The sequence below is a fragment of the Ochotona curzoniae genome, unplaced genomic scaffold, assembly GCF_017591425.1.
Source record: "Ochotona curzoniae isolate NIBS_2020 unplaced genomic scaffold, NIBS_Ocur_1.0 scaffold_3208, whole genome shotgun sequence".
In the NCBI taxonomy this organism is placed as follows: domain Eukaryota; kingdom Metazoa; phylum Chordata; class Mammalia; order Lagomorpha; family Ochotonidae; genus Ochotona; species Ochotona curzoniae.
This window is the reverse complement of record NW_024467106.1, coordinates 61096223-61239090: the sequence shown is the minus strand read 5'-3', so window position 1 is coordinate 61239090 and position 142868 is coordinate 61096223. Positions and strand designations below refer to the sequence as shown.

At 53.6% G+C, this 142868-nt stretch overlaps 1 protein-coding gene across 1 annotated transcript; it reads right to left on the bottom strand.

Annotated features, from left to right (window-relative positions):
* Positions 1 to 26093: 26093 nt before the first annotated feature.
* WNK2 (WNK lysine deficient protein kinase 2) lies at positions 26094 to 132537 on the bottom strand. Its single transcript, XM_040963625.1, has 29 exons — positions 131736 to 132537; positions 98907 to 99079; positions 97823 to 98043; positions 91164 to 91321; positions 87959 to 88047; positions 84342 to 84561; positions 76342 to 76633; positions 74041 to 74237; positions 72513 to 72665; positions 71765 to 71956; positions 70694 to 71254; positions 68583 to 68876; positions 68070 to 68119; positions 67148 to 67316; positions 66943 to 67059; positions 61706 to 61876; positions 61570 to 61615; positions 60959 to 61078; positions 47427 to 48280; positions 47119 to 47194; positions 46272 to 46363; positions 45504 to 46174; positions 43193 to 43407; positions 42107 to 42277; positions 41247 to 41345; positions 35082 to 35126; positions 33432 to 33691; positions 28555 to 28666; positions 26094 to 26289 (listed from the first exon to the last, which is right to left on the bottom strand). Exons 1-29 carry the CDS (start codon positions 132435 to 132437, stop codon positions 26264 to 26266), a joined length of 6546 nt encoding a protein of 2181 aa, XP_040819559.1. The 5' UTR covers positions 132438 to 132537; the 3' UTR covers positions 26094 to 26263.
* Positions 132538 to 142868: the final 10331 nt, after the last annotated feature.

The following is a 142868-nucleotide window of genomic DNA, read 5'->3' as shown; positions in this document are numbered from 1 at the left end:
AAGAGAGAGAGAGAGAGAGAAACAGATGGGATAAGGGCCTAAGAACTTGGCTTCTTACTTCAGGGGAACTAGAGAGAGATGCCTGGGAGAGCAGGGTGGAGTGGGCAGGACCAACTGCACAAAGGCATTCTTGTCCCTATCACAGCTGTAGGGAGGGCAGGGGACATGTGTGGTGTGGCTACAGAGGAGAGAAGGATCTGAGTGGGTGTAGGATTTGGTGAGGGACAGAGAGAGGATTCCTAGACATGAGACCTCCATCGTTCACATGGAACTGATACCATGTCACCAGATTGTGAACAAGAGGACAAATGGATTCAGTCCTCAGAGCTGCTGCCGTCTGAAGCAGCTTGTGAGTCTATAGGTGTCTATGAGGGTGGCATGAGTACTTAATGCCTCAGCTTTGCCCACCTACCATGGTCCCTGCTGTGACTATGGATGGGACAAGCCAGGGACAACTCCCTGGAGGAGGTGGCCCTGAATTGCAGAACTGGGGGTGACAGGAGACCACTGCAATGCGCTGCACATCTCATAATATCTGGAAATCTCTTACAGATGTCAAGCAACATGACTATTAGATACACATGAGGTAGGAGGGAAAAAATGGATGGGGCTGGGCTTTTCTGGCAGAAGACCTGGCACAGATGCAGACACAATACGCAAACATCGTGAGGGGCTTGGAGATGCACAGAGTAAGCATGTACAGTTAGGGTTCTGGAGAGCAAAGTCAGGTGAGGGTGGCAGGACTTCAAGGCAGAGTCTGAAGTTGCCCCGCAGGTCACTGTGGTCAGTTTTTGCTCCCAGAGCTTCAGATCCTCTTGGCTGCTCAGCTTAAAATCATGGCGTCCCTCTGACATGTAGTTGCTCCTCAACCCCCATGTATATTCCAAGAGATGTCCATGGAGCCCCACACCCCACCATCCTGGTGTTAACTCCATGACTACTCAGAGTCCAGTTTGTCACAGAACTCTGTTTGTCTTCCTAAGAATCACTCATACCTGCCCTTTCCATAATCGGACCGTGCAGCCTGATCTGAGCCTTTAACCAAAGACCTGATGCATTACACGTGAAACCTAACCATGCCTGAGAGTGACACACATGGGACCAACATCGTCATCTGGAGTGTTATGCCACTGCCCAGAGTGTTAGCACCACATGCGGGCAATGGTTCACGCCCCAGTTGTCCCATTTCTGAACCAGCTCCCTGCTAATGGCCTGGGTAAAACTACAGCAGATGGCCCAAATGGTGAGACCCCTGTCACCCATCTAGGAGGCCTGGATAATGATCTAGACAATTCATGGCCACAACAGTCATCTAGGGAATGTGCAGTAGATGGAAGGTCCTCTCTTTCTCTCTGTTTTCCTCTGTCTATATATAATCTGTTTTCGAATAAGTAACCCTTCTCTATATGAAAAAAAAAAAGTCCATGCAAAAGCTAAGGCTGGGGGCTTGTCTAGCAGGACCATACCCTAGTACCTGACAGAATGATGGATCAGGAGACAGGTCACCTTAGGCAGGGCCATGACATTAGCCAGCACACAAGAGAACCAGTCCTAGGGGTAGATTCCGTGGGGGATATGTGGGCAAACCCTTTGGAAATACTAGTCCCACTGGTTAGCTCAAGAGTTGGGGCAGTGATGGACTAAACTAGGTGTGACCAAGGAGCCTGCCATCAATCACAGGTAAAGGAACCCCCAACAGTCTGGACTGGTCAGGGCAGCAGCACCCAAATGTGCATCCTGAATAGGTTGTGGGGTGGGCCGGGCTGCAACGTTCACCAGCTCATATACAGCCAAATGGAAGGCCAGACTATGCTGGACACTGGCCTAACACCCACTGGCATGTATGAGAACTGGGTCTGGGAGTGGATCAAGTAGAGGAACTTCAGAAACTCTCCTGGTGGGTCTTAGCTCCTGCTGGTGAACACATGGTCCAGACCTGGGGGTCGGACAAGCTGGGCAAAGTAGCTTCAATGGCTGCTAATGTGAGGGTCAGTAATGGAACAGGGTGGACCAGGCAGGGCCAAGCAAACCTTAGCTCACAAGCAAAAACAGAAATCAGGATGGAGCACAAGTCATGCTGAGCTAGGCTCTTACACCTACTGGTCTGTATGAGCCAGGGTAGGAGAGCTGAATGGGATGTGGGACAGACTGGACTAGTCTGCTATACATACTGGCAAGCACAGGAATTAGGGCCAGGGAGCAGGCCTAGTGGGGGTCATTGTGGGTCGCTCTGACTAGGCTGCAGCTCCCACTGGTTTATTTAAGGACCAAGTGTGTGCTGGGCAGAATCAGACTGGACTGCAATACCCATTGGTTCGTGTGGAAGACAGGTCTGGAAACAGAACCGACTCAGCAATTGCAACCACCAGCTGATTGGGGTAACAGACTGTGCCAGGCCCTGTACTTGCTAGTATGCTGGGGTCTGTGCAGTGGGTGTGAATAACACAAAGGTATGTAGAGAACAGCTCCCCTGCTTGGCAGGGCCCAGGGGAGCTTCCACATGTTTTGCAGGGCCCGCCGGATTTCTCTCTGACCACCTTGACGCAGGTTCACCCCTTTCGCATGGACACTCAACCACCCCACTAAGAATTTTGTAATCTATTGAGGCATTGTTTTCCCCTGTGAGATGGCTTTTGCAATCAACATGAGCTTGAGTTTGTGGCAGGTCTTCAGGATCTCCAACCTGGAATCTTTCTAACCAATGCAGGTACGAATAACTGAGCACGGTGGCTCCTTGGGCGAAGGGATACTCAGCGGGCTTCTTGATCCACCTCATCCTGGAAGTTTTTTTGACCCACACAGGTACATGCAGCCAGGCTGCGTGCTCCCCCTGGAAGGGCCCAGGCACCCAGGGTGCTGAACGCACTAGATGGAGCCTCTTGGTTGGCCTGGCGGCATGCCCTGGGAATCTGAGGAGTCTGGATTTACAAGTGGATGATGGGATCACACAGTTGGTATTGAGCAATGACTTGTGGTTTTACGCCCAGGTTAGGAATTACAGCTGAGGGACTCACATAGATAAGACCACTAGACGTGTAAGTAATTAGGGGCTGACACCAAATTGATTTGGAGGGGAGAACAAGAGTGAGAGAAGTAGGCATTATAGTGGAATCTGTGGGGGAAATGTGGGCTCACCCCTGTGGAACTGCAATTTCTGCTGGCTTGCCCAAGAACTGTGGATGGGAACAGGCCTGGTTGGGAGCTAAAGGCACGCTCCAGATGGGTTGAGGTCCACTAGTGAAGACAAGAGTAGGCTGGGGCCAGTAAGCTGGGTTGGACATGGCTACAGCCTCCACCGGTACAGGCATGGACTGGGTCTGAGGAGGGACAGATTGGGCTAGACACTAGTACCCACGGGAACTCCTGAGAGCGAGGTAGGGTGTAGAATGGGCTGGGCTAGGTCTTGACTCCCTCTGAACCACGTGAAAACTGTGTCTGGGCACGAACCAGGTATCACTGGGCTGCAACACCCAACAGTAAGGACCAGAATGGATGTGGGCCGGTTGAACAAGGCCATTGTTCTTGCCAGGGGAGAAGGTGGACAAAGTCAGCCTGGATCAAGGACCCACTGGTGTGTGCGAGAACTGCCACTGGGAGGAGACTCAATAGAGCAGCTTGGAAAACCCCTTCATTAGGATGCAGCCCCTGCACGTGAGTGCAAGAATCAAGACAAGGAGCAGCCCAGGACATACCAGGTTACAGCACCCACTGCATTCATGTGGGCCAGGTCTGGGGATAGTCCTGTCTGGGCCAGTTCATAACAACACTGGTAGATATGAGAACAAGGACAGGGGACAGAAGGAGCCAGATTGGGCCACAACACCAACCAGTTCACATTAGGGACCGTACAACAATCAGGCTGGGCTGGGATAGGCTGCAGCTGGAACTGGGGGCAACAGAGACCAGGCCAGAATGCACAATAAGGTTGTGGATGCTGAGGTGAGGCAAGTAGTGCAGGCCTGGGGTCAGCGGGGCAGGGAGTGTGAGTCCCAGGGGTAGGGGGTCTGACAGAGCTCAAGTAGCTCGGCTCACTTCCTGGTGCCCATCTGCATGGGGGGGCCGGGTTTGTGAGCCCTGGGGACAGAGGATCTGGTGAGGCTCTGGTTGCCCAGGCCAGACCTGGGGTTTACCTTTTAGGTTGGTGGCAGTTCATGAGCCCCAGGGGTGCAGGGCTTGGGTCGCCTGGCTCAGGTCTTTGGGCTCACTTGCAAAAATATGTCCTACTTAGTGAAAAAGGTGGAGCAGTGGAAACAGACCCTGAGAAAAAGGAGAATATGGCAGCTCATTTGGTGCTGTAATGGAAGGAGAACATAACAAACTGGACAACTACCCGTTCAAATGATGACAGCAAAAATCTCAGTGAATGGAGACTTGAGGCCGACTATGTCAGCCCGTGGCCGATGGTAGGGCTGCACCATCCTTGGACCAGTGAAACTGACAACATTTCAGAGCTATCCAAATGACTTGAGCAGAACCCTCGGAACATGCACACATGGGACCCTGGGTTGATGTGAGGTGGCAGCTCCTTATCCCTGGGTACCGTCCCATATGGGACATCTGGAGCAGACTCCAGACTCCTGACTTCTAATTGGCGCAGCTCCAGCTGTTGCGGTCACTTGGGGTGTGAATCGTCGGACAGAAGATCTTCCTCTCTGTCTCTCCTCTCTGTATTTCTGCCTTTCCAATAAAAATAAATAAATCTTTTTTAAAAAATACAATGTCTGACAGAGACTATTGTTCACTGATTACATCTAAACAACCTAAATAAACACAGGACAGTGATGTGGATTAAGGCAATCTGACTACATTTATACAGCTTATGATAATCGTATAACCACAGAATAGAAATAAAAGTAGGCATACGGAAAAAAAAAATCACTTCTACACATCATTTTTTTTAAAGATTTATTTTTATTATTATTTGATTGGAAAGGCAGATATACAGAGAGGAGAGACAGAAAGGAAGATCTTCCGTCCGATGATTCACTCCCCAAGTGAGCGCAACGGGCCGATACTATGCAGATCCGAAGCCAGGAGCCTCCTCCGGGTCTCCCACGCGGGTGCAGGGTCCCAAAGCCTTGGGCCGTCCTCGACTGCTTTCCCAGGCCACAGGCAGGGAGCTGGAAGGGAAGCGGGGCTGCCGGGATTAGAACCGGCGCCCATATGGGATCCCGGGCGTGCTAGGCGAGGACCTTAACCACTTGCGCCACCGCGCCGGGCCCTACACATCATTTTTCAGAGCAAAGAAAATAAAGTGCTTCCTAGCTCATTGTATAAAGCTAGTATCACAGTGATTCCCAAACCAGGAAAATGACAAATTAGTATGCCTTATGCAAAAATTCTGTATATGGTATTAGTAAGTAAAATTCAGCAGTGCATATAAAAAGAATTATACACCATGGGCCCGGCACATTGGTTCAATGGCTAAATCCTCACCTCGCGTGTGCCAGAATCCCATGTGGGTGATGTTTCATGTCCTGGCTGTTCCACTTCCCATCCAGCTCCCTGCTTGTGGCTGGGAGAGCAGTTGAGGACGGCCCAAAGCCTAGGGACCCTGCACCTGTGTGGGAGACCCAAAAGAAGCTCCTGGCTCCTGGCTTTGGATCAGCTCAGCTCTGACTGTTACAGCCACTTGGGGAGTGAACCAGTGGATGGAGAATCTTGCTCTTTTTCTCTGTGTATATCTGTCTTCCCAATAAAAATAAATAAATCTTTAAAAACTTCATACAAATAACCAGAGTGTTAACCAGGGTCTCAGAATAGAAGATGAAAACAGAAACACAAAACCAATTATTCATCTGAATAGTAGCAATAAGCACACGGACCTAAAAATTAAAACTCTCACAGATTTTACAGTGATTTAGAAGGAAAGTACTTTGATCTAAACCCCCCAAAATGGGGAGCTGGCAATTTGGCACAGTGGGTTAACATTTCATCTGCAATGCCAACATCCCATATGAGTGCAGGTCCTTGTCTCAGCTGTTCCATTTCTGGCCAGCTCCTGTAATGGTTTGGAGAACACAGCAGCAAAAGTCACAAGTGCTTGGGCTGTGACTACCCGCCTTCAGAGACCTGCAGGAAACTCCTGGCTCCTGGCTTCAACCTGGTCCTGTTCCAGCCATTGCAGCCATCAGAGGAATAAACCAGCAGATACAGGCTTGGTGGCTTGGCCTAGCAGCTAAAGTCCTCGCCTTGAACGCACCGGGATCCCATATGGGTGCCGGTTCTAATCCCGGCAGCTCCACTTCACATCCAGCTCCCTGCTTGTGGCCTGGGAAAGCAGTCGAGGATGGCCCAAAGCTTTTGGACCCTGCACTCGTGTGGGAGACCCAGAAGAGGTTCCTGGATCCTGGCTTCGGATTGGTATAGCATCGGCCGTTGTGCTCACTTGGGGAGTGAATCATCGGATGGAAGATCTTCCTCTCTGTCTCTCCTCCTCTCTGTATATCTGACTTTCCAATAAATAAATAAATCTTAAAAAAAAAAAACCCAGCAGATACAAGATTTTTCTTTCTGTCTCTCCTCTCTCTTTTCTTGCTTTTTAAAATGATTTGTTTACTTTTACTTGAAAGAGTTACAGAGAAAGGGAGAGACAGAGAATCTTCTCTGCTGGTTCACTCCCCAAATGGCCCCAGTGATCAGAGCTGGGTTGGTCCTAAGTCAGAATCCAGGGGCTGCTTCCAGGTCTCCCACATGGGTGCAGGGACGCAATGTGTTGGGTCATGCTCTGATGCTTTCTCAGGCCATTAGCAGGCAGCTGGGTCAGATGTGGAGCAGCTGGAACTGGAACTGGCATCTATATAGGATGCCAGCTCTGTAGGCAGAGGATTAGCCTGCATGCTACAGTGCCAGCCCTTGTAACTCTACTTTCAAATAAATAAATATTTTTCTTTAAAAAAAAATCTGCTTATTTTCCTCAAATTGATACACAGGTTTGATGTGATTACTTTAAACATATAGCTATATATATTCATAGAAATAGATGAGATTATTCTTATATATGAATGGAAATGAAGGATTTAGGATAGCAGTGATTTTGAAGTAGAAGGATGAATGGCCACCTCATTTCAGGACTTAGTAGTCTTGCTAGTGTCTAAAGAGGTATAGGCAGAGATCAATTAAACTGATACACTCAGACCCACAAAAGCATAGGCATGGGCCTAGTACTGTACCCTGGTGGCTAAAGTCCAAGCCTTGCATATACCGGGATCCCATAGAGGCGCCAGTTCATGTCACAGCTCCACTTCCCTTCCAGCTGCCTGTTTGTGTGGCTTGGGAAAGCAGCTGACCCAAGGCCTTGGAACCCTGCACCCATGTGGGAGACCCAGCAGAAGTTTCTCCTCTCTCTGCAAATCTGACTTTCCAACAAAGATAAATAAATGCTAAATGTTAAAAAGCACAAGCACATTTCAATGACTAACAGTTTTCAATCATTTATTGTGTGGTTGTTCACTGTAACAGACATACTAAAGCATTTGTATAGTCATCAGCAAAAAATTGAACCTCGGTCTAGATGAAACCCGATGTGCAAAAAGTAAGTCAACATTGACCCTGGGTTTAAATACAAAATTATAGAACTTCATATTCGGCAATTCACAGATATAACTGAACATCTCAGGCAGACTGATTTTATCAAGCAGAGAGGTTGATTGGAATTTCGAGCTCCAACATCTGGCAGGCCACAGGTTAATTCTTCCTGACAAAGTCCTGATGCGTCAAGGGAAATGGGATAGCACATGCCTATACCGAGCTCAATCCTTTTTCGGAAAACCAGCAGCATTCATCACGGGGGATCCTATCATAAAGACCACGATCAGTCAGCATTTTCTCCCAAGCACAGTGCCTGGAAACCCTGTAACTAACGTGCTGAGTGTTAAGGTTCCGGGGACTAAGCAGCTGCCTGAGCTCCGGAGTTCATATGAGAGACATACCAGAACATACGACCACAGCAGCAACACACACAACTGTCCATGAAAAATGTCATCCATAAAAAAAAAAAAAAAGAAACTGAAAAAGCAGGCAATTCAAAAATTAAATCAATCCCTTTGGTCTTGTAATAACCATATTGAAAAGCAGAAAAGCCACCTACAAAAAAGGAGAAATATTTCAAAGTGTCATATAAAGTACCTAGCACACACATGGAAGTCAGCGTTGCAACAGGAAAAGAAACGCATCCGTTAGAAAATGGGCAAATGACCAAAACAGACACTGGACCAATACGTATATACATAGATAAGAAATAAATACAGAAAAAGACGCAAACATCATGAGACATTAGGGCAATGAAAATTAACCCCACGGTGAGATACTGTACCGACAGGTGCAGGGGACCTGCTCACCTGGGGCGTGCGCCGGGGGATGTGGGGATGTGGACTCCTGGCGCGCAGCCCTAAGTGGACTGGCCAAGCCCACTGCCCTGGAGCCAGGCGTGTTGGGTTCACACGGCCAGAGCCTCACCTGGGTCAGTCGGGGAGGGTGAAGCCGTCGTCAGCCTTCTGCACCCACTGGGCTCGACCCGAAGGGCGGTCTGTGCTTCAGAGGTGCATGGTGTGGAGGCCAGGGTCGGCCCACGGCAGGGCACTGCCGCCAGCCTCCCGTGGGCCCGGCCTCCCGTGGGCCCAGGCTCCCGCGGGCCAGGCCTCCCGTGGGCCCCGCTCCTGAGACACCAGCTGCAGACACCTGGTGCGGGCCTGCCCCGGGTGGTTCCGCCCGGACCCGCCCGTCATCGAGGCCGCCTGCACGCATGCCGCATCCCTCTGCACGCTCCCTTCCCAAGGCCTGACTCCACATAGACCGCCCCGCTCTCCATCCAACTCAGTCGGCGAAGTCCCCTCCCCTGTTTCCACCTCAACCCAGTTCCTACCCGGAATCAACGCGAACCACCTGTTCAGCCACCAACCGACCTCACTCCCAGCCACGCCTGCCGGCTGCATTTCTCCGCCCAAGGCCCACACGCTGGCCCCGCCCCTGCCTAAGGCCCCGCCCCGTCGAGCCCGCCCCAGTCCTGCAGACCCAGGCCCCGCCCCCGCCCTCGGCCCGCTCTAGCTCACGACACCGAGCCCGCCCCTGTTCTCGGCCCCGCCCCCGTCCTGCAGGTTCCGCCCCTGTCCCACAGGCCCCGCCCCTGCCCTCGGCCCCGCCCCCGTGACCTCCTCCCGGCTCTTGCCCTGGGCCCGAACGGGCTCCTTGGCTGCAGCTGCTGGGTTCGCGACTTACCGTCCCGGGCAGGGCTTGTGAAGGACTCCAGGTTAAAGTGTGCCCTAGTCCTGACACTCCCGGACCCAGGGCAGGGTCTGGGGAGGCTCAGCGTTTTGGAGACTGCGACCGCCTGGGCCCTTGGGTCCTCAGGGTCAGGAGAGGGTGGCTGAAGCGCGGACAGCAACAGGAACAGACAGGAGGGAAGGCGGGTGGGCCCTTGGCTCCTCAGAGCCTCAGTATCGGGCTCCGTGCCCCATCACCGTGTCGGCTCAGCCGGACAGACTTCCCCCAACAGAGCGGGTTCAGAAACGCCAGAAAGCCAGTGCCCAGAGGTCATTCCGTGAGGAAGCCCTCACTCTCGTCGTCAGGATCGCTCGTGCCCTTTAAGACCATGGAGCCTTTCCAAGGCTTTTCCTTTCACAGGGTTCCTCCACATTGACATTCCTGACAAACTCACCCAAAAATAAGCGTAACAAGTAGATTACAGACTTATGCAAATAGTTTTTCTAAGAATATAATTGCGTTTTCCTAAGCGAAAAAAAAAATACTGAGGGGGCAAAACCCAGAAATACTCAGTGGAAATTCTGTGGGCCGACTGAAATGTTCTGTGAGGCCCAGCCCCAGCGTGACGTCATCCCGGCGGACCAGCCACGGGCGGTGGGCGGGGTCAGGGAAGCCGGTGGGCGGGGCCGGGGAGGCCGGCGGGCGGGGTCAGGGAAGCCGGTGGGCAGGACCGGGGAGGCCAGTGGGCGGGGCCGGGGAGGCCGGTGGGCGGTATCGGGGAGGCGGGCAGGTGGGGCCAGAGAGGGTTGGACCTGGAGGCCGAGGACGCGGTGGGCGGGGCCGGGGCGTCCTGTGGGAGGAGTCGAGGAAGTCGGTGGGCGGAGTTGGGAGGCGGGAGGGGAAGGCCGAGGAAGGAAGTGGGCCGGGCCAGGGAGGTGGGTGGGTGGAGTCGGGGAGGCCGGTGGGCGTGGCCGCTGATGTGCGTGGGCGGGGCGCCGCGAGAGGGCGGGGCTCCGGCTGTAGGTCCTTTCCCGCTGTCGCATAGCAGGACGTCGGCCTCCCCGAGGTGGCCTGGGTTGACCCCGTCCTACACTCCACGCAACAACGCTGGGTTGTCGAGCCGTCGCGGTCCCTTCAGCAGCTCCGTCCGCCCTCGGGGCCGAGCCCAGTGGGATCCGGAGGCTGACGACGGAGACCCCGGTGAGGCTCCGGCACCCGTGCGCCCTGCACGCCCTGCACGCCCTGCACGCCCTGCACGCCCTGCACGCCCTGCATGCCCGGCCCCAGGGGCTGTGGTCTCCGTGCGCCCACTTCAGGCTCCCAGCCAGGAATCCGCTCTTCTCCGGGAGCGCGGGCGATGCCGGCCTCCAGGTGAGCCGGCTGCGTGCACCTGTCCTCGCTCCACGGGAGCCGGGCTGTTGAGTTTTGGTGAGGACGGGAGTGATGGCCCGGGGTTCCTCCATTCCTTCACCGACCCCCACCGTGTCCTAGCGTCTCCAGTCTTGGAGCGTTGCCGCCCACCCTTCTGGGCAGGGAGTGAGAGTGGGCCCCGGGGCGAGCCGCCCTCCTCCCCACCCGTGCCTGCCCTGGAGGCCCAGGCCGAGCCAGCGAGGGGTCAGGGAGGATGAGAGGCCGTGGCCCTCAGGGTGAGTGATGCGGGGCCGCGCGGGGTTCCAGCCCAGGAGTCCCGGGTCGGAGTCCCGGGAAGCCTGCGTGTGCTGTGCAGAGCTGACAGAGGGCAAAGCAGGAGGTGGGGAGGGGGACGACTGGAGCCCGAGACCCCTGCCCTCCCCAGGGTCCTCGGAGGTGCAGGGATGGTGCGGGTCGCTTTCCTTTATTTACAGATGTAACTGTCACGTGGTTCCCTAGCACGCTCCAAGGGCCAGGACTAGTTTCCCTGCAAACTCGCCGGCTCTCGGTGTAGAGTGGATGTCTTGCCACTTACATCACCGCTGTGCATGCCTATTGGCGGGGTGTCTGTTCCACGTCATTTGTGCGTTGTCTCATTGCATTGTTTTCCTGTTGGGATATGGCCTTAAAACATTTCCTCCTATCCTTTAGATACTAGTTTTTCTTTTTCTCAACATGATAATTCCTAGAACAAAAGGGTTTTGGTTTTTTAATACCCACAATGGCTACTTAGTTTTGCTTTTGTGGTTCGTGCCCTTGGTGTAAAGCTTCGCATATTATGTGTGGTCCTGGTGTGTTTCTCATGTGTATGATCTAAAAATTACTGTTTTTTAATACTTCAAGTTTTCATTTTATTAATACTGAAAATATCATTCTTAAACTATAGTCCTTTTAAAATTGAAATCTCTTCGAATTATTCTAATACACATCTTAAATCATATATTAGTCTTGTGTACATGTTGAAAGTAAGCAGAAAACATCTGTCAACACTTGGCTGTGGCTTCTCATTCTCACTTACTAGCTTCTTCTGAAGCAATTTTCTTTTTATCATCATCATTATTATTTTGTTCAATAGTTTCATAGGCGCTGGGATTTTCTGTTCCCCTCCCTACAATCCCTCCCCTCTGGTTTACAATGGGTGTCTTTCCTAAGTCCATCCTGCTGCCATTGAAGTGTCTCCTGACGATCAGGCATGGACCATGTCGGAGGGTTCAGCATCCTGCTGCTGGGACATCTTGAGCCATTTCACTGGGAGTCCATCCTTGTTCTGTATGCTTACATACTGCTCTCTGTCTCCACCGCTGAACATACCAGCTTTCTGAAGCCATTTTCCACCCAGTTATTGAAGTCTTTCTCCACACAATAGTATCAGTCGAGCCATCAAGAATATTGGAGAATGAAGCATTTCCTGAAAGTGTCCTACACGGACGATCAGCTTGGAAGTTTTCTGTTAAGCTGTTGATACCAATTTGTGAATTTTCATGCTGGTGTTATCTCTTCTGAATTTGCTAAGAGGTACCAGTGGAGGTTTCCCACACCTTGGACTTAGATTTGTTCCTCCCAAGGGCGTGGGTGCTTTAACGATCAAGGCATCAGTGGCAGCAGTGGTCTAGCCATTTTGCCCAGGAACTACAGCTAAGCGCTGACAAGCGGCAGCGTAACCCTGACAGTCGTGCAGCCGGGGCATCTGTTGGCATTCCGTCATCTCAGTGCTGCTGCTGGGCAGATCTGGGGAGGGAGTCAGTGGATATGGGCTCTCTATGTCTCTCAAAGAAATAAATCAGTGATCTAAAAAAAAACGGAAGGGGCATGAACAAAAAATGTTTAATTTTACCATGCTTTTGCCCCTGACCTCATATGGGTGTTTAGGAGCACAAAACAAATGCCACTGAGAGAGTAGGAATTTTATCTAAAGTGTTTGCAGACAGTGAGCTGGGAAACGTTTTGACTGGAGTAAAGTCATTCTGACACGTGCGCTGATACAATCCTGGTGGCTTTACAAGGAGAACTTGGACACATGGACCTTGGGAACCCTTCCTCTTGACATAAGCTGCTTTTGTTCCTGTCGGAAATCTGCCAGCAAGAATATTCTCACCAGGGCCTGGCGCAGTAGCCAAGTGGTTAAAATCCTTGCCTTGCACATGCCGGGATCTCATATGGGCTATGGGCACTGATTCTAATCCCGGCAGCCGTCTCCCATCTAGCTCCATGCTTATGGCCTGGGAAAGCAGCGGAGGATGGCCCAAGGCCTTGGGACCCTGCACCTGCGTGGGAGACCTGGAAGAGGCTCCAGGTTCCTGGCTCTGGGTTCCTGGCTTCCGATTGGCTCAGCTCCGGCCGTTGTGGCTGCTTGGACAGTGAATCATTGAACGACAGATCAACCTCTCTGTGTGTCTGACTTTCAAATAAAAATAAATCTTAAAAAACAAACAAACCAACCAATACTCTCACCAGAGACCAAACCTTGAAGTCCACCTGGTCTCGTGAACCTCCAACAGCCAGCAGACCTCTTTCCTTTAGAACATTATGTGTCTCAGATTATTTTGTTAAAGCACCAAAAAGCTGAATAATACAGATTGATTTTTCACATCTGTACTTAAATCTTTTATCAGCTTTGAGTTAATTCTTAAAAGTAGTTTTATTTACTTATTTGAAAGAGTTACACAGATATGGAGAGAGAGAGAGAAAGAGAGAGAGAGATAGAGAGAGAGAATGCAAAAGCAAGAATGCTTCCAACTGCTGGTTCACGCCCCACATAGCTGGAGTGGCCAGGGAGGAATGGCGCTACCGCTGGGAGCCAGGAGATTCTTCAGGCCCTCCCACGTGGTGGTAAGGATCTTACCACTTGGACCATCCTGCACTGTTTGTCCAAGGCAGGGAACTGCACGTAATTCCAGTACCCACACGAAACACTGGCATCACAGGCAGTGGCTTAAGTTGCTATGCCACAACACTGGTCCCTTGGAGTTAATTTTTATTACTATTGTTTTACTGAAGGTTATATAAATGTTCTCGCAACATTTGCCAGATGATAAACAACCGTATCATAATAGAGAATGACGCCTCCTTCATTGAACCACTCTTACTTTTGTCCAAACTGCCCATTTGTTTTAGTGTGAGTATGGTTTCTCTGTTTAGTTCTTCTCTGTCTCCTGCCAAACATCACTGTAGCTATGTAGTGAGTCTTAAACTTATTCCTCTACATTCATCCAACTCAAATTGTGAATGTTAGTCATTTTTTTTATTAAAGATTTTTTTTTTTTATTGGAAAGTCAGATATACAGGGAAGAGGAGAGACAGAGAGGAAGATCTTCCATCCGATGTTTCACTCCCCAAACGGCCACAATGGCTGGAGCTGAGCCATTCTGAAGCCAGGAACCCAGAGACTCTTCTGCGTCTCCCACACGGGTGCAGGGTCCCAAGGCTTTGGACTGTCCTCGACTGCTTTCCCAGGCCACAAGCAGGGAGCTGGATGGGAAGTGGAGCTGCCAGGATTAGAACTGGCACCGATCTGTGATCCTGGCACATGTAAAGCTAGGACTGAATCCGCTATGCTGTTGTGCTGGGCCCTCAGTGAAGAATTTAATGAGAGGACCCAGTGTGATAACATAGCGGTTAAAGTCCTCCTCACCTTGAACACACCAGGATCCCATATGGGTGCCCGTTTGTATCCCAGAGGCCCTGCTTCCCATCCAGCTCCCTGGCCTGGGAAAGCAGTCGAGGATGGCCCAAAGCTTTGGGACTCTGCACCCAGAACATCTTCCTCTCTGTCTCTCCTCTTCTCTGTATATCTGACTTTGTAATAAAAATAAAATAAATCTTAAAAAAAAGAGAGAGAGAGAACATCTTTAAGTATCCTTTGAAGGGCAGGTTTGGAAGAAGCATATTCTTTTAACTTTACTGTGGAGGAATTTTATTTCAAAGACAAAGGAAAGCTTTGCTGAGTATGTTATCCTGGGATGACAATTTTTTGTTGTTGTTTTACAATCTGGAATGCCATTACATTCTTTTCTGGCCTGTAGAGTTTCCTGTGAAAGGTCTCCTGTGAGTTTAATTGGCAATACTTTATATGTCAACTGTTTTTTTTCACATGCAGATTTAAAATCTTTTCTTTATGTTTGATTGAAGAGAGCTTGATTATCATGTTGTCATGGTGAAAATGGCTTTTGGTCAGCCCTGTTGGGAGTTCTGTGTCCCTCCTGGATGTTGTTTCCCAATTTTTTCTCTAGATTAGGGAGTTTTCCCCTTATTATTTTATTGAATATACTTTAAATCCCAGTTTCTCTTTCTGTACTTTCTGGGACTCCCATAACTCTTATATTTGGCCTTTTAATATTGTCTTTCAATTCTTGAATACTTGTTTTAGCTTGATGCAGCTCTGCTTCCAGCTTTTTGTTTGTTTCCCCTGGGTGGCAGGAAATATCTTCTAATTTTAAGATTCTTTCTTCTGCCTGATTCATTCTATTTTGGAGACTCTCCACTGTACTTTTAATTTGTTCCACTGTATTCTTCATTTCTGATGTATCAGTTTTCATTTGATTCATTTCCTATGAAAGATCTTCCATCTGCTGATTAACTCCCCAAATGACTGCAACAACTGGAGCTAAGCTAATCCGAAGCCAGGAACCTGGAGTCTCTTCCGTGTCTCCCACATGGGTTGCAGGATCTCAAGTGTTTGGGCCATCCTCGACTGCTTTCCCAGGCCAAGAGCAGGTAGCTCGATGGGAAGCAGGGCCATTGGAATTAGAACCAGCACCCATCTGGGATCCCGGCACATGTATGATGAGTACTTTAGCCACTAGGCTACTTCACTGTGCCGAAGAAATGGAATTTAACTAATAATGCCACTGCTATGAGAGAGCATGAAAATAAATACTTGTGTGTTATTCCTCATCATTGACAAAACAGTTTTCTGCACACAGTGTCAGCCTCAGGTCGTTTTGCAGATACTGTTCATCAAGATTCCTAATCTCCCTGGGAAACGTACTGCTAGGAGCGTGAGCACTTTTCTTCCTTAGCCTTTTGATGTGGTGGATCACTTGATTTTCCAACAATGGACAAGCTTGCATTGAAAGAACAACTGTTCTGGGTGATGGTGTACAATTCCTGTTGTTGCATCACTAACTTCTATTGACTCACACGTGGTGTGTTCACACTTACTAGGCGTATTGGCTCGTAGTGCTGCTTTCTGTACCGTATTCCTCTGGCGTGGGGATCAGCGAGGGGGCATGCGTTTTTCCTTCCATGTGCAGGACTGAAGTTCCTGCTTCACTTCGCTCTGCTCATATCGCTTATCCTATGCTATGTCGTATTGTTTAATGCACTCTGCAAGTCTCTGTCCTTTATTGGCACATTTCGATATGTTAGACATATGGAATCAAGAATATGATGGAGTCTTCATCAGATTTTTAGCTCTAGTGTTTCCTCTTTCTTTGTTTCTGTTTTGTGTTTTTGGACTTCGTATAGCTAGTTTTAATATATTGTTTAATATATTGTGTGTTGTTCAGTGGCTGCTCTTGGTGTTACATCATATCAACAAGATTCATCTCATTTTACTGACATAGGCAATTTACTGCTGCACGTAAAACAGAAAACTTGCACCTGCTGCATTTCTCTGCCCTTACCCATTCATCTCCTGCCTGCTCTACTGAAGGTAAAGTAACAATCGGAACTCTTTCCACATTATTCATATTTAGGAACACCACAGGAAGTGTTGTGACTTTTAAACTAAGCTTAAAAACTCAACAATGTAAAGAAGGTCAATACCTTATCGGTCAATATTTTGGCCTATGATATTTTCTTTTTTTAATGAAGAAATATATGTGTGTTTATCCTCCTGCCAGGGGCTTGTCTGTTTTTGCACTTACAACTATGTGTAACTTTGGGCCTGGTGCAATGGCTCAATGGCTAACTCTTCACCTTGCAAGTGCCAGGATCCCATGTGGGTGCCAGCTGTAATCCCAGATGCTCCACTTCCCATCCAGCTCCCTGCTTGTGACCTGGGAAAGCAGTCGAAGACGGTCCAAAGCCTTGGGATCCTGCACCTGCATGGGAGACCCAGAAGAAGCTCCTGGCTTCAGATCGGCTCAGCTCTGGTCATTGTGCCACTTTGGGAGTGAACCAGTAGAGGGAAGATCTTTCTCTCCTCTTCATAAATCTGATCTGCATTTCCAATGAAATAAATATTAAAAGCAGGAAGAAAAGCTATCAGTATATGTAACTTTAATAGTGCTTTGTTTTACATATGATAGAAATGAGCACTTTGGGGTTCAGGCTCTGCTTGGTCAAATTAAAAGCCACAGCATGTTTTTCAGTGTGCTAACCTAAATTGAACAGTTTATACTGGAAAAGTTAAAACTTGAAGTAACATTTATATTGCTTGCTGACTGACTAATCCAGAACTCCACTAAGATACATGATTTTCATTTTACTGTGCTTTAAACATTTGTTTACTCATTTATTTTTCTTTGAAAGGCAGACAGAGAGAGACATTTTCTCAATGTCCTCGAGTCATGGCTGTTCCAGGTTGAAGCCAGGAACCCAGAACCCAATGCTGGTCTCCCTGGGGGTGACAGGGACCCAAGAACTTGGGCTACTAGCTGTTGCCTGTCAGGGTGTACAGCCGCAGGAAACGGGGCTGGAAGCAGACGCTGGACTCGAACCTGTCCAGTCCAGTACAGGATCTAAGTATGCTGAGAAGCGTCTTACCTGATGTGCCAAGCACCTACACCCAAGATTAATTTTTTATCCTGAAATAACTTTAGATCAATATTGAGTTGTTAGGAATTCTTGTACAGCCCTTTTTAAAAATTTATTTTTATTTGAAAGGCAGATATATAGAGAGAGGAGGAGAGACTGAGAGGAAGATCTTCCGTCTGATGATTCATTCCCCAAGTGACCACAATGGCTGGTGCTGCGTCAACCTGAAGCCAGGAGCCAGGAGCTCTTCCAGGTCTCCCATGCGGATGCAGGGTCCCAAGCCTCTGGGCTGTCCTCGGCTGCTTACCCAGGCCACAAGCAGGGACCTGGATGGGAAGTGAGGCTGCCGGGATTAGAACCAGTGTCCACATGGGATCCTGGCGCATTTTCAAAGAGAGGACTTTAGCCGCTAGGCCACGGTGGTGGGACCTTCTCCCGTTTTATTCAAAGAGATACATAAATGGCTGGCAATCCTTTAGGGAAATGCCTTCAATCAGAATGACATAAATCAAAACCTCACATTAGAAGAGCTATTAGGTTAAAAACCGAAAATCATGTGTTGGTAAGCAAGTGGGGGAATGATTTCCTCACGCAGAGCCCGTGCAGATGTTAAACGATGCAGCTGCTGCACGCTTGCCGTGGTGCTTCTTCAAACAACTTTGCATGCGATCACTGTATGACCCAGCAACGCCACTCCTAATACTTACCCGCGAAGAACCGAAAGCAGACTCCTGCACACACTTGCAGTACAGGTATGTACTTAGCAGCAGCATTTAAATTAGCCAAAGGGTAGAAACAGCCCATGTCCCCAACAGATGAACAGATACCAAAACTGTGCCTCTCCCCACTGCAGCCAGCCCTGCTGCAGGGACAGAGAGAGGTGGGCGAGGCACTAGCAACTGAATGCTGGTGCACCTGCACTGGGGGCACTCCCAGAAGTGAAGCTGAGGCTGAACTCTTTCTCTGTTCACATTTTGTGAGCTCTACAGGCTGTGGAGGCCTCACTCCTGGGAGTCCTCATCCTGTCCTATGCCCTACCTGATCTTAGGATCTGTGATGGGGGAGGCCACCTGGTCCTGGGCCCTCAGATGTTGCTAACACCACACAGATATTCAGGACAGATGTGGCTCCCTAACGCTCCATCCCACAGAGCCCATCCATCCCAGGGTGACACATCCCAGGTTCTTCCCAAATCCTACATCAACTCAAACCTTTCCATAGACAGGTCTATGTGGCCACATGACACACATCCACTTTGACTCCTCCCAGTGTCGTTACAGGCTCAAGGACACACTGCCCATTTTATCACACTCCCTGTCATCGCTCGTCAACTCCCCTGGGCCCAGAGACGAGCTCTTGGGGCCTTGATCCCAGGTTCTAGCTCCCCAGTGTCAACCTGTTACCCACTACGTGTGCACAGGCGTACTTCCATCCTGATTCCTGGGCCCTTTGCTCTGACGCAACCCTCCCTGCAATGAAATCTCTGGGGGCCTTGGGCCTCCACCGCTGCCTCCCAAGCATCCACGACAGCAGCTGGGGTAGAGAGATACAGTCACCACCTGGTGGGAATGATGGGGCTATGTCCATGACCCTTTGTCCTAACAGAGTCTGTGAGCTGGCTAGCCTGTGCTGGCTCTAGAAACAGACTCCTCTGCTCTGCTTGAGCCACTGGTGCTGGCAGATATGGGGTACAACGGGGTGACCCACGGAGAGTGGGGTGGCTTTCCAGACCTGGGGCTGTCCCTCCCTGGACCACAGAACATCATCTCATCCCTTCTCTCCTCAGGCCTAGGGTTGGGGCAGCTGTTTCGAATGCTGCATGGGGCCCCTCACCACCCATGTCCTGGTGCACACCCTGCCCACAGCCACACTGTCCCTGCTAGTCTTGGCACCAGCCCCAGGTGGGGTGAGGGATCTTGCAGGCATCCTGCCCCGCCCCTGAAGCACCTGTTCTTTATGTAGACAATACAGGAAACTTTTGGGGTAACTGAAAGTGAAGTAAGCACAATATTTTTCTCAGTAACTGACATTAAAAGAAATATTTTGTGCTGTGTACCATTCTGTATTCACAATCAAGGAAACACTACATAAAAGTTTTTAAATAAGGAAACAAATTTACCATTAACAAAACTTTTTTTTCAATCCCGAAAGTGCACTGGCTACTGAAAATAATCTCCTAAATTAACCTATGAATATTAATGCCAAATTAAGAACAATGGTACAAGATGTGAATGGTGCAGAATTAGCACGTGGGTTTCTTGTTTGGCTTTGTGTATTTTAAAATGATCAAAATTTAGGTAAATTGACTAATACATATGTCTAACACCAGTTCTTCATGGTTTTATATTTTTAAATAATTTTATACTTATTTTATATTATTGGAAAATCAGGTATACAGGAGAGACAGAGAGGAAAATGTTCCATCCAATGATTCACTCCCCAAGTGACCATAACGGCTGGTCCTGCACCGGTCTGAAGCCAGGAACCCAGACTGTTCTGGGTCTTCCATGTGGGTGCAGGATCCTGAGGCTTTGGGCCATCATGGACTGCTTTCCCAGGCCACAAACAGGGAGCTGGATGGGAAGTAGGGCTGCTGGGATTAGAACCGGTGCCAGAATGAGATCCTGGCACATGCAAGGTGGGGACTTTAGCTGCTAGGCAACCATGCTGGGCCCTCTTCATGGTTTTAAACATCTCAGTCAAATGTCAATCATAGCTATCATTAAGGACTCACTAGCCTCTGAGGGCTAGGTGTGGCTCCAGAGCCCAAGGAATGCTCAGCAGACAGGCCCTGGGCCTCAGCCTCACCAGTGCTACTCCCACGCTGCCTGGGGCTCCTGGAGTCCCTTGACATATACACAGCAGCCCCGGCCTCCCTGCTGACAATAGCTGCTGGGTGTCTGTGGCCCTGGTGTCACTTCTGGGCCCTCTGCTCATAGACACCACGAATCTGCCCCCAGGAGCTTCACCTCTCCCAGTGGGCAGGTGTGTGCTCTGGGTCTGAGCAGCTCCTGCTCCCAGCTGAGGTCCCCACCTTGCTCTCCTGGTACATTGGGCAGCGTGTGCAGCCTCAGTGGAAACTGCAGCTCTCCCAGCCGCCAGGCCCTTCCCTCCTGCAGAGCTGCTTGCTCCCTTGAGCCATTCCTGCATCCTGGCCCTTCCAACCTCTGCCTTTCTTCCCTGTGTCCCGCTGGGCTGTGTCAGCGCCCTCACCCTAGATGGACGTAGAGTGGTGAAGCTGGACCATGGCTGCTTCCTCCCTCTCTGTAACCCTGCGCCCATCCTTGTCCTTGTCCTGTATGGTCACTCTCAGGACAAGGACATGCAGGCCCCTCCGCATGGTGAGGCCCAGGTCTCAGCGGCCTCCTCCCAGCACTGCTGCTCGGACCCTTCCTGCCTTGCAGGGCCTGCCCCCACCGACCCCTTCCTGTAGTTCCTGCTCCCATCTCGTGGTTTCTGTGCTGGGATGAGGGTTCATGTCCACATGGGCCTCTGTGTTCCTGAGCCTCTTCTCCAATACTGGGAGGGGCAGCCGCCTGGAGTATGGCATCAGCATGCAGATAGGTCCGGGGGATCCGTACTCCACGTCTGTGGAGAGCCATCGGGAGGGCAGGGCAACATGGCATCAGTGTGGGCCTGTAGTCTCAGCCCCATGGGGGCACTGACGGTTCTGCGAGTCTCAGCCTGAGTTGTGTACCTGCCTCTTGACTTCTTTCCTCTTCCTCCTGCAAGTCTTCTCATCACCAGTGAAAGCCACCACGGCAGCACGCAGATAGATCATCCAGGGGATCCTGAGGGCTGCGGGCACCTGTATCGGCTTATCATACCCCACCAGCTGACACATTTGGAAAGCCAGCTGGGCCTACAGGCTGCAAAGGCTCTGCCACGTGGATTTGTTGCCCTGTGTCCCGCGGCCGCAGTGACATGCCTGGGGAGTGTGGCCAGCCTTGCTCGAGATCACATGTCCTCGGCTCTGCACCTTCAATGCTTGCTTGGATTAGTAGTTGCTGTGTTTTGTAGTTGCGCTCATCATTCGCTTTCTCTTTAGTACTCTGGTTTTAGTTTTGCCCTTCTTAACGCACCAATTACTCATTTTTACCCTCCCCTATAGCAGTGTTTCTTAGCAGAGTGCTTCCAGCCCCTCCTGTTAGAACACTGCTGTTGCATATGCAGTGTATCCGTAAGTTCGATTCCCAGGGCAGCCAGCACTCTGATACGAATAAACTTGTTAAGATTGGTCATAAAAGAATTGGCCTCCCGTACACCTTCTCCAGTGTTCTTTTATTATGGAGACCAGTATCACTTCCCTCCACTCTGAAGGTTTTTTTTAAGATTTATTATTTTTATTGGAAAGTCAGATATATAGAGAGGAGGAGAGACAGAGAGGGAGATCTTCCATCTGATGATTCACTCCCCAAGTGAGCACAACGGCCAATGCTATGCTGATCCGAAGCCAGGAGCCAGGAACTTCCTCCAGGTCTCCCACATGGGTGCAGAGTCCCAAGGCTATGGGCCATCCTCAACTGCTTTCCCAGGCCACAAACAGCAAGTGGGGCTGCCGGGATTAGAACTGGTACCCATATGGGATCCCAGTGCATTCGAGGAGAGAACTTTAGCCACTAAGCCACTGTGCTAGGCCCTGAAGGTTTTTTCAGAACACTTACTGCAGAGTAAATCTACTTAACAAAGCCCCTCGTTTCCCTTTTTGTCTTAAAAAATTCTTCATCTTGGCACCATTTTTTAAGGGTAATATTCACAGGCATAGGATTCTAAGTTGGTGATTTTTCCATTCAACATTTTAAATATCACCCAAGTTCTCTGCTTTGTCCGGTTTCTGAGGAGTGAGCTGGTTTCATTCCTGTCCTTGTTTCTCTGTGATGGTTTATTCAAGCTTCAGTCATTTTCGGAGTTCTCTGGAGGCCCACCTGGAGATGCTTTTGGTATTCGTCTCAAACTACGGAAAGTTTGGTTTGATGTCTGTCAATAATTCTGGAAAATTCCCAGCAGTTATTTCTTCTAACATTTCTCGTCTTCCTTCTCATTGTTTCCACAATGCAAGTCAGTTACCTTCTCTAATTGACCCACACTTCCCAGGAATCAGTTTTTTTCATTGAGAACCCTACGCAGACTAATTGTAGTTTGTGATCTCTGTTTATTAATGTGAAGAACTGAGTGACAAAGAAAGAGGGAGACAGAGAGAAATTCTCCACCTACTGCTTCACTCTGCAAATATCCTGTAGAGCCAGATCAGATCAAAGCCAGGAGCCAAGATGCCATCCAGGACTCCCATACGGATGGCAGAGGCCCAAGCATGGAGCCAACACCTGCTGCTTCCCAGCGTGCTCAGCGGCAGGAAGTTGCGCGCAAAGTGCAGGCAGTGTGAAGAGGGCGTGAGCATCCCAAGCAGCACCTTCACCCCTGTCTCACACTCCTGGTCCAATGTCGCTGATGTGATTGCCTGTTAACGCACCATCACCAGATACAGTCACACAGCAAGGCTCAAGTCTACTGTAAGCAATTCGGTGCTTATTGAAGTCTGTTCTTGGTTCTCCTTTGTTTTTCCAGCATTCCCGTGCGACTGAGTTGTGCAGCCGGCCTGCTGTGCTCACTGCTGACGCCTGCCCTCCGTGGCTCCTCATGCGGCTTTAGGCTTGGGCCACACTGGTACAGACTCCATCTCACGAGCCTCCGTAGGGCCCTGGAAAGGAAGCAGGTCCTTTTCTCTGTTGTTCTTTCCCGTTAATGTCTTGCCTCTTTTCCTCCCCCATCCCTCCCTCTCTCTGTACATACACTGGGTATTCACTTAGTATTTGTCCCGAAGTAAACTTTCTCTGACTTCTAGTTGGGCTTTGAAATGCACCGATATCCCGCATCTTCTGCACAGCCGTGCTTGTTCCCCTCGTGACGGGGGCTGACCTGGAGCCTCACTTGCTGCTGCACAGGAGCACTGTTGGATCAGACTGCACAGACACAAACACAGCCTTCCAAGCACGGTGCCTCGCGGAGCACATCACTCACCCCACTGTATGTCAAACCACTGTAAGTTGGGTGCTTCCTGTCTACGCATGCAAGCAGAGCCCAGGAGCACGTCCACCTTGCAGATGCATTATGAGCCAGGAATACTTCATAAGCCTTGTGAATGTCACAGGCCGTTTACATCCTGCTCCTCCAACCCCTGGCCCAGATCCCTCCACTGAAGGTCAGTGTGGCTGGACATGGGGCCTTTTCACAACTAAGTCTTTGGTCTGCCAAGCTTTGTGTCCTGTTAGGAGAGAGGCAGAACAATTACTGCTCTGGCCGCCCAGGACTCACACAGTGGGAAGGAAGCCCCCCAAACCGAGGGAAGAGGCCTCAGAATGAGACCTGCTCAATGCTGGGCACCTTGGAAGTGTGAGACACACATTTTGTTTTTCTCAAAGAAATGACCAAAGAAGTCAAGGCTGGGCCCCTAGGCTATGCCACGAGGATGTCTGTGACCAGGAAGCATGGATGTCATATGGCATAACCTCAGCTATGTGGAATCCTTGCAGATACTTAACTGCATTCCCAGGTCACAGGGCACTGACCAGCTCTTAGTAAGAACTGAAACTCTTCACTCTGCAAACAAGGCGTTTCTACATGGCAGATACCAGGTGGACAACGGCCATCTGGACCATGCAGGAGGGGGTTGGGATGCCTGAGCTGGACCCACACAACAGCTGTGGGATGCTACCAAAGCGACGCAAACTCTCCACCACCGCTGCAAGCTCCTTCTGTGCAAAGGGAGTGTGACTGCGCTGCCACGCTCCACTGTGTCCTGGCCAAGCTCTGTGATGACCACTGTTCCAGAAGGCGCCCATCCATGGGATGCTCAACATTGACTGTAATAAGTAAGTCACATGTTTGTGACCTCTCCAGGAGGGCTGAGGGCCCCACCCTAAGCAGGCGACAGGATGCAGGCGATGTGAGGCCCACCTCTGGGGAGTGGGGGGAAGGGTGCTGGAGGGGCTCGTGGAAGGTAACCCCCAAAACAAGGACATGCCTGAGGCTGAGGCTGAGGCTTACTCACAGGCCTTGAGGCTCATCTGGGAGACCCTGGGGAAAGGAGCCTGCCGGGAGCTTTTGAGCAGCTGAGCAGCGGTAGGATGCATATGTGCACAGCCCCCAAAACCAGGAAGATATAAACCAGCAGCCAGAGGATGGCGGCTGCGCGTCCACGCCTTCTGCCCCACCTACAAGAATCAACGTGACTGCTGAAAGCTGCTGCCAGAGGGCAACACTCACGTAGAAGGGGTGAGCCAGGCCCAGGCAGGGCGCTGCGCATGCAGCCCTCACAGAATGACTTACAGGCAGCGGGAGGCTCTGTGCGGCAGGGTGAGCACCTGTTCAGCACATCCAGTGGATCCACCTGAACTTCTCCCTTTCCAAATGAACACAGCAACAAAGGAATCAGAGGCCCGGGAATCTGGGAGGCAGCATGGGCCTTGGGAGGTCCTGGCTTCTAAGAGCTCCTAAGGTCACCTAGGAACACTTCTGCTGTGCAGGGACTACACACACACACACACACACACACACACACACACACACACACACACACACACACACACACACACACACACACACACACACACACACACGTATATACCCACATATGTATACACACATGCATATATGTACACACACACACACACACACACACACACGTATATACCCACATATGTATACACACATGCATATATGTACACACACACACACAATTACATAATCACTTTACAGGTCTCCTATACCCCTTTACCACCAAGTCTTACTGTTAGCACCAGTGTTGCTTGCTTGCTAAATGGAGATCGCTTTAAATAAATATGAGGTATGTCATGGCAGCCAGCAAGACAGCCAAACCCATGACAAGCAGCCACCGTAGGCAACAACATTCCTAAGGGCCTGTGGACATGGCCCTCGGCTCACCACACAGGGGAAGACAGCCGTCAGAAGTCCACCCACACTTACCCAGCATGCCCGCCTTCCTCTGCCACTCAGTGGCACCCAGGGTCCCCAGGATTACCTCCGAGTCCTTCTCTTGGAATCCCACCAATCCCTTCCAGAATTCCTCCCCAAACTCAAGAGTCTGAGCCCACAGCTTCCCAGAATACATTGCTGTGTTCTCAAGACTTGACATCCAGGATGAAGCCTGCCAGCTGTCAGCCACCTGGGCAGTAGTGAACTCTCAGACTTGGGCACTTTGTCCTTAGGAGTACAGATTATCTTTTGGGATACTGGCTGCCACCTTACCATCGCAGCATCCAACACCTCCTGCAGAGACGAAGCCCGCCGCAGGAGATGCTAAGTCGCAGTTAGAGAACCGTGAAAGTCAAGATATGTTCCTCCCCATCACGATGCCCGAGACCTCCAAATGCTAGCCTCGAGTCTCAGTTCCTCCCTGCCCAGACAGGTCATGGAGCTGTTTCTACTGTATCCGTCTGTTTCAATGCCCTGCCTTGGGGCACAGCTGCCTGGGAGCCAGCGGCCACGTGCCTCAGCTCCTGTGCCTTCCCTACTGGTATATTTGTGTGGACACTGGTAAGAAGTTCACCATAGGCCTTCACAGAGCACAGGCAGGCTGAGCAGCTCACACTCGCGTGAGCAAAGGGGCACCTGTGCCTGTGGCGGCCAGAGCAGGTGGGTGCTGTAGAGAAGGGGCTGCCTGGGGACACCAAACCCTGCGCGTGTCTCCACCCTGCCTCCACGGGGCAATCTGTGAATCCAAGGCCAGCCAAAGGAGAGAGTGTGACAGCCAAAGTCCTCTCTCCCCGAAAATATGTTTTATTCTTGCGTTAGGTTTGTGTTTCCAATCGTGAATACAAAATGCTTAGAAAGTGGTTACAAAACAGCGTGAACCGGACGCAAGAGCGGCTGGCCCTGAATGTCGGTCACCTCTCGGCTCAGACGACGCAACTTGGGCCTGGCATCCGGGGCCAACTCAGTCGGGCTTCTCACTCTCAGGACCTAGAAAACAAGAGCGCCACAAGCTGGTTAGCTGGCTGCCTGGGTGCCGGCCTCCACTGGGAGCCTGACCCTGACCCTGACATATGGCCAGCGCTCCCAGGAGATGCCTGAAGCAAAGATGGCACGGCAATGCCCAAACCAGGCCAACCTGGCTCCCGCATGGCCCAACCACCAAGTCACTAAGTGAAGCTGCAGGGGCACTGGCTCTGGGACACACAGGTCCTTCTTGTCCTGAGCAGAGGTGTCCAACCCCAACTGGACAAGCAGGAGACACCAAGACCCTCAGTTGGAATCAGGAGGGGAAGGTGCTCTGGGCGAGGCCGCTGGGGGAACAGCTAGCCAGTGATGCCCACAGAGGGGCCTCTCCCCAACTCACCGTATTTCATAAGGTCACTGCCCTACCAGAAGACCAGCACCTCTCAGGTAAATGATGGTGACCCAGCCTCCAAGGCCTCATGATGGAGGTGTCCCAGCCTCCAGGATAAAACGAGGGGTCTGCAACCTGGCATGCTGGAGGGCAGCCCCAGTGTATACGGGTCAGAGGCCTACAGCTGACCACATGACACTCCCCTTTATCTGCACTTGGGAGCACAGCTCTGTGCAGGCTAGCATCCTTGGGGCCTGGCCCCACCAGGCCAGAGCAGCATGGGAGGTGGGGGGCAGGTAGCCTCTCTATTCTCTGTGCTGTGTGCAGCCTGGCTGCTTCCTTAGCCTCCTCAGCCTCCCCAGCACCCGTATTCCCTTCTGTATAATGCAAAGGGCAAGGCTGTGGGCACAGAGCTGAGTTATAGCACGCTCTAGCCTGTCTGAAGGCACATGTTTCCATCCTTCCTGCAGACTGGTTTTACATGGACAGAGGACAAGAAAAAGATGTTCCACAGTGTTTTCAAGCACAGATATTTATTTTCTCCTTCATATGTACAGTCTCATGAGGTTTCCCCACACCCCTCCCGTCCCATGTGAGGAAAGGACTCAGGCCGAGGGAGGGGTGCATGGCCTCCATCCCTCAGAGGGAGGACTCAGGGCACCACCCCGTTACACAGAAGGGAAGTCTCGTCACAGTGTCTTGCCTAACCAAAGGCTGCACAATGACGTACGAAGTCCAACCTTGACTGAATCGGTGGAAGCGTGTATTTAAACCAAAATAATTCCATGGGTCCCAGCTCTAAGCACAGCAGAACCCCTGAGTACACAGTGGGCTGCCTTCCAGCAGGAAGCATCCGCCTGTGGTGGAGGCGAGGGCTTCACCCACACCCAGGGCTGCCGTGTGCCTATCAGAGACCATGCCTATGCAAATCTCCAGAAGAGGAGCCTGTGGTCAGCAGGCCCCCCTGGAAATCATGGACAAGGAAGGGAAGTAGCCAGGAGGGGGCAGTGCTCAGCCTGCTGGGTACAGGGGCAGGTGCAGGGAGTTTTTGAACCTGTGCGCTTACAGCCCAGCCCTGGGCTACGGAAGGCTTTGCTCACTGGGCAGTTTCTAGTAGGTTCCTCAGAGACCAGCTTCACTGCTGATGCTCCTTCCTGAATAACCTGGCCATGAAGCAAGGCAAGGAGCCTGCCCCGACTGAGGACCTAGTCCGGCTGGCCTAGCATGCGCAGCTCTTCAACAACCAAGATTACAATTTCAGTTCCCCCCCTCCCCCACTTTCTTAAAAAAACACCAAAAACCAAAAAAACTAACCAAAGATCAGCTTGGGAAGTTTTACACTAACACAACTCCACATAGTAAATGAAGACATCAACATTCAGGCCAGTTGTCAATAACATACCTTTTCTCATACTTTTTTTTTTTTTTTAATACCTCCTCCCATCAGGAAATGCTGCAATCAAGACCCTGCACTCCTGGAAGGTGATGACATGGTGCTAACCATGAGCTGAAGGACAGGGAGTGGGTGTGAAGAGCGTGGGGAACTGACAGTGAAGGGGCCCACAGCATCAGCAAAATCAAATCTGGCTGCTGTGCGTTGCACCCTCGTGGCTGGCCCTGTGCCTAGGGGACCAGGGAGAGACACAGGGCCAGAGCACAACCCGCTTCCCCTGAGCAGTTCAGCACGTTCACTCCGGCCAGTGGCAGGGCACAAGGCTATGTGATGCGGAGCCGAGAGGCAGGAACGCTGATCGCAGATGGCCACAGAAATGCTGGCAACATGGTTGGGCTACTCTGGGCTGCCCAAGGCCCCCAGGACACAGGCACTGGGATCAGGCCTCCGTACTGACCCAGAGGCAGCGCATAGGGCAGAGTGGGGAGGCTGGGGCAGGCAGTACCTGGTGTGGGCACAGGCAGGGCTGGGATGGCTCCAGGAATGGCTGCAGTGCACAGAGGGCCGGGCACTGGGGCCAGACATGCTGTCCCCATTCCTGCTCGAGCTGTTGGCATCTGTGGGACAGAAACAGAGGACAGAGTACACAAGGCTGTCATTGGCTGGCCTGCCCTTTTGGCTCCCGGGCTCCCTGAGGTGTCCGTCCTCAGAAGAGAGTGGACCCTGCCCATGGCAGGCCAACATTCCCAGGGCTGGCACCAAGGAGATGCTACACAGCCAGGCCAACTAGGCCACAGCAGCAGCTGGTCCCTATGGGCAGAGTAGTCCACCCCTCCACTCAGCTGACAGCCAGGCCTCCTGCTGGACTGCTGCTATGGCAGCGATGTGGTTCAATTGTCCCTCCAGGGGAGGGATTTATGCATTGGAGGCCTGGTCTTTTGTAGTGTAGTGACATGGCAAGGCGGAATCTTTAAGAAGTAAGGCCCAATAGGAGATCTCCTGTCACTGGGAGATGCCCTTAAAAGATACCATGGGATCCCAGTCTCTCTGGCTTCCTGCACTGCAACGAGGTCATTCCCTCCCTCTGCTGGCAGGCTCACACTAGAGGCTTTACCAATGAAACCACTCAATCCTGGGCTTTGGCCTCCAAAGCTGTGCACATTCTGAATAAGCCTCTTTTCTTTATCAAGTCAGCCTTTCAGGAATTTCATTATAGGATAAAAGCCCAAAAACCAAAACAGTGCCATTATGGAAGACCAGTGCCTGGGCAGAACAGGAGGGCAAGGCAGCCCTTCCCTTGCATTCTTAGTGGAAAGGCCAAGAAGGACAGAAGACCAGCCAGGGGCTCAGCAAAGCCAGCATGGCCTGAGACAGACATCCAGGGACACTGCCACAAGAAAGGAACACACAGGGCAGTGGCTTCCAACACTCAAAATGTTGGCAAGTGGAATCCAGCAACTGACAAAAAAAAAACCCAAAAAACAAAACTTTTCTTCCTGGCTAGGTCTGCCCCAGGAATGCCAGGCTGCTATCCCACCAAAAATCACTATGCTCAACTCCAGTAAGAACCCCGTAGGTGCAGAGGGCTCCTATAGCCCCCGGGCTGGCACAGAAGGCACACTCGCCAGGCTGCGAGCAGCCTTCCATAGAGCTTACAGCCAAGCCCCCTTTAACACCACACGCTCCCCAAGGATCCTGAACTTGTCCTATTATACACTCAGGCTGACTCCCAGCCTCAGCAAGTAAAGGAATAAGGTTCAGACTGGAGAAGGCAAAAGGAAGACGACCTGCAGAGGACAAGACTATATGGAGTCAAGCCACAGGAACAGACGAGCCAGTTTCTAGAACCGAACCGCCAAGCCAGCAACCACATACACTGGCAACAGACGTGCAACTACACAATCAAACCCAAAGAATAAAATATGTAAACATATCTCAAGATGCCAACCATCCGGAGATGAACTGAAAGACACATAACACCTCCTCACCAGATAAACTAAAAGGCAGAGACGCACCTTTGCAGGAACACTCAGCAATGTTGACATATCATATCTCACTGCTTAACAGCTAAGACAGCACTCCCAACAGAAATCAGAGTGGGCTATCTTGGAGAGAGACAGGCTGCCCCTAAAACATGCAGTGTTCCCACTACTGATCAACTTTCACTTTTCATGGCTTCAGTTATCTGTGGTCAACCACAGCCTGAAATAGTAAATGAAAAATGCCAGTTCGTATTCTAAACTCTGAGCCATTCTGAGAAGTAAATCGCAAACCACTTGTCTCTGTCCTGCCTGCGCCATGACTTGGTTTAGCATATTCAGGCTATGTTGCATGTGTATGTGCAGGGAAAAAAAAACTGTGTGTGCAGTGGTTGGTACCATCTGCAGTTTCAGGCCTCCAGGGCAGGTAACAGGGCACTAATCAAGACATTCTTAAAGATTAGCATTTGAGGTACTCTCTCCACTGAAACTCACTACACAGTTACAGTAATTAAGAGTGTGGTCCTACTATAACTCACTGAAACCTAACTGAAACACATCTACACCACCTGACCAATGAATGCCTGGGCGGACCAGTGCCATCAATGCGGAAACCAGGCTGGAACAACCAGCCATAACACACAGAATCACCAAACACGGTCCTTCATCAAATCATACAGAAAAATCAATCTGAGATGGCTTATGGGCCTCAACAGCCAAAATTATAAATCTTCTAGAAGAAATAATTAAAGATCCCATCATTTCACCACTCAGTAATGTGAGAAGACATGGAAAACAAATTCTCTTATCACAGGAACCAAACTAAGGAGTACTAAAGAAGGGCCAACAGAAAATCGCTAACTAGGGGCGACCACCCGTGATGTTGGCATCTTATATGGTTGCTGGTTCAACTTCCAGCTGCTCTGCTTCCAGTGCAACTCCCTGCTGATGACCTGGGGAAAGCAGTGAAAGAGGCTCAATGAAATTGGACGTGTCTGTCTTAGTAACCTTACCTTTCAAGTAAATAAGGAATTTTAAAAGAAAGAATATTGCTGGGCCCAATGCAATGACTCAGTGGCTAAATCCTTGCCTTGCAAGTGCAGGGATCCCACATGGGTGCCTGTTTGTGTCCCACCTGCTCCACTTCCCATCCAGCTCTCTGCTTGTGGCCTGGGAAAGCATTAGTGGATGGTCCCCTCCCCATGGGACCAGGGAGAATCTCCCAGCTTCGCACCAGCTCAGCTCTGGCCATTGCGGCCACTTGGGGAGTGAACAGCAGACCGAAGATATCTCTGTCCTTCTCTCTGTAAATCTGCTTTTCCAATAAAAATAAGTAAATCTTTAAAAATTGCTAGTTAAAGAAATGCAAACCACTATAGAAATTACAAGTGATTTTGAAATGAAAGTGAATAAAATGTTAGATTTCAAAACTCTTGGAATGCAACTCAGAAACCATTAGAGGAGGTTTTTGTCAATTAAAATGCCTAGATTATACAAGGGTTCTAGAACTGCACACCTTAAACTTCTGGAAGAATAAGGTTAAGTCAGAAAATAAAGGCACAAGAAATGAATTAAAACATATCACGAGCAAAGACAAAATGAGTTACAGGAAATGGCTAATAAAATCTACAAACCTCTAAAAGAATGCATGAGGGAAGGAAGGAGAGGGAGGTGAGAAAGCTACGTCACCAAGGATCAGGAATGAGAAAGGGATGGGCGTTGTGAGCTGTAAAATCAAAGGCATCGGCTCCATGCTGGGTATGTGCTTGAGGTGAAGGAATCTCAACTGAACTTGAGCTGTGGTCATGCAACACAGTGGAGGAATCCACCATGGGGGGAGGGTTATGGGAGGGGTGGTAGGAATCCCAGTACCTATAAAACTGTGTAACATAATAAAAAAGAATAATAATAATAATAATAATAAAAAAATCAATGCTACGACGATCAGTGTGGAAGCTGGTTTACTTTGGAGGAACAGCAGGGGTTTAGCAAAACCATCACAGAAAGAAACCAACAACAACAAAAAATCCAAATGGTGCTTGGGTAAAATTGTACAAGAAACTGCATCCATAAGGAAGATGCCACACTCCAGGGATGGAGCATGTGATAAACACAGCAAACTGTCAGCTCGTGGTACACAGAGGAGCCTCAAAAAGTTCATGTAAAATGCTCATCATGACAAATGTATTTACATTTCAACTTCTGTATCAAAATAAGCAACTTTTGGGCCCAGCATGGTGATCTAGCAGCTCAAGTCCTCGCCTTGAAAGTGCTGGGATCCCATATGGGCACGAGCTCTAATCCTGGCAGCTCCACGTCCCATCCAGCTCCCTGCTTGTGGCCTAGGAAAGCAGTTGCAGACGGCCCAAAGCCTTGGGATCCTGCACCTGTGTGGGAGACTTGGAGGAAGTTCCTGGCTCCTGGCTTCGGATCAGTGCAGACCGGCCACTGCACTCAGTGGGGAGTGAATCATCGGACGGAAGATCTTCCTCCCTGTCTCTCCTCTCTGCATATCTGACTTTCCAATAAAAATAAATAAATAAATCTTTTATTGGAAAGGTGGATATACAGAGGAGGAGAGACAGAGAGTAAGATGTTCTGTCTGATGATTCACTCCCCAAGCGGCCACAACGGCCAGAGCTGAGCCAATCCGAAGCCAGGAGCTCAGAGCTTCTTGTGGGTCTCCCACATGGCTGCAGGGGCCCAAGCACTCCAGCCATTAGCAGGGAATTGGACTCGAGCTGGCACCCAAACAGGCTCTGGCACTGCAGGCAACAGCTCCTTTCTGACTTTTCAAAGTGTCCTGGTATAGAATTGCACATACATTTTAATCTATTCCATGGGTCTTAAAGTTTCCAAAGTATATCAGACAGGAAAATTTCCCACACAACAAACAGAAACAATTCCGCCTGGAAGGCTTTAAGCAACGAACCTACTAAACATTTAGGATAGAAACAATGCCCATCTTTTTGTGAACTCCTTCTACAGAAGGGTCCCCTCTATAACTAATCCTGATAGAACACCACCAAAACCTGCCAGCAGCAGCTCCCCCTCCCCCGTGGTGGTTCCAGGAACCCGGTGCTCAAGCCCACGAGAAGCTATTACCTAAGGCGCTGAGCATCCCTGCCCTTGTGTCCAGCCTGGGAACATGGGTGGCTGTAGGTCTGTGGGCTGCTGGCGCTACCTGGACCCCGAGGTCCTAGCTCCAGCTCCTCCTGTCCCTTTGTTCTTCCGGACACAGGGTTGTGATGCCATTTAGCCCCTGATCCACGACACCCTGAGCCAGATAAGTGCCAAGTGTCTACTCTGAAGTCCCTCTGACACACACACAAGACTTTGCCTGAACTAGAGGCCGCCGCCACCCACCCAGCCCAGCCCCCCTTTCCCGTAGGCAGGCACTCACAACTCTGGACTCGCTGGGGGCAGACCCCCAGCCCGCCTGGGCCTCCATCTCCTGCAGTTTCTGAGTCTGCTTCAGCTGGTTGAGCGTGGGCTTCAGCTGCGTGGCCCCTGCCGTCTTGCTCGTCCACTCGTCCACCAGCTTATGCAGGTCATCCGTGAAGGTGCCCTTCTTGTTGTTGCTGTTGTTCACCTGTGCCTGGACGTGCAGGGTGGGCTGGGGGCCTGGGTCGGGGCCTGGGGCCAGGCTGCTGGTGGAGGACCCTGGGGAGTCACATACAGGCCGGGATTGGTGACGACACACACTCGCCCAGTGCCCCTAGTGGGGCTGGCTGTAGTCATTCTCACGAGATGGCCAAGACCATGGCCCCAACTTGGCCAGTAACACCTTGCTTCAAGAGGCGGTCTGCACAGGGAGCCTAGCTGTCCAGTTTGGCTGCGGGTCACTGGGTGGCGCCATGCAGCTGACACTTAATCCCGTAACCCAGGCCAGGGGACAGCAGCCTTCACTCAGCACCCACTCTGCCTGCTGCCACTGCCCATATCCCACCAGGCTCACGTGGGAGATGTGGGAAAAGTAGCATAGCCTGACACATCTGAGTCGGCATCTTAGGGACTAGGGGTAGATTCCTTGGGCTCTGTGGCTTCCGTGGCCTCAGCATTAAAGAGGAGGCAGAGGGGTGGTGGGAAATACTGCCTGGGTTGGGAGCTGGGAGCGGTGCCCCCGCCTGCCAGCACCTGCCAGCCTTCCAGCGACCCCTGTGGGTAAGTGAGGTGGCACAGAAGGCAGGCCATGCCATTTTGCATTCCCATGAATCTGAATATATCAATTGTTTGGAATTGAACACATTAGTTAGTTGGAATTCAAAGCATCTTTTCCCAGTGGGCCTCTGCTTCACAAAAAGCTAGATTCTTTTTTTTTTGACAGATGAGATTTAAATATTTTCTAAAGTCATGTCCCCTAGCCTGCCCTCTCCAATCCCACACATAACTACCAATTGGTAATTTCAAACAAGCCAATTAAAAAGTTCCCCATATGCCTTTTTTTTTTTATTTTTTAAAATCACCTAATGACCAACTCTTCAAACAAGCTGTTCCAACAATGTAGTGTGCTTTAGTGGCTAGCAATGGAAAAGCACAGACACAGACACTGAAAATTAGTGATGAGATTTCGTACACACATGGAGCTATTTCTACATGAACTTTCAGCCAGAAAACAAACAAACAAAAAGAAAGTAAAGAGCCAGAGAGAGAGAGATGAGTGGCCCAGGCAGACCAATACCCATTCAGTGCTGGTATCGCTCCTCGTGGGGAGGGAATTCATCCTTACACCTCAAGGAAATACTCATTCCTACGGTTTTGGAAAAGGAGCCAATTAATGATTGGGAATTTGTGGGCATTCCAGAAAGAAGGGGAAGCCTGTCAGATGCGAACTGGCGAGACTGCACAAACTCTAGGAGCCACGGCGACACAGCGAGGGCCGGAGGGCGCTGTCCTGCCAGGCAGAAGCCAGGCTGCCCGGCGAGGGGCACGGAGCGGGCAGGGGGTAGGCCCAGGCCGTCTGGCCGCAGGACCCTGGCGCGCACTAGCCACAGGGAAGCCCATGCGATGAGAGGGGAGGGGGACAGAGGGGGTAAGAAACCCGGATAATTACTACTGCTGTGTTCTTTGCCTAGGCACAGACGCTTCAGGGCTGACCCTGCAAGGGAAGAAGAAACGACACAAGACCTTGGGGTTAGGCGAAACGGCACGCACGGCACACGAACCACACCAAAGCCAGAGTCGGCAGTGTGCAGGGAGGGGAAGACGCAAGGCAGCGGCTTGGAGAGGAGGGGCCCCCCGGCTTGGGGCAACAGGCAGCACCCCAAGTGAGTGCGTAGGCTCCTGTGGGTGGGACGGGGTGCCGGGACTAGCCCACTCCCCAAGCCTCAGGGAGAAGTGTGTGCCTCTAGAAGCATAGTCCAGAAAAAAAAAAAAAACTAAATAAATAAAAAGAAAAAGAAGGAAAAAAAAGGGAGGGCAGAGGGGAACAAAACACACCACTTGACCTTCCAACACCAGGCTTTTGGGAGCCCCATGGCAGAGGTAGGAAAACCCAGCCAAAGCCAGGGGCTCAGGCAGATCCCGGCCTGGCCTGGAGGGGTGCTCAGGGATGCCACCACGGAGGTTTTCTAAGTGCAAAAAGATACATTGTTTTGCAGGTTTTAGGCCCATTCTAGCTCCATGGTGGCTGGCGTGGGTGAGGTCAGTGAGAAGTATCAGGGCGGGACCTCCACATGCAGCAGCACCTAGCCTCCTGGTGGTCAGGACCACCTCTACACAGGTCAGTCCACACCTGCCCAGCACCCTGAGCCTCTCCGTGACCAGGGTGGCATCCAGCATCTGGGTAACCAAGCAACATCCAGCAGGGCCTCGGAGCATGAAGGGTGCTGGCACACCCACTTGTCTGCTGGCTACCCCCGGAGGGGGGGGGTGTTGCTGGACAGCCAGAGCTGCAATGGACAATACAGGCCTCAACTTCCCCCAAGGTCACTCAGCAAGGCCACGCTGGCATAGAGGGTCTTCCTGTCCCCTGATGTCATACTGCCCAAAGTGGGTGCACCTGTGCAGCCCTCTTCGCACCAAAAGGCAGCAATCTGAACATGGACAGAGCAGGGAGACCTTTGGATGGTGGCTCTCCGCATCTGACCTGAGCTCATTCAGGTTGCAAACCCTGGACTTGCAAACCTAGCTCAAACCAACTTTGAGCTCATGCCACATGTCCTCTGAGGCCACTGTAGGGAAACATACGCTGAAAATTCTGCCAGTTTCTTAATGTTCAAGAAAAAAGGAAGGAGGTGGGCAAGGGATCCAGACAGACCAGCTCTGGGATGGTGGAGGTGGAACAGGTATTACAGATCAAGTCCTTGCTGGCTGTCATCCCACAGACTTGGCACAGATATGCAGGGCTGATGTCCCCCTGGGGCACACCATAGCACACAGGGAATGTGGACCACTTGCTATAGCAAGGCAGGGGACCCGGTGACCATGGCCACAACTCAGATCCAGGAAAGGTACTGACACCCGCCGCTAGCCCGTCTGGCACAGGAAGTATCAGAACCCTTCTAGACTGCAGTGTCCCCTCTCACCTGGGATGGCCTTAAGATGGAGGGACTGTGGTCATACTCTGTTCCTTGGCCTAGATGTCACAAAGGGGGCATGAAAGGCTACCTAAGCCTGCATGGATCTCTAGATGGGGCTGGAAACTCTGGTGTTCCTAACTAGCTCCTGGCCACCCTCAACGCTAGAAGACCACCACAGATGCCAGCTGCTGCCCAGGCGCCACCACAGACAGCTGGGCCTCTGCCCAGAACTGTCTCTCACCTCCTTGGGGTCCCAAGGATGTATCTTCACAACCAAAGACGACATGAACCCATGAGGGCCCCGCAACAGCATTCCTGGACATAACCCCCAAGTGACCAAAGAGCTGGCTCCCACGGCCACAGCCTTCCTGGATACGGGCCCAGGGGATCCAATAGCACCACAGCCATCCTGGGCAGGCTCCAGGCTGAGCCCTTCCCACCATGGCTGTCTTGGACAAAGATTAGCGGAAGAAACAGCCATGGACTTGCAGGCTAACCACAGCACAGAAGGCTCTTGGCCTCTGGACAAATGGATCAGGTCCCTCACCTTACAGGCCCTGCTGCTCTGAGGCTTCAGGGATACAGCCATCTCTCTAGGATGGGGAGACACCTGACCTGGCCACAGCCTCAAGGTGCACCCCATGGAGGGCATCTGATGGACAAGCTCTCCTGCCAGCCTAGGTTGGAATCAGCACCTTGGGTCCCTGCTGCCCTGGAGGCAGCCCAGCAGGAAGCAGAAGGGCCTGAAGCAGGTCAGCCCAGGTTCTGGAGGTGGTAGCCGCCACCCAGCTATTGTAACATATACTAGGACTCAAAGCCTGAGGCCAATACTTAAAAGTGGGTCACAGGGTGAGCACCAGGTGCAATGATGCAGGCACCACTCGGGGCATGCAAGTCCAGGCTCTGCTGCCGCTCCAGCTTCCCGCTACACTGGCAGGCAGCAAGCGATGCCTCAAGTGGCTCGAGTCCCTGCAGGGCTCTGAGACCCAGCCTCAGTTAGTCATTTGTGGAATGAACCAGCAGACAGAAGATCTTTGACTGCCTTCCAAATAGGGAATTTTCTTAAAAAGTAGGTCAGGGGCCCAGTGGCGTGGCCTAGCGGCTAAAGTCCTCTCCTTGAACGCACCAGGATCCCATATGGGCACCGGTTCTAATCCCGGCAGCTCCACTTCCCATCCAGCTCCCTGCCTGTGGCCTGGGAAAGCAGTTAAGGATGGCCCAGTGCCTTTGGATCCTGCACCTGTGTGGGAGACCTGGAAGAGGTTCCTGGTTCCCGGCTCTGGATTAGCGCCACACCGGCCATTGCACTCACTTGGACGGAAGATCTTCCTCTCTGTCTCTCCTCCTCTATGTAATAAAAATAAACAAATCTTGAAAAAAAAAAAAAAAAAGATGGTCTCTAGTTTTGGGCTTAGGTAGTGCTTTAAAAAAAAGTAGGTCAGGCCCAGGAGCAGCTCCTCACTTTGCAGTGTTTGTGGCAACGTCTGGAACAGCAACCCTGATAGGTGGCCTGCTCAACATCACACCACACGGCCTCAGGAGTCAGCCTTGCTGGACAGCGCCATCGGTGCCCCTCTCCAGGTGGCCTGCTCAATACCACACCACACGGCCTCAGGAGTCAGCCTTGCTGGACAGCGCCATTGGTGCTCCTCTCCAGGGCCCACACACGCCCTGGGATGTCCGTGCGCGCAACCATGCCTGTTTGCTGAGCAAATGGGGACATTTTCATGGCAGCCTGAGCTACATAAGCTTATATAACACATCAGCTGGCCCTGCTAGCTCACAGCAGCAGGATGCACCCCACCAGGACATAGATGGGGACTAATTTGTTTTTTCTTTGTAGGGGTGGGATGAGAGATCAGGATCCCTCTTCCCAGGGCACCCCTGCCCAGGAGAACTGGCGGAGCATTCGCTCTCCCATATGAGGGTCCCCAGGTCAAACATGCGGGAGCTGACAGGGTAGTGAAAGACCCACAACTCCTGATGCCGAGTAGGGTCTGCAAGGGTGTTAGTGCCCACCAGTGAGGCAGGTCAGCGAGCAGTGGGAACACAGCCTCTGACTCGTCACCCCTCAGGATATGCCTCCACGCATGTCCGGCGCCCACTAGGACACACCCAGCGGATGCAGTCTAAGCTGAGGGCCTCAGCCAGGGGCAAGGAGCCACTCAGGACCCCACTGCCTGAAGCCCACCCTCCACCCCACTGCTGGGGTAGGAAACCAGTCTTAGCACTCCACATAAGGTCACTCTGGCTTCTGGAACCATCTGCTACAGGGGCCTGGCCCCACCCTACCCTGCCAGGAAACTCCTTTTGGGACTTCAAAATTCTGTGCATTTTGCTTTCTTGCAGGCTTTTCCAAAAATAAGGAGGAGAGGGGCTCCCAAATCAAGGCAGTGGACTAGTGGTAGGGGATTGCTCAGCTGGGCTGGTGGTCTTTTCTCCAGGTGCCACACCTGGATGCACAAAGCCGACAGGACACACAGGGATGTGGATGTCCTGCTGCCATGCCCCCGCCATGGAATCACATGGTGCCCGAGGCAGCCAACGTCCTGCTCAACCTTTCAACCTCCACACCCAGCCAACCGTGTCCCTTTGACCCAGAGTCCTCAGCTACTCCACACCCCTGTGGCCTGGCTTCCAGGCTGGAACTCCCTGCAGAGCTGACGGCTCTCCAAAGTCCCTTTGGGCTTTACCCAGGAAGCCACAGAGGTGACACACAAATGGCAAAGGCTCGATAAGAAGCCCTAACTGAGGCAGCCTTGAGAGGCCGGTGGCACACAGGGCAGGGGGGCAGCTGAAGGAGCTTGGGGCCCGGGGCTGACCTGGCGGCCAGGCTTCTTTTCCCAGCCCAGGCCGCAGTCCACCTGACTTCTCCCCAATGCTCCACCTGGGAGTAGACATTTGACAGACAGAGCAGGTCTCAGCCAAAGCTGGTCTGTAAGGGGCCAGGCAGTGAAACCAGGAGCAACATACACATCATGGGGTGTGGCAGGTGGCAGGCCTGCCAACACAGCTCTACCTCCCGGTCACAGCAACATCACAGCAACACAGCTAAACCCTGAATCCACCACCCATTCCATGCTTCATTTACAAAAACAACATACATCGGCAAAGGTAACACCAGGAGAAACCTTTCATAAAAACAAAGGCTGGGTGTGTTTCAGCTACCATTGCAGTCCACACCACTGGGCACCCCCAACACTGGGCAGCACTGGCCAGGGACTAGAGATGTTAGAACCCAACAGGTCTCACCCCAGTGCAAGCCACAGGTGCACGTAAACACACACAAGACCAAAACAAGAGAAGTGTAAAGTAGGCAGGGGCCAGCAGCCCCAGCAAGGGGAGTAGGGGACTTTTGGCCCCGCCCTGTCCTCCACACAACTAACCAGACCCACGCACAAGACCACCATGTGACGCTATGGCCAAAGCCTTCCACCCAGCCTGCCCTGTGTGTCCTGTCATCACTGCGTCAGTGACGATGACCCATGAGGGTTTCTGACAGGAAGGTTGGGTGGGGCTGGCAGCAACAGCATCCACCCAGGACATAGCCTGCGGTTCCACAAGCACAATGTATCTTTGTTGTACTAGTGTGCCCCACACCAGCATATCCAAGCCAATTGTCCAAAAGCTTCATTTCTTTTTTTTGTCCTATTAAAAAGGTTAAAAAGCTCAAACCTCCACAAGATCTTGATGTACTTGCCAATCAGGCTCAAAGTCTGAAACAAAATGCCACAGTTCTGGGTGGCTGCAAGCAAGTGTGCGTGCCTGGGATACGGGAACCGGGGGCAGGAGCAGGTTCCAGAGGGACCAGGACCAGAAACAGCCTGAACTGGCCCTGAGTTCGGAAGATTTTTGAGGAACCCGCATCAATGAGTACCCATGAGGTCACGTGGGGGTCAAAGAACAACGCAGCCAGCAGTGTGCTCTGGCTGGACACATAAGGAGAGGAGGCTGGCAGGGCACAGGCCTTCCTGGGGAGCTGCGGGGAGGGCCTCACCACTGCACTTGGAGCTGAAGGGTGCACAGGATGAGGAATGACTGTGGGAGGCTCTAGGACTTCCTGTGCAGGCATAGAGGGGACTCAAGACAGCCCGGGTAAGGCACCTGTTCTCCAGCAAGTCCACCCATGCGGAGTGGGGTGCTGGAAGCCTGCCGGCTGGGGGTTGGACTCATGTTCCAGGGAGCCCCTGGATGGCACCGGCCTGCTACATGCACATCTTAAGGGTCCAGACACGTGGGGAAACACCGCACGTCTGGAGGCTGAGGGCTGCCTTTGGGTTGTCACTGGAAAACTGGGGGCAGTGGACATGGATACTTGCCACAATTGCAACAGAAAAGCAAAAAAGAAACCAAACTACGTCCAACATTAAAAAAAAAAATGAAATAAATGAGGCGACGAAAACAATGCAAGGCACCCTGACAGGTGTGGCACAGGTGCTTTGGGGGCGGAGGCAGCGAGCCGCTGCGCATGCTTTTGGTGCCCGGGCGCAGCCAAGAGCATGCACGCGAGCCGACCAGGGTGTTCCAGGGAAGGGCTGGGGGGGTTCCCCCTGCGACACTGCAGAGGTAGCTTCTGGGGATAGGGGAGGAGGCATCCTCTGAAATGCATGAGAGGGAATGAAGACGGGGGGCTGGGGTGTGGGGGAGGAGAAACCAAGGGCTGGGAGGTGATAAAATACAAAAGAACAAATACAGACAGATGGACACAGATACGGGTCCAGTGAGGAATCGAGCGCGAGGCTTGCTACTAGACTTATAGGCCCCTCTCTCAGACGTTGGGTGGGAAACCGTCCAGCCTGCAAATGAATATAGAGGGAAGAAAACAAAGAGACACTCATCAAGTAAAGTTGCTGCACCTGCTCCTCTGTAACCAACAGCCACACCAGCCTCGGCACATCTAACATCCACGGTTGCACCTAGTCCAGCCCAGCACCATGGCACGGAGACGGCATGGGGAGGAAACCACGGGAGCAGCAGAGAGGAATGGCCCGGGGAGGGAGGGGGCAGGCACCTGGGCAGGGATGGTGAGGCCAGGAGAGCGCCTGATCCAGCCATGGCGGCGGCACTGAAGACAGCATTTCCTCCTTGGGCCATGCTCCCAGGCTAAGAGCTGAGCCCTCCTTCACCCAGGCTTGCCCTTCCTTGGGCTTGGGAAGGACATGGAGGTTTGCTCCATCCCAAACTCTACTACGGGAGCAGGCAAGGAGTAGGGGACAGCTGGTTGGTGCCATGTCATACGGTGTGATGCCAGGCCCCATGCCCTCCCATCATTGGGCCAAGTGCCCTTGGTCCTGGCCACGGTCCCCCAGGCTGGCTCTGTTAACGCATTACCAGCCTCGGGCTGCTTACAGCAATCTGGCAAGGGGTGGGGTGGGGTGGGGTGGGCAATCCCATCCTCTCTTCTAAAGCCTACATCCTCTGCCTCCTCTTCTATGAAGCCGCCCAGCAGCCTTTGCCGCAGCGCACAAACCCTCTGCACATAGGGGCGTGCTCCTGGACACCACTGAGCCCTACACGGCCGGCACATGCTGGATGGACACAGGCAAACTGGAATCACCTTGGCCACGCGCTCCGCCTCCGTCACTGGCTAAGCCGGAGCAGATGTCCGTGGACAGGGAGGCGCGAACGGAGCAGGGCTGCTGGGTCTGAACTGCCTTGGCGCACAGGGGCGTGCTGACGTGGGCAGGGTCCTTAGCGGGAGGGCCTCTGCTGGAGTCAGACAAGTGACCTGGGCAGAGGGGAGAAGAGGCGACAGGCACCATGAAGCGCCACCGGGCAGGGGAGGGCATGGGATGGGGCTGTGTCCCCTGTTTCTCTACCGGGTGAAGTTGAGGAAGCTCAGAGCTTCCCAGAGACAATGGGTAGGGTGGCTGAATCTCCCCCTCGGGAGTAAGGGGGATGACGAATGGACGTGCCTAGCCTCCACCAAGCCCTTGCCGGACGTGTGCTATCCCTGTGGCCAAAGCTGACACACCTTGGCTTAAAGAGATCCGCACACAACACTCACATGACTTAATCTCCACAAATTAAGCTGAGGAACTGGCACCGAATTCATGGAACTTGGGCAGCTCATGAACTGGTGATCAGCTGGCTGTTGCTAGTTTCCTGCCTGGCATAGCTCAGTTCACCTTGCAAGTGCTGCTCCGAAGGCCTTGCAGGAGCTCTTTGCATGCAAGGACATGAGTGCCTGGCCAGGCCAGTGCCATCACAGTGGCCAAGCGCTGTGTTAACAAAGCCAGGAAGCTGTCCCCATCTTCCACTGCCCCTGCCTTTAAAGGCAGCCACTGAGTCCCCCCTGAGCAGACGGGGTGGCACGGGCCTGAAAACTGGGGGTAAACGAGCTGTCCCTTCCAGGGCTTATGGGGTAGGAGGGGAGAAGGCGGGGGGCCTGGAGCTTCTGAGGCACACGGGCTGCCCTTACCCACACTCAGGCCTTGTCTCTGTGCCCACCACAGAGGCCAGGCTTTTCTCAGCCGGCAGTGATTGTCCTGTTCCAGAAGAAGCAGGTCCAGAAAGAAGACCTTAAGCCCTTGTCCAGGTCTAGGGGGAATGGCCCCTACCCATGAGTGCCTCCCTGGAGCCTCTCCCAGCCCCTTTATGTCTGTGCTGGCAATGCAGCCCTCCACCTGGCAGGTGGGCCAACCTGTGCTGGAGGCCACGACCTTGAGCTGTTGCACCAGGGGGTTCAGTAGCCTGCCCGCCTTCAGCTTGTTCTTGCTGGGTTTCCTCCGGCGGCCGGTGGGGGGCGCCGTGTGGAAGAAGCCCACACTGGGCGGTAGCGGTTTGCCCAGGCGGCGGTACAGGGCCTCAATCTCCTGCTTCTGCTGGCTTTGCAGCTCCGAGATCTCCTTCAGGTGCCTGGGAAGAGGAGACAGGAAGCAGGCAGGTGGGCCACATTGAGAAGGATAACAGGGGGCTTTGCACCCTCTGGTTGACGATCAAGTCAGGTAAGCTGGGCTGGGGGCCTCCAGCATCAACGGTTCCCCCCTCAAGGATGCCACCTTGTCAAAGATACAGAATCACCCCTGTGCTTGCAATCGAGCCCTACGTGTTGGACAGGAGATGGGAGGGAAGGGCTGCCTCAGATTAAAAGGCACACTGGTGGTGGGTGGGGGTGATATGGAGATCCCTGAAGGGAGACAGCATGTCCCTGCTGGGCCTACCTGGAGAGGAGGTGGCTGCACCCCTGTCTGCCTCTCCTAACTTCTGGGGTACCCACGAGGCCTGCAGCCCTTTCCTTCGCCCACCTTTCCCAGCTAGGGAAAACAGGTGATGTTTATGTTTGGAAATGAAGCCAACATGTTCTGATTCTTTCTCCCGTATCGTTCAGAACTGTCCAATCTCCTTTACTAAAAGAAAGTGTACAGATGTTCAAAACAAACCAACAGACAAAAAGCAACATGATTCCGAGGTTTTCCTCCCCACAAACATCAGGGGGAAAGGGAAAACTGCCCACTGTTTGCCTCAGGTTTGCTTCAGAAGGATCATTAAGTCAGGACTTGAGCCGGGCAGGCTATGGGCTGCCAGGCAGCCAGAGGGACTCCAGGCAGAGCTCTGGTCCCCAAAGCTCCGACACCTCAAGACTTGTACACTGGCACCCACCCAGTCCATGCACATCTTCCCAGGCTCTCCTTGCAGGTTCCATGGGCCTCAGGCTCCTCAGAGTAAGGGTGGCCCAGCACAGGGCTGCTCAGAAACCCTGGGGAAGGAGAGGGGCATGGGCATCTGTGCCCCACTGGGGAGTTCATGGGATGTCTATGCCACACAGGGGTGCCACTTTGTAGCTGATGCCACCAAGGGTCCTCAACCTCAGCTGATGTTTACACCTTTGATGCAGCTACCCCCTTCCCACCAGAGTTCATTCCTGCTTCCTTGGGTCCTCCGAGTCCCCTTCCTGGAAGGTGTGTCTCAGACCTCGCCTGCTTAGGACCCCAGTTCTGCTATTTTAAGACCTGCTGCTCATCCTCAGGCCCCATCCATCTCAAGTCCTGGTCCTGGCCCTGGCCTCTCTCAAAACAACACAGGCCGTTAGAGTCTGACAGCTCCTCCCCTAGGTTCCCACATCCTAGCACCAGGCCCTCTTCACAAGGGCCCCTCACAGCCAGGAGCCTGCCTGCATGGAGCTCGCTTTTGCACCCGACTACAGGTTCTCAGCGATCCATCCCCCAAGAGGCTGTGCCAAGGTGCCCTTGCTCTTCTAACCTGAATGGGTTCAGGTGGTGCGTACCTCAGGCCCATTCACCTTCATACCTCAGCTAAAACTACCCAGGCACAGCTGCTGGCTCTGCCTCCCTGTGTGCCTTATACCAGCAGCCTTTCTTTCGTTTTGCTCATTCTCTTATGGACGACCAAGGAGCATCCTTCCTGGGCTGCCCTGAGCTCCTCCCACGTCTGGCCAGCATGCTCTGCCTTCTTCTGCACCTGGGCCCGAGATGGCCCTCTTGGGAGCCCCCTGATCTGCGTGCACTTCCACAGTGCTAGCCCAATCTGCTCTGTCCTTGGGGAATGTGGCATCAGCCACACCTTTGGAACCACACTGCCACGTACACCCCGAGGACAGCTCAGGTTCCAACTGCATCTCAGAGGGTCCAGGGACACAGTGGGAGGACACAAAGACATTTTTATACACGCACCGAGCATGCACACATGCTCAAAAGAAGATCTCTCCCCGAAGGTTGTGGAGCAAACATCTCAGCTGCAGGCTGAGGATACGTGCACAATGGGGAGACACAACCCCCAGAGAAGCAGGAAGCGGGCAGAGTGCACGGTGAGTGGCGCTGGTGCAGGCCTGAGCACATCTTAAGATCACAGGTTGGGTCTCAGCCGGCTTCGTCCCTGCCTCACTGCTCCAAGTGCACTGAACTCCACCCAGGGGCTTCCGGCCTGGCACAAGTGCACCCCCCACAGGCCCCTCTGCCCACCGCGTTCCCAGGACCTCAGCTTCCCCCACGTACTTCTCCCGAAGGCTCCGCAGCTCCCTCTTGATGTCAGCATCCTCGAACTCCGAGTCATTGTCGCTGCTGATGTAGGACGACTGAGAGTGGAAGGAGGTGACGCTGATCGCGGGAACCTTCACACCCGCCCTGCTGGGTGTTTCAGACCCCAGGGAGCCTGCCCGAGAAGACCTGTGCAGGAAGGCGGTGGCCTTCTTCACCAAGTCACTGGCCGTGCTGCTGCCGGGCAGGGATGCCTGCTTCTGCACTAGTGGTCTCCCCTGTGGGCGCTCATCTCCGGAGTCACTGGATGCGGGCTCACCGACACCCACCTCGATGGAGGAGGCTGTCTGCACCCGGCGCACCGCCAGCTTCATGTCTGGGCTGCAGGGACCCTCATCCAGGTAGACGTCGGGTGGGGCTGAGTAGCGCAGGCTGTGCGGTGAGGCCAGCGTCCACTCATCCTGTGTGCTAACCACCGAGAAGCGGCCCACAGTTCTGGCAGGTGAGTCCCTGTCCTGCTGTCCCATCCACTTCTGAGAGGAGCCCGAGGACCGGGCACCATGCGGCAGGTGGCGACCGGACTGGCTGCCGTCTGCGACTCCCCCTGGGCAGCTCTGGGCCAGCTCTGTAGAGACTTCCCTGGGGTGCCCACTGCTCCGGTCTGGGGGTTCCATGCGTGCAGGGGCGTCCTTGGGAAACAAGGGGAAATGAGGAGCGTCCAGAGGAGCCCTGGATCCTCACAGTGGAGAACAGAGCCCACCAGAGGCCAAGCTGATTCCCCCTTACCTGGGTGGTGGCACTGGGCGCTACAGGCGAGTCTGAGGCCACTTGCCCGCCATCACTGTCACAGCCCAGCGTGTTGCTGGAAGATGACTCTGCTGTAGGAACAGGACAACAGCACGGGGACTGAGGGAGGAAGGGAGTGGGACCCAGAAAGGCTACCACAGTGAGGGCCCTGGAAGCTGAAGCCACACCTGTGTACAGCTCCTGCCCCAGGACTCATGCCACCTCCTCCTACCTCAGCCCAAAGTGTGGCATCCAGCAAGTTACTGGAGCTGAGCTGGGCGAGGCAGCCACCCGTCCAACAGCCACTGTCCTGGCTCTGGGAAGGCAGCTTGGGATTGAGTGCCTCTACTTGCAGAGGGCGCACAGTGAGGTTTCCAAGGCGCACCTGCTCCCACCTCCTGTCAATTTCCCAGCCCCAAGAAATCCCAGATTGAGGAGGCCCCCCTCACACCTCACGCACCTTAGCAGGTGAGCTTAGCACTGTGGTGATGGAGGCTCAGATGTCAGACAATGAAGGGAGGCATGTAGCAAGGGACAGCTTCTAGGAGTTGTAGCAACCCCAGCCCCCACCTTGCACACTCCAGCCAAAATAATGCTGGGTTCATTTGGTGGGGGAAGGGGATTTTGTGACATTGGTGGTAGAAGATATGGAACCTTACACTGATTCTGGAAGCCCCCTGTACCCCGCTGCCCCAATGCTCCTTCTGGAACCCAGCGGTTTTTATAAGCCACAGTGAGCTCTGATGCGGCGGTGGCCCCAGCCCAAGATTCTGAAGGGTGAGGCTGCAGGCGCAGGTCCCAGGCCTGAAAGGGGCTGGTAGCACTGGGCAATCTTGAGCTCTGTTACCTGTTGTTGAAGACGACGCACCCTGCTCCTGCTCCGTCTCACCTCCTGGCATGGGGGCTGTTTCCAGCTTCTCCAACTGGTGGCAGAAACACAATCAGGCAAGGGATTGAGCCAGGCCTGTCTTATCCCCATGTCGACTAAGAGGCAAGTCCTCCCCCTCCTGGTCCAGAGCTGCCCTCAGCCACCTAGTTCCTCCATGTGCCTGATAAGACCCCACTGGGACAACTTGGGGGCAAATCCCCTGTGGTGCAGCCAGTTCTGGGCAGGAGATTCTCTGCATGGCTGGGATGGCGAAGCTGGCTCCTTACCGAGGGCTGGGACATCTGGGTGGGCCCTGGGGCTGCACCGCTGGGTGCTGGGGTCAAGGCTGGGTCCCCGTTGCAGGCCTCAGCATGGGGCTGTTCTCCTTTCAGGGGCTCTAGTGTGAAGTCTCTGTCACCTGCCTCCACAGGGGTCCCGGCCGAGGCTGAGGAGCTGGGCACGTGCTCCTGGTAGAGCAGGGTTCGCAGCTTCTCATCCAGACTCTTGATGGTGCTGTCCACAAAGCCCACTCTGGGGGGTGGCCCTTCCCCATCCGACTCCAAGGCTGAGGGTGGTGGCGGAGGAGCGACAGGCCCCAGGGGTGGGCTGGGGAGCTGAGAGGCGGACAAGCTCACGACACTCACAGCAGAGGGGAGCGGGGGCGCTGGATGACCTAGGGTAGCCTGACCTAAGGCCCTGCTGGGGGTGCTGGGCTCAGGGGCCGGGGCCAGAAAGGACTCCCCTGGGGTACTGGCTTCCCTGGCTGGGGCAGTCTCCCCGAAGCCTGTGGGATAGCGGGGAGCTTCTGGGACTGGGGCCGCAGGTCCTTGGCCTGCACTGGGGGGCCGCACAGTGAGCTGGGCATCCCGAGTCTCGGACAGTGCCTGGGGAGTCTCACACGCCCTAGCTGGGCCCCCTGCCTGGATGGCAGTCCCTGGCACTAGTGCTGGCTCTGGTATGGCGCTGGCAGGCGGTGCTGCTTTGTCTTGGGGTACAGCAGTCCCAGGAGGGCATGATGGTGCAGAGGGGGCTGCGGTGCTACCCAAAGAGTCACTGAGGGCTGCCTGGCTCAGGAGCTGCTGAGTGGCTGGGAAGCTGGGTGCTTCCTTCAAGGGGAGCTGGTCTGTACTGGGGGCTGGATCTAGAAGGAACAAGAAACACATGTTAGCCATGGCTGGTACCAGGCCTGCCCTCCCCAGCTGCAGGGATGTTCACCACCACCGGGTACATGGTCCTGGCTCCCTGCAGGCAGCTTCAGCATGAACCACAACCTGCATTGGGAGCTTCGACTAGCAGCCAGTTCTCACTTAGGGCTTGCAGTTGCTGCAGCAGCTAACTGCTAGGCACTTCCTTGCTTGCCCAGAGGTGGACAAGAAGCTGGAAACTCCCAAGCCATCAGATGCCGAGTTCTTGGTAAGGTCAGAGAACAGCTGTAGGTCTTTGTCCTGAAGTAGCTGGTGCAGATCGGGGCAGGGATGCACCCAGAGACCAGGCCAGGGAGCAGCAGCCAGCAGCGTCTCACCCAGACCTCATGGAGCTGCATGACTTGTTAGTCGTGCCTGGTGCCAGACCTGCCCTCTGGCAGGACCCAACAGGCAGCACCACCCAAACTGACCACACCTAGGAGCTCTTTCTTTCCTGAAAACTAAAACCCAACAAACCTCTGACTCCTTGGAAAACATGAACCGAAAGTACAAAAACAAAAACTGTCATTTAAACACAAAAGTGGAGGTGGGAAGCTCACTCACTTGGCAGCCCCACTCGCTGCCATCGGAGTAACAAGCTGTGCCGGGCATCCCTCCTCTGCTTTCCTGTATGGCTCTCATGCAACTCTCCCCGTACCCGAGGGATGAAGCAGCCCCCAAGGGGCAGCAGTGCCTGTCCTTGGGCTCTGGTCTACACCTGTCACGCTCACCCGTCCTGGATGAGTGCATGCTGGGTCCCCCAGTGGCTCATGCATGTCCAGGAGCTGCCATGGGAGCATGTGACCTCGACTGCACGGAGCCAGGCTGCTTTTCAGCAGTGTCTGCACCTTCTTGGGGCTCCCTTCCCTTCTCCCAAGTCATCCTGGGGTGTGTGTGGTTTAATTTGGTTTTTATTTTCAATTGTGGTAAAAATATAACTGAAGCAAACAAACAGGAGCGCTACCCTCTCAGCAGCCGAGCAAGCACGCAGCGCAGTACCGTTCTGTCCCCTGTGGGTCCCTCGCCATGCAGCTGCCAGTCTCTGCAATGCTCTCCACTTGCAAGGATGAAACCAGAGGCCCGCTGAAGAGCAAGTCTGCTGCTCTGCCTCTTGCAGTCCCGCCAACCCTCACTGTGCCCTCTGCTTCTTCAGGTCTGACCATTTACAGACTGTGTGTCAGTGGAGTCTGGCAAGCTCTGAGCTGTGTTACTTGCACTGGGCTCAGTTAAGCCACTAAACCACAAGACAGTCATCTCCCAGGTTTCATCCTTGGGATCACGAACGACAGAACTGCCTTTTCTTTGTAGCTGAACAGTATCCCATGGCGTATATGTGACATTTAGGGTTTTTTCCACGTCGTCGGTACCAGGAATATGCAGGAACAGGTACTTCTTCCAGAACCTACTCTCAACTCTGAGTGTACACGCAGAACGAGATACCTGGGCACCAGGCAGATCTGCTTTAACTTTTGGAGGAACCTCCATACTGTTTTCCAGAACATTCTCACCGACAGTGGACAGGGTTCTCTTTTCTCCAAATCCTTGTTAAACACTTGCTGTCTTTTGATTTTTATGATCACAGTGACTCCAACTAGAGTGAAACGAAAACTCTCAAAGCACACGCTTCCCATGTTCAAGGTCGTCTGGATGTCTTTTTCCATAACACAGCCGTCCCGGCCTCTTGCCCATGTCCCATCACGTCTTCCTCTTTTGATCCTGAGAGTTTTTCACATATCCTAGACAAGCAGCAGCCAAATATCCCCACAAATTCTCCCGGTCTGGGTTAGACAGAGGGCATCTTTTGCTGGTGGCAGATCTTCATATAGCTAAGCTTATGCCCACCTTTCCCTCAGCATTTTAATGAACTTTAATATGATTTCCCATAGAGGGGCTATGACATCCTCTTTGATTACATCTAAGAATTTCACCTTTTACACTAAGATTCACAATCTCTCTTACTGAATAAATGGTGTGCGACTGGCAGCCAGGGTCATTGCCCGACTGCACAGCCTGCTGTCTCATCCTTGTTTTGCAAAGGCAACCACCCTGACACTGCAGCTGGGCAGGCAGTCCTCCCTTGTCAGCCATTCATCCGGAAGTGACTGCATCTGGGCTCTTGCACCACAGCTCAACTTTCCCATCCTGGTTCCCCAGACTAGAGACGTACAGGTGGGCCATGGCATCTGGTCCCTAACAGTCTTGGATCTCCTGGTCTTTACATTTCCACAAGCATCACAGCATCAGCATGGCCATTAGAACTGTTGTATTTCTGGAGGCAGTGTTGCTGTGGCTCGGCAAGTGAAGTTGCCATCTGTGACGCTGGCATCCCCTGTGAGCAGTGGTTTGAATCCTGGCTCTTCCATTTCTGACCCATTCCCTGCTAACATCCCTGGCAAAGCAGACAAACTGATGGCTTGGACCCCGCCACCCACAAAGGAGATGGAAGTTCCAGACCTGGTCCAGCCCTGGCCATTAAGGTCATTTAGGGAGTGAATCAGTGGATGAAACACCTCTCTTCCGGAGTCTCTCCAATTTTTGCCTTTCAAATGAATACATCTTTTAAAAATTACTAAATTTTTAAATTGGATCACACTAAACCTGAGTCCATGTTTATGATATTGAATCTGCCAGTCCAAGAACATGACATATCTTTTCATTCCATTTTTTATATACCGTTCATAAATTCGTTATATTCACCTATGGTTGATATTTTAATGTTAATAAAAGCAAAAAAGTTCAGTTTTCCACTTTTCTGTTACTAGTATTTACAAAGAAACTGCATTGTGCATCTGTCTCATTAACTCATTATGAATCTAACAAGTTATGGGAAGTATTAATTCTTACATGTACCATCACTTTATCAGCACAGATACAATTTCTTCCTTTCCAATCCTTATCACGTCATTCATTCAGTCAGTCACTCATTGGTGAGACAGAGAGCTTCCATCTGTTGACTCATTTCCCCAGGGCCTCTCACAGCCAAGGCCAGCCAGGCTAATGCTGGGACTAAGAAACTCAGCCCAGGCCTCAGCACAGGTGCAAGAACTCATTGGCTTGAACCATCACTGCTCCTGTCAGGATACACATTAGCAGCAATCTGGAATTATCAGGAGCTTGAGCGAGGAATTCAAGCCAACCAGGTCTTCCCGATGAGGGACGCAGGCATCACATCCACTGAGCCAAATTCCTACTCTTCAAGGCAATCATTAAAACCCATAAAATAAACCCATAAAGTCATGTTATTGCCAAAACACTCCGCAATGATTTCCACTTCAACGTGGGGGGAAAAAAAGTTAGCAAGTGTATCCCTTGCAAACAATTTCATGTATCTTAGAGCCAAAGCTTGTGAGTCAAAGATGGTTTTTCTTGGAGTGTTATGTTGCTATGTGCAAAGCTTCCACTCGGGATGCCTGCATTCCATTACTGGAGTATCTGGGATCAAATTCCGCTCTGCACCCACTCCAGCTCCCCACAAGCGTGCATGCTGGAGGCAGCAGTTAATGGCTCACGTGCTTAGGGCCGCATCACCCATGGGGGCAGAGGCAGCACGGAGTTCTCACTCAGCTACTGCAGGGAGACACAGGAGGAAGTGAGGCATGAAAATCTCTCCCCTCTGCCCACTTCATCTCTTTCCTTTTTTTCATTTTTAAAAATCTTCCAAATAAACAACTTCAAAAAGGTATCACCCTATTCTATCTACAATTTTGATGCCAAGGAGTAATGCTGGAAGGAACAGCACCTTTTGCACAGCCTAACTGGGCTGTTTAACGTTAGAGGGCAGTGACTCAGCTCTGGGCGTCACCACAGGGAACGGCACGCACTGAGTATTTATTTCTACTTGGCAAAGAGGCTGATGCTGGAACAGATAACAGAAGAAGCCCAACTTGAGCTGGCAACAACTCAAAGAAGCAGACATTTGCTTTGGGAAACCATTTTCCCAAAAGAACAGCATTTTCTTTAAATGAAAATTACTGATAAGAAAGTGCCATGTCTTATACATTTACAAAAATTGCTCAAGGCTTTTAAGACTGCAACTGCCTAGAGGGAAATGCTGGGTTCCAGTCCCCCAAATCCAGACCTGACTGCATGAGGCAGGGCCTGGGCTTCTCTTACTCCATTGTGTTTCATTTCTTTCTCTTTGTCTTCCCTTTACTGTGCTATCAGGACATTGGATACTGAATACCAGATGGAGATGGGGGCACTAGTGAGCACTCTTACTGTTGCTCACGTCAAAGAGAAACCATCCAACACTGCACTATGAATATCTGCTGGGGCTGCTGCTGGGGTGCAGAGGGTTATTGGAATCCCATGTGGGAGCTGGTTCAAATCCTGGTTGCTCCATTTCTGACCTAGCTTCCTGTTAATGTGCCTGGGTGAGCAGAGTAGATAACCCAAGAGCTTGGGCCCTAGACACCCACATGGGAGACCGAGATGAAGATCCCAGGCCTGGCTTCAGTCTGTTTCAACCCTAGCCATTGTGGCCATTTGAGAAGTGAATCAGTGGATGACAGGACAGATCTTGGTTCTTTCTTTCCCAATCACATACTTTTGTTTCTATTTTTTGCCTTCTTGGAGTCTGGTTAAGACTTCAGTTTGGGGTCTGGTATGGTAGCCCAGTGGCTAAAGTTCTCACCTTGCACATGCCAGGATCCCATATGGGCACCAGTTCTAATCCTGGCAGCCCCATTTCCCATTCAGCTTCCTACTTGTGACCTGGGAAAACAGTTGAGAATAGCCCCAGCCATTAGGACCCTGCACCTGTGTGGGAGACTCAGAGGCAGCTCCTGGCTCCTGGCTCCTGATCAGTTCAGATCTGGCCTTTGTAGCCACTTGGGTAACAAATCAAGGAAGATCTTCCTCTCTCCCTCCTCCTCTCTGTATATCTGACTTTCCAAATAAAATTAAAGTTTTTTTTTTTTAAAGCATAAATGAGGATGAATAAAGCACTAAAAAAACAAAAAAGACTCCAGTTTGATGCTCAATGATAATGGTGATAATGGACATTCTTTCCTTTTTCACAAAACTTGGGAGAGGATTTTCAGTCTTTCACCACTAAAATAGTAATGTTAGCTCCAGGCTTTATTTTGTTTTTCCTGAAGTCTTTAGCCAGGTTGAGAAGTTCCAGTTTTGTTGAAAACTTTTTATAAATGAATTTTTTATTTGTTCAGCTGTTTCTGCCGTTAGACCATTGATATGTTGAATTAGTTGACTCTTTAAATTCTTTCCATTTTGTCTTGGTATATTGTTCCTGTAATGAATTAACTTCTGCCAGGGCCAGCAGTGTGGCATCCCATATGGGTGCCAGTTTGTGTCCCTATTTCCTTCACTTCTGATCCAGTTCCTTGATAATGTGCCTGGGAAAGCAAAAGAAGGTAGCCCAAGTGTTAGGAGCCGGACCACTCACGTGGGAGATCCAGAGGAAGCTGATTGCCAACCGACCCAGCTCCAGACGCTACAGTCACTTGGGAAGTGAACCAGCAAATCAGATTCGTTCTCTCTTCCTATTCTGAGTATCTCTGTGTGTGTATAACTATGCCTTTTATATCAAATAAATCACTTTAAAAAATAAGCTGTCTTGCTAACTTATAATTGAGGATTTTGTCCTATCACATTCATGATACTTGGGTAACTGTTATTTTCACTTTTAGCACTGCTTTTGCTCATATTTTTCTTTTTCTTTCTTTCTTTTTTTTTTTAATTAGGGCAATGCTGGCCTTATAACAGCATTTATAAAATTTGCCTTTTTTGAGACTGCACTGTGATGTAGTGGACAAAGGCAGTGTGTTACCAGCATCACATATGAGCACTGGTTCAAGTCTAGGCTGGTGTACTTCCCACCCAGCTCCCTGCTAATGTGCCTGAGAAAGCAATGGAAGGTGGCCCAGGTCCTTGGGTCACACAGCCAGTGGGAGACTGGATGAAGCTCCTGGCTCCTAGCTTCCTGCAGTCATTGCAGCCATTTGCAGAGTGAATTAGCAGATAGAAGACCTAATTTTGCCTTTCATTCAAACAAACTAATAATAAATTTTTTTTTTAAAGTTCCTTTCTCTATTTTCTTGATTGTACAGAATGAGAATTATGCTTCAAAAATGTTAGGTAGAATCACTTTGTCATTATCAGTAGATTGCCCTAAAAGAAAAATCTTGACGATATTTTTAAACTACGAATTTTCTCTATTAAATAGGTGTAGAAGGGTCGGGCCCGGTGTGAAGGCTCAGTGGCTAAACCCTTGCCTTGCATGTGCCAGGATCCCAGACAAGTGTCAGTTCATATCCTGGCTGCTCCATTTCCCATCCAGCTCTCTGCTTGTGCCCAGGGAATCTGTCAAGGAGGACCCAAAGCCTTGGGACCCTGCACTCACATGAGAGACCCAGAGGAAGCTCCTGGCTCCTGGCTTCAGAATGGCTCAGCTCTAGCCGTTGCGGCCACCTGAGAAAGAACCAGCAGATGGAAGATCTTTCTTTCTCTCCTCTTCTCTACAAATCTGTTTTCCAATAAAAATAAATAAATCTTTCAAAAAAAATAGGTATAGGAATATTCAGATTACCAATTGCATCTTGGATATATTTTAGTAGTTTACAGTTTATTTGGACTTATCTAAGTTGTCCAATTTCTGCCTATAGGCTTGTCCCAAGAACTCCAGGAATAGCCTTTTATCCTTTATCTTCATTGGTGTGCTCTTTCATTCTTGATAGCGGAACTTCCTGGCAGCTCTTTTTGTCATCTTACTGACTTGACATTTTATTTTACAGTTCATTATTTTTGTGTTGTTTTGTGTTCTGTTTTTATCACAAAGACATTGTCTTCCTAATGATCTATCATTTTTATTAGAAAACCAATTGATTTATCTTTATTTTGCAGGTTTCTTGCTTTCAATTCATCAAAAATGATTTTTATTAGAAAGGCAGATTTATGGAGAGGAGAGAGACAACTTCCATCTGCTGGTTCACTTTCCAAATGACCACAACATCCAGAGCTGAACTGATCCAAAGCCAGCAGCCCTCTTGTTTTCCCTGTGGGTATAGGGTTCCAAGGACCTGGGCCACCCTCTACTGCTTTACCAGGCCGTCAACAGGGAGCTGACTCAGAAGTGAAGCTCTTGAGTCACAACGGCCACCCCTAATTCATCTTGTTTCTGTTTTTATTTGTTTTTTAAAGATTTATTTATTTTTATTGGAAAGCCAGAGAGAGGCAGAGAGAGAGGAACATCTTTCATCCTATGGTTCACTCCCCAAGTGGAGCTGAGCCGATCCAAAAGCCAGGATCCAGGAGCCTCTTCAAGCTCTCCCACATGGGTGCAGGGACCCAAGGCTTTGGGCCATCCTCTGCTGCTTTCCCAGACCATAAACAGGGAGCTGGATGGGAAGTAGGGCGGTCCGGACATGAACCACTGGCCATATTGGATACTGGTGCATGCAAGGTGGGAACTTTAGCCAATAGGCTACCATGCCGGGTCCACAATGTCTTTTTAAATTAGTATTTATCATTGTATTTAAAGTTTCTAGTAGAGAACATATACATACTAGACACTGAGGCTTCAAAACATATATGGATGTTTTCACGATCTGTATCTGTTAGACACTTTCGTAGCCAGTTTCGTGGAGTAGTGGGTTAAGCCAATGTTTGTAACACTGGCACTCATATCAGAATGCTGTTTCAAGTCCGAGTTGCTCTGTTTTAAACCTGACCCCCCTACTAATGTTCCTGGGAAAGCAGTAGAAGATGACCTGGTACCTGGGTTCCTGCCTCCCAAATGGGAGACCCAAATGGAGTTCTAGAATACTGGATTCAATCTAGTTCTGTCCTTGATACTGAAGTCATTTGGGGAGTGAGCCAAAAGGCAGAAGATCTCTTTCTGTGTCCCTGGTCTTTCAAGTAAAAATAAATCCTTAAAAATGTTTGCTTCAAATTTAATTATTGGTATGTTTACACTATTTTATTGTCTTTTTGTCTTATTCCCTTCTGTTTTTAATCCTCAGTTTCTCTTTGCCTTCTTCTAGGTGATTTCTTTTTCTTTTTTTTTTTTTGTGCACAGGTTAAGACAACAGTTGGCATGACCACAGTTCATATTGAAGTGTTTGGGTTCCAGTACAGCTCCACTTTCAATTTTGGCTTCTTGCTGTCATGCACCGTGGGAGGCAACAGGTGACAACAGGTGACAGCCCAAGCACTTAGGTGCAGCCCACCCATGGAGATGATCTAGGTCGGGTTTTAGGCTCCTGTTTGCAGATCAATCTGAGCTGTCGCAGACATCTGAGGAGTGAACCAAGGCATGGAAGATCTCTCAAACATGAAAGACAGAGACAGAAGGAAGGCAGGCAGGAAGGAAAGGATGGCTGCTGACATGATGGGTTTGTTTTCTTTTTCTTTAATTTTACAGCAGATTGATTCTGTTTCCGGGCATGGATTTCTGTTTACCTTACGTGGGGTTTGCTTAGCATCTTGAATATGTAGGTCGAAGCCTTTCTCCCAACTTGGGAAGCTTTCATAACGATTTCTTTAAATATGTTTTCAGCATTGCACTTTCTTTTCTCCTTTTCAAACTCCAAAATTAGACAACATTAGACCTTCCGTTACTTGGCATGCTTCATTTTTCTTTGTCATATTTGCTCTAGTTAGATAACTTCAGGTATTTTAATTTTCAGTGTTAAAACTCCCATCTGTTACTTCTTTGTGCCTTCTTTATCTTTATTGATAATTTCTAGTTTAGCATTCATTTGAAGGTCTGTGATGGCTTGTTCAAGTGTATTCACAAGGTGACAGCCAGATTTTGACATCTCTGTCATCTTGTCATTGGCATGACAAGACTTCACAAAGCTTGTGAAAAACAGTACTACAACTTAAGTTGATTCTGGGGCTCAGTTTTTAAAACCTTGTACGAAAGGGTTCCTCAGCAAATAAATGAAAATTATTATTATGAGAAAAAAAAAGCATTACATGGATTTCAAAATTCACTGCAATAAAATAAACTTAGTTTTTAAACTTCATTTTTCTATGAAGTTTTTCATGTCTCCTTGAGTCAGATCAAGTTGACATTTTTGGAGTTTTTCATTTACTGAATAATTCTAGAATATGTTCCAAACTTGGGACAGTATTCTGAAGTCATCAGCCTGTCTGGAGCCTATGCTGACACTGGTATTTCTGCTCCAGCAGGTAAGCGGCCTGGTTAGGATCAGCCTGCAAGTTCCGTTCCCACACGTGCGTGTCCCTTAGGGGCCAGTCTGGAAGGCAGGTGGTGTCTAACCATCAGCCCAGTTCTCACAGCTGTTTCTATACTAATTAAGGTCACATCCGAGCACACACAGGGTGAGGGTGCTCCCCAGAGTTTGGCTTTACACAGTTGTCTCCCCTGGCACGTACGCCCGCATTCCTGAGGATTCCCATTCCCAACTGCTGGGGCCCAGTGAGTCCCATGACTACGCCAGGCAGTGCAGTGGCAGAAGGAACAATGGGCAATGGGTTTTGTCTGGTGTCCCTGGGTCCCCACCGCCTTTGCCAGCAGGGGAGACTCTGCTGGCAGACTCTCATTGTTTCCTTCAGCCTACAGCAAAGCATAGGGAGACCCAGAAGAATTCAGGGCAGGGATTACCTGCTAAACTGCAGGTGTTTCCTTTCCCAGAGGATCTCTGCGCAGCCCCCCTGTCACCTACCCACTGTGGGGCACTGATTCCTGCTGAGTTCCCCAACCTCATGCGGCTGCTACTTCCCCAGGTACTCAGCTTTGTCACGTGCCTGTTCCAGATTTACAGTCAAGCTCAGCATCAAAAAATGCTGAGATGGCTATATATATTTTTTTTCTTATTATTATTTTTATTGGAAAGTCAGATATACAGAAAGGAGAAGAGATAGCAAGATCTTTCGTTCATTCATTCACTCCCCAAGCGGATGCAAAGGCTGGAGCTAAGCCAATCCATAGCCAGGAGCCAGGAACTTCCTCCAGGTCTCCCGCATGGGTACAGGGTCCTAAGGCTTTGGGCCGTCTTCAACTACTCTCCCAGGCCACAAGCAGGGAGCTGGATGGGAAGTGGGGCCGCAAGGGATTAAAACCAGTGCCCATATGGGATCCCGGTGCGTTCAAGGAGAGGACTTTAGCCGCTAGGCCACCATACCAGGCCTAAAACCCATAATATTTTTTTATCATATATGCCAGATCATTTTTTATAAAGACTTATCTTACTAATTGGAAGCTAAAATAACAGAGACAGTAACAAAAAGAGATCTGGGCCCAGCGTGGCGGTAGCCTATTGGCTGAAGTCCCCGCTTTGCACCTGCCAGGATCCCATATGGACGCCAATTCTAATCCTGGCTGCCCCATTTCCCATCCAGCTCCCTGTTTATTGCCTGGGAAAGCAGTCGAGGATGCCCCAAAGCCTTGGAACCCTACACCCATATGGGAGACCTTAAGAGACTCCGGGGTTCCTGGCTTTGGATTAGCACAGCTCCGGTCATTGCAGCCACTTGAGGAGCAAATCAACGGATGGAAGATGTTTCTCTCTGTCTCGCCTTCTCTCTGTATATCTGACTTCCCAGTATAAATAAATAAAATCTTTAAAAAAAAAAAAAAGAAAGAAAAAGAGATCTTCCATGTATTGGTGCAACGCATCCAGAGGAAAGAAGGAATCCAGACTGGATTTTGGTCTCCCATGTTGCTGGCAAGGACCTGAGTATTTGGGCCATCCTCTGCTGCCCTCCCAGGAGCACTAGCAGGGAGCCAGACTAGAAGCAGAGCAGCCACAAGACTCGACCTATAGCTCCAATACGAGATGCCAGCATGGCGAGCAGCAGCCCAATCACTCTCCCACAAAGTCAGCCCTTCTATTGTTAGAAGCAACCAAATGTTAAAAGGAATACATATTAGAAGTGGCTTGAGTAAGTCAAAAGCAACTTGAATTTAAAGTAAAAAGAAGTTTATACAAATAACTTGGGCCACACTCCCAGGCGTAGGTTGTAAGGGTCAGTGGGTCTTTTGCAGGCACTGATAAGAGCAAGAGCCCATTGTCCACTGCACCCAGGCTCAGGATGTAAGTAAGGGTCAGTGGCCCTGATTAGGGTAAAAATAAAATAGCCCCATGGTCTGTATTTCAGATATGCTACCTATTGCTTTGCATCTGTAACCCCCTAGCTTAGAATAGTTTTGTCTTGTCATGATGAATAGAGACTTTAGGCATTTCGCGGCCTTTAGTTGATTGGAGTGTTTCAGATTTGCTTTAAAATGATTGGAGTGCTTTTCGCGGGTGCGGGCTTTGCTGTAACGGTCAAACTGACCTATAAGAATCTGACTTGCCCCTGGCTCGGGGTCTTGCTTCATCCACCGGTCCTGCGTGTCCGTTTGAGGAGCCTGACCCTGGCTAGCCAGCTCAATAAACTCTGCTTGCTGATTGCATCCACGTCTGGTTCTTTGCTATCCAACAGAGGGGCGATTTCAGACCTTAATACTATATCGGATACTGTACCCACAGATTTCTCCGCACAAATTATGCTAGCCCCAAAATAACACTGCCTCCACAGAAGAGATTTAATTTCTCCTCCCAAGAGCACAGAGCTGAGAGTGCCCTGGTGAGGGAGCTGTGAACCCTTGGGGCCTGGCTACTCAGCACGACACTGGACCCTGCCTCCTCAGACAGGTTCAGCAGAGCCCACCCTCAGAGCATGGGCAGTAGGCCCCCTCTCTTAGGCACACGGCCGGAAGGACACCTGGATTCCTAGGCAGCCCTACCCACAGGGTAGGCTCCCAGGGAAAATGGGGCCAACACACAGCTCTCATCCCTCATTCAGCATCCTGCCGAGACCCGGCCAGATCATGCTCCACCATTCAGGTTCTCGAGGCCTTCAAGCAGATCGTTTTCACAGCTCAGCCATTTCTTGCCCTTTCCCGTGGATGTCAATCCACATTATTAGCAATGCGACCTACTCCACCTATTTAAAGACACAAAATGACTGGGAAAGGTTTCCTGGGTCACTCAGCTTACAGGTTATCAGTTTAACTGCACTGACAATTTGCTTCACCTTCCTGTGAGTGGCTGTGCATTAAAATCAAGAGGTCACCCCTGAACCTTTGTTGATTTTGAAGTGGACTTTTGCAGGTGAGTCTCCTCATCCTGGTCTCCCAGCCTGAGCAGGATCCAGCCCGTTCTTTTGAGGGCCCCAGTTCTCAGTGTGTGGGGTTTCATTAGTGGTAGACTTTTCAGCGTGTTAAGAATTTCACTGTGGCAGCAAAAATCTAAAGGTGAGTTGCTGGAAGATATGAAACTGAAATGAACTTCTAGCTATGTCATAGCTGCTCAATGAAGTTAGGTCTGGTTACCTAGTCAGTCACATCTTCTTAAAAGAGCATCAAATCAGGATGTTTCCAAAGTTCCTAAGCATAGTTTGTCATGATCTGCACCGGCAGGTGCAGTGGGCCAGTTTCATTGACGGCTGGAGTCACACTCCTCCAGGCCCCAACCGGGCTTCTCCCCAGACTGCCCACAGCCCAGCTTGGAAGAGGCCAGGCCAGTGCTCAGCACACACCTGCTGCCTGAGCCTCCCACATGCAAAGGTCCTGGTGGTACTTCCTCGCTCTGCTGATTAGGGGGCAAATGGGCAGTGAGGAGGGTTACTTCCGGGAGGTGGGGCTGGCGTGCTGCCATTCCTACCTTGGCTGGCTTCAGACTGCAGGGAGCTTGGAGGCAGAGGAGGTGACGATTCGAGGGCATCGGCCAGTGGGTGCTCAGCCACAGGGCAGATGATAAACCACCGCTTCCCTGTGTGCAGAACTGTAAAGGACGGTGCGCTGAGGGAGGGCCTCTGCACGCAGAGAGCCCCCGCCCCTGCAATGAACCCGCCGCCCCTAAGGTCACTGGGGACTGATGGGCAAGGAACCCACATTCTTCATGCTAACTCTAAACAGCTTCCCTCCAAGACACAGGAGTCCCATGAACCTTGAAGGCAAGGCCCTTCTATCTGTTCTTCTCTTACCCCTCACCCCCAGCCATTGGCAGCCAAACCTCCCAGAGCAGCCTGGATTGGGTGCAGTTCTGGGGCTGCCTCAGCACCAGCCATAGTGGTGGTGATGTAGGTCAGCAGGTAACAGGTACTTAGAATATGTGGCTGTCCTCCACCAGGGACCCTGGTCACCACACACTCCCACAAGACAACGGCTGGAGCTAGCCGGTTTGTATTAGGTGGGGGATTTTATCAAAGGCCAGTTGCTGAGAGAGGGTCAACAGAGGAGAGTCAGCATGCACGACTCGGGCAAGGGACTCACCGTTCTGCTGATACACGGGGGCATTCACCTGTGACTGTCCACTCTCCTGTGGAAGGGTGGGCGTCAGCAGTCGGCACGGCTGCCTCAGGGAAGCAGCCATCTGCCCAGCCCACTGCCCAGGGTTCTGAGGTCTCACCTCGCCTGCACCCAGCACACAGGTGCCCAGGTGCGGGGGGCTGGTGCCAGGATCCGAGCCCCGGTCAGCGTCTGTGTCCTCGCTGAGCAAGTCCTCTGCCTTGTCCATCACTTCCTTCATCTGCTCGATGAACGTGTCCCTCTCAGCAGGCAGAATGAAACCATGCTCCACCTATGGCAGGCATGGCTGGTGAGGACTCTACTGCCCTGACAGGGCGAGCAACTGCATCCCCACACAGAGGTCATACTGCTCAGCAAGTGCAGCAGGGCCACTCTGGGGTGGGCCAGGAGCATGAGTGGCTCCACTGGAGAAGCAGGGCTCCGAGAGGCCCAGTGGCCACCAAGTGGTCCGTGCTCCCTGTCCCTGAAGAGCTTTCAGCAGCAGTCCTTACCAACTACTCTCCCTTTTGGGGGAAGAGCCCAAATGCCTAGCTGAGCGGCAAGCTCTGGCTATGCGGGCACACCTGTTTTTCACCAGAACTGCTGGGGCCTGGCCTCCCCATGGGGTCCCCTTCAGCAGCCCCAAGGCTCTTCTCAGAGAAAGAGTCCCCAGAGTGGGACAGGCGGGCCTGTGGCTCAGGCCACTTAGAAGTGGATGGGTCTCAGCCTTGCTGAGGGTGCATGTGACCGTGACATTGTCCAAGGGACAGGCCATGGCTGCAGACCAGGCAGCCTGCTGTGACTGGAGCTGTAGGGCAAGAAGACTACAACTGGAGCCCAGCACGGTAGCCTAGTGGTTGAAGTCCTCGCCTTGGACACGCGGGATCCCACATGGGCACCGGTTTGTATTCCAGTTGCTCCACTTCCCTTCCAGCTCCCTGCTTGTGGTCTAGGAAAGCAATCGAGGATGGTCCAAAGCCTTTGAAACCTGCACCCAAAAGGGAAAACCATAAGAAGCTCCTGGCTTTGGACAGGCTGATGTGGCTACTTGGGGAGTGTTAGTCAGGAGGACCACGGAAAAGGCAGAAAACCCCTAGGTGGTATCAAAAGTTCCCGCCGAGAATAGCCGGCCCCAACCAAGCAGAAGACAGCACACACCTTAACCTCAAGGCCCACAGCATGACTACTTAAGGAAGGCCTGGCTCAGTCCAGGAGTGACCTTGAACCAGTGAACCTCCCCCGGGAGCAGATCCCAATAAAACCTTGCTTTTATCATCATTCTGGTCTCGGTAGTCTTGCTGTTTTGGGAGGAGTGAATCAGCAAATGGAAGATCTTCCTCTCTTTCTCTCTAAAAACTGGCTTTTCCAATAAAAAAAAATAATAATAAATAAAATCTTAAGGAAAAAAAAAGCTGAAGGAGCTGAGAGTTATCTGTGGCCCAGGGACTTTTCACCAGCCAAAACACCTGGTATCTTGGAGCAATCAAGTCCAATATTATCTCTTCTTCCTGTCCTGAAGAAGGCTCCCCATCCCCAAGGCCATCTCCTCCTCCTCTCCCTTTGTTCAGGATTGCTGTGTTGCTCTTCCCTTCAGGCTTTCTTTAATTAATTAACATAGGGAAACCAACTCTAGAGACTCTTAGTTCCACCCAAGATAGTGAATTAACAAAAGCTTGCATATCCTGGCCTTTGTAACAAGAGCTTTGCAGGCTGGCTTTTTGGGGTCAGTCTTCTTAGACGAGGTGTGTCATCCTAAAAGCCTGGATGATGGCAGCAGTGTAGTTTAACACAATCATTTCTCCCTTAAGCACTGTCTTGCTGTCTGTCCTATCAATCCCCACAGAAGACCTTGACCATTTGCTGGGCAAGATGCCATGGGGGGTGCCCTGCCAGGCAAGAGGGCATGTGATATCCCAGTTTGGGAAAAATCACTGAGCTAGAATCCCTGAAAACTGGAGGATTGCTTTAAAAATAAATGAATGAATAGAAAAACACGCCTCTTTTTATGTACAGAGAAAACAGAGTGTCGTGGTCTGAGTGGCAGTCAATGCCAAAACATGAACCCTTGACATTCTAAGTTCATCCACACAGATGCCACACATCTGCGGCTGCTGAGACCCTCCGTGGTCGCTATGTGAGGAAGAGGGGAACACTGAACTGCACCCGCCCCACCGTGCAAGCATCCCTTCTTCCACTCAGCCTCCTAGAGGCACAGGAAAGGGGCAGGTGTGAGGGACAGGAGCTGGGCACCCCACAGGGGGCCAAATGCAGGTACTGTCGTCATGCTTGCTTTGCAGGGGAATTTTTGATGACTGGGCTCAAAAGTGTCAAATTCCAATCCTCCGCAATGGGCATGCTTGTAAAGGCAAGGCAAAGAGGCGAGAGTCAGGGTATTGAAGAACCTCAGTGTCAAAAGCCCAACCATTCATTCATAGCTCACTGCTACTAAGAAACTGCATGAGCTTGCAGGTCGAACGGCCCAGGTGACCTTTAGCACTGATGGGCCCCAATTCTTATGAATCAAGGCCCACCTGACTGGTTATCTCACAAGTAGCTCCAAGTAATTAAGTGGGTGCCTCCCTTAGTTGCTGGAGGCATGGGCTGTCCAGCAGATAGGCAGGGATTGTGTAGTATTTCCCCTCACCTTGCACGCTATTGTGAATTGCCCCCTTTCAAGCTATGGTGGGCAACCCCTATAAAAACCCTATGAATGTGCTGTTGGGGTCCACGCTCCAGGAAGGGGTGTTGGTCCCAGCCGGCTGGCCAGTCCGTCAGCCAGCTGCCTGCTCTCAACCAATAACCCAGGCTCGGATGTGCTGAGCTTAAATAAACCATCCTTGTGCACTTGGATCGACTTCAGACTCCTGGTGATTTCCAGAGATCTCAAAATCTGGGCACAACAGTATTAAGTCAAAACAAGGCTGAGAAGATGGCATTTTTACAAGGCTCTCTGTTAAGTCATTGCCACATCACTTGGTGTGTGGAGGCTGGTGTGCCCATACGCATGACAGCCTAGACACACCCCTGAGGAAACTGCTACAAACCCAGGAACAGGGCACCCACAGCTCTTACGGTCACAGGCAGGTGGGGCGGCAGGGGTAGGGGGGGAAAGCACAGAAGCAACACCAGCCAATGGTGCTGCCACCAGAGCCAAGCAAGCATGCTACAAGCCCTCATGCTTGAACTGAGCTTCACCATGTGAACAGATCTATGCATGGCGTAAAGGCCCGCATGGCACATCTCCTGAAACGCTGTCCCAGCACCTGGGTGAGACCTCAGTGATCGCTCAGTTGCTCACTGCCAACCAAGACCCTGCCAGGGTTTGCCAAGTCTCGCAGAAGCGCCTGTGTTGGAAGCCTACTCCGCAAATCCCTAGGTGGATGTGTGAGGAGTCAGACTGGGTAGCAGGCAGTTAGGGTATTCTGGGTCGCCCATTTTTCTCAAATATAAAATGTTACTTTCTCCACCATGTCTTGGATTCTCCCAAGAGACAAGTGCATATTTAACCTATCAACAAGGGTGACATTAACATATCAGTTCCCCACCTAAATTCCAGCTCTGGCCATTGCCAAGGAGTGCAGTGTCAGACTGGCTTCTTTATCATTATTAAGGGTCTGAGGAAATTCACCAATAACACCTTTTTGGGCCTTTTGTCCCAAGGCCAGGCACCATGGAAACCAGGAATTCTCCTTTGTTTATGGAGAAACTCCTTGGATGTGAAGTTTTAAAAGACCCTATCCCCCACACCATTAACTTGAGCTTTTATTTCTTTCCTCCTGCCACTATTGCAGGGGTTGAGGGTTCTTTCTCTCTTAAAGTCCCCTCCTGTCACTAAGATTGGAGCCACTTTTCTCAGCTTTTCTAATAAATCTTGCTTTAAAATTAAAACTGTCCACATGAAAATTCTCTTTTCCTGTGAGACAAGAATTGAGGCTGCTGCTGTACTTTGGGTCAAAAACAGATGGAATGTGATGGCAGAGCCTTTGGGGGACTGGGAATGAAGGTGGATCAGGCCCCACGATGGCATCCCACAGCAGGCACCTGCTCCACCCTGCCAGGAAGCCTTCACCTGGTGCCAAGCGATGCTGGCACCCTGCTCACAGACTTTCTGGTCCCCAGCACAACGGGCTACATGACCACATACCTTGATCTCTTATCATTACTCGGCTTCAGGGATTTTATTGTTGCAATAGAGAAGGCAAAAACAGTTACCTGCAACTTTTTTTCCCCACCACATCTCAACCTGGGTCCCAACAAGCCATTGCCCTAACCCCATGGTAGCAGGAATCCTGCTGAGTCAGCTTGGTGAGAATTCCCCTACCTGCTCCATCTAACTCTGCCCTCTCTCCCTGCCTGCTCCTGGGCCTATGAACAACTGGCTCCCAGCAGTATTATGCCTGTCACTGCCCCACCACCACGGCCCTGAAGAGCAGCTTCCCGGTGCTACTAAAAAGCATGGGAATAATTTATATCCTCTTTACCACTGTGGGGGCCATATATGGAGCCCCTGCCACATGTGTGGGCCAGATATGGGGTCCTATCCAGGCTACCTCTGGGGAGCAGATACCAAGGAACCCACTTGCTCCAGACAGACAGGTAAGACTCCCCTTAAAGCCCAAATTGGGACTTAATGAAACCAGGGTAAGGCCAAGGCCCAAGGTGCAGCTTGCTGCTTGCCTACAGGCCATCACCCACACAGAACAATTGAGGTCACTGACTTAAAATGTTTCATTATTCTGTTCCCTGGCCCAGGGAGTCCTGGGTGTGTGAGCATCTCTTTCGTCTGTGCGTCTCTGTGTGTGCTGGGTGTCTTCTTAGGGCCTCACAGAACTGCTGAGGGCACAGCGGAACACCCTGGGGCCAGTAAGCGTGACACTGTGAGAAGTTTATGAGCAAAGAGGACTTCATGGGTAGGACAGAGGTGTCGGTAGAACCGGGGACCAGGGACAGAGATGCAGGGCTTGGCAGAAGTCCCTGCCCAGCGGGGAGGCTGGCAGGAAACTCAAGGACATGAAGCACTGGGGACACTTTTCCTTCCGCTGACACCACACCGCCTGCTTTGCTCCCTCCTGCTAACCTGAGACCCAGGCAAGGTGTTCTAGGGTCACTCACGTTCACCATCCTGGGGGCAGCTATGGTCGTACCCTGCAAGCTATCACCATACACACCCAAAGGCTCTGCAGACAGAACAGGTGCAGACAGACCCACAGTCCCGGAGACAGCTGCAGAGACCACATCACATCCACAGGCTACTGGACGCCCTTCACAGGGCCACCCTGGACTGCCTGTCCCCATGCATGCCCCAGGCCCTGCAAGGTTAACGGCCTCAGCACCACCGCTGCTGGGGCCCCACCTTACCATGTACGTGGCAATCTCATCAGGCGCGTCTCCATCCAAGTCAAACTTGAAGGTCACCATCTTGCGGTTGTGTGTCTCCAGCTGGCATTCCACCATTTTATCCCCTGTGTTGCATACCTGCCAGGATGGACGAGGACAGTCAGCGGGCATCAGATCATACAAGAGAGAGCATGCCGCACCCATGCCCCCCTCACCCTCCACTCACGTTCAGGATGGTCAGCCGGGGCCGGCTGGCCCTCTCTTGCCGGGAGCGGGCACGTGTGGACCTGCGGTGGTGTCTCCGTGATGCTCTGGTCTCCAGCCTGCCCCCACCAAAGCCGCCTTCGCAGCCATCGCTTAGTTCTTTGCCGGAAGGGATGTCAGAGCCTCCACAGCTGAGTGAGAACCAAGAAAGTCAGGGGCACCCATGGACTGCCAGCAAGTCCATGACCCAGAGGTCACCTAAGGACTCTGATAGGTAACCAGCTTCTACACAACATGGCTTGGCCAGAGTCTGCAGCTGTGACTTGTGGAGGTGGGGGCCTCCCTGCCAGGGGTCCCTCAGGGCCTGTCTCCTCACTGCAGCGTCCATTTGAGTAACATCTGGGCTTTCTGGTTATTGGCCATGTCATCCGTGGCCCCACCAGCCTCCTGACCTGGGAATAGTGAACCCTACCCTTCCAGACTCATTTGTCTCCTTGTGCAACAGGTTCCCACAAGCTATCGGAAGCTGCTTTAGGATGGCACACGAGCCTGGAACCCAGCCAACGGAACAAATGGCCACTCCCTCAGAACAGACCCAATGAAGGCACTGCCCATTCCTGCAGCTGGGGCAACCGGGAGACCCAGGATCTACCCTGTTCTTAAGGTCCTTCCCAGACCTCTCACGGCCTTGTTCATCTGCAACATCCTAGCTACTAGGACACAGAATACATATCTAAAACCTCGCTGGAGCTCAGGCAACCAGGTGACAACCTGGGCCTGACCAAGACAACACAGCAGGTGCCTAGGGCTTCCCCAGTCAGGGACAGAGAAGGGGCTGATGTCTGCTTAGATCCTGGACAGCAACATGGGAAATGGCAGCAGGGTTTCCCACAAGCCCGTGTCTGGGTCTGCGCCCTACACCCCAGGTCAGGGTGGACCAGTACCTCTCACAGCTCAGCGGGAGGCCAGGAGGCTTGTCCTGCAAAGTCTGCTCCTGAAAGGAAAAACAGTACGAGACAGGTGGGATCTTTCTGCTCCGGTTGCCCAGCCTCCCTGTCCTGACCCTGAGCCCTCTGATCTGCACTCGCCCCTGGGATTGGGGACCACAGAAAGCAGGCCAGAGATTGTTAATCTTACTGAGAAGCTTGAAGTCACATGGGTCTCTACAAGTCAGAGGCTGCCTGCTTTCCAGAACCGCTAACAGCAGCTTTCCCCCTAAGCTGTGGCAACCTGCGGGTGAGCTCTGTGCACAACTACTTACAAAACACCCTCTTCTCCATCTTGCTGTAGATTTGCACATGGTGTGTGGAGTTTGGGGAGATAGAAAAACAGGAGCACACCCCAACTGCCACAAGTGTTTCTGACTCCTAGGGCTTGAGGCCCCAGGTCACAGAATGCACCCTCCCAGCATCCATGGTCTCCGGCCAGAGGATGAACAAAAGCACAGGGACACGCACCTCTTGAGCTGGCTCCACCGTCAGCTGGACGGCCGGGCCAGGGGGAGCAATCACAGGCGCGCCGGGCAGCGATGCACTTGCTGGTGGCAGGAGCGTGGCTGTCTGGGTGGGCACACTCTGAGACACTGCCACCACCATAGGGGCCAGGGAACTGGGGAACTGAGGCATGAGCTCGGGAGCGGCAGGCGGCCGCACATCCGGCAGCGGTGGAGACAGGACTGCAGCAGGCGTCACAGGCACAGCGGGGACAGGGGTGGCGTCTATGGGGTACGGAGGCGGGTGGCCCAGCAGGACCTGGAGGCACAGGGATGCAGGTTGGGAGTGCAAAGTGGGGCATACCCATTTGCACAAGGGAACCCCCAGGAGGAGTTGGGGGCTGCTCCTCTGCAGTACGCATGCCAGCTGCAGGTGAGCCCTAGCCTCAGAGCACATTCCGCACACAGATACTGCAGAAGCACATAGGAATGCTCACCACATACCCTCTTCCATAGAGCAACCTGTCCATTGGTAGCAATATTCCAACCCACCCTTCTTAAGTAACGAATCTACTTAAGACCAAGCCCAAAGTGTAGGGTGTGCAGAAGTGTCTGTTCTGTTTGGGCCTGCTCAGTTTGGAGCACATTGGAATCCTTCAGCTGCTCCCACAGAGCACCTGACGCCTCCCGCAGAGATGCCCAGCCACCCACGGCTCACCCATGCTCTCTTGTCCTTGGGGACAAGAAGTGAGATGGGGAGAGAAGAGGGTGTGAATTTTTAAAGTGACAGGATCATCTGTCTTCTCTGTGTAACACAGGGCAGAGAAGTCTGAGGACTTAGGGCAATCTCTCTGCCTCTCATGAAGGCAAATGACGGTCCATGCGGGCCCACTGGCCACAGGTCCTCTGCCAAATGCAGGCAGGCTCAGGAGGAGCCTCACTGAGCCAGCAGGGGTCATTCCTCTCCTGATCCGATGCCCCAGCTGTGGGGGTACAGGGGTGGCCAGCCAAGGTCATGGACACATGGGAAATCCATCTCCAGCTGTTCAGCAGCCATGCCTGGAGGGACTCACAGAGTGGCATCTGCCTTCGCCGAGATGCTACAGGTCCAGAGGCTGGTGCCAGGCAGCCAAACCTCAATGCACCACAGGCCGGCCAGCTGTGTCACTGTGGGCTTTCCTCAGAAACAGCTCCAACCAGGAAGCAGCAGGCTTTGGCTTGGGGCCCAGACCTCATGTGCTTCCTCCCCACCACTGTCCCACTGGCCATTAAATCCTGTCCCTTCCCTCTCCAAGCGCAAAGTCCCTTGGAAATCAGATGTCCAGAAGTGATGCTCAGAGAGTTCCACATGTAAAGGAGCCCACCTAAGGTCTCAGCCTGGGCAAAGCTAGGGTGGGGAGCACCCAGGATGCCCCTTCAACTCCAGCCCCCTTGCTTGCCTCTGGGTCAGTCTTCCCCACAGCAGCAGGGTCTGGACCTGCCAACAGGGGAGGGGCAGAAGATGTACAGGCCACAGAACTCCTGGGAGGCAGAGATAGGGAGGCTCCAGGAAGGAGGCACAGGTGCAGGGAAGCCCCCACAGGGGGCTCCCATGCCAGCTGTGTGTGTGAACAGATCAGCCTGGAGTGTGCCATGTGGAGTCTAATGGCAGGATTGCACCCGCCATGGCCCTGGTGCCAACACATCCTTACAGCCAGCTAAGAGAGCTGCCTAGGGTTTCCACCTGACATAAGGGCAGGCCCCCAGTCTCATGGAGACCCAGACCCCTCCTCTCTCCTGCAACTTGCTGCTAAGACAGAATGTCCCAGCTTATCCTAACAAGGTGCTCTATGAGAGGGTGACTCAAGATGCACCTCAGCCCTGATGGCCTCAGGGACCTGAGCACAGGTAAGTGCATGGCTCAGCTCTCCACCACCCCCACACAGTGGGTGGTGTGCCAGGTCAGAAGGAGCATCACCCATTCCAATGCCAGTGACTCTCAACCAGAAGGGATGCCCAGGGCAGAGTGGCCTCCTGTCAGCACCACCTGCCCCTTGATCCAGGTGCCGAGGCACAGCCACAGTGCAGGGAAGACAGCACTGAGGATGCCTTCAACTGCTGGGTGCTAAGAGTCCTCCCAGCCCAGTAGAGAATTACCTGGCTTCCTGGGGCAGCAGCTGGAGCCTGTTCAGGCAGGTGGACGATGCCGGGCTGGAGGGGCTGAGGTGGCAGAGGTGGCACCGGCTGCGGGGGGGCGGCCCTCACACCCTGCACCGTGTGGTGGGGGGATGGAGGGATGTCAGCGGGCGTTATCTGTGGGAAGGCTGCCGGGTACACCGGGGGAGCCGGGAGCTGAGCCGGGAGCTGAGCCGGGAGCTGGGCCGGGAGCTGGGCCACCGTTGGGTGGAGAGACAGGGCAGCCACACCCTGCGGGGCCATGGCCAGCAGCGGGATGGCAGCTGGGGCATTTGGCACGATGGTGCGGCAGGGCACAGCCAGGGGCGCCCCAGTGGGGTGAGGCAGCTTGACAGCCTGCAGAGGCAGGGCCGGAGATGCGGGCAGCGGGGTGGTGAGGCTGGGCAGGATCACTGCAGGAGAGAAATACTGCTGCGGGGGCACAGGTGCCACGTTGGCGGCCGGCAGGTCAGTGAGAGTCGGAGGGAGAGTGTCAATTCCCGCCAGGGGTGTGATGGGAGGCACAACGGGCATCGGAGGCATCTGCAAGATTCACAGCAGCCATCAGCTGGGACCCCCACCCTCAGCATGGAGTCAGGGTCGGAGGACAAAGGGATTGCAGCTCTGGTCTCCAGGCACTTACTATCTAACCACTCCCAAAGGGGCCCAGACATAAACGCAGTTTAAGTCTTTAAGACAGAAAGCTACTGCAGCAGCCTGGACATAACACACTTAGCTCATGCCCCGAAAGGGTCAAGACGAGGCAGGAGGGGTCAGAGGGGATCACAGAAGTCTGAAGCTTTGGAGTGTTTGGATTGGGACAGTCAGGCCAGAAGACTGCTTTCCGCTCCCACGCCCAAAACCGCATCAGCCTGCTCCCCTGACACGAACAAAGGCAAACAGGACCCAAACTCACTGGAGGTTCCCTGTATAAGCAAAGCCTCTGGGACCCCCCTTACCCATCTTCCCCAGCCACTGGCTAAGGTGACACTCCTACACCATGCGGCCTCCCAGCAGCAGTGCCCTCTGGCCCGCCCCCACCAACCCAGGTACCTGTGGAGGAACTTGAGCGAGTGGCTGCAGGGCTGGCGGGGGCATCTGCAGGGGCTTCAGCTGAGCAGGAGCCACCACCTGGGAGGTGGGAGCCAGGTACGGAGGCAGATGGGAGGCTACAGGCTGCAGAGGGGCCACGGGCTGCGGGGTGAGGACCTGCGGCAGGGGCGCCGGCTGGGCCAGTGGAGGAGGCTGTAGGACAAAGGGGCCACAGACCACTGGCCTGCTGAGGCAGGAGGCACTCCGTGTGCACAGACACAGGGGGATGCATAATGACCCTCGCAGTGCAAGCCCACACTCACCAGCAGCACATCCACACTTGCACAGTCACACATACACACACAGATTCACATACCCTCTGGCTTAGCATCAGTTGTGCAAATCCACAGCTGTGCCCACATGCCTACATGTTCACACTAGCACTTACATACCTGCATGTGCGCACAATGACACAGGCGCGCGTGCACACACCCACCCACCTCCCACCATTGAGCCTGTAGCCAGCGACATGAAGATCTGGCAGAAAAGCTCTGAACCCTCCGTGTATGGGACCTATTTATGAACTGCAGGTGTGTGAACACAACACACTACATGCACACACAGCCTGTTGGGAGACTGAGAAAAGGGACCTGCACAGATGCTCATGAAGCTTCACCCTGGACCACAGAGCTGACAACCTGCCCCTAGGACCTGAATGGTGTACGACACTCACCTGTTGCCCAGGAGGGACTGGCTGTCCAGGGGGCACTGGCTGGCCAGGAGGTGCTGTCTGGGCAGGGCCCGTGGGCACGGGAGTGCTGGATGGTGGCAGCACAGGTGGGAAGCTCATCGCCGGCTCCGGGAAAGGCTGGAGGAGCTGAGGGTGGGCAGGGGCTGGGATGGGACCCACCGACAGGCCAGGCTGTGGAAAGGCAGGACACACTCAGTGGCCGCCCTGGGTTTTGTCCCCTCATCCCTGAACCCGGCCCCTGCCAGGACCCTGTTCCCAGGGATTTCAGCACAAGTCGGGCATGGCAACACCACAGCATTATCGCCAGCAACGAGAACCAGCCCAGCCAGAAGCCTCCGCCCATGCTCAGGTGTCTCCACGACCAGGAACCATCACCCTGGGGCAGCAAAAAGCCATCCCTCACAGGGGCGCCTGCTCTTGCTCTGAGCTGCATCTGGCTGTGTTCTGTGAAAGGAACAAAACTGCCCAAGTCTGGGGGACCAGGTGGCAGGGGGCAGACCAAGCCAATAGCTCTGGCTGCTTCTCCAAGGGACTTCATCAGTGAAGGCAGGGGCATGGTGGGCAGCTGGCAGGACCAAGTGTCCAGCAGAACCTCGGTCAAGGAGAGGCCTTAGCGGTGTGAGGGAGTGAGAACCACAGTGGGGCAAAGAACTGGCTGGGAGAGGCTCTTTAGGGAGTGGTGTAGACAGAGCCCACCCTTGCAGGGGTCAGCTTCTCCCTCTGAGGACTTCCTGTCCTGGGAACTAGGGATTAGGAAGTGAACGCTGACTGTTTTATTGCAAAAAAAAAAAAAAAAAAGAAAAAAGAAAAGAAAAGAAAAACCCCGTGTGAGCATTCAGCCAGGGGTTAAAACGCTTGCCTCCTATCCACAGCACAGCACCTGGGTTCCATGCTCAGTTCTGGCTAGCGACCCCATCTGCCTGCTAATGCAGTTCCCGTCACCCACACGGAGACCTGCACTGCGTTCCTGGCTCGCGACTTTAGACCCCAACCAGCGCTTGTTGAATCGGAAACCTAGGGAGGGATCCAGCAGATGGCAGTATCTGTCTGTCTCTGGCTTTCTAATTAGATGGATAAATGTACATGTTTAGACTGGCTTCCCGCTTGGAAACAAACATCAAGACACTGAAACTGAGTCTCAGGCTTTGCTGCAAACAAAGATGTGCTTCTGCCACCTTTGGGACAATTGGAGATGACATCTTAGGCCAACTCTGGGTGCCGGGAAGTGGCCTGTTGCTGCCGTATGCACTAGTACCTGCTCAAGGGTCAGGCAGGGCCAGCCCTCCCACATCTCAACCCCAGGAACGGTTAGTCTCTGTTCCCGACTGCTTTTCTTACGGGAGGTCTCAAGGAATATGTCAGGGTCCACCGTTCCCTAGTTCCTGGAAAAGATCTTGGGGTCCCTGGGGTCTGTTCTTGAAGGTCTCGCAGGCAAGGTGACCATCAGCCAGCCAGGGTCTCTTTCACCCCGACCACAGCTGGTCCAGACTGGGCAACCTCAAGGCCCTGCACATGTCACTGAGGTGGGGTTAGCTCTGGGACTCACCGTGGCCGTGGGTGGCTGGAAGGATCCCAGCAAGGGCAGGCTGGGTGGGAGGCCGGGTCCCTCGCTCACTGGAGGGCTGCACACACAGGGGGCTGAGGGTGCTGTATCCATGAGGGAGCCGAGCACCATGCTCTGCTGGCTGCTCTGCGAGTCCGAGTACACCGTGGAGCCCTGGCCGCTGTCGAAGGTGCTGTCCGCTGCAAGGGACACAGGCAAGGCTGAGAGAGGGCACTGCACGGGGGCAGATCTGGGCTTGGCTGCCAAATGAACTGGATCATCTTTGCAGATTTCATAAATGACATCGCTTGTTGTCTAAATAGCCACTTCAGAACAGTGCGGGGGGTGGGAGGCGGGGCGCAGCTGCTCCACCTTAACGTGACCCAGCATCGGGCAGCACAAAGGCCAGGGCGGGCATAGCTCACCCACAGACTCCATCATCCCATTCAGTGCACAGCCTGCACGGAGGGAGAGATGCTATCGAACTCCTCAACAACAGAGGGACAAGCTAGGACACAGCTGACGGCTTAACTGAGAAATAGCACCACTCTTCTAGCACAGGGCTCTTGAGATGCCAACTACCTTGACTGGGGCAAAAGGCCAGACAGGGAGCCAGGGCACAGATCAGACCTACCATGACCGGACGGAGAAGCCTCGAGAAGGGCTGCAGCACCAGGTGGGAGGCCTTCAAGGCAGAAGCAGCCCCGAGTGCCCGCAGGTCACACAGGCGGCAGGCAGGAACCTGGGGCCCATGGGCACACCTCACCACCTCAGGCCTGGAGCTCTCCCTGCATGGCCAGGCCCGTGTGACAAGCAGAAGCCTGCCTGAAGAGGCACTTTCAGATCCCGCAAGTCACAGAAGCCACCTCTGAGTGCCAGCTGCTTTTCAAACTAGTGACTTAACAAACTACAGGGGAGATCTTGTAGGCTGCATAATTTTTTCCAGGGACTGACTGGAACTTACTTAACCTAAAAAGGAATGCAGAGATTAATTCTGCAAAACCAATTAGACAATTATCTCTGATTTATAATGAGCCAGCTGGTCATCTGCACAGTCATTTCCACTCAGGCAGGGAGGGGCTGCATGGACAGACCTGGCAGGCTTGAAGTATGAGACACTGTTTCCATTGTGAGTGTCCTTATTCCTCAGATAATGAAAGATGAAATTTAGGAAGCATTTTTGGACTTTCTCACAAACCATGCTGTTGCACGACATGGACCACTTGCAGTGAGAGACGCACAAGAGTGGAAGCATGGAAAGGTGTACTCTGGTGAATGTGCGTGTTTGATGGCCTTGCTCCATGGACCTGCTGTGAACCCCATCAGCTCACCATGAATCATGGTCAGCGTTATGGGACACTGCAGGGCCACTTAGGAGAAGGAGGACAGAAGGGTCAACAGTATGTGGGGTGTGTATCTAATGTTTTAGGTTTATCAAAACATGGAGTAGCGATGCAGCCATCACCCCAAAGTGAGGGCTGTCGATTTGAATTGCCACAGCTCCCAAGAAAGAACGCTTAGCTATTCTCAGGACCAACGAAGGTGATCAATCATGCCTCAGTCTATCCATACGGGAAGACTTTCAGGCGGGCCTGGAGGGATTCTGCTCCAGGCTCCAGCCCCTCTGCCTGGGCCCAAAGACATGAGCAGGACACTGAGATGGGGATGACGCCAGCGGGAAGCACAGGTCAGGACGACAGGCCCCACCTCTGTCCAGCAGGCGCCCCTTTGGTGCAGCAGCCGCAGCCACCTCGCGTGCCCCTCACCCCCATCTTCTCCCCAGACAGGATCAGGACTGGGACCCAAGTCCACAACAGAGTGCTTGGGGCCAAACCTGCTCCCATCAGACCCTGTAGGCTACAGGTACATTCATCCCAATCTCTCTCAAGCCAGATTTCAATGAGCCTTAAATCCCCCTGATAAGGGATGGCTGGAAGCCGGGACCAAGTTCCTAATCCCCAAAGCACACCTCACATCCAGACCCCTCAGGATGGGCTCGGGATTCAGGCCCCACGCTGGTCCTAATCAACCTGTAGCAATCCTCCACCAACCCCATCCTTCCAGATGCACCTGCTTGCAAGGTTGATGATGTGCCTGGGTAACCAAGGATGGGTGCCCATCGCAATGCCAGAGTCCCCGGGAACCCTGGGCCTGTAGCAATGACCAACTCATAAGGACAGCATGGAGTTCCATCCTGCCTGCCTTATGAAACCTTCCAATAAAAGGGAGAGACCTTCCTGGAGTTTGGATGTGGGTGTTGGAGGAAGGTGCAGGGCTGCCACAGCGTCCCACTCTAGTACTCACAGGCCAGGGAGGTGGCGCTGGCTGGCAGCGTGGGAGGCACGAGGTGCTGATCGGCCTCTGGCTCCTCGGGGCCTGGCAGCCCTGGCGGCCCAGCCTGCGCGTGGTAGGTCACTTGAACCTGCAGGGGCACCGGAGGAGCCTTGGCCTTGTCGGGGCTGCCCGAGTCCCGTGGCTCCCGTGACTGCAATGCAGGCCAGATCCTCTCCCGCCGCCACTGAATCAGGGCCACACGGTCACGGATGGACTTGGCCACAATCTTCACATCGCTCTCGTGGAAAAATCCAGACTCAATCTGCAAAAAAATAAAGTCATGGAGTCAGCATCCCAGACACCACTCATACTGCCCTCCGAGGCCCACCACTGACAGACACCCAACAGCATGTGTGTCAAGAGGTCCCACTAGTGGAGTCCTTTGGCAAGGATAGCCCTTAACTAAAGTAGCTTCTTTTAGAAAGCTCCCATCATCTCAGGACCATCACAGGCCCTCGCTGACCAAAATCTGCACACTCCAGCTACTGGGGCTGCATGCAAATGTCCATGGCAGGTACTAGTAGCCTTCTAGGCCCCAACCTGGTACCTCCACAGAAAACCTCAAGCAGCTCAGCTGCCAGTCCTGGGCACTTTGACGCCCAATCCAAGCTTACTGCAGTGCTCAGGAACAGGGGGAAAAGGGGTGCTGGAGGGCAGGGCTGTGCTCAGAATCCTGAGTCGTCTTAGAGACTGGGGGCTTTTCGGGGATGGGGAGACACCCAAGTTGTAAACACATTCAGGAGGTGCTTTCCTGCACTTGGCAGGAGTATACCCAGGGTGAAGGGGTCCCATGCCTGCCAAATCCTAAAATGGATTCTCTACAAAAGATCCAAGAGCATCAGTAAAACAGCCCTGTGACTCCAGTACATGTCAGGAGCTCAGAGGCTAGTAAGTGTGTATGGCTGACCAAGCAAGAGCATATTAGCAAGAGGCACAGCCAGCTCCTCCAATGTAGAAAGCAACCTGTGGTGTTGGCCGGGAATCAGAACCATCAACGAGGACATAAACCATACAGACTGACCACGTGAGCTTTGGCTACCAACATACATGCCACACGTGTCCTATGAGCTCTGTGTACCCCCAACACCCCATAGGAAACCAGTGCAGCTTGGAGGGAAGGGCACAGCTTAGGCCCAGGCAGGCACAGGGCCAAGAATGAACAAGACAGCAAGGAGATGTGCAGGGTTACAATGGGTCCTGCAGACACATGGAACCAGAGGCAGGGCCTCCCACTGGAAAATCTAGCACAGTCGGATATCAGGCGAGCAGGCAGATCGTGAGGGTTAAAGGATGTACCCATGGGCCAGGCGCGATAGTGCAGTATATCAAGTCTTCACCTTGAATGTGCCGAGATTCCATATGGGCACCGATTCTAATCCCGGCAGCCCCGCTTCCCATCCAGTTCCCTGCATGTGGCCTAGGAAGGCAGTTGAAGACAGCCCAAAGCCTTGAGATCCTGCACCCATGTGGGAGACCTGGAAAAAGTTCCTGGCTCCAGGCTCTTGGCTTCAGATTGGCTCAGCTGCAGCCATTGTGGCTGCTTAGGGAGTGAACCATTGGATGCAATATCTTCCTCTCTGTCTGCCTCCTCTCTGTATATCTGACTTCGCAATAAAAAAAAAAAAAAAATACATAAACCTTAAAAAAAGAAAGAAAAAAGGATGCACCCATAAGTCCCAAGGAATTTTTGCATGCTGTGGGGGGAGGTGTGGGAGGAATGCAAACCGACTACAAGAGTCCAAGGGGATGGGGTGTCCCTGCTGCTTGGGAGGTGGAAGGACTGTGGGTGGGTATGACAGCTCGCTCTCTCCCCATCCCACTGCATTTCTGTCTCAGCCTCTTTCTCTCCAGGATCCTGGGCTATGGGAGAAACTGTAGCAGAAACTGGAACTGGGGTCTTGGCCATGAGACCCGAATCAGCTCTTAGTGTATTGTAAAAGGGGCCCTAACCTCAGAGTATTTCAAGTGCTGCATTTGGGGATGCTTTGTCAGGAAGCAGCACACCCTGAGGCTAAAACCCATCAGACACCTTGATGGAAACCAGGATAGCTGCAATTCGCAAGCATCACACATCAGCCACAGCAGGTGGAGATGACACACCGGCTCCCAGCCCTCAGCGTGTCTCCTCTGCAACGGACAGAACCTGCACCGCCAGTCACGACCAACAAGAACGCAGTGCCTTCTTTGCGAGTCCTGGAAAGACCACAGCCCAGGAGTGACCTGCCCCAGCAGGAACCCAAGGACGGGTATTTGGCACTGGGGCTAAGACACCACTTGGGATTGGTGTATCCCACATGGCAGAGTTTAAGTCCTGCCTCTCAGCTTCCAATTCCAGCTTCCTTGCTGATGCACACCCTGGAAGGCAGCAGGTGATGGCTCTGGCCCCTGCATCTATGACATCCAGACAAGACAGGCACACGGTGTTCTGGCTCCCAGCTTCAGCCTGGACTACTACTGGGGCCAACTACAGAGTGAGGCAGAGCATGCAAGGTTGCTTTCTAACATAATGAACACTAAATACATAAATTAAGTAGAAGAAGGGGCCCGAGCTCTCCTGAGGGTCAGGCCACAGAAGACAGAGGGACTCCAGGGCCAAGGGGACGCCTGACCCTGTTGTAGTGCCCTTGCTGTGATGGTGTTGCCGGGGATTTGAGACAAGAGGGCAGAGATGTTTGGCTTGTGCTTTCGATGCTGAATGCTGCATGCAGCTGTGCAGGAAAATGGCCCAGTTTGTAGAAAAAGAACATAAAAATACTCAGCACACGTGGCACCATGTCAGCAACTCACCCTCAGAGAGAGGAAGAGACACAGAGACAAAGCAATGAGAGATCCCCAACCTACCGGTTCACTCCCTAAAGGGCCACAATGGCTGGGACTGGGCCAGAATGAAGCCAGGAGCTTTGCCCAGGTCGCCCCGCTGGGTGCCCTCGGGCCATCCACCACTGCTCTCCCATGTGCGTTAGCAGGGAGCTGGGTCAGAGTGGAGCAGGCAGGTCCTGACTGGTGCCAGCACTATAGGCAGCAGTACAACATACTACAGCAGAACGTCAGCCCCAGGAATGCTTCTCTAATGGATCGGCAAGCTTGTGATTGTTTCAAAACACAATTCCCTTCCGCAGAATAAAGTCCCTTCTTGGCAGTGACCTAGGCTGAGGCCTCCCTGTTACAGACAAAGGCAGGAGCAGCCTGGGTACACGGCTGGACAAGCAGTCAGTAGAGGAATGGTCAGAGGTGAACATAGGCCAGTTCATCCATAAGCCCCGCTGGTAGTGCCACCAGCCCTCCTGGAAAACTAGCGAGCAACACTTACACTTGGCCCTCAGCATAGGAATGGACTTATCCCAGGGAACCCTACAGACCAACACTCATCCACAGGAGACCCAGCAGGCAAGTGGAATATTAACAAGAGAGGCCCCCATCCAGCAGGCAATGCTCCTGACGTGGACACCTGGGGACAGGTGTGCGCAGACAGTGGTCATGTTGCCAAGACCACTGCTACGGGACGAGGTGAGCTGAGGTCACACCAAAGCTGGCACCCCATCTATCTCTGCCCAGGCACAGCTACCCTGACCAGACATTGCTCATGCTAACACTCCCCCCAACGATGGGACATTTCTGCAGAGCCCACAGCCTGCCACCTACTTTCCCCCAGGTCTGTCTGCACAGCACCAAGCCCTCCCTCCAAGGTGTTCACCTTCCCAACAGGGAAGCACGGGGTCACACCCTGCACCACACTGGGAGTATCCCCTCCCCAACTGCAGTATGGGAAAAGTGTTAAGGACTGCAGCCGGTGATGGTAGAAGTCTCTTTGAAGTCTCGCTTCATTGCTCCTTCTCCTCTCTTGTATACTCTTTCCCCACATTCTAATTTAGCTAGGGTATTGGGTACAGATGAGTCCAATTAATCTGCGTGTTTTTAGCTACAGGCCCAGTTCCTGTTCCTGCCCATCCCAACCAGCACTAATCAACTCCTCAGCCCACAACACTTAGGTATTCACTCCTGCCCACCTGTGACTTACCTATCAACTGAGAGGGGATGGCATTGCATTGCTGTGTAACCACCCCCTCACAAGCCCCTTTAAAAGGCCCGTGAGAAGTGGGGGCTCACTCTCTTTCTGGTCAGGTGTTTCTGTTACTCTGGCACCTCGACTCTTGGCTGACCCAGGACAGGTAATCCCCTGAGCATGGTCCCTGTGTACTGCTTAGATGGGACAATGGATATAGCAATGTTGTTCTGGTCTGTGTACTATCAGGAGGTACAGGGGAGGTGAGGCCTAGCAGTAGTGGAATGTGGGCAGAGAAGCCAGGGAAAGGTGACTGTCTGCAGCTTTGTAAGTGTGTCCAGGTTATTCGTTGCATGTCTCTTAGACATTTGATGCATATTGTTGGGGAAGCTGGGACATAGGTCTTCAGCTTAACGGATGGACTTTAGGGTAATGACCATTTGTTCCTCCTGGGGCTATGATTGGTTGGATTATGTTTGGTTGGATTATGTTTGGTTGGATTGCCATATGGGCTTGTGATTTCCTATTTCTAGTGTGCTCTATTATCACCAAGCTTGGTTAATAAAGACTCCTTAATAAACCTTAGACATGTCTGGTGTGATCTCGCTAGCACTATAACAAAAGGAAGGGTCATGACATCTGAACACCTCTGAAACTGGGCCTCGCGAGCTACCCCAGGGGTCTGACAACCTGAGGTCACTTCAGATCAGATGTAGGGACCCCACAAAACTGCACTTAGTCACATTCTCTGAGCTTTCTCCACCATCCCTGCTGAGACCCCCACTTGGCCCCACCAGCCCCTGGGCCTGGGGATCAGCTGCTGTCCCTCTTCAGCCTCATCCCACTCAAGGCCTTATCTGGACCCCCAAACATCCCTTACTCATCATGTTTGTTTTTTTTTTTTTTTTTAAGAGCAGGAGTGGCTTCAGGGGGCTGGCATCTGACAGGCATCAATTCAAAACCCCTGGAAAGCAGCAGAAAGTGCTTGGGCCTCTGCGTACATGTGCGAGACCTTGAAGAAGATTCTGGCTCCTGGCTTCATTCTGGCCCAGCCCTAGCCACTGTGGCCTTTTGAGGAATGAGTTAGCAGGCAAAAGATCTGTTTCTCTAACTCTGCCTTTTAAGTAAATTTAAAAACAATTTTTTTTTTAAAGATTTGTTAAAGAGTGGCCACATGCTATGGGAATGATGGGCAGCAAGGCTCCTCCAGCCCAGGTCCAGGTGTGCGGGGGCATCAGGACCCACTGAGATGAGCTCTAAGGGCCAGGGCAGGAGGGCCAGGGCAGAACCTGGAAAGGCCTCCTGAGATCCCGCAGAAGGGCTTGTATCACCGAGGCTGCTGGGAGGTGAGAAGAGAGTAGAGATGGTTGGAGATAGTCTCCTAGAGAACAAAGCCCTTCACAGGACCAGGCAGCCCCCAGAGTTCAGCCTGCTTCCTTTGGGGGGTTACAGGGGTGTTACTGCTGTCCTGTCACTGAACATGAGCCCTATCACTTCTGCCTGGACATCCTGGTCCTTGGTTAGCATATCCCATGTGTGGACAGCCAAGCGCCAGGGGCGGGAATTAGGGACAGTCTCAGCCTGCAGGAGGCCACACACATGCCAAAGATAGACAGGAGTACTTTCTTGTGATGCAGGCGGGGCTGAGACTGGGGAGTCGACCCTGAACACCCTTGGGGTTAAGCAGCTGAATCCAGACTGCAGGCAATAGTCCAGCTATAGCCAAGCGTCCTTCGGTATCTCCTTGCATCGGGATCTGTCTGATCTCTCCCATACCCTAGCGTGGCTCAGCCATTCTGCAGCATCTGACTCCCAGGCTCCTCCTGCCAGGCCAGAGTAGCCCAGCACCAAGCAGGTGCAACCACATTCAGAGAAAGAAGGAAAGAATCTCGCCCCACCTGGCCTTCCAGAGGCAATTCTGCTGCATCCAGTCCTGGACAAAAATATCCACACTCCCTGCAAGGCCACAGCAAGTGTGGCCCTGGTACCTCCTCAATCCCTCAGGTGCTTGTGTACCATCCCCATCCTCCTGCTCTCCACTACCCACAGTCCATCAACAGTAGCCAGTACATGCTCCCCCCAGGGGGATGCTCTTAGTATACAGCTAGCATCAGATGCACATGGCTGCATACCCCCACAACACTGACCACGGAGTGGCACTGAAGGCACAGGAAGGCTGAGCTGCTGGCTAAAAACACCCCCTGTGTACCACAGAGTCCCCAAGAGTCCCAGAGGCTGAGCAGCACAGATCTGCTCCCTTTAGAAGTTTTTGTTCGGGCCAGGGACATGACTGATAGCAAGCCATGTGGGCACAGGCTGGCCTGGGGACACAGTGGCCCCTTGGTAGCACCCAGGGGTGACAGCGCAGCCAGCTCACAGAAGGAGCCCTGTGGAGAAGCTGCCAGTGTGGAGTCCAGCTCGAAAGAAGGACAATGGACCCCAGCCCTTCCCACAAAGTGTGACCACAGCCTGGACACAGGTCTACGGCTCTGTCCTCAGGTCCATGTCCCTCAGGCGGCCAGGTGGGGCCAGAGGCAGCCGTTCCGCTGTCATGAAGAGGCTTTGTGCTCTCTTGCTGGGGGTCAGGGCTACGAGGTTTTTTCTCAGCACTGATCTCACAGCACAACCAAAACCCCCTACCTGCTGACCTCTTACCCCTTCCAAGGGAACAGGAGGAGCCGAGTCCTCAGGGTGGACAAAACTGAGGGCTCACACCCTTCCCCGTATATCCCTCAGGCTTCAGTATCCCCACCTGCACAGAGTGGCTTCCCTAACTCCCTCCAGGGACTCACTGCACCTGCTCCCCATTCTGGGAAACATACAGGCACCACCTTCAGCAGATGGGGCAAAGGATGCAGACGCTGGAGGGAAGCCACAATGAGGTTTTGCAGCAAGCTGCGAGCATGCTACTGCCATTCTCCCATTTATTTCACCTGCAACAGCCTCACCAGACACTTTGTGCTCTGCCCATTTCAGGGCCAGTCTCATGTTTGTTCATCCAGTAGACTGATTTGTGGTTTAAAATGGACCATCTTTGTCACCACTGACATGGACAGCTGAGTCTCTCTCACACCCCACCCAGGTGACCAGAGCAGCCCCTGTCCATCTATACTATACTCCCATCTATACTCCAGCCACCACCTGTGCAAGTCAGACCCCCTCAATTCAGCAAATGAGTCCCACCTGCACCCCACTTTAACAGCACCCCCGATGGTAGCTCTGTCTAGCAGAATGTGCGAGTTGCCATCTTGGACAGCAGAGCCCCAGGAAATTGAGTCTTCCACTCAGGGCTCTCCATGTCCATCACAGCCCTGCCCGCCCACCACAGACTCCAAGCAATGATCACTTCCCTCATTTGGTGCTGAATATCCCTTCTCTGAATTGCTGCGGAACAGCTGGGCATAGGAGGCCTGTGACTTCCCAAATACAGAACATGTGCCTAGACTTTGCCAGCCGAGAACCCCCTAAACCGAAGAGGTGCAATGTTCCCAGTTAAGGGCAGCCTCTCCTCTCACCCTGGCCCGCACCTAATTCTCCCTTCCCTCACCAGTGGCCGTTGGCTCCACTTCCTGTCTCTCCCCCAAGTCAGCTGAAGGCCTCCTCTGAGAGGCCCGGTGAATACCTCGGCAGAAGGAGGGCAACAGATGCCCCAGCTCCACTTTCAGACGGAGGTACAGGAGAAGGGAAAGAGCAAGAAGGGGAACAAAGAGAAATGCATGCTTCTTCCTGGAAACACACCAGCACAATGCCCCTGAACTACAGGCACCAAAAGATCCCAAATCAGCCCCAACATAAAGACACAAGCAAAAGAAGTGTCCTCCCAGGGCAGTCCTCCCGTGCAAATTCCTGAGCTCCTCCCGGTTCCATACCTGGGCCCGCCGCAGGCCTATCCCAGCAGGCCTATCCCAGCAGGCCTATCCCAGCAGGCCTATCTTACACAGGCAGCAGCATAAGCCAAGCAAGTTACCATTTCCTGGGCCACCTCCTCAGGAGTCTCCTTCTCCAGGTCAAAGGTGAACTCGATGGCGCCATTGTCCTTGGGCTTGCCCTTCAGCTTCTTGGGGTCTTCCACCCACAGCCTCAGGGCAATGGTGGACTTCCGGCCGTGGTCCTCCTCGGCCAGCTCCACTCTCACGCCCGTGTCCTCCGCAAAGAAAGCGTGGCTCAGCAGGTCCTTGATCTCATACCTGCAGAGAGATAGCGGTCACACACAGGGCACACCTACACGACTTGCCTGCAGGGCACGGGCGGCCACATGGCGCCAGGCTGTGATCTGCACAGCCTTCTCCTTCAGAGGCTGTCTGACTCTACTGCCTGGTGGCAGGCTCTGCCCCGCGGGCAGCTCCCAACATAAGCACTGTATCCCAGAAACCCAGGGGACAACAAGACTGTCACCTGAATAGAGACTTAGAAAGAGTTATTTCTTTGAAAGGAAGATTTTCAAACAGAGCGAAAGGAAGGGAGTAGAAGCCAGAGTAGGAGAGGCTCTCCATCTGCCAATTCACTAATCTAAGTGGCCGCAACAGCCAGGGCTGGACCAGGCCGCAGCCAGGAGCAGATTTTTGTAGTGAGGTAGGCAGCTAGTTGAGGGTCACAGCTTGGAAGCCACGCCCCAAGGTGTCCCCTCCTGCCCACCTGTGATGCTCACCTATCATCACCTGGAACCTGAGAGGGGGCGGTATTATGCTGTTGTGTAACCACTCCCCTCACCAGCCCCTATACAGGATCAGGATAAGCAGGGGCTTGCTCCCTCGGTGTGCTTCTGGCACTCTTGGTCTCCCCAGTACCTGCTTGCTCTCTGGCTTCCGGAGGACAGTCTGACGACAGGTAGCCCCTGAGCATGGCCCCTGTGTGTCTGTATTCCTCACCCTCTGTTCACTGCTTGGGTGGGACAGTAAAGACAACAAAGCTAAGATGCTTTGTTTTTCTAATGTGTGTACTTTCAAGAATTCCAGGAGAGGTGAGGCCTAGCAGTAGTGGAATGGGGGCAGAGAAGCCAGGGAAAGGTGAATGTATTGCAGCTCTGTAAGTGTACCCAGGCTATTCGTTGTATCTCTCTTAGGATACCTTATATTGTTGGGGAAGCTGGGACATAGGTCATCAGCGTAACGGATGGACTTCAGGGTAATGACCATTCATTTTTCTTGGGGTTATGACTGATTGCATTGCCAGATCGACTTGTAATTTGCTATTTCTTTAGTGGGCCCTGTTCTCACCAAGCTTGGATAATAGAGACGCCTTAATAAACCTTAGACTTGTCTGGAATGATCGTGCTTGCACCCTGCAATAATTTCTTCCAGGTCTCCCACATGGGTGCCATGACTCAAGCCCTTGGGTCATCTTCTGATGCCTTCCTAGGCACATCAGCAGGGAAACGGACCAGAAATGTAGTACTTGAAACTCAAACCAGCACCCACATGGGATGCCAGCACTGCAGAAGGAGGCTTCATCTGCTGTACCACAGGGTTGGCTCCCACCTGAATGGAGCCTCCCTAAACCTTGTTTAAGACTTCTTTTCTGGGCCTGGCATGGAAGCCTAGTCGCTAAAGTCCTCGCCTTGCATGCGCCAGCATCCCATATAAGCATTGGTTCGTGTCCCAGCGGCCCCACTTCCCTTCCAGCTCCCTGCTTGTGGCCTGGGAAAGCAGTTGAGGATGGCCCAAAACCTTGAGACTCTGCACCCACCACATGGGAGACCCAGAAAAAGCCCCAGGCTCTTAGCTTCAGACTGGCATAGCTCTGACCATTGTGGCCACTTGGCGAGTGAATCAATCGGCAGAAGATCTTTCTATCTCTCCTCCTCTCTGTATATCTGAATTTCCTATTAAAGAAAAAATAAAATAAATCTTTTTTAAAAAGACTTATTTTTCTGCCTTGATAAAAACAACATGCTCACTTAATCAGATTCAGTGAAGACAAAAGCGTCCTGGCCCCTCCAGGTTCAGCCCCACTATGTGCCAGGGAGCCCCCAACCCTCAGCAGATGGAGACACCTGCCTCTGGATGAGACTAACATTTCCAGGCAGGTTTCCTACAGGTTGAGAGACTGCTGAGGGGCCCAGTGTGATGACCTAGTGGCTAAGTCATCGCTTTGTACCCACCAGGATCCCAGTTGGGCTCCAGTTCATGTCCCAGCTGCTCTACTTCCCATCCAGCTCCCTGCCTGTGGTCTGGGAAAGCAGCAGAGGACAGCCCAAAGCCTTGGGACCCTCTACCCACCCAGAGGAAGATTCTGGCTTCAGATTGGCTCATCTCCAGCCATTACAGCCACTTGGGGAGTGAATCAGTGGATGGAAGATATCCTTCTCTGCCTCTCCTTCTCTCTGCAAATCTGATTTTACAATAAAAATAAGTAAATCCTGAGACACACAGAGAGAGAGAGAGCAGGTAAGACAGAAAGGGGTGGAGAAGGTATACTGTAAGGCAGAGGTGGCACTGTGCGAGGTCAGCAAGAACCTGCAGTCAGCTAGGAAGACTTCACACCAGGAGCTAAAGCCCAGGCACCAGATACTGCCACGCCCGAGGTCCACGTGGCTTTGCCACCCAAGCACACCCCAGCCTTCCTCTCTCATGAATAGTTACACAGCAAGCCTTACTGTCAGCCTGCCTTCCTCCCACGTCATGGCTGCCAGGTCATCTGTTGGGCCGTGACGTCAGCCAACCACCCCTCATTACTGTCAAGGGTGCTGTGTGGTCACATGGGTTTATGTGTGGGGAAGAGAAATATCCAACCTTTCCAGCTGCACAGGTGGGGCAGCTATGTCTGCTCAGGGGAGTAAAATGGCCTACATGGGGGCCTCGCCATGGCCATGCTGCTCAGACGCACAAAATAGGCAACCTGGAACTCAGCGAAGACACAGGGCGGCTGAGGCCAATCCAGGAGCATGCAAAGGCTTCCTAATGCCCTGGGGATAGACAAGGTCCCCGCTACCCACCTCCTGAGGTTGACCCTTATACCCCTTCCCCAACCACGGAAAGCTGCAAACAAGCCAAGGGGATGAAGGTGGCAAGTCCCAGGCACTTAAATGCCTGTCCCTGGCAAAGGAAAAAACACATCTCCAGAAGCCGACTCCAGAGGACATCATCTGAGGGCTGTCCATCCTGCAGTCACTGTGCCCAAGCACTCAATGTGGCTTGAGTTCTCTGCTCAGGAACAGGCTATATGCATCAGCTGGAGAAAGATCCGGGGCTGGAGTTGGGGCTAAGGTACAACAAGTCAAACTGCCACCTATTGTGCTGGCATCCCAAAGGAGTGCTGGCTTGACTTCCAGCTGCTCCACTTGCGACCCAGCTCCCCTATCAATGCACCTGAGAATACCAATGTAAGGCAGCCCAAGCACCCAGGCCTCTGCACCTATGTGAGAGGCCCAGAGGGAGCTCTAGGCTCTTGGCTTCAGCCTAACCCAGCCCTGGCTGTTGCAGCCAATGAGGAGTGCACCAGCAGATGGGTGATCTCTCTGTGTGTCATTCTGTCTTTTAAATAAATAAATAAGTAGGTAGGTAAGTTAGTAAATAAATAAATAAATAAATAAATCTGCCTTTTAAAAAAAGGTCCAGGACCCAACAGCAACCACTCAGAACTTACCTTTCCTCCTTGTTTTTGCAGATGCACTCTCCAATAATCTCCTTGATTTCTGGATCGTGCACTTTCTCAAAACTGGCCGGCTTGATTCCCTGAGGAGAGAGCCAAGTCACCAAACAACCAGCAATGGCTCCAAGCCATCCGTGCCACCACCCCCTCCTCCAGCCATGATGGAAGGAAACTGGAAAATGGCCAAGTTCAGATCCTGGAAGCTGGCAGCATGGGACACAGCCTCAGAGACACCTGGGGCCTGCTTCTCCCAGCCTAGCGTGCTGGCTAGGAACAGCTCCAAGGCTAGCCTACCAAAATGCAGCGAGCTGGGGTCTGTGAGTTAAGGGTGGAGTTAAGGGAGACTTGAAATGTCACAAAACAGGGAACCCAGCATCTGCATAAGATCTCCTCAAACACCAGACCACACATGGATGGTCAAATATAAGAAGCCATCGTCTCCTCAAACACCAGACCACAGATGCAGGGTCAAATACAACAGTTCACACAGGGCAGTACACAACATGTTGTACGCCACGTATGGCATCCCATCAAAAATTCCCAGGCACAAGGTTTTGCAAAACGTTCACAGAAATGTACTGTCATAAAAATATTATGTGTGGATTTCAAAATTTTTCACATCCACAAAAACTCCTTTTTAATTCCATTTTTCCATTAACTTTTGAAGTCCCCTTGGATGCCAAGAAGCAGAAGCATATGACCCATGACTTGGCAGGAAAATCAGTCCACAGAAATAGATTCAACAGCAAGGGAGAGACATTGCAGAGAGGACTGCTAGAACTCATTATGGCTCTATACATGTACTTAAAGAGACAGGAGCAGACAGAAACAACACTGACAGAGAACCATGTGGAGCCAGAGACGAAAACCCACAGAAGCAGATGGAGGGCTGCAGACAGGAGGGGTAAACCACGGGACCTGCAGCAGAGTGAGAAAGATGGCTGCAAAGGCTCTGTTCTGCTCGCTTTGGAACTCACGATAAAGCAACAGTCCAAGAGGAACACATGAAGCTGGGGTCCCAGAGGGACAGGATGGCAGAGAGAGGGCTGAGAGAAGACACTACGAGACGCTCCCTGAGGCTGTGCCCTGAGTCCCTGGATGCAGCACACCCAAGCCCCATGCTCTACAGTGGACAAGGAGTAAACCGCAAGCGGGGGGGAGGAGGGGGGAGAGACCACAGGACCCCTCTGACTTGCCCCTCACCACCAAGGCCAGTGGTATGGTTCCCTGCCACTTAGCTCAGGCACCCGCTCCCATCCTCATCTCCATAACGACCATCTCCTGGGCAGCAACACACGCTGGGGCTGGTGTCACCTGAGCTGCAGAATTTGATAGCGGGGTTAACACCTCAAATATAGCACTCGGGAGTCTAAGAAAGGTGTTGACCAGAACTTGGATGCAAGTCCTCCCTTCCGTGCCAGCTGCTGCTGGCCTGGAGGCCACAGGAGCAGCCCAGTGATTATGTGGTGGGTTGTGTGTCTCCCACAGAGCAGCCTTCCTTCCCCACACCAGCTCCTTAAGGGGCCAAGGGTGCTAATTGTGGTCACAGCTGCTGGCCAAGGACGAGGCCCGGCAGCTTCCAGGGCAGGGAGGGAACCAGGCAGGTACCAGGCTGAGGACATGAGGCCAGCCTCACTCTGGCCAGCCTTAGTCAAACATCCAGGTGTCCAGAGTGCAGCCCCCTTCCTCCACCCCACCTGACCGTCCCCGTAAGACACAGGTGCTCAACGCAGGGGTGGGGCAGGGTGTATTCCACTGCAGTGTCGCATTTGCTTAGTTTGTTGAGGAGGTGGGAGGGGCTGGGGAGGACAATTAGTTTTAGAGAGTTTTAAGTAACTGAGGGCATCCAATGAGATTCAGCCTTGGAAAGCTTTTGATTTCCTCCTCTTTTTTTTTTTTTTAATAGAAGACATAAAACATGAATTTTCCCAAATAGAAAGAGACGGAGGGAGGAAGGGAAGTGGAAGTATAACCATGGAGCAGGCCCCTGGCACAGGACAGACCTGTACATGAGGAACACAAAGCATTGCCCAGGCTCAGGAGCGATCCAGCCAGCGCCCCGGATCCTGGTGCCAGCCCTGTACCCTGCTGAAAAACCATAGGCCACTGCCCATGGTTCAATCAAGAAGCCCAACTCCCCCTGTCCACTGCAGCCTACCCCAGTGACCCCTCGAGACCTGGCAAATAAACTCCTAAATCTCATTTTCCCCTCTCGCTTCCGCCTACACACCCCACTGCTGCTCTTGCGGTTTGGCGGCCTAGGCCCAGGCCTGGGCTCTGCCTGCTACCTCTAGATCTCAGTGCACACAGGAAGGGCTCAGAGCAATCAAGCAACTGTCATTCTGAATTCATAACCAAAGAAGAGAAACACATACCATATACAGGAGGGCTCAGGCTGAGGCACGGAGCCCTAGCCATGTTCAGGGGTGTGAGACACGGAGCCTGGCCATGCTCAGGGGTGGGAGGTACGGAGCCTAGCCATGTTCAGGGATGTGCTGCAAGTACCTGAATCTGCAGGTGCCTGAGCTGAGCAAGGCAGAGCACTGCCGCCCCGGCTGGACCCAGGGGTGAGGAGAACCTGGGGCTGAAGCCAAGGACCTCCCTGGGGCCTTCCTGGCCCTAGCGTGGGAATTGGCACGGAAAAGCCCAGCTGGCCATCCTGACCGGATGCTCTGTTTGGTTCTCCCACCCAGCGGGGCCGCTACAGAGGAGAGCAAGGCAGGTCTGTTTGTACAGCTGAAGTCATCTCATCAAATAAAACCTCACAGTGACAACAAAACAGGGATTAAGGTTCTAGGGCAGCCCAACGCCAGCAACCTCCTAGAGATGCACTTGGCTAGGGACGAGTATTTGGTGAAAAAGCAAACAGAATGGTTCCAAAATAAAGACGAGGGGGAAGCAGCAACAGACCAGGCACAGGACGCTGAGGACAGGTGGCTAGAGGCCCAGCTGGAGTCCCCACCTCCTCAGCCTCACTTTCAGGGGTGCCTCACTGTACCAAGGGGCAGCAAACCAAGCCCTGCCCACAACAACCCCTTGACTAAGAAGCCACGAGCAACCATCCCTTAAGCCTCATCTTCCTCATCTGTGACACGGCCACCCCCTTCCTTCCCAACACAGTGACTGTGGGGTCTATACAAGCATGTGGCCCCGGAGCCCAGGGCCGCATCCTTATTAACAAGAGCTTGGAGAGACTCACGCAGGTGACCTTCCGGTAGATCTGGGCAGCATTCTGGCACTCTGAGTAGGGGTACTCCGAGGTGGCCATCTCCAGCATGCACATCCCGAAGGCGTAGACATCCACCGACTCATCGTAGTGCTCCTCGTACATCTCAGGGGCCATGAACTCAGGGGTACCTGCGTGAGGAGCAGCAGACACAGGGCTCAGCACCAGCAGCCCCTAGAGAACAGACCGGGTCTCAGGGCTCCTGACAACCCCATGCCCCCAACCCTCTGTCCTGAAGCCCGAGACCCAAGTTGCAAACTTATCATTCCTTCCTTTCTTCCTCTCCTCCCTCCTTCCTCAGTTTGAAAAGGGTGAGTTAGGGAAACAGTGACTTAGATCTTCTTCCAGCCTCTGGTTCAGTTCCTAAATAGTCACAATAGTCAGGGCAGAGCTGGGCAGGACCAAAGCCAGGAGCCTGGGATTTCGTATGGGTCTCCTATGTGCTGGATGGGAAGAGGAGGAGCCAGGACTTGAACAAGTGCCTATGGGATGTTGGTGTCACAGGCAGAGATTTAAAATGCAATTGCACAACACCAACCCCCAGACTTAAAATTTCTTAGAGCAGTAAGTGATTGCCAAATATTGGGCCTAACCCAGAAGATTCATTTGGAAACTTTATTCTTCCTCTTCTTCTCTCATTTTTCTCTACTCCCTCTGCAGAAAGATTTAATGAATACATTCACAAAGAACTGTGTGCTAGGGTCCTCTCCTTGAATGCGCCAGGATCCCATATGGACACCAGTTCTAATCCCGGCAGCCCTGCTTCCCATCCAGCTCCTTGCTTGTGGCCTGGGAAAGCAGTCAAGGACGGTCCAAAGCCTTGGGACCCTGCACCCATGTGGGAGACCTAGAAGAGGGTCCTTGTTCCTGGCTTCTGATCGGTGCAGCACACTTGGGGAGTGAGTTATTGGACAGAAAATCTTTCTCTCTATATATATCTGCCTTTGGAATAAAAATAAATAAATCTTAGAACAACAACAAAAAAAAAAACTGTGTGTATTTGGCGCTGGTGCAGTGGCACATATGGCTAATTGTCCACCTGTGGTGTCAGGATCCCTTTTGGGAGCCCGTTCACATCCAGGCTGCTCCCCTTCCCATCCAGCTCCCTGGCCTGGGAAAGCAGTGAAGCATGGACCAAAGCCTTGGGACCATGCAACCGTGTGGGAGACCTGGAAGACGCTCCTGGCTTCAGATTGGCTGAGCTCTGATTACTGCCACCATTTGGGGGAAAAAAAAAAACAAAGGATTAAAGATCTTTATTTCTGTCTTTCTCCCCTGTAAATCTGATCTGTCTTTCCAATAAAAATAAATAAATCTTTAGGGAAAAAAATTATTTGCTTGTAAAAGTTCTGGGTGGTGAGGGAGAAGGAAGACAGAAAGAGGTCTTCAGTCTGCTGGTTCACTGCATTTATTGTTTGGCCATTGCACCAGGCCCAAAATAATTATTTTAAAATGTATATGAACACACAAACATTGAGAAAACATGGTTTAAGGCATTCTATAAGCTATTTACATAAAATCAATTAAACAAAAATGGCTCGTTCCAGGCCGAAGTTAGTTCCTGGGACCTCATGACTTTGAGGCCAGTGACCAGCCCACAGCCCTGCTCCCTGCCCAAAAGGTGGAGGTGCTGACTCCTAGGCAACAAGGCCCACACCCAGTACACACCCTGACTTCTGTGTCTCTAAGGCAAGGGTGAAGAACCCTTCTTCTGTCAAGGCCATCTGGATATTTATAACATCACTCGCAAGCCATATGAAATTATCAGCTCAATTAGCCTGCTGGTGCTGTGATCTAGCAGTTAAAAGCCTATGATGTCGGGCCTGGCAGCGTGGCCTAGCTGCTAAGGTCCTCGCCTTGAATGCGCCAGGATCCCATATGGGCACCAGTTCTAATCCTAGCAGCTCCACTTCACATCCACCTCCCTGCTTGAGCCCTGGGAAAGCAGTCAAGGACGGCCCAAAGCCTTGGGACCCTGCACCTGCGTGGGAGACCTGGAAGAAGTTCCTGGCTCCTGGCTTCGGACCAGCATAGCATCGGCCGTTGCGCTCACTTGGGGAGTGAATCATCGGATGGAAGATCTTCCTCTCTCTGTCTCTCCTCCTCTCTGTATATCTGAGTTTGTAATAAAAATAAGTAACTCTTTTAAAAAAAAAAAGCTTATGATGTCAACACCCCCACTGCATCCTGGTATGAGTCTAGGCTGTTTCGCTTCTGATCCACCTCCCTGCTGGTGCAGCTGGGAAAGCAGCAGCAGATCCCTGCCACCAATGTGGGAGACCCAGACGGAATTCCAGGCATCCGCCTGGCCCACCCCAGGTGGTAGCAGTCATCTGGTGAGGGACTCAGCAGATGGAAGATCACTCACTCATGCCCTCTCTCTGTGTAACGCTTCCTTTCATACGAATAATTTTTTTTTAATTTGCTTTGATTTATTGAAATTAGAATCCTGATGTGATTGACTTGGCAGGGCCAGATCAAATGACTGCATGGGGCCTCATACAGCCCACGTGGATGCTCACTCCCCCTCTCCGGAAGGACAGACATAGCTGGGGAAAAAGCATCCCCGTGTGAGGTCCCACAGAAGTGTTAGCATGGGAACTGCGCATGTCCTATAAGCATAGAGTGCAAGCCCACATCTACACAGGGAATCCCTGCGTCATGCAGTTACTATTGCCTTAGTATAACATATACAATCCAGGATAACAGGTGCTCACAGCCCTTCCATGCAGCATCACATGGCCAGAGGCCATTTGGGAGGCATGCCACAGCTATTCTCTACCAAAGTCAGCTCACACCTTTCAGCTTCTCTACAAGAAGCTCTCATCTCAACATCACAGAGACTTTCCTATGGGAGATAGGTCCCATGCACCTGCTGAGCACAATGCAGAGAACGGGAGCAGAGATTTCAACATGACCACTTTAAAAGTATTTGTAGGGCCTGGTGGCGTGGCCTAGCGGCTAAGGTCCTTGCCTTGAACGCGCCAGGATCCCATATGGGCGCCGGTTCTAATCCCAGCAGCTCCACTTCCCATCCAGCTCCCTGCTTGTGGCTTGGGAGAGCAGTTGAGGACGGCCCAAAGCCTTGGGACCCTGCACCCATGTGGGATACCCGGAAGAAGTTCCTGGATCCTGGCTTCGGGATCGGCATAGCATCGGCCGTTGCGGCTCACTTGGGGGAGTGAACCATCGGACGGAAGATCTTCCTCTCTGGCTCTCCTCCTCTGTGTATATCGGACTTTCCAATAAATAAATAAATCTTTTTTTTAAAAAAAAAGTATTTGTGGATCCTGGAAGATTCTCAGCCTTTTTCTTTTTTTTTTTTTTTTTTTTTAAGATTTATATATTGGAAAGGCAGCTATACAGAAACACAGTCAGAGAGAAAGACCTTCTGTCGGCTGGTTCAAACCCCAAGTGCCACAACAGCTGGAGCTGAGCCGATCTAAAGCCAAGAGCCAGGAGCTTCTTTCAGATCTCCCCCACAGGTGCAGGGTTCCAAGACCTTGGGCCATCCTCTACTGCTTTCCCAGGTCCCAGCAGGGAGCTGGATGTGAAGTGGAGCAGCTGGATATGAACTGGCACCCATATGGGATCCTGGCGCATGCAAGGCGAGGACTTTAGCCATTAGACTACTGTGCCAGTGTTTTATTTTTTTAATACAGGCACTAACCAGCACAAAGTGGTATATGTAAGTTCCCAGATGAGCCTACAGAACCCTGGAGAGTCTGTCAGAACCAATGGGACTGCATGGCACTGGGCCACCTTGCCCTGGAAGTGCTTTTCTTCAAGGTCTTGCATTTTTTTCTGTTGCACTGGCAGCTTTTAAACATCTAAAGTTTCTCTCCTCCAAGTTTGCCACAGGATAGGAAATGCACTGCTCAGGCAGGGGCTGGAAGTGAATGGCAGGAAGGCCACACACACAGACACAGCCTGTGCCACAGTTCAGGGCTGAGGGAAGCACCTGCTCCCAGGCCCTGGAGTGCCTCAGGATGCACCCAGAAACTACTCCAAGGGGCTCCTCAGGGCTGCACAGGCCTGAATCACCTCGGCCACTGAGGAGTGTTGCCAGGGTTTCCTCACGCAACACCCTTAGGTGTCTGATACTTCTCTGGTCCAGACCCAGCCCATCAGACATGGGAGGACCCCTCCCCAACCCCTTCTGTAAGGTCAGACACAGTTCTGCTGCAACAACTTCTCTGCTGCTTTTAAGACAAGCAGTGGTCCAGTCCTTTGGAGCTAAGGGACCCTGTAGCAGGCATAGAGTCCCTACTGCCTGGGTGGGGAGTGGGATATGCGAGGAACCCACTCTAGCCTGGCATTAAAATAACCCCGGTGCCTGTGAAACCCACTCCACATGAGCCTGTGTCTGCTTCAGGGTCTGTAATAAAATAAAAACTTCCTCTACGGAAGTCAAACACTTCCAAGCCATAACTAGCCTGGAGAACTGGGTCAAAGTCAAACCAACCCAGGTGGCTCATCCGTCCTCTCCCCCAGCAGGCAGGGCCCACCTTTTGTCTTCTTCCGGGAAGGTGGGGTGGGGGAGGTGAGCAGGGCCTGCTTGGGGACCCTGACACCTGCTAAAGGCCTTCAGTGCTGATCAAGCACCAGCCTTTTCCCCTTGGTAAGATATACCCAGCCTACCACCAGTGTGAGGCTTCCTCGAATAACCACTCTCGGTTCCCATAGCTCCCTTGCTCAGCTTACTCTCCAGCAGCCCCAGTTCCATCCCTGCCGCCTCTCAGCTCTTCCTGCACAGCTGTCTGCCCCAGCCACGCATAGCCTGTGGGCAAGGACCTTCTCTACCTCCTTCCTATCCCTCAAGGCCTGGTCCAGGCCCAGCCCAGCACACACAAACCATCTAGATGCACCCAGGAAGCTTTGAGATCCAGGGAGGCACACAGGTGTGTCAACACTTGGAATCAGGTCAGAACAAGGGATAGTGGCCATGGAGCTGATTCTGACAACAGCACCCAAGGGAGCACGGGCGTATCATATCCTCTGATGGGGTTCCAGCAGCCCAGGGAGCTGGGCCAGATCTGAAGTGCAAAGTGAACCCTCACAGCTCTGCGGAGCTCCAAGGGCTCGCTGGGCACCCCAGACACAAGTCAGCAAAGTGGTTGCCTCCCAAGAACAGGACGGCTGGTGGCCTGAGGCCATGACATGGACAGAACCAGAGACCCAGAAGCCAATGTTCTCCCAGGGTAGACACCCTGCAGGAGGCCTGTGCCAACTGCTGATCGGATCCCCGCCATCAGATTCAGGGGGAGCCAGTCGGGCCTGCAGCCCAGCATTGGCAGACTCCTGAGCAGAGGCAGCAGGGCATGCTTCCCTAACTGCAACTTTTGGGGTCCATGGACAAGCCTAGATTAGTGTTAACAGGGACACCCTAGAGAACCAGGCCCCCATGGGAGTGCAGAGCCTTGCTAACCCTACTGGAAAACCTCAGCCTCTGCCCCAGCATCATGAAGTCCCAGCCAGGAAGCCCAGGGCCTGAGTGATACCATTTGAGGCAGGTGGCCTGAGTGGCTCTCTCGGCCACCTGATCTGAGCCGCAAACTGCCCAGAGCTTGGAGCCAAGGTGCTGGCTCCCCACCCTGGGCCCCTGCAGGCCTAAGCATTCACCCTCCCCTGACCCCATCAGGGAAACTGAGGCATGGGTCAACCCTTGCCCTCCTCTGGCCCAGCTTCCCCTTCTTCCAAGGCAGCTGCTCCACCCCAGGAATCATGGTACAACCCCCACCTCAAGCAAAGCAGTTGTCTCTCTGGGCCTTGTTTTCCCTAACACCATCAACATCTCAAGCTCCCAGATCAGCTGCCCAGGCCTGTTAGTGGGAAGCCATCCCACTGGGGGCACAGAGTCCCAGTCTCAGTTCCCATGAGATTCTATTCGGGCCTGGCCCTGTACTGGCTAGTATCTCCCAGGCATCTTGACCCCCTCCAAGTAGCCGCTCCGCAAGCATTCAAAGTCACAAGGACCCACCTGGGACCTGGGGGGACATTGAGCAGCCTATACACCAGAGGTGGGCATAGTAACATGAAAGCCCTCTACCCTGCAAGCAGCTTCCAGCCAGCTGCCCCAAGACACAAGGAATCTCCTCCCCAAAAGGTTAGTCTAAGCAAGAGAGGCCAACACGCTCAGCAAACTGAATAGCCCCGTGCCACCTCCTCACCCCATCACAGGCATAACACCTTTCCGGGTGCTCCCCAGTGTGTCACTTCTTTGGCTCCCTAATCTAGAATATCCCTTCCCTGCCCACTGAGACCAACTGTGTGTCACTTGTCATAATATTCTCCAGTTCCTCTGTGGCTAGGGCCTGCTTCCCCATCCCAAGTAGCCACAGCACTCACAGCACTCACCCACACCCTGGGTAAGGTGGCTCATCTTGCCTACCACAGATCACCCAGGACTGAGTCGGGGCAGAAGCAGAGTCGCCCATCCAGTCCCAAGCAGGTCCAGCAACTGTGCCAGCTGAACCACCAGCGGCTAGGGGAGTGGCTTACGTGCCTGGCCACACACTGTCCACCATGTCTCCTTCCCCATGTCTGACCCAGATTCTCTCTGCCCCCTCCCCAGTCCCTGCTCAGCCAAGACCCTGGGAGCCTCGGGGCTCCGGCAGTAGACACAGGCTCACCTATCACACTTTTGGCGAACGATGCTCTCTTGAGAGTGGCCAGGCCCAAGTCGCCAATCTTCACGGAGCCGGTGGGCCCAGTGATAAAGATGTTGTCGCACTTGAGGTCCCGATGGATGATGGGTGGCGTCCGCGTGTGCAGGAACAGCAAGCCCTTGAGGATCTGCCGGCACCAGCTGCGGAGCACCTTGGGTTTCATCACCTTGAACCGCTTCAGGTACCTGTGTGGCAGGACACAGCTAACAGTGTGGGTGTGGCTCCCAGGAATGGCCTCGCCCATGTACACAGGGGATGGCCCGGGGACACATGCTAGCGAAGGTAACACAGAGACCTGGACAGGTCTGAGCACACACAGTGGAGGCCGGGACCACAAGCAAGCACCCCTTGCTTCCTCCGCATGCAGCACCTCCTTAACTAACGCTCAGGCCAGCCCTGAGTTGAGCCCAGGCCTGGAAGGGCATGAGAGGCCAACTCAGAAGTCACAGTAGTGGGGAGAGAGAGGGCCAGGGCCAACTGGACAAGTGGAGTCATAGGTTAAGAAGACCAAGCCACCTGTGTGACTGCTAGGAGCTGCAGGGATAGTCAAGTGGGCAAGGCTCCGAATGGGGTTCTCCCCTTGCAGTGTGGCTGATGGCTGACTCCCCTTGCAGTGTGGCTGATGGCTGATTCAGGTGGAGCCAGGGTGTGGTTAGCCAGTAGGGAAGCCTAGTTGACTGCCTACATTCCCCTAGGTGGTAGGCTCAGCCTGAATAGCTGCCTGCTCCACAGCCTGCAAACCCCAGGAGCCTTCTCCCCCTGAGGGAAACCACCTTCTAACATCCCATCCTAGAGGGCCTGGTGAGGACAGCATCCTGGCCATCTCTGCGAGATGAACATTTTTGGCACAGGAGGCCAGATTGTGCCAGAAGCTGGCCAGGGTCAGTCAGTCATTTCGATGTGGTTCTTCTGACTCGGCTTCCAAGTCCTAGGTAGGGGACACTTCCTTGAGGTGACAGACAGCTGTCCCACAGCCCAGGATCTCAGCCAGTCCCAGCTTGCCCCGTTAGCAGCCACCCACGCCAGCCCACAGAGCAGGGGCACTTACGTCTTCAGCGTCCCTGAGGTCATCAGTTCAGTCACCAGTACAATGCACCGCTTGCCCTTGGCGCTGGACTCCCAGAAATCGTAGAAGCGCACAATGTTGGGGTGCTGCAGGCCTTTCAACATCTCTGCCTCCTCCTTGAAGCGCTGCCGCTCTAGCTTGGTGAGCTTCCGGTCCTGCAGCAGGACACACGTGCACCAAGTGGGTGGTGCTTGCAGAGCCCAGGACCTCTGGCCGTTTTCTCGCTCCTTACGGAGAGCCTCACAGAGGCAGAGGACTGAGGCTCAGCAAAGAACAGGGAGGTTTCACCCTAGGCCTCCCTCTCTGTGACGCACCAACCACACAGCAGGAACACAGATGTCCCCAAAACCCACAGGGCACAGAAGCCGCTCAAAGGAGACCATCCAAGGACACTCAGCTACCAGCCCCAGAGCGTTGGCCCCCAGGAGCACAGGTACAGCCCCTGCTCAAGACCTCAGGCAATGAAGTTTGGGGAATCCAGAGATGACCACTTGTCCACTAGTCCCAAAGGCCTGCTCCCCCTCAGGGCACCTGCTGCAGAATATACTCAACCCCAAAGCACAGGAGACACCCGGGTTTGGCTGGGGAGTACCTGTGAGAGAGGCTATGATCTAACAGCGCCAGGCAGATGGCTCAGCACAAACAATACTACGGCATGTCAAAGGCATACTCTCAGTTGCACATGACAGCCTTAACATTTGCTTTCTAAACTTATGTGACACCAGAGGTTATTCTTGCAAACAGCCTGATGCACAGACTTTTTATTATCTCTAAATTGGTCTTATTAAGCCACAGGAAGAATAATAATGAACACGCTTGCTTCCTGTGTACAACTTAGAGGAAGTGCTGAAGACACAATAGACAAGGCCCAAGCAGACAATGACACGCACCAGAGACCAGACGTAGGAACACAGAATGAAGAATTCCAAAGGATCTCATGCTCAAGGGCCAGCACGCTGACCCTGCACAGTGGGAGGACACAGCCTCACCTACCCAGCCTCCAGGACACAGCCATGGGTCAGTGGAACAGACCCCTGACCCTGAATTTAAATAGCGGCCACCACCACCACTATCATCATCTGCATTATCCTGGGGACCCCGTCTGATCCAAGAGCTCGGGCATCTTCCATCTACGTATTTCACCCAAGAGGACACCATGCCAGCAGGCACCCATGCATCCATCACCACACCAGTCCCACCTTATTAATTCTGGCAGCTCATCCAGGCCCCAGCCCTGCCTTACCCACTCTTCCAGAGGACCACCCCCAAAGAGCTGGCATGGCCCAAGGCAAGGGGACTTGACCACTTCATCTTAGAAGATGAAGCCAAGGGCTGTGGCCCAGCACTCCCCTCATGCCCACCTGCTCTGCTGACACGCTCTGAACCTGAACAGGGCTCAGCGTCACCTATGAGTCCCAGAGGAGGCAGAGCCTGTCTTCCTCAACTTGGGAGCCACAGCAATGTCAGAAATGGGATATGTGTATTTTCAGAAGACAGTAATAAACACCATGGATCACAGAGAAGCAGAATGTTGAAGAATTCCAAGAGACAGAGAGCAGGCGAACCCAGACAGACAGCAGGAGGAACAGAGATAAAGGAAACACAAGCCCAGGCCCCATACAGCAACAAGCCAGGCTCCAATACAGACACGAGATGTGGGTTGCAGGACCACACAGAGGAGTGGGCCAGGAGCTTCTTCCAGTCTTCCCACATGAGTGCAGGGGCCCAAGGAGATGGGTCATTTTCTGCTGATTTCTAAGGCACATAAGCAGAGAACTGGGTAGGAAGCAGAGCATCCCAGGACTTAAACTGGCACCCATCTGAGATGCTAATACTGCAGGCTGAGGCCTAAAAAGCAGGTTGTGAGAGAGAGAGGAGAGACTGTCATAGGCATGGGAGGCAAAGACAAAGAGAAAAAAATCTTTCATCTGCTCCCTGTATGGCTTAACAGCTGGGTCTGGGCCAGATGAAAGCCAGGAGCCCGGAACTCCATCTGGGTCTCCCACATGGGTGGCAGGGGCCCAAGTACTTAGGCCATTATCTGTTGCTTTCCCAGGCTCATTAGCAGAGAGCTCAGAAGTGGGGCAGTTGGGAATCAAACCAGTGCTCTGATGTGGGATGCCAGCATCTCAGGCAACGGCTTAACCATGGCACCACCACATCAACCCTTCAAAAAAGGGTTATTTATTCAAGAAAAGATCGGGCCAAGAACTGCGAGAAGCTCATCTCAGCATGTGAAACTGACAAAGGACTCCAATCTAGCACACACAAAGAACTCCTGTAAAGCACAGAAGATGACACAGAAATGGCCCAATGGCATATGAAAAGGTGCTCAAAGCCTCAGCCACCAGGAAGAGGCCAGTTAAAAACACACTGAAATGCTGCTGCCCAGACTACATGGGAGAGACTGACAATCACAACTGCTGGGAACTGGAAGCACCTGCCCACCACACACACACACACACACACTCACTGAGTGAGACAGGACAGCCCTAGGCAGCTCTGCAGCTGCCCTCTGTCCCCCAAACCCCCTCTGGGACCCCCACAAATGACAGACTCAGAGGTGGGTGTTCTAACAGCCACAGACAAAACAGGAACACCCCTGGCCTCAGCCCTCCAAACAGACCATGACTCAGAAATGAAAAGGAACCAAATCCTGGGGCAGGTATTTAGTGGGTAAGGATGTCATGTCTCACATCAGAGGGCCTGGCTTTGAGATTTAGCCCTTCAAGTCCCCATCTGCCGACACAGTGGGTGATGGCTCAAGTACTTGGGTCCCTGCCACCCACATGTAGGGACCTGGATTGAGTTCTAGGTCTCTGGCCCCATACCAGATGTTAGACATTTGGTGAGTGAACCAGCACAACAACTTCATCTGACAAATAAACAGAAAATTGTTTTAAAAAATAAATATATCCTGGGCCCGGCGCGGTGGCGCAAGTGGTTAAAGGTCCTCCCCTTGCACGCCCCAGGATCCCATATGGGCGCCGGTTCTAATCCCGGCAGCCCCGCTTCCCTTCCAGCTCCCTGCCTGGGGCCCGGGAAAGCAGTCGAGGACGGCCCAAAGCTTTGGGACCCTGCACCCACGTGGGAGACCCGGAAGAGGCTCCTGGCTTCGGATCGGCATAGTATCGGCCCGTTGTGCTCACTTGGGGAGTGAATCATCGGACGGAAGATCTTCCTCTCTGTCTCTCCTCTCTGTATATCCGCCTTTCCAATGAAAAAATAATAAAAATAAATCTTTAAAAATAAATAAATAAATATATCAAATAAAAAAGAACAAATTCCTGAGTCTCAAAATACCATGGGCAAATTTCAGGACCATCAAGCTGAAAGAAGCCAGACCCCGTTCTCTGAGCTTCATCCTGCTCGATCGTGGTCCTGGGACTTTCTGGTAAGCATGGCTCCAAACGCCCCATCTTCACTCTGCCTCAGAAAAGCCGAGACAGGTCCTGCCATGAGGCCAGCAGACACAAGGGCCTCTGGGGTTGGTCCAAGGGACAAAGAGAATAATATGAAACCACTGAATGCACTGAAGGAGAACAAAATGAAACAGTTAATGAACAAGCAAGTGAGATTCTCAAAGTAAAACAGAAATATGACCAACTCTGCCAGCCATTTATTCACAAGAGGTTAGAGCTGACGGCCAAAACCTCCAATGTAGGGTCATTACATTTGTCACCCATCCACAGGTGTGGAAGAGGACGAAGAGGCCCTACACACTCTCACCAGCTAAAGCAACAGGCTGTGCAGATACTAAACCAGCTTACAGAACAGTTCTTACTTGGATGAAAATCCCCAACTTCAAAAATAAAGTTCTCACCAAAGAATTAAGCTGCCTCTGCAATGCCAACATGCCATATGCGTGCCAGTTTGAGTCCTGACTGCTTCAACTCTAATTTAACTCCCTGTTAATGTGCCTGGGAAAGGCAAGAGGGGACAGCCCAAGTCCTTGGGTCCCTGCACCATGTGGGGAATGTGCAGGAGGCTCCTGATCTTGGCCAAATCCAGTATAGTACTAACTTCTCAATATGGAGGAAGGGGAAGAAAGAGGGGAGGATCCAAAGGAGGAGGGTGAAGGTGATGAAGGTAAGGAAAGAGAGGAGAAAGACGATTCAGACCAAACACCAGCGGATTCAATCCTCGGGAGCAGCTGCCATGCTCTCATTTTTCCTTTTTCGCCTCTTGGTGCTCGCCCTCCCTGTTTTGGAGTTCTCTTTTCTCTGCACCATGGCTCTCATCTCATTGTGGAGGGAACACATGGGGAAGGAGTCTCTTCCCCTTTGTGCTCCCAATTTATTTTATCCCTTCTTGTCTCGACAAAAACGGTATGAAATCAATACCACCATGCTCTGTGGGAAAAAAGAAAGCCTTCTGTTCCCTCCGCTCTGCTGGGAGCTGGAGGGTGCCAGGCCCCTGTGTGGTGCAGCATAGAATTCTACCTGGCCCCCTCCTTTCTCTGCATACTGGGCTCAGAGATCACACTGCGTCTCTATAAGGATAGTCAGCATCCAACAACGCGTACGTATCTACTGTCTCTGCTTTAAAAGAAAACAGGGATATAGAAGGTCAGCAAACGATGGAATTAAGATGCCTGGGTGGGGTAACTGGGCATTCTGAAAATACAGCTTCCCCTCAAGCAGGTATAGCTGTGATGCTTAACAAACAACCCTGCAGACTAAGATGACACTTTTAGAAAATATAACTCTTGGACCCAGAGTGGTAGCCTAGCAGCTGAAGCCCTTCCCTTGCACACACCAAGATCCCATAGGGCGCCGGTTCTAATCCTGGCACCTCTACTTCCCATCCAGCTCCCTGTTTGTGGCTTGGGAAAGCAGCCGAGGATGGCCCAAAGTCTTGAGACCCTAAACCCATGTGTTTGCTGCAATACAACTAAATGTGTATTCCCCCTTCAGAACAAAAAAAGGAAAAGAAGGCAGAACCCAACGTGTGTGACCAGTGTGGTCCCACGTGAATGGGAGATCGCCAAGTTCAGAAGTGATGCAGAACACTAAGCCACTGAGGCACGTGGTACCCATGGGGGTGGGCAAACCTGGTGGATGAGAGGCCTGGGAAGTGAGGGGAGGTTTCCACACTAGCCAAGGACAAGAGGTCACCTTTGGGCATTCATCACAGCCCAAGAATCTATTAGAGACTCCACTGTAGACAATGAGCATGTCCCAAGACCCAAGTAGATGAGAGAGCTCCTTGGAAGTCAAACACGCGTGCCACAGGTGCTCCGCAGACAGCACCCGACGCAAACAGCAAAGTAGCAGCTCCCTGAGCTGGAAGAATAAAGGAGCTGCAAGGCCGGATCAGAGCACAGAAAACGACCCAGCTCCAGACCCGGTCCTGATTTGACCCCAGGGAAACGCCAGAATCCCCAAGACCCAGAGTGAGTGTCCACAGCAGACGGCCCAGGCAGGCAACACCAGAGGTGGAGGGGGAGAACCAGGTGCCAAGGAGGAAGCCTTCCTGACAGTAGCAGGTAGCAGCTACAGTTGGTAAAGACGTGGGAGGTAAAAGCTGTTAACAATGGAGCCTCACAGGTGGGTTGAGTGGGAAGGGGGAATTTCCCTCGTATTTCATGCCAATACCCACGACTATCAAGGCAGCGTACTGCTCAACTGCTTCACCTGGAAGAGCTCAGTCAGGCATCTCCAAGGCCCGCCCATCACCCACTCCTAGAAGCTGCCACAATTCTCACGGGCAGGTTGGCAACTCCATGCTGAAGCACGCAGCCACTGGCAAACTCACGTTTGCAGGTTGAGTTCATTCACTGATAGGCTAGACATATTTGAGTCCAGTAGGCAAGGGCAGGAGAATCCATCTGAGCCCGGTGAAAAGTTCTGCACAGATCCTCAAGTTCTGACAAAAGGGACAGTCACAGGCCCAGCACCACCACATGGGCCACCCAGCCCACCAAACCCAGGAGAATGGAGCCACTGAGTCACCACGTTCCCAACATAGTATGAGTGGTCCCAGCCCTAGATGGCAAAAGATCAAACATTCTGGGACTACACTGGCTAAAGGGCCCCAGGGATGAGGCCTGGCTGTCCTGCAAACACCACAGCCATAAGGCCACAGTGGGAGACACCCAGTGGTGCCCGGTGAGAGAATCTAAGCCCCTGCACACCCTGTGGTCACAGCTCTGCTGGAACAGCCCCAGTGAGCACAGCAGCCAGGCTTGCTGCTTGCAGGATGCCACAATGCCTGAGGTCCAGACACTAATGAGAGCTGCTTGGTGCCCTGAGACCCGTCGGGTGCCAAGCGCAATCCCTGCACAGGGCAAGGCAGCAGCATCAGCTGACCAGCCAGTGCTACATGGCTGCAAATTAAAACAAAACTGATTCAGGAGGTCTGGCTGGGACAAAGGGTCCCAGGCCTCTGGTGAGTTCCTTGTCCTCAAAGACTCACCTTCCTTCTGCTACTTTAGTGTTCACATCAAGAAGTCCCAACTCCGTGAGAGCATCCCACACTATAAGACGGTAGCATGAGTCCTTGACCACACAAATGCACTCTCTCGGTCCTCCTCAGCTCCCAGGCATGTCCCAAGGGCCCCAGGCATTCTAGAGGATGGGGGGGGGGGGTGTCTCTGCAAGCCCAGAGTACAGAGAACCTGAATGGGGTGCACGCCAGCTGGGGACACAGTGCTCCTAGTGGCCCTCTCACTCGAGACAGAAGTGGGTATAGCGTCTGAGTCCAGGGAGTGTGTCAGAGACATCAAATCGCTTCATCCCCCACCTCCACTCAGCCTCTGTAGGGGGAAGCCATGACAGAAGAGAGCAAGTAAACACGTGGTGCCATAAAGCGGGGTCCAGCATGAGTGGGCTGCATTAGCCGGGCTACCTCCTGTCCCTGAGAAGCAGTGGCTGTAAGCAGCTGCCCACCCATCAGGGTGTGGACAGAGCCTGGGTTCCCAGAGGAGAAGATCCAGACAGGCAAGAGTTCAGACCACGTATCATGGGTGTCATGGCAGGGCCCAGGACAGGAAGCAGGTACTGAATCGTCTGTGGCTTCGGTGGAGTCATCCATCACCTCCTTTCTCAGGAGCAGCTGTCCACACCCAGCACCTGCTGCTGGTCAGCACAGGGAGGACCCACAAAGCTGAGCAACCTGTTCCCTGTGATAGTCGCTGCAACATCACACCATGGTCCCACTTCACCTCAGCCATACACCACATGGCAGCACATATAAAAACAGGCACCACCACCACCAAAGTGAGGACATTCCTGCCCTTAATGAACACAAGTGGCTGGTGCTAGACCTGGCCCTGACCTCTGACTTCTGAGAAAGAGGTCTGCCCCATCACAGATGGAACGGGACAGATAAGCAGGCAGCCAGGTGCTGCCTTGTTCTGCCACCTCTGTCAAAAGCTCCAGGAGGTTTTCAATTCTGGGCAGTCAGATCCAGAATATGCCTTTGTGAACAGTCCCATTCTCTTCAAAAGAGGAGGGATGAGGAAAGGCGCCTAGCAACCCAAGGCTTCACTCTCTCCAAGCCTGCAGTACCAGGCCCTACCCACAGCGAGCTCCCAGCAGCCACACTCAGAAAGAACAGTGGTCAGTGGAAGCCACCAGGCCATGTTGGGCATGCATGGTCCAAAATGACTCTGATTCCAGCATTTTGCAAATGCTGACTCCATGCTCTGGAAGGCTTCTCACAAGCCCAGTCACCCTCAAGTGACCTCTCCTCTGTGGGTGGTTTCACAAGAACACACACATCTGCCTCCACCCCGCTACCTCCCCCTCATCCCCGTCCAGAATCTGGCACAGACCAGCTGCCATGATGTGGCTTTGCCTGGACGTCATTCTGGACTCCCCCAGGTGGGCGTGCTGGAATCCAGCTCTCTGTGCCACCTCCTACACCAGCAGACTCCGGGGCCATGGGTTTTACTTCTGGACCAAGGGACTGCTACAGCTGAGAATTCACAAACAGCTTGCCCCTCGCTGAGTAGGACGGCGCAGTCATCAGCATGGGAGACAGTGGGCGCCTGAGCACCTCTGGTTTACGTTGGCTCTGAGAACACTCTCTCTTGATCAGCAAGTGGCAGAGGAAATTCGTGGGCCACAGAAGAGCTCGCCACACTCTGCCAGCCCCAGTGAGCCCTGGAGCCTTCATCCTTGACTGGCTTCCCTATGGGGACCTTCTCAGCATCCCTGGGCAGGGTTCTGCAGAGGACCCCATTCCCACACCTCACTGGGGCCTCATCCAGCCCACAAGAACACCTATCAGGAAGCCCAGCCCTGGAAACAGCAGAGTGAGCAGGTGGAAACCAGGCCACCAACTCTAAGTGTGCACAAGGCTGAGGGCAGGAAGAGGAACCAGGCAGACACAGGCCAGAGCCCACACATGCCTGTCCTCCTACAGCTCTGAGCCTTGGACAGGCAGGACTGATGGCTCTGTCACCTGCCTCGGCAACAGGCAGGAGCAGCACGGTGATCTGACGGCTGGCACAAGGCGTTTCAAAGGGACCCCCAAGCCTACCCCTTTCCCAACATCTGACCCAGGGCCTCAGACCCCATGCAGACCACACCAGAAGGCCCTCTCTCTCCAGAGAGTGCCCAGCACTACTCAAATGCAAGACCGCAGCCCAGGACTCCCACCAAGGATCTCTGGCCTGGATCATGCGGTTCTCAATCAAACCTTTTGGGGACCCCAAGTGTTCCACCCCCCACAAACACACACAAACCAAGAAAGGCTGCAATGACTCACAGACCACTGAGAAGCACTTTGGCTCAGATGCCTCGCCTTAGCACCTCCTCACTGCTGTCCTGCCCTTGGCAAACAGGCCCAACAGACAAAACCTGAGGGGTTTTTATGATTGAGGAGGCTAAGGACAGAACGCAGACTGGGAAAGGAAAGGTGCAGCCCCAACTCCAATTCCACAAGAGGTGTGGGAGGAGGTCAGGGCAGCCCAAGCAGAGACACCCTCCAGTGAGGGACCCTACTGCAAGCCACTCGTTCCTGGCCTCAGTTTGGGGAGTAGAAGAACACTGTGCAGGCAGGTGGGAGCAGGCTGCAACAAGGAGGGGCTCGAACTTTTGGGCTACAGCTAGCCCCGGAAGGAAAGTGACAAGCAGACACCGTCCAGTGACATGCCAGGAGCCCCTGAGGTGGCGTCATCCAGCAGGACTTTCTGCAAACGAAGCCACTGCCCATTTACATTACCCAAGGCCTCAGAGCAGAGATTCCTGTCCTAACGGGGCCAAGAGATGCTTTTTTGGGTTCTGCCCATCATTTACCCAGAGAAACCTGGGCAGGGTCTGTGTGAGAGAAGCTGAGAGAACTGAGAGAAGCTGGGGGCAGGGTCTGTGTGCTACGTGCACCTATGAGGGGCGCCAACACCAGTGAGACATCACTCCCACTCAGCACAGCGGTCTCAGCCACAATACAGGAGCCTGGGGGCAGGAAACGCTCAGGAGAGTCGGGTACAGAACACATTCCTAACAGAAGTTTCCAAATTTACAGGGTTGGCCCAGAACGCAGGGAGGGTGGGAGGACACAAAGGAGTAGCCTCCTCCTCTTTCACTCTGTGGGGCACACCCACACTGACGGCACCTTCCTGGCCATCTGCACGGAAGGGGTCTTCCTTAACAGGGACACTTGGACCCACACTAAGTCCCTGACCGACGGCAAGTTCCTCTGCAGCAGAAACGGAAGAGTCCCCCCTACGACCCGTATGCACACCTTTCAGAGACAGGTGGCTCCACTGTACTCAGACTGGCAGGTGCCTGTGGCCAATGAAGTGGCAGGAGGAACAACGAGCGCCCAGAATTCCCTAGGACTGCTACAGGCTCTCCAGATGGAGGGCCAGCCCACCCCTGACATGCTAACATGTGAAGACTGGGGGTGTTGGTATAACACAGGACATTGACACTGCAGGGAAATGCCCGAGAGAAAAGCCCATCTTGTTGGAAGCCACCCATCCCAGGGCACCTGCCCATAGGTGGCAGTAGGAGTAGTGCTTGCCTGGCATCCTCTGGGGACATCCAGGCACCTGGCCACAGGCCTTGGACATGGCCTGCTCTCACATCCTGAGCACTGGCTCCTGACGTTCAGGCGCCCAGGCACCCAAGCACCCAACTGTTGTCCCCCAGTGGTAGGTGGGTGAGGGAAACCCAGGTAAGGGGTCAGCAGGCAGAGATGGGAAATCAGATCAGGACAAGACACCAGCCAAGGCTGGGGCAGTAAATCGGCCCCAACCCACTCTGCCAGCACAGAAACCTGCCCACACTGGTAGCAGACACCACACGTGGCCAGCCCCAGTGAAGGACACCACTGCCGTCCTCATGACCTCTTCACAGAGAAGTAGCCAGCCCAGCCCTCAGGCTCAGAGCAGCGGAGGCCATGAAAAACACCTCCCATGGGAACTTCCCACACTGTAGACGCCCTGTTTGGAGGACACACCCAGCTCCTCCCCAAGCGGACACCAAGGTGGCCAGGGCCAGAGGCCAGGCAGCCGCCCCCTGCCCCTGGCTCACATCACATCTCTGGTTTCAAGAAAGGACTGGCCATTTCACTGCAGGGACACCTAAAGATAGATTTGGAGAGCATCATGGGCACGGGTCAGTGAGATTAACAGTTCAGCTACCAAGGACAGCTCCTGAGGGGGAGGGCAGGCAGAGCAGCCAGAGCAGCCAGAGCCAAGGCCTCTAGGATTCTTAGGGCTGCAGAGGTCCTCGGCCTCCTGGGACTGGCCATCCAGCCCCCACCCAGGGGCACTGTGTACAGAGTGTGGCTGCCTGCTGAAGATTACAGCCCTTCCCCCACAAGGCAGACCTCTCCCCCTACATATCCCCAACATGGGAAAAATGTCCAACTGCAGGCTCCTGGCCCTCACAAGGGGTAGGGTGTGAAGCCCGCTGCTGCACAAGGATCAGATTCTAAATTCAGCCTCTAAGCCACTCCTGATTAAAGACAGCTTGGGTCCTAACTGACCCTTCCCCGGGGTCCTGAACCAAGAGCATCTCGGAGGCCAAGCTGTAGGTGCCAGAGGTTGGCACATGGCCTCAAGATAAGGGTATCCCCTGGACAGACCCTGAAGCATAGATAAATGTCTGTGGTGTCCCCAAGTCAGGCACTGTGCTAGATTCTGGGGAAGTGGAGGGAGGTGGGGTCACTGACCAGGACTGTTCCAGCAGCATGTGGAGCAGGATCATGCAAGGCCAAAGCAACTTAGGGGTTAGAAGCCCATGCCATCCACATCTGCTCCCCAATCTGTTGGCTGACTCCCTCAGCACCTCCTTTCCTGGAGCTGGCAGCAAGAGCCCTGGGAGCCACAAGCAAGACAAGCAGGTGCACAGCACACACACCAGCTCCACCCACCTCACCTCACCTCAAAATCCTACTAGGGTTCTGCCTCGCCCGGGCAGCAGGGACCTCCACATTCCAGCACTGCCTCTCCCTCCCCAGCTCTGTGGCTCAAAGCTGCCGGCAATGCCTATGGCCAATGAGCGCAGGCAGCAAGGCAGTCCAGCCTGAGATGTATTTGAAGTGTACGCGCATATTTTGGGGAGGAAAGGAATATTTAGGATCTTATTCACAATTTACATAGATAATATTTGGAATACATAATAAAACTAGTTCCATTGTTATTACACTTTTGACATGGCACCCATGGGTGGTTCACCTTGCTTGGAGCAGGCTCACAGGCGTGGGAAGCCCGGGCTGGGAGCCACAATGAATGTACCGACACCAGCAGGGTGGTCAGTACAGAACAGAGCTGTGGCTGCTCAGGCCCAGCTGGACTACGACCTGCTCTGGCTCCCTCTGCCGCCTACAGGCACAGGCAAACCCCCAGAAAATGACAAAATCGTTCAAAGCCTCAAATACCTCCATAATTTTTAAACACTGAAAAGAAAATTTACCAGACTAAGAGACAAAACCAAATGTCCAAAGAAAACAAGGAGGAAGAAAATACATGACTAAAATAAAAACCTTCAAGTTTTCTATCCCGCATAAGTTTTAAAATTACCATGATCAAGAAAACAGATACCAAGATGAATAACTGCAAGAATTAAAATCTGTGGGCCCGGCCGATGGCGCAGTGGTTAAGGTCCTCGCCTTGCACGCCCAGGATTCCATATGGGCGCCGGTTCTATCCCGGCAGCCCCGCTTCCCATCCAGCTCCCTGCCTGTGGCCCGGGAAAGCAGTCGAGGACGGCCCAAGGCTTTGGGACCCTGCACCCGCGTGGGAGACCCGGAAGAGGCTCCTGGCTTCGGATTGGCATAGCATTGGCCGTTGCGCTCACTTGGGGAGTGAATCATCGGACAGAAGATCTTCCTCTCTGTCTCTCCTCTCTGTATATCCGCCTTTCCAATAAAAATAAAAATAAATCTTTAAAAAAAAAAAAAGAATTAAACCTGTGAAATAAGAATCAATTAAAAATTAGAAGTAAAAAGATAAAACTCTGAACACAAAACAGGCTGAGTTTCCCTGCTTGGGGCCTGAAGTGATTCTGATTTCAAACTTTTCACACTTGGGAATCTTTACATCCAGGCAATGAATACCCCAGGTGATGGGATGTTGCTCTAAACATGAAATTCAGCCTCTGCTGTTCTTTCTTTCCAAGTTTGAATTCCACAAGTTTTAAAATCTGAGGTACTCGGGCGTGATTTTATTTTTATATAGTCTGCTTGAAGTACGCAGTTATTCTTGAATTTGTATCTTTTGTTTTTTTTTTAAGATTTATTTATTTATTGGAAAGGCAGATATACACAGAGGAGGAGAGACAGAGAGGAAGATCGTCCGTCCGATGATTCACTCCCCAAGTGAGTGCAACGGCTAATGCTATGCCGGTCCGAAGCCAGGATCCAGGAACTTCTTCCGGGTCTCCCACATGGGTGCAGGGTCCCAAGGCCTTGGGCCGTCCTTGACTGCTCTCCCAGGCCACAAGCAGGGAGCTGGATGGGAAGCAGGGCTGCCGGGATTAGAACCAGCTCCCATATGGGATCCTGGCGCGTTCAAGGTGAGGACCTTAGCCACTAGGCCAAACTGCCGGGCCTGTGGGTATCTTACTACAGCTTTGGAAAACCATGGCTTTTGTTTAAGACTCTCTAAGAAGCAACAAAGAGATTGAGTTGCTCTCAGGACAAACTGCACAAAAGAGCTATGGAATGACACCTTCAAAGTTCTAGGGGAAAACCTGCCCTACCTCTTTATTTACTTGAAAGTTGTGGTGGGAGGGGAGGGAGAGAGGAAGAGATCTTCACTCCCCAGATGGAGCCAGGCTGAAGCCAGGAGCTTCTTCCAGGTCTCCCATGTAGGTGGCAGGGACCAAACATTCAGCTGATCTGCTTTCTCGGATCATTAGCAGGGAGTTGGACAGGAAGTGAAGCAGCCAGGACATGAGCCAGGGCCCACAGGCATGTCGGCATCTCGGACAGCGGCTTTACCTCTGTGTCATCACACCGGTCTCTGTCCTGCCCTACAATTCTATAGCCAGCAAAAACATTCTTGAATCAAGAAAGAAGATTTGGGGGTTTGACACAATAGCCTAGAAGCTAAATCCTTGCCTTGCATCCATATGGGTGCTGGTTCATGTTCCAGCTGCTCCACTTCCTATCCAGCTCCCTGCTTGTGCCCTGGGAGAGCAGTGGAGGATGGCCCAAAGCCCTGGGACTCTGCACCCAAGTGGGAGACCTGGAAGAAGCTCCAGGCTCCTGGCTTTGGATTGGCTTCGTTCCAGTTGTTGCAGCTACCTAGGGAGCGAACAAGCCGTGTGACAACAAAGATCTTTGTCTCCGTCTCTTTCTCTCTGTAGAATTGATTTTCCAATAAAAATAAATTTGGGCCTGGTGTGATAGCCTAGCAGCTAAAGTCCTCTCCTCACATGTGCCAGGATCCCACAGGAGCGCTGGTTCTGATCCCGGCAGCCCTGCTTCCCATCCAGCTACTTGCTTGTGGCCTGGGAAAGCAGTGGACGATGGTCCAAGGCCTTGGGACCCTGCACCCGCGCAGGAGACCAGGAAGGGGCTCTGGCTCCTGGCTTTGGACTGACTCAGCTCCAGCCAGTGTGGCTGCTTGGGGAGTGAATATTGGATGGAAGACCTTCCTCTCTGTCTCACCTCTTATCTGTATATCTGACTGTCCAATAAATAAAATAAAATGAAATTTTAAAAAGATTTTTTCAGACAGAAGTCCTCACTGCCAAACAGCTACTAAATTAGAAATACAAAGGTAAAAGTTCAGATAAAGGGGAAGATGGTCTCAGATGGAATTGCAGGAAAGAACAGAAAGCAATAAAATGGATCTCAATTAACACTGACTGTACAAGTGGCCAACAGTAAGAGCAATGTCATAGGGGATTAAGGTGAATGGGCAGCGTTTTGCATAACAGTGTCACAAAAGCAGGGGAGTAAGCAGAACTGAACCCTGAGGGGCTGTGTCACCCATGACGTCATTCAGTACTAACGCATTTCAAACTCAAGGTCATTTGATCACAATCTACAGACAATTTACAGACGAATGCATAACAAAACTTCTGAGTGCACACCATAGGCTCAAAGATCCAAGAATGGCTCCTTTAATTGCATCTGAGAACACACGCAGATAAGCAATTATGTGATAAAATAAGGACCAGAAGTGAGAAACAGGCAGTGAAGTGGAAGCAGCAGAGCCACCTCAGTGACCCTCTTGGCGTCCCCAGGGTGTGCCCCCTGTAAGCACACAACCACCAACTTGCTGCTGCAACCAACTCTGGGGAGGAGGAACCCAGTCCACCTCCCCAAGAGTGGGAGAGAATCCCAAATCCAACACTGCTGCGCTCACAGGCACCCTGGACCAGAAGGGGGCTGGCACAGTGGGTGGTGAGGCCGTCTTCCTCCTCAAGCCCACTTAGAGAAGCTGGCTCTAATGCCCTGGGACCTTCCCCACCTCCACTTACAACACTTTACGTCCACAAGTGGGAACCACTCCAAGGCCCAAGAGTAAAACTCTGGGATCTAAACATCCCACCAACACAGGGTCAGGATTAGTGAAGGAACGGATGGATGAGCCAGTGAGTAAGCCATCCAGGAAGGAGGACTGATGAGGGAATAAGTGAATGGGTGTGAATGAACACATGAACCAATGTGAATAAATGACTGAATATATGAATGAGGTTATGATGTGTGAATGAGAAAAAGGAAATGAGTGATAATGAATGAACAAACAAGTAAATGAATGCATAACAGCATGAGTGAATGAGTCAATGAAAGCACTAGCGGAGGAACAAGTAAATGGATGCATATGAGAGAGTGGGTGAAGGAGTGAGGAGAGGGCTAACACAGCAAGAGGAGGGTGAAGGCTGGGATGCCCAGAGTCTGCAAGGTCCAGGCAGTCCAGTCACAGGCCCCTCACGGGGGACTCCAGTGAGCAGCAGGTGGACCTCCTTGAGTACCAGCCACTGCACATGGGGCTGCTGTCCCTCCCCAGCACCCCACCTGACAAGCTTGTCACTGCCCACAAGTCATACACTCCACATGCCACACACACCTCACACCCAATGTCACACATCATCCATCACCCATCACATCATGGCCACTCTGGCTGGAGGCCCCTTTTCAGGGTAGGCGGTCATGCCACTCCACCAGAGAATCCCAATCCAAGGTCATGTTGCTTAGGTCACCCCAAGAGCTAGGACACCAAGAGCTCTGCAACTTCAGTACTTTGGGCCATGGAAACTGGAGCCCAGGGTAGTGTGGAAGGGACAAAGCCAGGAGGACCCCAGAGGATCCTAATCAAGGTGTCCAAGGCTTAGGGACGAGGTTCTATAGAAACCCACGGGGGAGCTCAAACAGCCCTCCTGTCCTGAAGGTGTGCAAGCATGGGGGTCTTCAGCAGGCCACTGGAGCACAGGGCGCAAAGGCACGGAAAACAGCTGTCCTCGGCCCAAACCAGCCCACCTTCCACGGTCAGGCAGACACCACTGGAGCCAAGCGCCATGTGAGCCCTACATTTGGAGTGGGGGACAGAATAGGCCCAAGGTTTGCATCCTCACACTGGGCTGGCCCCGGAAATTTTTCCCTGGAAAATACTGGGAAGGAAAAAGGTTCTTCCGGAATGTTTTACTAAGCAAGGGTCTTGAGGTCCAGGATTTCATGGCCCAGCAGCAGCATCCTAGGTCAGGGCATCAAGGCTAACACCATAGGTCAAGGCACCCTGACTGAGAAGGGCTTATTAAACCATGCTTGTATGCGTGCCTGAGACATTGCACGTACACACACACATGCATATACACACGCACACAGGACACTTCATTTCCCACATCTCTTCTGTGTTACTCATAAGCAAGAAAACCAGACCTCGGGCCTGGTGGAGAACTAGGGTCCTGGGGCAAACCCACAAACACGAGCATGACCACACGGAGCTGCTTCCTTCCCACAACTTCCTAAACTCTCCGCAATCCCCTCAACTTCCTAAAACTGACAGCAGTCAGAGACCAGCAGAAGGCAGAGGGGAGGGGTGGGGGTGGGGCACCCGCGCTGCCGCATTCCACCCGTGACCCAGGCAGAAGCACCGCGGTGAGCGAGGCCATTTCTATTTCCCGAGTGAGGTTACCATGGCGTTTAATTTCCTCAAGTGCTCCCTTTGGCATGTGCTCTATAAATGGAGTTGGGGTTTGCACCAGAAACGATCCAGTATCACTCACACACTGCCAACACAGCTCCCTGAGCTTGCATGCTGAGTGGGACAGAACAGCCCCTCCCCAGGAGAAGAGGACACAACCAAGGAAGCCCCTCGCTATCTGGGGCAGGTCACAGCAGGGGGTGCTCTCAAAGTCCAGGTGCAAGATAAAAAGCAAGGACATCCGAATGAATGGAGGAGGGATGAGGGAAAAGGAGGTGTGAAGGTTGTCAGGTCTCCTCCACTTGCTGGTCTTTTGAGATTTCCTGTAGAAACTACTGAATAAAGCAGGCTTCTGGGTTTCGCTTAGCTTCCCGCAGGCCTGACCCTGCCTCTGATTTAGACCCCAGTGCCTAACCTCTGGGAGTGGCCCTGGCTCTCTCGGAAGCCTGGCATAGGATGGGTCCCACCAGAGACCCATGACCTCCTGTAAGCCAGACACAGGAGACACACATGGCTGAGGGTCCCTACCTGTCCAAGGGCACTGGAGCCCAGCACTGTTTCCTGGGACGACCCACCTACCCGTACCAGCTACATGGTCAGCACCCTCATGGTGCTGTCCCTGGAAGCCCACTCCCAAACCCCCAGTGTGCTGGGGCCAAGGCAGTGTTGTACACCTCCAGAGCCTCCTGGGATCCCTGACAAACAACAGAGTTGAGGCAGCACATGCAGACACCTAATCTGGGTCCCTGTTGCCCCCCCAATCTGTCTCCAGCCCTGTCGCCACTGTCAGGCACCTTGAGAAAGGCAGCTGCAAGCCTCAGAGAAATGGCCTCCCACAAAGAAGGGAAATGAACCCCATGTTCACCGTGCTCCTAGCGGGAGGCGGGGAGGAAGGTGGTCCTTGAAGGGCAGGAAGTCATCAGAGAATCCCTGGACCCCAGAAGCTCCTGCAAGCACTGCCCCTGGACGGCCTCCGTTCCTCCATTTTCTCACCTATACAAAGGACACCATCACGGCCAGAGCCAGGCAGGGCGCCTGGCTGCAGCCCTGCTCCGTGACACTTGCCCTGAACCATCCCTGTTGAATGGCTGCCTAGGCCCTGGCTAGCACCCAGGCACACTCTGCACTCCCAGCTCCACAGCCCTGGTTCTCCTCCTGTCACCCAGACCTTGCCACTGCTAGAATGTACCTGGGGACCAGAACCTATGGCCCCAACAGCACCGAACCAGCGGTGCCCCTCCACCAAGCTGCTCAGACTAAGGGCTGTCTCCAAGGCTGCCCTCAGCTCTATGTCACTCAGAGAGTAAAAGTCAACACCAAAGATAAAGCAAAATCCCTCAGCAGTGCCAAAAATACCTCCCCACGGGATGAGCCTGAGCAGCCGCCAGCTTCCACAGCGCACTCGTTGCCATGGAGACCGGGCTCCAGACAGGGCCGCAGGAGAGCCAGGGACAGAGAGGGGGGACAAAGGGGACAGAGGAGGAAGTGAGTGGGCTGGTAGCAGCAATGGTAGTGGTGGTGGGGGGATGTTTCCCAGACTGTAGGTACCTGGATCCACTTGCCAGTCATCAAGGCTATCTCCCTCCAGACCTGGGGTTCAGCCAGCAGTCCCTTCCCCCACCCCAGGGTAACACCGGCCTTTCATCACACCTAGATGAGTGCAGTGGCTATCTGCTCTTGCAGCCCTGGGAAGTGGGGAGGTCAGGCCATGCTCCCTGAGCTCCCAGGCACTGGTCACTACGGAAAGCAACTTACAGAAAAGAGCCGAGGGGAACTGGGGGAGGAGGGGCCAGAAGGAAGGCCCGTTTCAGCAGGAGGAAGCAGGACCCCACCCCCACCAGATGTCCAAGGGCTCCTAGCAGTGCCTGCCAAGCCCTAGCCTGGCACTGTCCATGCCTGGCTGAGGTTAACCTCTCAGCCTAGGACCACCCAGTGGGGACAGGGTCAGCCAGGCCTCCCAGGCATACAGCCAGTCCTGGGGTCCCAGGCACTTACTTGTAGCACGCACCCCTCTGGTGCCCTGGGCATCTGTGTATATCTGTCTGTGTCTCTCTGACCACCTGGGCCCCCACATAGCACTGATTTGCTGCCACACTCATACAGGGGCAGAGAGCAAGGCCAGTCACTGTCAGGGAGCAAGAGCGGTGGCCACACGAGGCCCCCAGGGAGCATAGCACCCGCCCCAGGAGAGCCGGGAGCCTCCTCCTGTGCAACCTGTCCCAGCTTCCTCTGGCTCCTGCGACAGTGTGCCAGGGCTGCCTGGCTGCCCCAAGCCTTGGAAGAACACTCCAGCCTGCAGCCAGGCCAGTTCTGTCCCAAGAGCCCAGATGCTCCACTCGGGTCGCAGGGACCTGAGTGAGCTGATGTACTTTTCCTTCTGTGTCAGGTGCCCATACTATGTTTCCACAGCAGAGAGGTAAGCACAAGATGAAGGGGGGGTCCCCTCATCTCTGCCACCCCTGCCACCTTAAACACAGCTGTCAGGCCCACGTCCCTCACCTATTGTTCTCATATACTCTCCCCCAAGAGCCTTAAATGGCTCCGGAGTACCCAGAGGTCAGGAAGGCAGCTAAACCAGGCCCCTCACATGTAGCATCGCCACATCTTTACCACCTCTCCGGCGCTCAGCAGAAGCAGCTCGCCAGTCACCCAGCTATGACACTGCTTGCCATGAATGATTCCAGACACCCCACCCCACGCTGAGGAAAGCTCTTCCAGGGAGCCCTCCAAGCATTCCTCCCATACGGAGCCACTCTCACCCCACTGGGTTCTGTGGCCAGGCAGTAGAGAACGGCAGCCAGGCAGCTTGGATACAGCCTCCCCCAGCTAAAGTCCTAGAATGCTGCATGCTGGGACAGCAGTACTGGAGGTCGGAGCATGCCATTGGCCTCACTGTCAAACCCGGGGCAATAGGGCCCTAGGCTCTAGGGGGTGATGGGAAAGCTATCCAGTCCTCTGGCTCCCACTCATCTTGCGGGCAGTTCCTCTGAGTCTTATGATCCTCCCTCCTACACAACACTGGCCATACAACATTCACGCCAATCTCTTATCTCACGTCCATAGTTCAGTGCCACTACTCTGCCTTCCCACCTGTGTGGTGCCTGCACCCCACAGGCCAGAGCTGTTTTATTTTGAACGAAGCAAGGAAAGCTCCAGCCAGCCGCCCCTTCTGCTGGGGCTACTCCCCTCAGTCCCTACTCTACCATAGCTGCCCTCATTGCCTCCTGATACAAGACAGCCAAACATTGAGCCTCCTGTCCATCCACAGTCCCAGCCTCTTGGCCGAGCCTCTCACGCACCAGGTCCCCCTCAGCCTCCTGAGTTCAGCAGCCTCAGGTCCCCAGGGCAAGCTCCCTGCCAGCTCAAGAGCTGAGGGAGGACAGCGTGCTTTGCCAGCTGCAGTGACCATTAATAATCACACCTTCAATCATGCTGACTCAGCCTCCACCAGGAAGCCTGGCCTAGTCCCGCCCCGGCAAGACAGGCAACAGCAGAAGCCTTTTGTTGAAAGGCCCTCGGCCATGCAAACACCCACCCCTTCAGAGCAGCACGCTCCCCTGCAGTTCCTGCCCCTCCCAAAGAGAAAGCATCCCGGGGCCTTGCCTGGCCACAGGTGGCTGCTCTGCTAGGCGCCCCAAAGGACTCAGCATTCCCTCGGAACTGGCCCCAGGGCAGGCTTGTTCCCTGGCAAGCAGACCAAAGACAACTGTGCCGCACAGCACAAAAACCTGCAGAGAGGTCTAGGGTCAGGTGCAGAGCACAGATCCCAAGATGGGCACGTGGGAAGCACATACAATGGCCAGCTGAAATGGGGCCAATAGTGCTCCCCTAACTCGCTTAAGCCCACCCACCACAAGGCTTGAGGGCCACTACCCATCCTAGGTCTTGACTGGCAGCTCTGGGCACATGGTGACCTTTGGCCCATGGTGACAGACTCTGCCTGCTAGTACTCAGCCTGATGGACGGTTGCTGGCCACCTCCTGCCTCAGCCTTGCCAGGTCCCCGGGGGCTCTGGTCCGCAGCAGGTGTACACAAAGGGCCTGCCTTAAAGCCCATCCACAAACTGCTCAGGGAAGCAGCCAGCAGGGCCAGAACGTTCCAATGTCACTGTCTTGCTCCCTCTGGGGAACACAGCCTGCCTTTGTCTCTCTATCACTGCTGTCATCAAATATTTACAGGGGCTGCCGGGGCCCGGGCCAGACGTGAGCCGCACAGACTCTTCCCTGGACATGGAAGAGGAGGCACACCGGGGACGCAGGCAGGTGTGGCCACTGAGCAGGACACCTGCAGCCACGGGGACAGCGTCACATACAGCTATCCCCCACCCTGGGTCACATCCCACCCGTGGTCTGTTGCTTACTTGTCTGCAGACACACAGGGCTCAGCCAGCGACTGGCCTCCCGGCAGGAAGTCAACCACAAGAGTTGGAGTGTGTTCCCACGCTGCACCTCCCAGCAGAGCACAAGGCCAGCAGGGGCCTAGGGCTGGTGAGGACCAGGAGGGAAGGCAGCCAGCCAGCATGTGCCTCTGCCCTTGGGAATGCTTGGCACGTCCTGTATGGAGCAGGCCCACCAGAGGCAGCCCAAGCATCTTGAGTGGGCAAGAGAGAGAAGTAGAGCCAGGAATTTAGGGATGCAGCTGGAGGGCAGGCAGCATCCTAGTGGACCCAGGAAGCCAGGTAAGCTGGACTCACAGGGCAGGAAATCCCAGTACTAACTATGGGGAGGGAGACAGTCTCCACAAGGAGGGGCCCCCAACCACTCGCACACGCTTCCCAGCCCCCAAAAAGCTGGGACAGACAGTGCCGGCCTCGGCCACTGCGGCGTTCCATTTTCCTTTACTTTCAGAAGGCATCCTGTGTCCGCTTCTATTTTAAAAACTGTTGCTCTGTATTTTTTTTTTTCTCACCAGCTTTTACTTGGTTCTGCTTCAGGCTGAGTGTCTGGAGTGTTTGTGCCCTTTTCCCTCACCCAGTTTCCTTGTTCTCGAGCGCCCACGGCTACCTGTATTCTCTCTGCTGCCTCCTTCCCAACCCACCCCTGCCTGGCTGCAAAGCCCATGCAGACCCCCTCCTGCCAGCCAGGACCACTGCAGGGTCTTCACGAGGCCATGTGGCCAGAGGGGAGAGGGCAGGGGTGGCTAGGTCCACCTACACCGTCCACTAGGGATCAAAGGGCTAAAGGTCAAGATGGCATGGTGACTAATGACTCCTCAGATACCAACTCCACACACCCAAGCAGGATCCCCTACTCCTGGGAGGAGCCAGAGGCCACAGAGGGCCCCCCACCTCCACCTTGCCACCCGCTCATCCGCTGAACATAAAGGGACAGTGCACTAGGCGGAGCTTGCTCCGGAGACAAGATTGTGCATGGCTTCGGGATGGTGCAGTGAGGCCACCAGCATTATTATCTCCCTATTTCCCCATCTCCAGACACACCTGGACCTCAGGAGCCTTGGGGCAGGGGGCTGGATGACCAGCCTAGCAGAGGGAAGAGGCTTAGCCAGGCAGAGCTAACATCCTCCTCCCAGGTGTTCTGGTCACCTCCAGGGTCCTCCAGGCAATTACAGGGGACCCTCCCACCACTACGTCCACACCTCTGCAGCAACACCACGCAAAATGGCTGCAGGAGGACAGGCCCCAGGCAGAAGTCACGGACACACACTGACCCTTCCCCTCCCCTACCCGCCTTAGCCCAGCGTTTCCACCATTTCTTCCTCAAAAAACCTAAACTCACTCCCCTGCCGCACCTCTTCATTAAAAAACAAGAGATTCTGAGGAACCTGTCTGGGCAGATGCCAGCAACATCACTTCCTGACATGAAGGCACAGGACATAGCTGGGCCAAAGTGGGCAGCCACAGGGTCCAGAGCTCAGGCTCTGACCGCCTTGGAGAAGCACCCTAACAGGAGGTGGCCCTCAGCCAGTCTGGCACACTGCACCCATGGAGCTGGTGGGCACTCTCTTGCCGTTCAGACCCACACAGAGCTGGCCGGGCCAAGCCGCAGCATCCCAGCAGGGGCTGAGCCAAGCCTTCACCCACCAAGCTGCTCAGCCTCTCCCAGGCCACAGGCAGCAGGGGCAGGGGTCCAGATGATTCACCATCCCCACTGACAGCAGCACAAACACTGTGCCTGTGGCTTTGTTCAAATGCCCAGGGGTATAAACTAAGACAAAAAGAGCATAGACAAAAGTGAGAATGCTGTGTCCCAGGGGGAAGGCCCTGGGCAGGTTCCCCTGCACCAGGTGTCATTGTCTGTCTCACCCTAGGAGCCGTCTCCTCCAGCCTCGTGAAACCCAGGCCCAGCACCCCAGCTCCCTCATTGGAGCAGGTCCAGGGCTAGCAGAGGGCAGTGACAACCCAGACATCCACCTGCCCTAGGCAAACAGCTCCTGCGAGACCCAAGGAGGCTGACCCAAAGCTGGACTGGCACAGGTGCCCTCTCCGTCATCACCCCCCAGGACCTGGGCCACTCAAGAGGCTTGGTACAGAGGGAAGGACCACAGCTCCCCAGGCAGACGGTAGGTCCTGGCAGCAAACAATTCAGCTTGCAGCATGGGCAGGAATGCCTGAGACACAGAAGCAAGGACGCCAGCAGGCCTGAGCCTGGAACCACCCACACCTGCAACCCAGCCTTCGCGAAGACCAGGGCAAGTCCCCATTCCACCACTGACAAGGAAGCATCCTGGACTTCCTGGTGCCGCAGCCTCCCCCTGAGTAAAGTAGGGAATCACAACATTTTCCTCCACGGAGCTGCAATGTGCAGTGATGACAGCCTAGTCACCTCTAGGTCAACAGCTCTGGGTGGGGACAGCCTGGTCATGCCCACGTCCTGAACGCAGCGTCCACATCAGAAGGTACACCTAGCTCCATGCTGGACCAGCATGCACAGAATCCATGCTGAAAGTGCACAAGCAACTCCACATCAGGCCAGCAAATGCAACTCTACCTCCCGGCCTACACAACAATCCACACCAGACATGCACACATGGCGTCCATGCTAGAACTACACACAGCCCCACGCCAGAAACACACATGATCTATGCACACACAGCACCCACACCTGGGTGGCATATACAACCCTGCCTGGCTACATGCACACACCACACAGGTCCCCATCAAGATGGCCCATCAGGAGTCCCCAGAGGCCAGGCCTGATTACTGAAGAACAGCCAGGTGGAGGGATCAGCTCTGATGGACTACACAAGCACACATGGCCCATGATGTCCGGCTGGACACCGGGTCCCAACGGGGAAGAGAAGGGCAGTCGGCACGTCAGTCACATTGCTGCATATGAGGAATCCCATGGGACACTGTGTATAGCTCCGTAGGGAGACATGTCCTGGTTCCTGCTAGGAGACTCAACGTTAGCGCATTCAAGGGTCAATCACAACTGGGTCAGAAAACACAGAGACGCAGCCAGAAGGAATGCGGCAAAACATGAGCAACTGGTGCATCAGCTTCAAGTTCCTCAAAATAAAAAGTGGAGGAGACAGGGCCAGCGAGGGCCAGGGAGTCCACACAGGAGGAAGGGGGCACTGCCCAGGGCAAAGGGCAGGCAGGAGATGTGTCAGATGGCCACTGGGCTATGTGCTGGTTGTGCTGGGATGGTGGGGCTGGGGCACATGACCCACAGCTGAGGAAAGCAGCCCAGATGCAGCACTAGCCCACCCACAGTCCCCTCCTCTCCTCACAGTGTCCAGCCCTGGCCAGCAGCCCTGCATCTGGCATGCCAACCTCACCTTTCCAAAGAGGGGAGACCAAACAGACCATGGTCACTACTTGCTTTCATGGACTAAAAGGCAGACAAAGGGTCTCTTGAGAAAGGGAGCCTTGTGATGGCTGGGGCCCAGCTAACTGCCCCACTCCCTTCCTGGCTGCAAACGCGCTCAAGACACTAATGTTCCAGCAGCCCCCTTGTAGCCACATGGGACAAAGCAAGACTGGGGGGAGGCGGCTGATACTTCCCAAGTTATCTGGGAGCTAACCGCTCATGCAGCGAGGGAAGATGAAAGCCTGGGGCTGTGGTGTGGACAACAAACCTTCCAGGGCAGCTTCTGGCCAGAGAACAAGCCCAGAACTCCCTAGGTGCAGGCCACAGGCAGAGGCCACAGGCTTGTCATGCACCAGTGTCGTGATGTATGGCTTCGAACAAGAGCCCACGCCTCTCAGCCTCCTGGCTCTTCTGTGGAAAACCCCACCCAAAGACACACAGCTCATATGTGCACCCCAGATGACCCAGACAGTCCCCAAACCAGAGCTTCCGCCCTTCTCTTCCCACCCCAAGGCTATTGACACCACCTCCATATCCTGCAGGCCTGCATGGCATGGGCCTCCTTGCCCAGGGAACCTTAAAGCCACAGCCAGGATGCAGAGCCCTAGGTGTGAGCTCTGCCTCTCTGCCCACGTGCATGGGTAGTGCTCACATCCACCATGTCTCTAATTCCTGGAGCTGCATGGAGATACACCCTGCTGGAGTGCCAGGGAGACAGGCACAAGGGGACCCAACCCCTGCTCAGTACACGGAGGCCTAGGCCCTGAGAAGAGGGACTCCACAAGCCCACAACCCCGGGTCACCTCACAAGACCAGGAGGCTCAGCTGACCCTCGTGCACCCCAAGGTGCAGAAGAGCCAGCCCTTCTGGCAACGCCCCCAGAGAAACAACACAAGAGTAAGCATCCTCCCCCATCCCCTGCAAACTAACAGTTTCAAAATATCCTCTGGGTGGAGGGAAGGCTGATTCGAAAAGCTGCAATACACTCTCCCTGCTCCTCAGGAAGGCAGCTGTACTTTGAAAAGGAAAGCAGTGTGTGCATCCTAACTAGAGAGCAATATGAAAGTAAAAATAGTTGTACTCACTTACAGGGGAGCTGGGGGGATTGTTTTGTTTATACAAACTTAAATGCCGCTGTCACACTGAGGTTATAGGACTGAGTACAGACTCCCCTATACCCCCACGCACACACCCAGTTTCCCCTACCATGAACATCTCATACTGATGAGGCAGACCCGTTGTAACGCATGAGCCAAAACAGAGACAGCATCATACGTATCCCCAGCCACAGTCTGCATGAGGACCCACGCTTGGAACCATACACTCTAAGAGCTGCGACCACCGCGTGACGATGTGTCTCCACTGCTAAGGTATCCCACAGAAGTCTCAGGAAACTTGGTCTGACCTTGCCTCCTCCCTGCGCCCTGAACTGCTAGCAACCACTGAGCTTCTTCCTGGAGCTGCAGCTCTGGAGCCTTCCCAGCCTGGCTTCTTTCGCTTAGCTCTGCATTTAAGCTTCCTCCGGGTCTTTTCATGGCTTGAGGACTCATTTCTTTTTAGCCCCAATACTCCCTTGCCTGGATGTAGTACAGTTTATTTCTCCATTCACCTTCTGAAGCACATTGCGGTAGCTTCCAAGTCCTGGAAATGACCAATAAGGCTATTACAAACATTCATTCATGCGCAGGTTTTGGTGTGGAGACTTAAGCTGTCTATGTATTTGCAATTGCTAGATCATTTGGTTAAGAGCATGTTCATTTTTATAAGAAACTGCCTAACTCTTCCCACAGGAGCTGCACCATTTTGCATTCCCACTGGCAGCTACTGAGGGCTCCCTTTTGCTGCGCATCTTCCCCAGCATCTTGTGGTTGTGCTGTCAGCGTGACAGACTGTGGACATTCTGCTAGGTGTGTAGCACAGCTCGTTGTTTTAATTGATACCTCCATCACAGGGAGCCTAAACAAGCTTGTTTGCCATCTAGGTGTCGTCCTTGGCAGAGCGTCTGTTCACACCTCCGGCCCATGCCTTCCTGGTGGCTATGTCGGAGGGTCACGGATTCGTTGGGTAGCAGTCCTCCATCGGGCGACTCTCGTCTTCCCATCCTAACCCTTGCCACTTACGTCCCAAGCCTCTAACCCCGAATCCAAGCCAGCTCGTCGTTCTCTCTCACGCACTCTGCCCACGGTACTACAAAACCAAACCATCATCGCTGGGTCCAACGCTGTCTACATTTCCTTCTCAGAGTTTTTTTTTAAGATTTTTTTTTTCTTTTGCAAAGTCAGACATACAGAGAGGAAGATCTTCTGTCCAATGATTCACTCCCCAAGTGACCACAACAGCTGGAACTGCATCGATCTGAAACCAGGAGCCTGGAGCCTCTTCTGGGTCTCCCTCGCAGGTGCAGAGTCCCAAGGCATTGGGCCGTCCTCTACTGCTTTCCCAGGCTACCAGCAGGGAGCTGGGTGGGAAACCGGGATTAGAAGCGGCACCCGTATGGGATCCCAGCACATTCAAGGCGAAGACTTTAGCCGCCTAGGCCACCACACCAGGTCCCCTTCTCAGTTTTAAAGCCACCTTGGGTCTGTGCCTAGGTGTGGGACCTTCCGCCTGTGCAGGTCCCGTGGTTCTGCTTCACCTGTGCTTCTTAAAAACACCTTTATTCCCTCGTCAAGGATCAGCAGATTCTTTGGGGGAAGATTTCCAGGCTCTCTAGCCTGTTCCACTGGTGTGTTCACCTGCTCTCCACAAACACCACACTTTCGTTTTATCACCTGCATCTTATTCTTCTTCAAAACCACATGAATACATATCTCATAAAACCCAACACGAGGGCCCAGCACGATAGTGTAGCAACTAAAGTCCTTGCCTTGAACGAGCCGGGATCCCATATGGGCACCGGTTCTAGTCCCGGTGGCCCTGCTTCCCATCCAGCTCCCTGCCTGTGGCCCGCGAAGGCGGTCAAGGATGGCCCAAAGCCTTGGGACCCTGCACTCGCGTGGGGTACCTGGTGGAAGCTCTGGCTCCTGACTTCGAATCAGCTCAGCTCTGGCCATTGCGGCCTCTTGGGGAGTGGGCCATCTAATGGAGAATCTTCCTCTGTCTCTCCTTCCCTCTGTATATCTACCTTTCCAATGAAAATAAATAAATCTCAAAAAAAAAAAGCCAACACAAGCGGTAGCAGCTAGGTATTCTAGGAAATCCTGACAATTCAACCCTTTAGGGAACACAAAAGGATATGAAGACTCCTGGAAATAGGAAGGGGAGGTTCTTTATTTGAAAGCCATCATGTTCAGGTTACCACCACCATGCCCTCACAAAGGCCTCTGCAACTCCAGCTGCCATGGCCAAAAAGCAGATCCTAACCTGCTTTTTCAAAAAACTCCCAGCTGCTGCAGTTCACACCCTTCTTATCGTGGCAACCCAAAGATAAGGCAACATCACCCCAGGTGCTGGAAGGGCAGGAGGCTCCCAGCCACCACTCTGAACTTGCCCCTGCTTCTGACTTGTGCTGACAAGTGTCAACCGTGCAGAGAAGCAGCAGCAGCTGGGGAAGCTCTCTGTACCGGGGAGCGATACTGGCCCCTCCTCAGCCCCAGAACCCTGAGGGTCAGCTGGCACCATCCCCAGGGCACCAAGGGGAACAGGGCTCCGAGAGGACACTAGGAAACTGCAGGCCTCCCCCCTTCCCCCCAGAGTATTTTCAGGAAACCTCCCAAGCCCCTTTCCCACCACTGCAGGTAGATGCCAATATCCCATGTAAACCTCTCTGCCAGGCAGGTGGCACAAACCTCTGCTGGGCCAACCCAAGCTCTCCTCCATCAAGGCAGCGACAGGCATCTAAGCCATCACCTCGGGCATCTTTCAGATGCAGACTGAAGGATGCCCAAAGGATAAGCCCCTGGAGTGCCCAGAAGGTGGGTGACCACACCATGGTCACCACTCCCTCATCCACGCAGGGGTCAGCTGTCATGTCCACTGCGGCCCCTCCGATGCCGACTTTCTCTGCCCCCAAATCCAGCCTGCTCGACATCCTGCATCTCTCCCTCTGAACGCAGCCAGAATCCAATCCCAGACCCGCTCTGCCAGCTCCCACCTGCCCAGGGCAGCCTGTAGGAGCTCCTGCCTCAGGGAGCTCCCTCCCCCAGGCCTTCTCCGAGGACCGAGGACTTGGAGGACCTGGCTCTCTACCCCGGCAGTGTCACACCCACCATTCTCATATCCCTCAGACATTCTAGCTCCCAGGATGGCAGACTGTCCAGTTCGCTGTGGCACCCCACAGCCTGGAACACAGACACACCTTAGAGCGTTCACTGAGTCACATACACCACCCTGCACTACTGAACCTGGGCCTGGGACTTCACCTCTAGAACCTTCTGGAATACTCACTCCTCCCCTTATCCTCACACAGTGAGGAAGCCTGCCTGTGGATGCCCTGGGTGATCCATGGCCTGTCATGGTCTTGGCTATGGTTCATTCCAGAACCTAAGTGGCCCCTGACCCAACCTCCTCCAGCCCAAAAGACCCCTCCTGTCCTCCGTGGATGCTGTCAGGGCCAGTCACGCATTCCCAGCCCTTCCTTGCCCCTCCCCATGAGCCAGGCTGCAGTTGGTCCCTAGCTGCTCTGTCTGGCGTCCTGGTGATCATCTCTAGGTCACCTGAGCCCGGTGTTATCCTCTGGGAACGAACCGGGAGCCTCGCCAGCCCAGAGGGCAGTCGCTTGTGTTTAACTGAGAGCACAGGTGCTGAGCTACTACTCCATCCCAACTCGCACTCCACAGGGCACACAGGGACAGGACAGAGATAGACACACCGCTGCCACGGCCACAGGAGGCTCCCCCCAGCTGCCTGGGGCAGGCCTCTTTGAGCATCGAGCCACGCAAGCAGCACATGCCGACCCGCCACCCACTAGGCGCTCCCTGGGGCACAGAGGCCAACTCACACAGCAGTCTGTCCTCACTCGGGCTCAACCAGGTAACCCCTGCCCCGCGAAGGCCCAGTCCTGGGCACAAGAGCTCCCCCTTCCAACAAGCAATGAGCTGTGGGTTCCTGAGATGCCACGCACCCCCAAGCAATGAGCTGTGGGTTCCTGAGATGCCACGCACCCCCATGAGGTGGCTGCAGTTTGGGCAACCAGTCATCAATCACTGCTGACCACACCACTAACCACACACCCCTCCCAACACCACTCAAGGCCAGGAGGGGCACCCAGTGCCCAGACAGCCACAGCTTTCACACCTGGAACAAGGGCAGAAGAGCCCCCTCCATGGGCCTTTCGGTGGCCAGTGCCAATTTTCTTGCCAACCCAGCCAACACATGGTCAGCAAGCCCACAAAACATACTGCCAGGCACACCAACAACATCACAGCTCTCCCAACAAAGCCGAGCACCAGGAAATGAGACCCTGGGCAGGGCCTCCTCCTTTCCCTGCTGCCTTGCAGCCCCTGTCAGGAAGGGCAGTGATCAGGGAGAGGGAGGAGGGTGTGTCTCCAAGCAAGACCTTCAGAGACGAGCTTACAGCTGGCCAAGATGAGTGCGGCAGCCCAGGCCAGGGAAAGGCTTCATTACGGGCTGCACACCCCTGGCCAGGCCCGCGCATAATGGAAAAGTCAACAGAGATGGACAACGCGGGAGCACAGAACCCCTCAAATACAGCCACGGCCGCCCTGGGAGCCCAGCCCTCACCAGGTAATGCCCAGCAACGACGAGCCCCACTGATGCCCCGGGCTCCCTGGGCACCTCTGTCCCTAGCCACTAGACCTGGGCCTAACGGCAGCAGCTCCCCCTACCTAGGGACTCAGGTCACCCTGCAAAGGCCTGACAAGTGCTGAGGGCCCAGAGTCAAGGCCTGAGAATCTCCTCTGGGTAGACAGACCCCATGCCAGGCACAGAGCACCATCTTGGAACAAGCACTGCAGCCTGTCAGCGCCTTCCAGGGGAGGCCTGGGGCTGCAGGTCCACTCAAGGGGGCCTGCACAGTGAACGGCTGAGATGTACTAGGGTTGATCAGCACCAGGCAATTCCCTCACTCCACGCCTGGTGAAAGGCCAGGAAGACACTCAGGGGGAGCCCACATCTGCTCCCCCCGCCGCCTTTGGTGACTCGCAAAGCCAAGAGGGTGCCCCAAGCCACGGCACATACACACCCCCAAGCAGGACCAAGACAGGGAAGGTGAGAGGGCGAGAGCAGAGGGCTTCTAGGGGCGCTCTTCCTTCCTTCCTTCCTTGTTGTGCCCTGGCACGGAGAACAAAAGTTCATTCAAAAGAAAAATGACAGGGAAGTAACGCTTTAAAAAGGCTTCTCTTGAAAACCCCAGTTCAAGTTTCAACTTCAGACATTAAGACAGACTTGCAAAGGTGAAATAGCTCCCCTGTTTGCTGTAGAAAATGAGATAGCCCCTTGGCCTGACTCACTGGAAGGTGCCCGGAGTGGGGAGGGAGCAGGGAGCCACAGGCACCTGGGTGCTGAGCCCGAGCTGGGGAAGGGCCCGGGTCCTGAGGTGCTCTGGGGAAGCAGCGACAACATCCAAGCTGCCCTGGCTGAAGGCAGCGCTCTGCTGACACTCCTCCCCAGGAGCCCAAGGTGCCAGAAATATCCCCCAGAAGGCCCGTCCCCAGCCACAGCACCAACACATCCTTGGGTGACAGGGTGCCATGAGGGCTGATCCCTACCCCCGACTTCCTCTGTGCCCTGCTCTGGGGAACTACAGCCTATGGACTCCCAGCCACCCTCCACTTCCCCCAGTCACGTCCCCACACGCAGGATACCACAGGCCCCTCCCCACCAAGTCAGCCCCGCCCAGCCCTCCACACCTTCCCAAACCTGTGGCCTCCTCCTCGCCAGTGGCCTGGGGGTGAGCTCCACAGCATCCTCCATGGCAGCAGGGGATTAGCCAGGGGGTGTCCCCCCCTTCTACCACCCCTGGCCCAGACCCCTCTCACTGTGGCTCCAGTCACAATGACCAAGCAGAGGGCACTCACTCCTAAGGATGCATTGTGCTGCACGTGAGCGGTGAGCAGCTAGGGACCCCTGGACGGCAGCCAGGCCCCACCCCATGCGGCTCTGCCCACAGCAGGCAGACCCAGACAGAACGGCTGGCCTTTCCTTAAAGGGAAGGGGAGCTGCCACGCTCCGTGAGTCACATGGACTTAGGAAGCCTCAAGAGCAGGCTCGGCCGCTGCAGGGGTAGCCCTGGACCGTCCCCACTCCCGCAGTCACTGAGACACTGCACTGGACTCAAGCGTAAATGCCCTGCTCCTCCTCCCTCAACCCCCTCCTCCCTCTGCCCCCTCCCACAGCAGGAAGTCCCCTGCCCCCAGACCGCAGCCCCCATCATGCAAACCGGAGGCTGCCTCCTTAGAGGGACCCAGAAGGCAAACAGGAGGTCCTCAGCCCCTCCAGGAAGACCTCTTAGCAGAGGACACCACTAAGCCTGACACCACTAAGCCTGTCGAGGAGGGCTGCAGGGCCAAGGGGAGGCCAGGGGTCTTTTGTCTTGGCAGAATGGCAGGTGGATATACCCACCCACCGGCAGACTGGCGGCACACCCTGCAGGGGTCTGAGTCCTAGCTGTGAGCCAGAACATAGACAGTCCACAGCGTGGCCAGTAGCCCTAGCACCCAGCTTGCCCCAGCTCGCCCAGCCTGTGTCAGCCCTGGAAAACCAGCTAACGTTACAGGCCAGCAGGGTAGGCTTACACGTCCAGCCAGACTCCCAGGCCAGCCCTGCAGGACAGCTGCCTTCCTCCCCTCCCCCAGCCAAGGGAGGACCCATAAACACCCCAGTGACAGGACCTGCCTCCTCTTCCAAAGCTGGCCCTGCCGGCTAGGGTTGCCTTTTATATAATCTCCCCGGCATGAGGGCAAGGTGATGGACGCGGCCCAGCCGCCTTCTGCATGAGTTGGTTTTAAGACCTCACACATCCATTTTGAGAACCATGAAACTCTGAAAGGCGGCCTGGCCCAGCGGACCCAGGACCCCACCATGCACCATGGCAGCTAGGTTCAAAGGAATGCCCTGCAGGTACCCTGACTGGACATGGCACACTTCAAGGCAGCTCAGAACTGCCTGGTCACTCGCAGGGATCCTAGCCACAGCTTCCTAACCCAAAGCAGCAGTGCAGCCCACCTGGGTATCAGGTGGAACCTAGACACAGCCTCCTAATCCAAAGCAGCAGTGCAGCCCACCTGGGTGAGCCAGGTGGAACCCAGACACAGTCTCCTAACCCAAAGCAGCAGTGCAGCCCACCTGGGTGAGTCAGGTGGGAAAGAGCTCGCGAAAGTCACACTCTCCACTCAGCGCAGTGTACACCCAGAGGCAGGTGCACACCCCTAGGGTAGCAGACAGCACGCCCCCTCCCCTTTATGCACTGGCACCTGGTACCCCCTGCCAGCCACCCACAGTGGGTAACCCACAGGGGCTTCCAAAGGCCAGCCAGAAGGACGCGCTCAAGGACAGAGGAGCTGACCAGCCCACCTGCCGCTGGCTCACCTGCAATTCGCACCAGGCCACCTCCACCCAGGTCTCCGTGTCGAGCCCTTTGTAGACCGTCTTGAAGGAGCCGCGGCCCAGTTCGATGTCAAACTTCAGGAAGCGGCCGTCCAGGGAGGTGGCCACAGCCTTGAGGTCATCCTCGTCGTCCTCTTCTTCCCCGGGTTCCTCCCGCCGAGCGCGCCCGGACTCCCCCTGGTCGGGCTTGGCCTCGGCCACCCCCGCATCCTCCTGCCCCGCAGACCCCACGCCGGCAGCCCCGTGCTCCTCTGGAGGGCCGCCGGCCGGGGCCCGTTCGGCAGCAGGCGCAGCCGCGCAGGGGTCGGGGCTAGCCTGCTGCTGTTGCGTGCGCTCGGGCTCCGGCCCCGGGTCCGTGGGGGCTCCGGGGCCGGCGAGGGTTCCGGGCGGCGCAGCAGCCGCGGGGGCGGCTGGGCGGCCGCGAGCGCGCTCAGCGATGAGGCGGCGAGTCTTGCAGAGCAGAAGCACCCGGCGCTGCAGAGGCTGCGGGGGCTGCGCGCTCGGCGCCTCGGCCGCTTCCAGGCCCGGCGGCTCCTCCTGGTCCGACTCCACCACGCTGCGCCGCAGGAAGCGCTGCGGCCCGGGCCGCGCCGCCCTCGCCCGCGGCTCCGCCATGCCCGCCGGCCCCCGGAGCCCGGCCTCCGTCAACGTGCCGGGGGCGCCTCGGCCGCCATCGCCGTCCATCTCTGCGGGCCAAGGACGCACGGGCCCGCGTGAGCGCCCGCCCTGCCGCACCTGCCCGGCGCGGATGAGACAGCGTCGCCGGCCCGCGCCCTGCCCAGCCCTGCCGCGGAGGGACCGCCCGGGCAGCCAGTCCCCGGGGGACCCGAGGAAGAGGCTACGGAAAGGACCAGGAGGTTCGGGTTAGGGCTCAGCCTTGGCCGCCGAGAAAGCCTTCCCTGGGCCGTCCGGGGAACCTTGGGAAGGACCTGCTGGGGGGTCCCCAAAGGGCTGCAGAAGGAACCCGGAGGCCGGGGGGAGTGGGCCAGCGCCCTGCCCAGCCCCGGGTCGAGAAGGGCCCCGCTAGGCTGTCCTGAGGGAGGCAGCAGAAGGGACAGGGAGGCTCCAAGTGGGGGGAGGCACCGGCCAGGCGGCGGCTCCACAAAGGACGCGGGCCCGGGCGCGGGAGGGGCGCAGGGAGGGGGCTGCGGCGGCGGCGGCGCGGCGCGCACACAAAGGCGGCGGGCGGGGGTCGGCACTCACAGGGCGAGCGGGCGCCGTCCATGCCCGCGGCCGGGCGGCCGGGGCGGGCGAGGCCGCGCTCCGGGGCCGGGTCTGCGCTCCGGGACCGAGAGACTGTGTTCCGCGGTCGGGGTCTTGCCCTCCGGGGCCGAGGTCTGCGCTCCGGAGCCGAGGTCTCCGCTTCGGGGCCCGGGTCTCTGGGCGGGGGCCCGCACTGGGCGGGTGCCGCCGCGTTGCTCCGTCTCCTGCGCACAGCTCCTTGGACCCGCCGCTGCGGGACCGCGCTCCCGCGTGCTCTGCCGGCTCCGCGCGCCTCCGCTCCCGCACCACCCGCTCCGACCGGGCGCGTTGGGGGAGCGGCCTCGGCTCGGCCCGCCCCTCCCGGCGAGGCGGGGCCTTGCACGCCCACCTGGCGGCAGACGCGCGCAAACCACCTGCGGGCCGGCCCCTGCACGGCTCTCCGCCTCGCAGCGCCCCCAGCCGCCGGAGCTCCGGGAGCCGTGGGACCAAAACCGGCTCACGACCCACCGTGCACGGACAGAACAGCCAGGCTGGGCAAGGCGCAGAGCTGGAATATCCTCAGGCACTCAGCCCCAACCCATTTCAGCGGAAGATTGGAATCCCTTCCCTGTCACCCCGCCAGCAGATCTAAGAGCACCTCACCATAACCCAGGAGGTGGCATCTTGCGCTCATTGCACCCATTTTACAGTACAGTAAGCTGAAGCCCCTAAGGCAGCGATTACCTGCCATAAATCCCAGAGCTCCTGCAAAAGAAGCTGCTTTGGATAAGGGCATGCAGAGGCTTCCCGAAGCCAATTGACTAGAGTGTCTTTCCTCCCCACCCACCTCTGCCCAAAGCCACCTCTTCCAGGGAACCTCATGTTATCTTTCCCTCTGCCTTCTTGCTGTTGACTCCTAGGGACAAGTCCTTCACTTGGGGGTCTCTGTCCTTGTCACACTGTGCCCATTGCTCCTTAGAAGCCTGATCCAGACAAGTCCCCCAACTGACACCTCACCCTGCCCCCACCTCTGCCATCCCATGGCACACAGTCCTAGGACCCACTTTCAGAGGAGAGTGCCAAGGCCTGAGGGAGGCACCAAGGTTTTGTCACATGGATCCCCACCCCTGATGGGGTACCCTGGCAGACCCCAGCATCTGCACAGGAAAGGGTACCTGGCGGCTGCCAGCCCTGGCACCCTGGCATGAAGTCCCTCACATGACATGAAGGCCGGTATGAAGGCACTGGGACCAGAGGGCAGAGTGTGTGCCGAGCCAACCCTTCCCGAGGGCAGCAGGATTTCCTGGGGCCTGCTGGACACTGGCAGCAGGTACTGCTGCTGGCTGAGCCTGAGGCAAACGGCCACGTATGCACATGTCATCCCAGCTTTGAGTTTGGCAATGCCACACTGCAGCCTGAGGTCAGCCACGCTGAGTGTTCATGCTGTGGAAATTGGCAAGCGCCTCCAGCCAGGACTCTTCCCCCAGAGATGTGGCTGTTCGGCAGCATGCTAAGCAGTTGGCACTGCCACGTGTGTTCTCTTATCCCACATCTACCTTGCTAGACAGGCCTGAGCCCAGAGCCCATGCCAGGAGGAAGTGGACAGCAGGCGGCTGTACCACAAGACCTCAGGGAATCTCCCTGGCTTGGTTGCAGGGGTAAGGGGAGACTCACAGGCAGAGGAAGCAACAAGGCAAGGATCTTTTTGTCTTCCCTAAAGACAATGTGCGCCTTACAGTGTGGGTGACCCCAGCGCTCCCAGCTCTTCCTGAGCCTCAGTCTCCCAGCCCCCAGAGCAACCCTGGTCGTCCTGGCTCATCCACTTCAGAGAGCTGCCTGTTGATCCTGGGCTTAGGCCAGGAAGGACCCCCGGAGCCCAGGGTGTGGTCGGGTCCCCTGGAGCCCAGGGTGTGGTCGGGTCCAGCAAAAGGAAAGCCAAGAAGGACTGGAACCAAGCATGTTCTGGACCCAAAACACTCAGTCTGGACCCCTCCTGCTCCCAACAGAGGGTCTGTCAGGAGGGCCCTGGCTGCGTGCATGCCATGCCTGCCACTTCCACAGGTCTGTGTGAGGAAGTATGGCTCCATCCACATGTAGGTGAGGAGCAGTGGGGCCACAGAGGGGAGTGCTCTGGGTCCTAGGGCCGTTCTGGAGGTGACTTACCTCAGGCCTGCTTGCATACCTGCTCTGATGGGGAGCTCACTTCCTCTGCTTGCTGACGACCATTAGAGGTCTGTACGGCTAGTGGACAACACAATCCCCTTGGCAAGGATTCTCAGGCTGGGCTCTGCAGCCAGCCTTGGGTCTAGACAGTCTGAAGCCTAGGAAGCAAGGATTTGAATGATAGCTGCTGTGGGCCCATAGCCAGGTCACTGGCCATCTCACAGGTCACCGGTCATCTGTAAAGCAGATGGAAGAAGCAGTACCCAGACCTTTGCACTGGGGCCTGGTCCAGGGACCCTCACTTTAAGAAACTAGGTCAAGGCCACAGAGAGCAGGTAGTGACAGTACCCTTCCCTCTGTGTCAGCTCCCCCAGAACTAAGCACCCCCAGCTCCAGGAAGGTCTTCAAGAGAAAGCCTCCTCTATGTCTCAGCTCCCCCTGTGCCCCAACCTAAGCTGCTATGACTTAGCCAGTAAAGCACCTGCCAGCAGGTACCCATTCTCTGCAGATGAGGCCCATGGCCAAGCTCCCATTTGCCATCCAGAGATGAGTACAATAGTCATGGCCAGGAGTCTCAGCACACGCTGTGGGAACCAGTGTGGGGGCCATCCTGCATCTCTGCTAACATCAGGGTACTCCTAGCTCACCAGCTAAAAGAAGCAAAGGAGACAGGCCCTGCCACAGGAGTCCCACCACCCCCAGGCCAGCAGGTCTCTGGGGGCTCAGCTCCTTTCCTCATGGGAAGACTCCCTCGGTGGGGATAATGCTAGGAGAGTTGAGCTCAAAGGAGCTGTAGGAATGGAGGGAGCAGGACAAAGGACAGAGGGTATACAGTGGCTGAGAGCAGGGGGGAGGCAGGCAAAGGTCAGCAGGTGGCTGGACCACAGCAGCTCCTGGCCTGTGCCCTGCTCCACAGCTGGAAGGGGAGCTGTTTGTGGGCAGAGCCCGGGGAGGGAGGGTCAGGTGGTGCGGGAGAAGCTAGTACTTCTGTTATGACTCTGCTGTGGTGGATGAGCGACCAAAGACAGAGGTTTCTATCAGAATATGACATACATCAGGAAGGACCCTGCACTGGTTGTGAAGGAAGTGCATTACCAGAAGGGTCCAGCAGGGGAAGGCGAGCTTCAGGGGATGTTCAGCTCTGCCCTGGCAGATTTAAAGCAAACATTCTGAGCCCTGGAAAGAAGAGAACACACAGGTACAGGGAGGCAGAGTCCACCTGGTCTTTCTTACAGCCTCTCCTACCTCAGTTTCCACATCCATGAGATGGGGCAGTGGTGCTGCCTCGGTTCCAGGAGGCGTGAGAAGCTCCCTCTACCCACCTGGGAGGGTTTGCTGTAGGCATGAGCTGGGAGTCTGGAAACTTCCAGCGGACCCTAACACTTAGCATGCAATCAGTGCCAGCAGCCCCCCACGGTCACCGGGTGGTGGGCAGGGTTGGCACCATTCAGGCTGCTGGGCAAGCAGAAACAGTGCTTCGGAGCGGGAGGTCTCAAAGTTTTGAAAAGAGACTGCAGCCAAAGGGCTATGGCTGCCCAAAACCCTCTCACCACAGTCGACACCTGTGACAGTCCTTGACAAGCCCTGTGCACTGAGGCCACGAGTCTTCAGGCAGAGCCAGCTGGAACTGATGAACAAGCCATATTAGCAGGGACACTCAGCCATCTGAAAGTGCCCGAGCTTTCCTAGGGACCAGAACCAGCCAGGTGGACACTGGTTCCAGACTTGTCCCTGGGAGCTGCATGCAAGTTGTATGTAAGCCAACTTGTTTCTTTACGGTCTGGCTTCCTGGGGACAAGCCACTTGCTGACAGACCCCAGCCTTGGATGCCATGGGTCTAGAGGAAGAGCAACAGGGAGCCTGGAGAGAAGGCAGAAGGTAAGAGCATCAAGGCAAGAGGGTCCTTGGGGCCAGTACCGAGGCATAGAAGGCAAAGCTACCACCTAAGATGCTGGCACCCCATATGAATGCCAGTTGGAATCGTGGCTGCTCCATTTCTGATTCAGCTCCCTGCTAAGGCACCTGGGAAAGCAGTGGAGGATGGTTCGAGGACCTCTTATACCTAAGTACAACAGCCAGAGCTGGGCCGGTCTGAGGCCAGGAGCTTCCTCTGGATCTCCCACCTGGGTGGCAGACACCTAAGCACTTGGGCCATCTTCTGCTGCTTTCCCGGGCCATTAGCAGGGACTTGGATTGGAAGTGCAACAGCCGGGATTCAAACCAGGGTTCATATGGGATGTCAGTGCCATAGGTGAAAGACTGTTATACCACAGTGCTGGACCCAGAGTTGATTCTTGCAAAGTGTGCGAGTCACAGGTTTCCAGTACACTCACAAAATTGGAGAGCTGTCATCCCCATCTAATTCCAGAATATCCTATCATGCTGAAAGAAGGCTTAGCCCCAGCTAGCAGTCACTTGGCATCTGCTGACCACATTCTATCGCTGTGGCGGTTTCCTCTATCCTGGACATCTCCTACAAGTGGAATCACTTTGCCTGGCGTTTCAGGATCCCTCCATGCTACAGCAAGTGCTGGCACTTCACCACTTCCTAGACATGCAAACAATATTCCATTGTCTGGACATACCTAGTGATTTTTGTGAGAGCACAGACTCATTATGGAACGTGCATAAAAGAGCAGATGTGGAAAGACAGAGAGAGACAGATCTTTTATCTGCTAGTTGATCCCATGAAAGGTTGTATCTGCTAGGGCTGGGCCAGACCAAAGTCAGGAGCCAGAAGCTTTTTTCTGGATCTTTCACATAGGTCCATAGGCCTAGCACTTCTGATGCTTTCCTGGGCATATTATCAGGTTGCTGAATTGGAAGTGGAGCATCCAGGACTCGAACCGGCCCCTATTGGGGCTGCCAGCACTGCAGGCAGCAGCTTGACTTGCTATGCCACATTCCTGGCTCTGATCAATGCTTTAAATCATGTGCAGTAGCATGGTACATGAACCCTACTACCTCCTGCAGCAGGCACAAATAAGCAAGCAGGTCTCCAAGAAGCAGACCTGACATGAATGGTTTTTCCCCAAGCAGTGCAATGATTTGATATTTCTCACACAGGCACACACCAGGTGTAAGATCACATACTCCGTTTTGTCGCAGCCCAGAGCGTAAGGCTTCAGTCCTTGAAATGTCCTGGCATGTATGGGTGCTTGACTCTGCCTCACCCCCACTTACGATTCCTGCTGAAATGAGATCAGCTGCCCAGAGCAGAGGACATGATCACCCCAGCCCCCTGCTGAGCAGAGCACTCCCAGACTGTGCCGGGCTGCCCCTGGACCAGCGACATTAGACTCAGAAGTCTCGTGGGGGTCGGTGGGTCCTAATCTGAGTGGTAAGATCCCTGTTAGATCTTGCTAAGGGACAGACACACACACAGCTAGAGCTGGACCACTGGGGATGGCACCATCATCAGGTGGGGCTGTGGCAAGAAAGAAGAATCCACAGGGGGAGACCCACGCCCAGCAGGCTGTGCCTCCGAGGTGGACCCTAGGAGGGCAGTCACGGCTCCCTGCCCAGCAGCTGCCTCCCTCCAGGACACAGCCCTCTACAGCATAAATCCCCAGGGCTGCTGTCCAGAAGGCCAGATTTGAGGACAGGCATGAGAGCCTCACACTGCTCCGATCTAGCTGGACACCAGGCCCAGGCCCGCCCGTTCTCAGCCCTGCAGGAATGGCCACTGCTGGCGAGGAACCTGATTCCAGGTCAGGCTTCCTCTGGGCTGTGACGGCAGCTCGTGCCCCGCTCACTCGGCTCACCCGCCGAGTCCTGCTTTCTTTAAACGGAGTCGGTTCGCACACAGGCAAGGCCTCGTGACAGGAGCCAGAGTCTAAACACGGCTCATACCGTTCACGCCAGTCATTCCTTTCTGGGAAATTTACCCGAGCCAAGGGACAGGTGGTGCAGATAGCAATACATAAAGACATCCACTGGGGGGTTAGTTATGATAAGCCTTACAAATCTTGTAAACCTTCGACAACTGGAAACTGGTTACATAAGCCAGGTTATGCTGACCTACCCAGAGGTGGTGGAGCGATTTCCCTGCTATCTGTAGCATTTTATGATGACACAGGAAGTGGTGAGAAGTGGTACAGAGTATCGGGAAGGGGCACCCACCGCTGGCAGGCCACCAAGAAGGCCTCTGCGGCTGTGCCTTTTTCTGCCTTTGGGACAAAGCACCTGCATGGCCTGTGTCTTTGTTTCTTTTTAACATTTATGTATGTAAGACAGATCAATCTTCTCTCCACCAGTTCATCCCCCACCCCAAATGCCCACCACAACCAGAGGCGGCATAAGACTGCCATGAGAAGCCTGAAGCTCCGTCTGGGTCTCCCATACAGGTGGCCCAGATACCAGCATTTGAGCCATTCTCTGACCTCTGGTATCAGGTTGTGTGTGGGAAGGAAACTGGGTGGGAAGCGCAGGCGGGACTTGAACCCAGGTACTTCAGTATGGGATGCAGCTGTCCCAGGCTGCAGCTCCACCTGCTGTGACCAACATCCACCCTGCCTGTATCTTTTTTTTTATATATATATATATATATTTATTTTATTTTTATTTGAAAGGCAGATTTACAATGACAGAAAGTGAAATCTTAAATCCAGCGATTCACCCCTCAAATGGCCACAACAGCCAAAGCTGAGTCAATCCAAAGCCAGGGGTGAGGAGCTTCTTCCAGGTCTCCTATGTGGGTGCAGGGTCCCAAGAACTTAGGCCACCCTTTGTTGCTTTGCCAGCTCCCTGATGCAGGGAGCTGGGTCAGAAGTGGATTAGCCAGGATTCAAACCAGCACGCATATGGGATGCTGACACTGCAGACAGAGGATCAGCCTGATACAATACCTGCTCTGCCTGTGTCTTTTGAATGGAGGTGCTGAGAGACTGCAGAGTCCTCAGGATGGACAGATATGTGCCAGGGAGTGCCTAGTGTGCACTGCCAGCCTTAGGTCTAGAGGTTTGTGAGTCTGACTCCAGGCCTGGCACTGCTTGCTGGCCTTGACCTTTGGCCCAATTGTTAATTTCCCCGAACATCATTTCCTTGTTAGTCAGTGCGAGAGTAGAGATGCTCACCTCCCAGGCCTGGGAGAGAAGCCCTGGCAACTGTCCCAAAGTTCTCAGCAACCCAGAAGGAGGACGATACTGTGAAGATGGCAGCCCCCAAGGCCAGTCGGCTGCTGGGGGCCCGGGGGGCCGGGGAGTCAGCCGGGCAGCGGGTGTGGTGGGAGCTGCGTGTGCTGCGTGTGCAGCCCTCACCTGGCTCTGGGCACATGTCTGTCGAGCCTGGGACTCCCCAGCTTGTACGCCCTCACCCCGCCCAGTGGCCCACACGTAAAGCAGGACTGGACCACGGCAGGGCCACCCAGTCTGCCAGGGGCCCCCATTTGCACAGGAGCGTGCAGGTTCACGGAGGCTCAGCGGCACAGGCCACAAACAGAGCAGAAGGCGGAGCCTGGCCGTTGCCCATCCTGCCCCTGCGCTCACTGCTCAGGGCGGGTGTCCCGGTTTCCAGGGTGCCCCCAGTGGGACTCAGGCCCTGTGGCAACCCCAGAAGGATTGCATCAGTGTCTGTGTGACAGAGGAGAGGTGATTTTTCCTCCTTAGCAATGGCCTCAGCCCGCTCGGGTCTGGCCCCCAGCAGACTGAGGATGAACCATGCACACCTGTCCTTGGAAGGATCTGGTCATTCTGGCTGGACAGGTGACACCTGTGCGCCCAGCCCTGTGTTCACATCAGAAATGACCCCGTGGAATTACAGTCCGTGTGGGAGACGTCATCTACTTGGGGCTCTGGGGAGGGTGTCCTGAAGGAGGGATGTGGAGCCGGAAGAGGGAGAAGGACTAAGGAGGAGATGGACAGTGCTATTTGCTCCAAGATCCAAGTAGGGATGACTTCCAAGCATGGCAATCCAGAGGTTTGTTTGGCACAGTGGTTAAGACACCACTTGGTGTGGGGGCACCACAGTGGCTCAATAGGCTAATTCTCCCACCTTCCAGCACCAGTATCTCATATGGATGCCAGTTGAGTCCCAGCTGCTCCACTTCCAACCCAGCTCCCTGCTTGATAGAGCAGCAGAGGATGGCTCAAGCGCTTAGGCCCCTGACACCACGGCTTGAGCCCAGCCCAGGCCTGACCACTGTGGCCATTTGGAGAGTGAACCAGTAAATGGAAGATTTCTGTCTCTCACGGTCTCCCCAAGAAAACTGTTGAACTTATCTGGACAATAAGATGCTGGACTCTATGCTTTGTAGATGCTTGCAAGGGAAGAATCTCAACTGAATTTAAACTGTGGTAATGCAACAAGAATCCACCATGGGGGAGGAGTTGGGGGAGGGGAGGGGGGAATCCCAGTGCCTATAAAACAGTGTCACATAATGCAATGTAATCAATTAAAAAAAAAATTAAAAAAAGAAATACTTTAACCAACATTGATAATCTCCAAAAAAAGAAGATTTCTCTCTCTTTCAGATAAATAAAATAAGTCATGGGAATCACATTCCACGGAATTGTCAGAGACCGCGAATTAGGACCATTGGCCCTAAAGGAAGGCATTTTCGAAGCCATCTCAGCATTTCGAACACATCAGCAAATGTGTTCCCCTCTGCTGCCCACCCGTGCACTTCAGGTCCCCATTGGCACAGCTTGGCTTCAGCACTCTACATGGGGCTGTCCCAATCAGGGAGACTGCCCAGCAAGAGCACTGAGAGGTTGGCACCAGCAAGACCAACAACCCCATGGGAAAATGCTCAAATGGGCAGAAACTTAAGGCTGCCAGGGCCCACTGTAGTAGCCTAGTGGCTAAAGTTCTGGCCTTGCACACACCAGGAACCCATATGGGCACCAATTCTAATCCCAGAGGCCCCGCTTCCCATCCAGCTTCCTGCTTGTGGCCTGGGAAAGAAGTCCAAGACGGTCCAAAGCCTTGGGACCCTAAACTCACATGGGAGACCTAGAAGAGGCTCCTGGCTCCTGGCTTCAGACTGGCTGAGCTCTGGCCATTGCGGCCGCTTGGAGAGTGAATCATCGGACAGAAGATCTTCCTGTCTGTCTCTCCTCCTCTGTGTACATCTGCCTTTCCAATAAATAAATAAATCTCAAAAAAAAAAAAAAAAAAGACTACCAAAACGAGTGCACGTGGTGCTCAGACTGGGAAAAAGCGTGGCTTTGATTGTTACGGAGTGCAGCTAGTGATTGCTCCTTCATCTCTCCTTGTATAGTCTTCCCCCCACGTCTTAATTTAGCCAGGATATTGGGTACAGATGAGTCCAATTAATCTGGGTGTTTTTAGCTACAGGCCCAGTTCCTGTTCCTGCCCATCCCAACCAGCACTAATCAACTCCTTAACTCACTAAAGATTTATTTTTATTATTATTTTTTATTGCAAAGGCGGATATACAGAGAGGAGAAACAGAGAGGAAGATCTTCCTTCCGATGATTCACTCCCTAAGTGAACGCAACGGCCCGATGCTATGCTGATCCGAAGCCAGGAGCCTCTTCCGGGTCTCCCACGAGGGTGCAGGGTCCCAAAGCTTTGGGCCGTCCTCGACTGCTTTCCCAGGCCACAGGCAGGGAGCTGGAAGGGAAGCGGGGCTGCCGGGATAGAACCGGCGCCTATATGGGATCCGGGTGTGCGAGGTGAGGACCTTAACCACTTGCGCCACCGCACCGGCCCGACTCCTTAACTCACAACACAGGTGAGCCACAGGTGGACAGGAGCGAATACCTGAGAGGGGACGTATTGCGTTGTTGTGTAACCACCCCCCTCACA

Bases quoted from the DNA above. Each gene is read 5' to 3' on its own strand.
- WNK2 (XM_040963625.1), bottom strand. From the start codon at position 132,437: ATGGACGGCGATGGCGGCCGAGGCGCCCCCGGCACGTTGACGGAGGCC. The intron at 72,666-74,040 runs GTGAGTCCCAGA...GCCTTTCCACAG, and splicing joins TCCAGCCACCCACGGCCACG to CCTGGCCTGTCGGTGGGTCC. The intron at 48,281-60,958 runs GTAGGAATGGCA...TGTTCCTTCTAG, and splicing joins GCAGTCTGAAGCCAGCCAAG to ATCCAGCCCCCAGTACAGAC.